The following is a 144,179-nucleotide window of genomic DNA, read 5'->3' as shown; positions in this document are numbered from 1 at the left end:
CCATTAAATCTCGCTTATTCTCCGATCATCATCGTAATCATTATCACCATCGTCGTCATTGTCGTCATCGTCATCACCATCGTCATCGTCTTCGTGCTCGCCCAGACGCCCCGACCACCAGACCGCGAGACGAGCGCCCTCGGGGTGCTCCTGGCGCGTGTTCAACTTCTCTACCAGATTCGGGGAAACCGACAACCAACCCATCACCACCACCAACCACCACCAACACCAACCTCCACCAACTACCACAACCACCACCAACCACCACCACCACCACCACGGTTCACCATCGTCGTCAACGTCGTCGTCGTCATCCCACCCCAGCAGCTAAACAACCACGACGCCCTGCGCGAGTTCTCCACCGCGGTGCCACTGCGAGCTCGGAGACCGGCATCTCTCCCTTCCCCCACCACCACAAACCCTACCCCCCCACACACACACAGCCGCTCCCCAATCAATCCCGTGTCTCCTGCCGCCGCCTCCTCCTTCTCCTCGCTCTCTTCCGAGACTCGACTCCCCATCCACTCCCCCCCCACCGCACCCCCCACCGCACCCACACACCCCAACTCGAGCCTACCCCCCTCCCTACCCCCTACCCCCCTACCCCTCCCTACCCCTCCCTACCCCCCTCTCCCCTACCTCCCTACCCCCTCCCTCTCCCCCCCTCTCCTGTCGGCCACTGCGGGCGAGCCCCGTTCACATTCCACAACCTCGCGCCAGCTCTGGGAAGCGGCCGACAAAGGGCGGCCCCACAGCCCCCACAGCCCCCACCAAACCAGAGACAAAGGCGCCCCGTGTAGCCTTCAACGGCCTGCTGCTGCTGCTGGGGGGGCAAGTGCTGCGAGCGAGTCGCAACCCGACGAAGGACGGCACGGGCGCACGTTGGGGGAGTTGGGGGGGGAGTGGGGGGGGAGTGGGGGGGGAGTGGGGGGGGAGTTGGGGGGGGGGAGTTGGGGGGGGGGAGTTGGGGGGGAATTTGGTGGGGAGTGGGGGGAGGAGTTGGGGGGGGGGGAGTTGGGGGGGGGAGTTGGGGGGGGGGGTTGGGGGGGGAGTTTGGGTTGGGGGGGGTTTGGGGTGGGGGGGGGGGTTGGGGGGGGGGTAACAGAAAACCACGCCCGGCCACCTTTGTCTCCGCACTGCTGACGTCTTACGCACCACGCAAAGTGTTCATTTTTTTGTAAGGCTGAGTCGATCTAGGGGCGGGCCAGGACCTCCACATTCGTCACCGATCTTAGCTGTAGCTGGAGAAGAAGTGAGCTCACCACGAAGCTGACCGCTCAACTCACACACGCGCACACAAAGACAAAGATGCCCCGTGTAGGCTTAACAGACTTGCTGCAAGTGCTGTTAGCGAGCAGCTATGAAGGCCGGCACGGCACACGAGGGGGTGCGTGGCCAGCACCGAGTCCGACCGCCTTTGTCTCCCCGTTGGCGATGTTTACACAGCGCACCAGGTACTCATTTCAGGCTGAGTCGACCTAGGGGAAGCCCAGGACCTGTTCAGATAATCGGCACTGGTGTTGGTGGCCGTGAGCGGTAATTATCGAACTTGGGTCGCCGGGTTCGTTGCGCAACGTAGCGCTAAATCGCTCCACTACCGCTCCCTACGCACACACATACACACACGCACACACATACACACACGCACGCACACACACATACACACACATACACACACGCATACACACACGCATACACACGCGCATACACACGCACACACACACATACACACACATACACACGCACACACACATACACACGCTGACACACACACACGCATACACACACGCAAGCCTCCCTCGCTCCCCCCCCGCGCGCTGTGGTCTGGAAAAGATTAGAGAGCAAAACGTGCGCCTAGTCCTTGGGTGGAGCAGAGCACGAGCGGCCGACGCGGGCAACAACACTCGTGACCAATTTGCGCAATTTAACAAACAACTCGAGCGGGGTTCTCCACAACGATCTCGAGTGCCAGTCGATTGCAGGGCTGCGACTCTCGCCTGTTCTCTCACAAACAAAATATAAGCACGCGCGCGCATTCTACTTACGCGCGCGCATTCTACTTACGCACGCACGCGTTCTACTTACACGCGCGCATAACTCCACTCACTCTGCCGTGGCAGCGTGACATCTCCGGAATCTACGGCTGCGACGGCTCAACCAGCACAGCGCGGATATGAACGTGCCCTGTGACAAGTCTACAGCGGTATGGTTTCTATGAACCCGTTGGGCCCGAGTTAGATTCACGTTCGCGGTGATCATCGTCATCGTCGGCGGCATCGTCATCATCGGCGGCAAGCGATGTCCGAACCGGCCCTGGGCAACCTCGCTCAGCGCTGTGCCGACTCGCACGGGCCGGCGTGGTGAAGTATGTTCAAAACAACGCGCGTGACCCACGCGGCCTGCGTGGGGGATGGGGGGCCTTCATCCAGCAGTGAATTTGGCGATGGGGCTCTGTGCGAGTTTACAATCAAACCCCGCTTATCCACCGCTGCCCGCCTCCTTTGACCGCACGCTCGGCACAGCCGTCCGCCAAATTTTCTGGAAATTCCACGGCCAAAAAAAAAAACTCCTTTCTACTAAAGGTGCAGAAAATAACCAGATGTTCCATTTACGAAATTTTCAAATATACTGGTTACGTATATATATTTTTTCAAGCTTCGTGAAATCACAGCCAACACGTTGCGTGGACTCACGGAGGGACAACCGAAGGTTTGGTGGGAGGGAGGCAGGCACGTGTTGTATTTTTAGGAGCTGAAATAAATAAATAAGCGTTGACATCATCCAAAGCCGGTCACGGCCAAATGCCCAACGCGCCGCTGCGTGCGTGCCACTCAGCGTGTGACGCGCAGTCCGGGCTCCCGGCACAGAAACGTTGAATTCCCACCACCGGCAAATGTTGGTCAACGAGAGATGCTTCAGACTCCCGGGAAGTGTGAATTATTGTCGAGCATTAGTTTGGTTTACGGGCGGTGACGTAGACTGACGTCTGTGTCAGCCAGAAGTACAACTGGGAGGAGAGGGGGGGGGCAAGAGAGGGAGTTGACCCCCACCCTGAAACGTTACAGGCTGACAACAAAGTGAGTCTAAGGGTCTCTGAGTTTATGGGTCTCTGTACGAGTCAATTGGTCTCTGTGTAAGTCTAAGGTTCTCTGTGTGAATCTATGGATCTGTGTGGAGTCTGTGGATCTCTGTGTGAGTCTATTGGTCTCTGTGTGAGTCTATGGGTATCTGTGTGAGTCTATATGTCTGTGTGAATCTATAGGTCTCTGTGTTGATTGTATGGGTCTTTGTGTTCAGTCTGTGGGTCTCTCTGGGGAGTGGAATGGCAGGAATTGGGCGAGGGCTTTGCCAATCGGCGAGGCGATGTTGCCGGCTGACAACAGCAACAACAGCAGCAGCGACAGACAACAACAACAAATTTAAATTAAATCAACGTCACCCACTCTCCCCAACACCCCCCAGGAAATTCGTGACTTTGCACGATGGCGGAAACGACCCCCACATTTAGAAGCTGCCATAAATGCCCACGTGATACGCCACGTCGCTGGGCTATCCTTTGTGATCGCCAGGTCGCTTCTGAGGGACAAAAATAAAGAGAGCGACATGGCTCAGTGGGCCTTCCTTGCCTGGCCAAATAATAAACGGCTCGTAGAGGCGCGGCAGAAAGTCCGCGCTCAGAGTCCGTCCGCACCACGAGGACCTGCCGCCTCCTCCATTGCGTCTCAATAATGCGGCTGAAGAGTGACCCCCGTGTGGAGTGGAAGAGCACGTGGCACTGCTCAGCCTCGACAGCCTCCAACTGTACAACCGCGGGCAGGCGGCGGGCGCGCGACCCTTGACCCCCTGCGGCACGGAGTCGTCTTCCTCCTTCTCACGGGCGGCACAAAGACAAAGGTGCCCCGTGTCGCCTTCACAGACTGCCGGGGGGCAAGTGCTCTTGGCGGGCAGCACCTGTGCAAGGCCGGCCAACACTGCGCCCGGCCGCCTTTGTCTCCCTAGTGGCAATGTTTTTTAATACTCATTTGAGGCTGAGTCGACCTAAGGGGTGGAGGGGTCCTAGGACCGGTTCAGGTAATCGTCACGGGTGTTGGTGGCCGTGAGCGGGAATCAAACTTGGGTCGCCAGGTTCCTACCCGGGTCGCCAGGTTCGTAGCACAACACTGCCGCTCCCGACGCGCTCGCAACCACGCACTCGCACACTCACTCGCACACTCACTCACTCACACACTCACTCACACACTCACTCACACACTCACTCACACACTCACTCACACACTCTCACACTCACACACTCACTCACACACTCACGCTCACTCACACACTCACACACGCACTCACACACTCACGCTCACTCACACACTCACGCTCACTCACACACTCACGCTCACTCACACACTCACGCTCACTCACACACTCACGCTCACTCACACACTCACGCTCACTCACACACGCACTCACACACACACTCACGCACTCACACTCACGCTCACTCACGCACGCCTCATGTGCCACCCCCACTTAGCCTGCTGGTGGGCTCGGCTGGGGCAAGTGCTGTTAGCGAGCATCTATTAAGGTCGGCCAAGTCACATAGCAAGGGGAGGGGTGGGGGGGTGGCGCCGTCACAACACAAAGACAAAGATCCCCCCCCCGCTCCGTGTAGCCTCAACAGAATTTTGAGGCAAGTGCTGTTAGCGAGCCCCTATGGAGGCTGACAGGGCTCACGTAAAATGCTGATGCGGTAAGGACAAAGCCTGCCTCCTTTCTCTCCCCAGTGCCAATTTATTTGTATTTTTACACAACGCAGAGCCGACATCATCACCGATGTGAAGCAAGATTCGTACCCGGGGGTCACCGGGTTCGCGGCGCCGTGCGCTAACCCCTGCGCTAACCCCTGCGCGACCGCTCCCCGGCAGCACCCACGCACACGCGAAACCAAACAGCGAGACAATTAACAATGGCCAGGGCAGGCGGTAAAACCCGCGCAGGTGCCGAGTTTTGTTAGCCCGCAGAGATTAGCGGAAGGCATTTGGCAAGCGCGCTCACACACACACGTCCACACACCCACACAAAGACGAAGATCCCCCGTGTAGCCTTAACAAACTGTAGGGGCAAGTGCTGTTAGCGAGCACCTATAAAGGCCGGCACGGCACACGAGGGGGTGGGTGGCCAACACCACGCCCGGCCGCCTTTGTCTCCCCAGTCGCGATGTTTATACACACCGGACCAGGCACTCATTTGAGGCTGAGTCAACCTAGGGGAGGGGGCCCAGGACCGCATCAGATAATCGCCACCGGCGTTGGTGGCCGTGAGCGGGAATCAAACTCAGGTGTGTTTTGTGAGCGCGGCGCGCTGACCGCTTCCTGCCCACGCACACGCGTACAACGAGACACGAGGAAGGAATGCAGATGGATACCGACACGCATGCACTTACGGCACAAGACAAAGATCCCCCGTACGACCTGAACAAACTGTTGGGGCAAGTGCTGTTAGCGAGTAGCAGCACCTACGAAGGCCGGCACGGCACACGAGGGGGTGGGTGGCCAGCACCACGCCCGACCGCCTTTGTCTCCCCAGTGGCGATGCGTACAAACCTCACCGGGTAGTCGTTTGAGGCTGAGTCGACCTAGGGGAAGCCCAGGACCGGTTTAGATAATCGTCGCCGGTGTTGGCCGTGAGCGGGAATCGAACTCGGGTCGCCAGGTTCGCAGCGCAGCGTAGCGCTAACCGCTACACCACCACTCCCCACGCGGCACAAGACAAAGATCCCCCGTGTAGCCTGAACAGACTGCTGGGGCAAGTGCTGTTAGCGAGCACCTATGAAGGCCTGCACGGCACACGAGGGGGTGGGTGGCCAACACCACGCCCGGCCGCCTTTGTCTCCCCAGTGGCGATGTTTACGCACCGCCAGATTCGTAGCGCAGCGCACTAACCGCTACACCACCGCTCCCCACGACACACACACGTCCCGACAAGCCGAGCTGCCGGGTGAAGTCGGTGACCACCTCCGATGCCAACCAACACGTGAGTCGAGAGCAGTTTTCACGTCGCCAATAAAAGTGAGCGACGCGGCCGGCCTGTTCAATGCGCATGTCACCACACAGTGAACGTTGATTAGCCAAGCACAGAAAAAACTGGTTTCACTAAATATTTGCCACGTCTCGCGGCACCCCGGATTTTGTTCCGGCCCAGTGATTAAAACTCGGCGAAACGTGCACGGACACGCACGCGTATACACGCGCACAAAGACAAAGATCCCCCGTGTAGCCTTGGCAGACTGTTGGGGCAAGTGCTGTTTGCGAGCAGCACCTACGAAGGGCGGCACGGCGCACGAGGGGGGGGGGGCCCTAACCGTGCCGGGCCACCTTTGTCTGCCCAACGCTCGTGTTTTCACACCGTTCCGGGTGCTCGTGTAAGGTATGAGTCCACCTAAGCGAGATCCAGGATCCGTTAAGATATTTGCCACACTCACACGGCAGCACACGCAGGTAACCAGACACGGACAAAGATCCCCCGTATAGCCTCTACAGACTGTTGGGGCAAGTGCTGTGAGCGCGTAGCACCTATGCCACAGGCAGACACACACACACATGCCGGAACACACAGAGGCCATATATATATCCCACTCAACACACGCACTTAACACACACACGCACGCACGGGCACATAAAAAAGGCTTTAAAAGAGCCGCCATGTGTGTTTAAACTGCGCTTTACACCACCACCGCCACCCACGGCAGAGATTGTGGGTGGCGTGACGTTAGCGATGCACATGGGGGGGGTGGAGGGGTTGAGAGAGGAAGCCACGATTTGAATGCGTCAGTCAAAACGATCTCCATTCACTCTCACTGAACTCTGCTGAACGGACGCCCAAGACAGATCCCCCGTGTAGTCTTAACAGACTGTTGGGGCAAGTGCTGTTAGCGAGCAACTACAAAGGCCGGCACGGCACACGAGGGGGTGGGTGGCCAACACCACGCCCGGCCGCCTTTGTCTCCCCAGTGGCGATGTTTACACGTCGAACCAGGTACTCATTTTAGGCTGAGTCGACCTAGGGGAGGCCCAGGACCGGTTCAGATAATCGTTGTCGGTGTTGGCCGTGAGCGGGAATCGAACTCGGGTCGCCGGGTTCGTAGCGCAGCGTGGCGCTAACCGCTACCCTACCGCTCCCTACACACACGCGCACATCACTACACACACACACGGACACCACCACACACACGCACAGCCCAAGAGGCAAACAGCTGGGCTGTCTGGCATGAGAGTCGGGTTCCGTTAATGAGCAGAACGCCTTCAAAGCGACCATCACGACACCGCCAGTGCGCCAATGTCACTGCATCCGTGGGGGGGCGGGGGGGGCACGCTGCATGCACTCCGACTGTTCGTGAGAGTGAACTTAAAAGTGTTTGTCCGTGTGTGTGTGTTTGTTCTCATTTATGTATCTTCAAAATAAATGTGTGTGTGTGTGTGACAACCTGGGCCACGCAGCACGATGTTGCGTAGCAGCTACGAGAGAGAAGGGTCGTTTGTTTCTCCGAGTTGTTAATAGTGACGTGAACCACTCTTTCACGAGTTTAACTCTGTCCACTGCTGGATGAAGGCCGTCTGTCAATCCAGTGCTGGATCAAGGCCATCCCCACTCCGTGTCGGTCACACGGGGGTGGTTAGACCGCACTTTGATTCCAAGTCTGCTCGCGCTTTTCTGTCTTTTTTTGAGCGGCTCATATAAATTACGTAAACAAAAAAGGGGTTGCAATTGGCCATGCTTGAACCGCGGTGTTCAGCGAGGTTTGCCCAGCGGTAGGGAGGGGAACGGGACCGGTTGAAGTGGCGCTGATCTTAGCCGTTGCCAGGAATCAAACTCAGGTCACTGGTTTCATGGTCACTGTTCTTACCTGTCGCTTTCACACCAGGGGGCATTTCATCGATTCGTGCCAGCGTCGATCCTATAGATTCACTTCGCGATGTACGCTATGAAGTCTGACCACTATAGGCTCGACAGACTCACACAACTTTACACGATACATTTAAACCACGATTAGATGCGTACCACCATTGGCTACGTAGAGTCATACATACTATAGCTTCACGGGACTACAGACCCTATGCAATCACACCACGGTACGCTGTAAGGGCACCACAAAACGACAGCTCTACACCACCGTAGAGTCGGTAACTTCGTGCCACAAACGACGTTCGAAATCTCGCGGCCGCGGTAGATTCACCAGATTTGAAGCGCCGCACATTCCGCGCAAACTATGCATTTTGTGATCGTGTCCATATCGTCACGTTGTGGAGACGAGAGAGAAGCACTGTTATTGAACACAAACTATAAACAATAAACTATTTTCATTTTTCCAGGTAAGGCCCACTGAGCAATGTAGCTCTTTTCCAGAAGATACCTGGTCACAAATGATAGATCAACGAAGTGGCTTATCACGTGGACATTTGAAACAGTCAAATACTCTAAAGGCATGTCGATTCTAAATATGGAGGGAAAAACCGGAGGACCCGGAAAAGAAAACCCACGTAACCACGGGGAGAGAAAGAGACACGCAAACTCCAAATATACAGCAGCAGGCATCAGGGTTGGGATCGAACCCACGACCCCCTGTACACCAGGCGAGGTAGTCAACATCTCGCCACCGTGACGCCCTTCAATTGCATACTTAACACCCCCCACCCCCCACCCCGAGTGGGAGCTCATAGTCACCCAGAGCCTAATTCCAGCTCTCCGTGCCTGGCGCGAGTTTGGAATTCCCTAGGCAGGGGCTCGCTCACTGGCTCGCCGGCTGGCTGGCTGCTCGCTGATGTCACGGCATCCGTCTGAAGCTACGCTCGGCCCATATGTGGCCAGGAGAACGCACGGCCGCGTACACCACTCTCGCTTACCTGACCGGTCGTCAGTCCATCGGATGCGCTTCTGTGGCCGTCTGGAAAGCTCTTCCTTTTCGATACTAAGGAAGCCGCTGGAGCTATGCACTTTTTAAATCAAGATTGAAAACTCATTTCTTTAAAACTGCCTTTTCATGTCGAGCTTGTTATCATTCCCCTGCACCTCCGATTAGCACGGTTGGCTACTCACGGCGCAAAATAAGTTCAACATACACACGTGCCGTTCGTTTCGCCGTACAAAACCCATCGGGACGACGCGCGCGCCCACGCTCTGCCTCTTTGGCAAGGGCACGCTGGGCAACGTTGCAATAAGAGCACGGGCAATGCGCCTCCTTCCCCATGTTTGTCTCTCCACGTGAAAAGCAATGTTTTTCAAAAGCTGTACCACGACTCACTGGCCACGCTCCCTTCTGCGAAGTGTATTTGTTTTCCTTAAGCAGGCATTGGCAGAGGTCGCAATCGGGTACCCAATACCCGTACCCTACCCGATACCCGGCTACCCGTACCCGGCCGGGTACGGGTACCCGTTTGCGACCCTGGTGCGGCCGGGTACGGGTACGGGTAAGGAATCAAAACCCATTTGCGACCTCTGGGCATTGGTTAAGGACAAGCAAAACTCTGCACCAGTTTCGACGTAAACCCCACGTTGGGTTACGAGACGACGCCAACAACAACCACCAAAAAGGGATAGAATTGACTATAAAAAAAATAATGGGCCTCCTAACGTTTCAGGCGATGACCCTAAATGGGGGCGAGACAGGTTTCTGCGCGTCTAGGCGTTTCGCCACGGGCTCACGAGCGCGCGAGGAGAACCTTGGCGGCTCACGGGGGAGCAGGGCTGACAAGGAAGCCGGGGGGAGGGCGAGACAGAGAGAGCAGCGAGAGAGAGAGAGACGGCTTTTGCTTCTGTGCCAGCTCCACTCGGCAAATCTCCGCTTTGGGGTTGTACCCCCGGAGACTTGAAAATGGCTGCTCTAACAGCCTATCATTTTTCACACCGCGGATGCGTGCGCCTCACTCATTTCACTGCACCTCCTCCACCTCCTCCTCCTCCCACACAATGGCAAGCCCGAGCCTCAAAGGTACTCTCGCCCCCATCCCAAACACCCACCAGCACCACCACCCTCCTCCTCCACCCCCCCCCTCCTACACCGTCGAGAGCCACTCCAACACATCCCCTCCTACTCCCCCCACCAACCACCACAACGCTCACACCCCTCGCTCAAATCCGCAAACCCGCACGCCGCCTTTCCCTCGGCGCCCGAAACACCCACACCATCCCAGCCATCCTCCCTCCTCCTCTTTCCACAAAAACACCAAACAAGACAAATCACTCCAGAGATTTTAAAACTCCGAGAATCTGGCTCTCTCTCTCCTCTCCCCGCGAGCAGCGGCCAATCGGTTTAACGCGGGGATCGCCGTCAACTGGGAGAGAACTCGCAACGGAGCGCCGATTCCTTTAACTAGTGCAACCCATCAATCAAGCAGTCCATCATTCAAGCAATCAAGCAGCACATCAAATCAATAAACCGATTCACGTGACGACAGAGAAGACAGAAACGACGCGGCGATTTTCGGCGCGCTCGCTCGTCCGTTCCATACCTTTTCGGTTTTAATCCGTTTGGACGCTGGCGAAGACGCTCCTGCTCCTCCACCACCACCACCACCGGCCACGTCCTTCACCTCCCGTCTCCCCTCCATGGCCCTGGGCCCCACGGCCCCTCCTCCGGCGGGGGCCTCGCTCACGCAATTGGGGCCCGCGCAGTCCTTCTTGGCATCGGCCGTGCCTTGGAACACAAAGTGAAAGGGGCTTCCCTTGACACTTAATCCAAAGGGGCCCAGACCGCCGGGGAATCCTCCGGCGGCCCCGGGACCCTTCTGGCCCAGGGCGGCGGGGCCGTGCTTCTTGCCATCCTTCTTGCCCTTGACGGCGCAGGCCCCGGGCTGGTGGTCCCTCCCGCTCTTCTTGGAGCCGCTGCGGCTCTTGGCGGGAGACCGGCTCTCCTCCTTGGCCCGGGCGGAGGCCGGCGAAGCGGCGGCCGCCGCCGTCGCCGCTGTCGCCGCCGAGGCCGGGCCGGAGGCCGTGACCGATGGCGCCTGCGGCCCCGCGGCGGAGGAGGCGCCGGCCGGGGGCGGCCGGGCCGAGGGCCCCCCGTGGCCCGGCTCCGGCTTCTCGGCCACCCCGTTGCCGAGCGGCGCCGGCGGCGGCCCTGTGGCCACCAGCACCGGTGGGGACTTTCCGTTCTCCTTGGAGGCCTTGCTCCGTTTGGACTTGCTCTTGCTGCTGCCGCTTCCGCCGCCGCCGGTGGCGGTGGCGCCGGCGGCGCTGTTCGCGGTGGCCCCCATCTCCTTGGGGCTCTGTCCGGAGGTGCTGAACTTTCCGAGGCCGCGCGCCACCGCGGCTACCGGCGTGGCCGTGGAGGCGTTCCCCGCCGCTAGCGCCGCCGCCGCCGAGGTGGCCGTGGCCGCCAGCGCTTCGTGCTTGGCCCCGTGAGGCTTGAGCTCCATCTTCTGCCGATCCTTCTCGAGGTCTGCGTCCAGGTCGATGATCAGATCGCCGACGCCGATCTCCCAGTCATCGCCGCTGTCGTACGCGTCCGGGCCGGCGGCGGGGTTAGGCGCCGAGCCGCTCGTCGAAGCGGACATTTCCCGAGGCGGGCCCCAGGGCGCTCCGGCCGACGTCCAGCCCGAGCCGAAAGCGCGGCCGCCAACAACACGGCATCTGCCCTCGCCGACCTCCGAGGGCTGGAACACCCTCCTCCTGCTCCTGCCGCTCACCACCACCGCCGCCGCCGAAGCAGCTGCAGCTATCTCCCCTCCTCCTCCTCCTCCTCCACCACCTCCTCCCCTTCCCCCTGGTGATGCTCCTCAGCCACCAGCAGCACCACCACCAGTAGCACCACTACGAGCAGCAAAGACCACCACCAGCAGCAGCAACAACACCAGCACCAACACCGCCTCTTCCACCTGCCGCTGCCGCTTGCGCCGATCTCTCCTCCGCTGTTCCACCACCACCAATCACCTGTGGTGACAACACCACCACCAGCACGGGCAGCAGCACCACCACCAGCTGCTGCTGTTGTGGTTGCTCCCACTGATCCTTCAGCTGGTGTTCCACTGCCACCGAGCACCACCACCAGCAGCAGCAGAAGAAGCTCCAGCACCGACAGCTCCTACGCCGCACTGCCCCGAGGAGTCATGCGGAGTCCGTCTTGCAAGCCAGCAGCAATCTGCCACGGGACAGCACAAGCGGTTGTGGTGGATGTAGTGACGAGGATGGGGGAGGATGGGCGAGGATAAGGGGACGGACACGAAGAAGGATGGGATGGGGGTGGTGGGTTGATGGTGGTGGTTGTTGTTGGTGGTGGTGTTGGTGACGGAGCGGGAGGAGGATGAGAGTGGAGGGAGGAGACGGGGAGGGAGGGAGATGGTGGTCGTGCAGTGAGCAAAGAGTTGGCAGAGAGAAGGAAAACAACGTTTGCCTCGAGTCAGCTGGATCTCGGCCGTGCGTGCCCGAGTGTTTTGGAGTGAGAGTGCGTGCGTGAGTACGTGCTTTTGAGTGTGTATGGGCAGCAGTAGCGCTACCAATCTGGCGACCCGAGTTCCATTCCCGCTCTCCACCCAACATCGGTCGCGAATTTCTGAACCGGTCCGGGGCCTCATCTAGGTCGACTAGACCTTAAATTACTATCTGGTGCGGTGTGCAAATACCTCAACGCTAGGGAGACAAAGGCGGCCGGGCGTGGTGTTTGGCCACCACATCCCCTAATGTGCAGTGGCAGCTTTCCTTCACAGGTGCTCCTCGCTTAGAGCACTTGCCCCAGCAGTGTGTTAAGGCTACACGGGGGATCTTTGTCTGTGTGAGTGAGCGCTGTGTGTGCCTCGGGACACACCATCCCCACGTGGTAACAGCCACCGACTTTCCTTGGGGCTACGTTCCTCACTCGAGATATTTCCCTCTAACGCTGCTAAGGCTGGCTTTGAGTATGGATTATCGGCATAAGGCACCACCACGAGAGTACAATGTACGCCTAACCATAGTAACCCGATATTATTAATGTATCATAACAAAATAAAAAATACAAGGTTGTTATTCTACCATTGTCAATCCATTGCGACGGGTGACAGTCCATCTCGCACCTGCACACGGAACAAATCTATTTGGATAAAAGTTTTGTGGTAATAAGACTGATAAAAAATAAAACAAATTTGCACCCTTCCTTGCAAGGTCCACATCCCGACTTCGTGAGCCAAACAACAAATGTGTGCTTCCTGCTTATTCCGTCAAACATAAACCATTTAGGATCACGGTGGTGAACGGAGTTTCAAGTCGAAATACCGAAAGTTGCAACTGACGGTTTGTCAATTTGGTTACGGAGTACAGAATAGTTATAAATATGGTGCCACTGTGACAGAGAACAATTTTGTTCTGTAAAGGAGCGACTCTTTAGCGTTTGTTTCAGATATATAGTAACACTAATAAGCTTTGCACGACCGTGGTTCGCGAACCCAGTGAGCCCGAGTTTGATTCCGGCCCACGGCTCACGTGAGCGGAAAAGTAGTGATGGATCTGAACCGGTCCTGGGCTTCCACCACCCATAACCACAATTCAGCAATCTGCAATGACCAGCGTGGCGAAGTATGGTCAAATAAAGCCCACAACCGATACGGTATGGGGATGCCTTCATCCAGAAGATTAACTGACACCGACAAATGTCAGTACACTCTACAGTAAAACATACAGTACAACATACAGTACACTCTACAGCACAACATACAGTACACTCTACAGTACAACATACAGTACACTCTACAGTACAACATAGAGTACACTCTACAGTACAGTACAACGTACAGTACAACATACAGTACACTACAGTACACTCTACAGTACAGTACACTCTACAGTACACTCTACAGTACACACAGTACACACAACAGTACACTCTACAGTACACTCTACAATACACTCCAGTACACTCTACAGTACACACTGCAGTGCACTACAGTACACTCTACAGTACACACTACAGTACACACAACAGTACACTCTACAGTACACTACAGTCGCCCACCACCGCCGCCACCACCGCCACACATTGTAACTACACCAAGGGTGTTTGCGGTGCGGTGTTGTTGTGTTCCCGAAGACAACACACGGGAGACACACAACAGACGATGGTGACACACACACACGCGCGCAGAGTTGTACGTTCAACTATTCCGGTACATGATCATAGGTTTTTCCCCTTTTTTCTGGCTATATATAAGCTCCAAGCTTGGCAGTGTCTCATTCTTCACCTGAAGACGGCTGCTTGTGTTGTAGCCGAAACGTCGTGATAATTATTTTATTATGTTTTATTATTTTATTATTTTATTACTTCCCTTCTACGTGACTTTACCGAAAGAACCAAGAAGATATGAAACAGGTGTTAACATGTTAAAACACCAAACTGAAACCTTTTACAAGGAATCATGTCTGCGTTAACCACAATGCTTGTGGTCAGAGTGCAAACAAAAAACACACTCTGTTAATAAATGCATTGTCCTTGAAACTGATTGGTCCACACCGGAGACAGCTTTCTTTTGAGCCTCGTCTCAAAAGGCGTTAGACCAGACGACAAAAGGCGTACAGCAGCCCAAAGACAATGCCATTATTAGAGGAACGAGAGCTCGGGGTTAGCATAAACATCATGGGACCTCCTCCTTTGCCAGTACCAAGATATGATCATAGGTTTTTTCACCTTTTGTCTGGCAACAAAATATACTCCGGTACATTTACACAAATAAATACAACGCAAGGATGCCCAGCAGTGTAGTAGTGTGACGTTAACACAGCCGCTCAAACACAAAGTACACGCTGCTCATACAAAGACAAAGGTCCCCCGTGTAGCCTGTAACAGACTGTTGGGGCAAGTGCTGTTGGTGAGCACCTACGGAGGCCAGCACCACGCCCGCCGCCTTTGTCTCCCGAGTGGCGACGTTTTACACACCACACCGCACCAGGTATGAATTTGAGGCCGAGTCGACATAGGGGAGGCCCCAGGACCGGTTCAGATGACCGTGAGCGGGAATGGAACTCGGATGGCTGGGGTTCGTAACGCAGCGCGCTCACCGCTACACCACCGCTCCCCAAACAACACGGTCAGTGACACATTGCCAAAAGGCGACAACAACAACAACATTATGTACGGGCAAAACATCACAACGGCACACGACACGCACACTGCGGGACACACACATTATTAACACGACAGCACGTCACACAATGCCACGACAACACGAGAGCCCGCACACAAAGAGAGTGAATGCGCTTGCTGAACACAGCACGTAAGGCTGTGTGTGCGGTGCCGGGCTGTGCACACAGTATGTAAGGCTGTGTGTGTCGTGCCGGGCTGTGCACACAACACGCGGTCACCGGCGACGTAACAGAACGTGCGCACGCGGTCAACAGCACGACAACACGCTACACAATCGTCAACACAACATCTCATTCACAAGACACACACACAACGCCACTGTCTCAACGGACATGGTAGGCAGCACTGTCTGTGTGTCTGTCTGTGTGTCTGAGTGACTGTCTGTGTGCCCGTCTGTGTGTGTGTCTGTCTGTGTGCCTGTCTGTCTGTGTGCCTGTCTCTGTGTGCCAGGCTTTGTGTCTGTGTGAGTGTCTGTGTGCCAGTCTTTGTGTCTGTGTGCCTGTGTGTCTGTCTGTGTGTCTGTGTGCCAGTCTTTGTGTCTGTGCATCTGTCTGGCACAGTAAGGAGCACAGGTGGTGCATCTGCCAGTCATATCAGCCAAACTAGCCTGGCACATCAGTCAGCACACAGCTCCTGTGCGTCTGTCGAGTGATCTCCCTGCCAGCAAGTAGAAAAAAAACCTTCGACGCCTCACATGACGCCTCAAAGTGCACCTAGCCTGGCACAAGCGCCGTGGTGACGTCACCGCCGTGTCTGTCTGTGCGTGTCTCTCCGTCTGTATCTTTGTCTGTGTGTCCCATTGTGGGGAGCGGTGGTGGAGCGGTTAGCGCGCTGCGCTGTGAACCCGGCGACCCGAGTTCGATTCCCGCTCACGACCAACATCGGTGGCGGATATCTGAACCCGGTCCTGGGCTTCCCCTAGGTCGACCCAGCCTCAAATGAGTACCCGGTGCGATGTGTAGTAAACATAGTCACTGGGGAGACAAAGGCGGCCGGGCGTGGTGCTGGCCACCCACCCCCTCGTGTGCCGTGCAGGCCCTCATAAGTGCTGCTACTCGCTAACAGCACTTGCCCCAACAGACTGTGAAGGCTACACGGGGGATCTTTGTCTATGTGGTGTCGATGTCGTGTATTGTGTCTGTGTGCACGTGTCTGTGTGCATGTGTCTGTAGCTGTGCCACCGTGTTTCTGTCTGTGTCTGTATGTGTCTGTGTGCGTGTTATGTGTGTGTGTATACACACACAGACACTCACACACACACTCTGACACTCTCTCTCACACACACACACTCTGACACTCTCGCACACACACACAGCCACTCCCGCACACACACACACTCTGACACTCTCTCATACTCACGCACACACACACTAACACTCTCTCGCACTCACACTCACTCACACACACAGACACTCACACAGACACTCACACACACACACAGACACTCACTCACACAGACACACTCTCGCACTCCCTCACACACAGACACTCTCTCGCACACACACACAATGTCACCCCGAGGAGACGCGGGGAGGGGTGGAGGGGTGGAGGGGTGGGTGGGTGGGGGTAAGTGGGGAAGGGGGAAGGGAAGGATCGGGGATCAGCGAGGGGGGTGGGGAGCTGTGGAGGTGCGGGAGGGAGGTTGGTGGTGGCGTTGGTGGTGGCGGTGGTGGTGGTGGTGGAGGTTGATGGTGGCGGTGGTGGTGGAGGTTGATGGTGGAGGTTGATGGTGGAGGTTGATGGTGGCGGTGGTGGTGGAGGTTGATGGTGGCGGTGGTGGTGGAGGTTGATGGTGGCGGTGGTGGTGGCGGTGTTGCGATGGAAAAGGGAACGAGACGGGAGACAGAGACCTATGGCAGAATGGAGGCGAGACGAACTGGGTGAGGAGACGGGAGACACGGGGAGAGAGAGACACGGGGAGAGAGAGACACGGGGAGAGAGAGACACGGGGAGAGAGAGACACGGGGAGAGAGAGACACGGGGAGAGAGAGACACGGGGAGAGAGAGACACGGGGGGAGAGAGACACGGGGGGAGAGACACGGGGAGAGAGAGACACGGGGGGAGAGACACGGGGAGATAGACACGGGGAGAGAGACGAGAGACACGGGGGGAGAGACACGGGGGGGGGGAGAGACACGGGGGGGGGAGACACGGGGAGAGACGAACCGAACCCGACACGAGAACTCACAACCCCGACCAACCGAGCGTCGCGTAGCCTCCACCACCAACAACAACCGCCACGACAACAACCGCCACGACATCAACCGCCACAAACGCAACCGCCACAACAACCGCTACCGCCACAACAACAACAACAACCGCCATAACATCAACAACCGCCACAACATCAACAACCGACACACAACATCACCAACCACCACAACAACAACCGCCACAACATCACCAACCACAACAACAACCGCCACAACATCAACAACCGCCACAACAACCGCCTGGGTCCCCCCCCACCACTCACCGCTCGTCCCAGTCGTGGTTACCCAGCCGCGCTGTGCTCGCGCTCCGACCGCCTTGGTCGGAGCGAAAAGAAATAAAAGACACAGACACACACACAGTACACACACACAGTACACACACAGACACACACACAGTACACAGACACACACACAGTACACACACAGTACACACACAGACACACACACAGTACACACACAGACACACAGTACACAGACACACAGTACACAGACACACACACAGTACACAGACAGACACACACACAGTATACAGACAGACGCACACAATACACAGACAGACACACAGACACGTGTGTACGTGTGTGTGTGTCCTTGTGTAAACAAATACAAGCTACACGCACCCAGACTCTGCCTCTCCGAACTTAACGTCGACAGCAAATTGTCGCCTTATTAACGTAACCACGAACACAACACACCACCATCACCATACACCACCACACACACACACACACACCACCACAACACACACCACCACACACTCCACACACCACCACCACACCACCACACACACTCCACCACCACTCACCACCACCACTCACCACCACCACACACACCACCACCACACACACAACACACCACACACACACCACCACACACCACCACACACACAACACACCACACACACACCACCACACACCACCACACACACACACACCACCACACTCACCACCACACACACCACACACACACACCACCCCACACACACTCACCACCACCACAGCGTGGTGGGGCTGTTTGAACGGAGACAAAGAAACGCTGGAGCACGGGAAACAGACCCGACAGGCGGACAAACCAGACAGGCGGACAGACAGGCGGACGGCTTGACGCCACATCCCGAACGGACTCACCAACCGCGGACGTCGTGAAGAACGTGGAGAGAGAGCGAGCGAGCGAGCCGGGGCCAGACAGCACGACCCGGACGACGAGAGGAGCTGCTACGGCGAGCCAGGGACGTCGCGAACCAGCAGACGACGGCGGCGGCAAGACGGGCAGCGAGACAGAGCCCGAGGACGGACACACGTAGCTACGGACGGGGGAGAGACAAAGGCGGAGAGGAAGAGCTCCCCCCGAGCTCCCGTCTCTTCGCTGCTGCCTCTCTGCTCGCTCGAGCCGAGCCGCGGGGGCTGCGAGCGAAACCCGGGGCGGGGCGGCGGGCGGCGGAGCGTGGAGTGGTCGGGGGAGGAGGGGGGAGGTGGTGCGTGTGCGTGTGTGTTACTGTGTGTGTGTGTTACTGTGTGTGTGATCCTGTGTGTGTGTTACTGTGTGTGTGATCCTGTGTGTGTGTGTTATTGTGTGTTCCTGTGTGTGTGTGTTACTGTGTGTGTGCTCCTGTGTGTGTGTGTGTTCCTGTGTGTGTGTTACTGTGTGTGTGTGTTACTGTGTGTGTGTTCCTGTGTGTGTGTGTGTTTTGTGGGGAGCGGTAGTGTAGTGGTTAGCGCGCTGCGCTACGAACCTGGCGACCCGGGTTCGATTCCCTCTCACGGCCATCACCCACTAACAATTATTTGAACCCGGATATGAGCCTCCCCTAGGTCGACTCAGCCTCAAATGAATACCTGGTGCGATGTGTAAACATCGCCACTGGGGAGACAAAGGCGGCCGGGCATGGTGTTGGCCAGCCAACCCCTCGTGTGCCGTGCTGGCCTTCATAGGTGCTCGCTAACAGCACTTGCCCCAACAGTGTATTCAGGCTACACGGGGGATCTTTGTCTTTGTATGGTGTAGGCGGGTCGCGCTCCGCTGCAAACCCGGCGTTTATCTGAACCGGTCTGCGGCCTCCCCTAGGTCGACTCAGCCTGAAATGAGTACCTGGTGCGGTGTGTAAAAACATCGCCACTGGGGAGACAAAGGCGACCCGGGCGTGGTGCCGGCCACCCACCCCCTCGTGTGCCATGTGGGCCTTCATATGTGCCCGCTAGCAGTATGTTAAGGGGGATCTTTGTCTTTGTGTATTTGGATCAAGCGGAGCCTGATTCTGCTGATGAGGCACTGAATGTGGAAACCGGTCCAGAGTTTGTCTCGTGTTGAACCATGAGTCCTGCTGAAAGGATGCACTCCCAGGATGCCGTGCGGATGATGGGATGTGTCAAAGTAAATACGTATAGGGGCAGATGTATGTCTGTGTTCATTTGGTTGTCTACGGTCCTCTAGAACGACGATGATGAGGAATGGAGACAGACGGATGTGTCGCGACCGATGTGGACGGAGAGTTGGACAAAGGGACTGATATACAGGTAGATGGACTGCTATACAGGTAGATGGGCAGACGGGCGGACAGAGAAAACGGACGGACGAAAATGAACAGAACACTCGACGGACTGGCGGATATTGCCGACAAACAAATGGTGCAATAGACAAACGAATTGGACAGACTGCCGGGCACTGAGCAGACGAGGGATATACAGATCGACACAGCCATGCGTACAGACGTCCTAAGACAAAGATCCCCCGTATAGTCTTAACAGACTGTTGGGGCAGGTGCTGTTAGCGAGCACCGGCACGGCACACGAGGGGGTGGGTGGTCAGCACAAACGCCCGGCCTCCTTTGTCTCTCGAGTGGCGATGTTTCCACATCTCACCACGCACTCCTTTGAGGCTGAGTCGACCTAGGGGAGGCCCGGGACCGATTCAGATAATCGTCACTGGGTGTTGGCCGCGAGCAGGAATCGAATTCGGCTCGTCCGGTTCGTTGTGCAGCGCGCTAACCGCTACACTACCGCTCTCCCACGTACATACACATGCGCGTAGGGATTACACATCATCAACACACACCCACCCAACCACTCCATCATCTATCACTGAAGTACCCCACCGCCTAGCAACCCTACCACCCAACGAACCACCATTACACACTTACCCACTCACCTCCACCCAGCCGCCTCGCACTAATCAAGCACACACCACTGCAATCTCTCAACCCACCCGAATCACTCAGCCACCTATCCACCCAACTAACCGCCCTCACACACATTATCCTCACACACCGATCCACCCACCCACTCGGTCACCTACCCACCCGGTCACCCACCCTCCCGGTCACCCACCCACCCATCCGATCATCTACCCACCCACCCACCCGGTCACCTACCCACCCACCCACCCGGTCACCCACCCACCCACCTACTCACCCGGTCACCCACCCACCTACCCACCCACCCGGTCACCTAACCACCCATCCTATCAGATTGTGGGGGCGATTTAGAGGCGGCTTGGTCAGAGGTCAACACGAGGGTGAATCGTGAACGCGGTGCGTGTTGCCTCTCTCCCAGGAGCTATAGGCTGTCACGCGTGGCCCACGTGTTGTACAATTCCTCACCTCGCCTATTTGACAAACAAGGTAAAGCCAAAGCTTAACTTGGGCTCAGACACAAGCGGGGACTTTTGAAAGAGAAGGGAGGCACTGGGAGGGGTTCAGGGGCACTGGCCCAGGTGCCCAGGTGTGACTAAAGTGGTGGACAATGGGGGGTGTACAGGTGAGGGGGATGGGGGGGATGGGGGGGCGGTAGCGGTTGGACGAGGTGGGGGATGGTAAGCCAAGTCGGGTGAGTGACGCACACCAAAAGACATCGCAATCGCTATTGTAGATGTTGTGGGAGTGGAATGCTATCGGTAAGCACCGATGTGGGTGGGTGGCCAGCACTCACTACGCCCGGCCGCCTTTATCTCCCCAGTGGCGATGTTTTACGCATCGCACCAGGTAATAATTTTAGGTTGAGTCTACCTAGGGGCCGGCGCATGACAGAGTTCAGATATTCGTGACTGTTGTTGGTGGCCGTGAACGCGAATCGAACTCGGGTGGGTGGGTTAATCTGCCCCCTCCACTCCCTCTCTATTCTCTCTCTCTCTCCCCTCTCTCTCTGCTCTCTCGCAGTCCAACATATTCGCTCTTCTCTTACTTAACAGCCCAATAAAACCGGTGCCAAGACGGACATTTCCAGGGCACGGCAAATGTAACCGCTAATGGGGCAAGGAACGCTGCTGAATGAATCCGAGTCCCGACGCCGGCGGCTTGAGGCTCTCCCCCCGCCCACCCCCCACCCCTCCCCCCTCCCCCCGCCCGAGATGTGTACACTTCTTGACTTAAAGCTTTCGTGACTGCAGGGTTTCATATTCTGTGGGTCTTTCGGTAAAGTCACGCCGATAGGTTCAAAGAAAAGAACAAAATAGCTACGACGTTTCGGTCGCAACACAAGCGGTCGTCATCAGGAAGAGGGGGTTAGCTTCTAAAGGCAAAATGTTTATAAAGGTTTGAAATGGGCAGAGCCCAAATATCAGCGGCCAATGTTAGTGTGAGTGGTGGGCAGCGATCGCAACGGTGGTGGGTTTTCCACCAATCAAAGGGCTGCCAAGCTAAAAATTTGCATGTTGATGTAATGTTAATGTGTGAGATTAGCATGTTAATGGGAGATATTGGCATGTTAATGTGAGAGATTAGCATGTTAATGGGAGACCACAGAGCAGCAACTTAGAGCTGGGCGAGCGAGGTGGCTGTGTTAGTGTGGGGAATTTAACCTGTTAATGTCAAATCAGAGAGCCTGAAAACAACAACTAACATCAGAAGGTGGTAGGATGGGAACATCACAGCCAGTTATGACTTAAACTGGTTGATAACGTCCTTCCAATGATTGCTCAGTTTATACCCATCTTCTCGATTGAAATTGTGTCCGTGTCTGTAAATGTGGATGGCTTCATGAACAAATCTTTGTTGATGGCCAGTGGGTTTTCAAAGTACCTTCGTCTTAGAAAAATCTATTTCGTGTGAGGCCAATGATCAGCCACGGCTGAGGTATTGGTCCTGCCGTGTTTCAAATCTGCCTTATATGTTCACGAACACGGTCCGAGACATGTCGCTTAGTTTCCCCAATGTAACTACTGCCGCAAGCACAGCTGAGTTTGTAGACGCTGGGGTATTGCATGTCAGGGATCACATCCTTCACAGATGGGATCAGATCACGAATTTTATGTACTGTGTTAAATCGAACCTGGAACTTATGTTTCCTCATGATTTTGGAGATCCTTTTGGTGACCCCTGCTATGTATGGCAAGGTGATGGTTTTGATTGGGTCCTCAGATGGTTCTTTCCCAACGGTTGAGGTGATACGCATTGTGTAGTCTGAATATCCATTCATCTTGAGAGCTTGGTGTACGTGTTTCAGTTCACTGGCTAGGTGATCAAGGTCGGAAATACATTGAGCTCTATGGTGTAGAGTTTTGATGGGGGAATTATTCTGGGAAAGATGGTGGTGGGCGTCAGGTTTTAGATATGCATCCGTATGGGTGGCTTTCCTGTAGACAGAATGTCCCATTGAGCCATCTGGTCTCCTTTCGATGAACAAGCCACCTCAGGGCGCTGGCTGCAGAGGCCGCTCAACGATCTTACATTAACATGCTAATCTCACACATTAACATTACATTAACATGCTAATTTTTACTTGGCAGCCCTTTGATTGGTGGAAAACCCACCCCCATCGTGGTCGCTGCCCACCACTCGCACTAACATTGGCTGCTGACATTTGGGCTCCGCCCATTTAAAACCTTTATAAACAGTTTGCCTTTAGAAGCTAACCCCCTCTTCCTGATGACGACCGTTTGTGTTGCGTTCGAAACGTCGTGGTTTTTTGTTATTTTCTTTTAACCTATCTACGTCACTTTACCGAAAGACCCAAAGAATATGTGTACACTTCCACGCCGGTTGTTGTTCTTGTCGCTGCTTCGTTGTTTGTGTTCCATTAATGTATTTATAATTTCATCCTTCTCGCCGTGTGCATGGCGCATCAAAGACACGGGAGAGGTCGGACTTTAGGGGACGGCCACAGACAGAGGCGATCTGCGTTCCAGATAAACAAACATCCATGGTTTTTTTTTGGGGGGGGGGTCTGCACCGACTGATATCCGACGTTTCGCTCTGCGTGCTTGGAACTTCTTTTGGAACTTAATTCAGATTCTTTGAGAGGGGGGGGGGTAGACGCTGGGAAGGAAGGAAAAGATGATGCGCTGAGAGGAGGAGACTCGGAGAGGGGAGATCTTGGACGTGTAGACAGCCAGAGAGGGGAGAGGCAGCGGGAGACACGGGGGTGGGACAACACGTGGAGGGGAGACGTGGTGAAGGCAGACAAGAGATGTAAGACACAGGCAAGAGGCACAGACAAGAGTAGCACAGGGAGGGAGAAAGGGGAGCTGTTTATTGAGCCCCCCCTCTCGGACAGAGGGGGCTTCAATCACAGCTCAGGGAAAGGGGGGAGGGAGGGAGGCTGCACTCGTAGGCGGGGCTGCGTGGGGGTGGCGGGGAGGTGAAGGGGGTCTGGCGAGGGGGTGCAGGGGAGCGTGTAAGGGATGGGTGGGTGCAGGGATTGGGTCTCGTGGGGTTAGTCGTGCGAGCTGATGGAGAGAGAAGAGAGAGAGGGGGAGGGGAGGTGTGGGGAGCTGCCCGCTGTCGGTCGATTTGCACGCGGAAAGGGGATACGGCTGGAGTGAGGGGGTGCGAGAGGGGGGTGATTGGAGGTGAAGAGCGAAGGAGATGCGGTGTGGGGGTGGAGAGAGGGAGGGAATCACACAGAGAGAGAGAGCGCGCTGAGAGAGAGAGGGCGGTGTGCGAGTTGGTGAAACCAACAATTTGTGTCGCTCTCTAATCCAGCCCCCGCCAGTGAGAAACATCCGACACGAACAATATATAACGCTCATCTTGAAGGCACCATAGCCTCGATAGCAGCAGCATCATCGTTGTCGATGCTCTATCTACTGCTGGACGAAGGCCTCCTCAATCCCTTCCCAGGCCTCGCGGCATCTCGCTGCTGCGCCTCCCATTAGCGCGGGATGGCTACGTACGGCGCGAAAGAAGTCCAACGTGCATCGAGTACGCGCGGTCTCCCCACGGTCGACGTTTCTCTCTCGGACGCATTTGATTCCTTGGCTGCCACTCCGCCCTTAGTCTCGCCCACGGGCCATCGTGCGTGTCCTACCCGCGACGCGTCCTTCGCAAGCCCACGATTCAGTTTCTTCACGAAGGGTCGCGACGCGCCTCTACACGCGCTGGTTACAAACTCGAGTTGTGTTTTATAAAAATAAAAAAAACCGACAACACCTTAACCGCGAGCCCACGACTCTAGCCCGTCAACGCACGCCACGGATTCCGCGATCGTGGCTTCTCACTCACGTTGTGGGGGGGGGGGCACACAGAGGGCCCCAGGGAGGTGTCGACAAGACGACGAAACGACCGTGAGAGATTTCACGGTCGTAGAATCTCCCCCCTCCACCCACCCCCCTCCGATACTACTTTGTCTCCCACGTGTTTGCAGGATCTTTCTTCATTTTATAAACAACAGAGCTGCCTCGTCCAGTCTCGAAGTCTGCTTAGCTTTTCAACGCTGCGTCTATCCGATGAGGTCGAATTCATGATCTGTCTTGAACGTCATCACCATCCCCATCATCCACTGCCTGACCCCGCACCGAATGTAACCTTTGAACAGAACACGACGACGACGATGATGACGACGACGATGATGTTGTTGAAGACGAGGATGATGTTGACAACGATGTTGAAGACGATGTTGACGATGATGACGATGATGTTGACGACGATGATGACGTTGACGACGATGATGTTGACGACGATGTTGAAGACGATAATGACAACGACGATGTTGTTGACGATGTTTATGAAGATGATGACGACGATGATGTTGACGATGATGTTGACGACGATGATGTTGACTACGATGATGTTGACAACGATGTTGACGACGATGATGATGACGACGATGATGATGTTGACGAGGATGTTGTTGACGATGTTTATGAAAATGATGACGACGATGACAATGATGTTGACGACGATGATGTTGACGACGACGATGATGTTGACAACGATGATGACGACGATGTTTATGAAGATGATGACGACGATGACGATGATGATGACGACGATCCCAATTGGTCCGCCCAGCTCCCACCACCTCTCACCTCCTCTCCCCCAGGACCCCTCTCTTCAAAGGCTCCTCGATCAAGGCGCGCGTACGCGCACACACACGCACACAAACCACACGCAGTAAATACATAAATATACCACCACCACCTCCTCCCCGCCCCCACCACAACTAAATTAATAAATAACGCGCGCGTCTTATTTGCAGGAGTGGGTTCGCATTATCAGACTTCAGAGAGAATCGTAATGCACCAAACAAACCCGAGTAGCACGCCACCCAGACCCCTGCAGTCATCAAACGCCTTCGCTCGCGTCTGCTAACTCGGCCACCTCGACACCAGCCGGGCACTCGCCTCTTTGTAACTCAGCTACCGCTGGTACCACGGTCGCCGGCTGCTTTGTGTTCACCCGGGTGGGAGTGTGGGAGCTCGCGTTTGGATTATGTTGCTGCTGTAGATTTCCCACGTGATGATCAGGCCACTTTGTTGAGCTATCGTTTGTGGCAGCCGGGTCGCTTCTGAAAATATAATTTCATACCTCAGTGGGTCCTTGACTGCTGTGATGGGGATGGTTTAGTTATAGTCGTCTGTGTTGGGGTGCTTTGTTAGCCTGTGTACTGTTTGTTGTTGTTGTCGCGTTCTTACCCCCCGTGCCCCTATACTGGACATCTGTGAACAAGAGCTTTATTGCTCATCGGATTCCCCCAGTATGAATACTGATTCTGAAGTACGTACGGGTGGTGCCGTAACGAGTCGCCACCGTCCACGGGCAGTCGACTCGACGTGGTGTGCCGGGCGCGGACATATCTCTCCCGATCCTGTCTGAAATGAAGACCCTGCAGCCTGATATGGCACGGGGTTTGTTGGGATGGAGGTGCGGGCGGTGACGGGGGGCGAATTCGCGTGGACAGCAAGGCGAGCTGCTGGTTCGCCTGCGGCGTGCTAATGATTAGTGCACTCACCACACAGATGTTGTTGCCTCTGAAAAGAAATCAAAGCCGAGATGGTAAAGATAGGTTAATTGGCGTTGCTATTATCATTTAACAAGCACGCGCGCGCGTGTGTGTGTGTGGTTTAGGCTGCAGCCTTATTCAGGAGTTAAATGAAAAACACGAAACACTAAAGGAAACCTTTTTTTTATCTTTGGTCGCACAGAAGCACCCACACATGCCCGATAACAGACGATATCACGTATTAGTATTACGACAACACTATTTATCACGTATTAGTATTACTACAACACTATGTATCACGTATTACTACTACTACACTATTTATCACGTATTACTACTACTACACGACGTATTACTTATTATTACTCATACTCATATTTAAACTGAGTGTAAAAAAAAACCACGTGGAGTCATTTATGAAACAACCTCCACACCGAGAAGAGCGGTGGCGCAGCGGTTAGCGCACGGAGCTATGAACTCGCCCACGATTACGTTCTAGAATCCCGCTCACGGCTAACATCAGTAGCAAGCCATCTCAGAATCGATTCCCACCAACGCGTACGAACGACCGACATGGCTTTGGGGGGCGGGAGGGGTTGTTGGATTAATTCAACAGTGGATTGAGAATGGCTGGTAATTGAGTGATTGATTGAACAGGGGGAGGGCGGGGTGGTTGTGGATGATTGGCCGCCTTCTTGCTGTTGGTCGGATTCCTCGTCACGCCGCCACATTCCTGCCCGCGCGGCGTGTTTAGGCAGTAACAAAGGAAGCGGCTGCATGGGAGGCTTCCTCTTAAAGCAACATCCTCCTACACCCCCCCTCCTCCCCACATCTCTCGCTCGCTCGCTACCTCCATGATTCTCCCTCGCTGTCTCTCTTTTTTTTACGATCAGTGGAAACAAGAAGATGCTCGGTGTATTCGGCACTTTGCTTCGTTCATCATTTCGTTAAAACATTTTTTTAAACTTATCTTTATGTAAAACCCCCACCTCTCGCTCACTTTCTCGCTCACTCTCTCGCTCACTCTCTCGCTGTCTCTCACGCTCTCTCTCTCGCTCCGCTCTTTCCCACTCTTCGCTCTCGCACGGCAGCGTCCGTTCGCTCTGCCTCTCAATCTCCCTCGAGTTCTCTCCATCGCGCGAGATCTCGGCCACCACGCACCATCTTTCACTCACTCACCCCCCTCTACTCATTCTCTCTCTCTCCCACGTTGTATCATCGGCTCTCGCTTGTGTCTGTAATTAATGAGTTGCGTTGTATATGTATGTAGGGACACGGGGCGTCTCGCCCCGGGGCTTGAACCCAGTCCCTCGGAGGTGTTGGGTCGATGTCCTGATACGATCACGAGCCGCGACATTCATTAGCGGCGTTATTCTTTATTAACGAATCTATCGATCTGGGAAACGCATCGCCCAAGTCCAGGGACGATCTTGAAGCGGGCTCGTGGCTGCAGCGAGAAAACGCGGTTCATTAAAAAAAATAGTTTGCTGTTGTTGTCTTAATGACTTTTGCACGTGGTAGGAAACCGGAGTAACCTGGGGGGGGGGGGGGGTGCACCGATGGTGCGGAGGGGAAAAGCGACACTTGAAAATCCACACAGATGGGACATGAACCCACCCCCCTCTTGCTGTACCGCTGTCTCTGGGCCAACGTGAGTTGTGGAAGAGGTGGCCCCTGACATGGGCGCCTGACTTGCCGCATACCCCGCGTCGCCATGGCTGTCACCAGTGAGGAGGGGAATGGGTGAGGAGGAGGAGGTGGGTGGTGAGGACGAGGAGGGAGAGAAGGGAGGGAGGGGGTGAGGATGTTTGGAGTGGGTAATGGGGCGGCTGAACAGAGATGATGTGGCGTGCAATGATGAAGATGAGATATGAGGAGAAGACGACAAATGGATGAGGGGGAGAATGGTTGATGAGGTGGAGGATGAGGGCAGTGGGTGAGGATGAGGAGACTTGGCGATAGGGAGGCTGAGAAGGGGCGGTTGAGTTGTGGTGATTTCTTTTTTATTCGGGTGCAATTGTGAACAACAGCCATATATCAGACCTGAGTACATCTCATCGACACGATCATTGGGTTCACTGCAGCTCCAAGACCCGGCTCCCCTCCCAAGGCGTGCGGTGACACTTGGAGCTGCCCCACGTGCGTGAGCTCGGCAACTTGAAGCCGGCGACTTTGTCGGCGGCGATGCTGGCTGGGGCACGGCGAGTTGCGTGCCGGCGGATGGCTCCGTCAACGCCGACGATGTCTTTATTCCCCGCGCCTTCCTGTGGACGGTGTCGAGACGGGTTCGCCCGGCAACAGAGGAGGAGGAGGATGGGACGATGCGAGACGCCGTGGCGACACCGCGGACGACGGCGGCGGCGGCGGCGTCTCTCTGGCCGTGGTTCTCTGTCGCGCTCGGGTTGATTTGATGCGCTAGAAATCGTCGGTGGGTGGGTGGCGGGCGGGGTTGGGTGGTTGTTGTTGTTGACCGCCTGCCACGGGGGTCCGACAGGGGTACATTTCACCATCTTCAAACCGAACGGGGTGGAGGCCTCGTGGATGCGAAGGGGCCGTGGGGAGGGGGGGGGGACTCTGACCCATGGAGACGGCGGCAGCAGCAGCAGCAGATCAAAAACAAGACGACAAACACACGTGGGAGGGAGCTTGAAGGACCCCATAGAGAGTTCGGGGTGGATGCGGTGGAGTTTGGGAGGTGGGGATTTGTGGGACGAGGGGCGGGGGTGGGGCAGGGGTCGAGGTAGGGGGGGGGGTGCAGCAGCAGTGAGTCTGGGCTGGGTCCCTGCGGCCACGAGTTGGTGAGGATCGCCGATGGATTTATGTCGTGGCCGGGCCTGATGAGAGGTTTCAAGCGGCTCGGCTTGAGACATTTCCCGAGCTACAAATGTTGATTCCGTCGCCTCGTGCGGGGCCGGGCCCCGCGTGCTCCCCCACAGCGGCCTCGACCACGTGGCCGGGCGACGCCGGCCACGTGGTGCGCGTCGGTGGGTAGATTCGCGGTGCCCGATTTTTGTTTCCATTGGCATTGTATTTTTTTTATTAAAAATTTCTTCATTTTAATTCCTCAAAAAACATTTTGGACCCCCAAAACAATGTGCGGCCCATGCGTCTCTCTCATCCCCCGACTCCCACCCTGATGTTGCAGCAGCAGCAACAACAGCAGCAATATTTGGAGCAACAGTAGTAGCAATAATAGCAGCAGGAACCGCAATAGCAACAGCAGTAGCACAGCAATAGCAGCACCAGTAACAACAGCAGTAGCAGCAGCAGCAGGGGCTGTGTTTGGCGATTGCCGCTTACCCGGCCGTGCCGCGCAATCAAAACACGGCGACGATACCGCCATGCAAAATAAAATAAGAATTGTCGGGGTTTAATCTCCCGACGAGATCATTCGTTGGGGAAGATGAGAAACGTTGCCGCACGACACAAAGAGGAGGAGGAGGAGCAGACAGGCGGCCCAGGTACAGGGCTCACAGCGCTGACTTATCATCATCCCTAATCTTCAGATTAGACCACCCGAGTCAGCCACGGGTGACTCAAAAAAATGTTATGGAAATGTCATCTCGGGGAAGGCTTCCCAAAGGTAGGGGGTGGGGTGGTGGGGGTGGGGGGAGGGGTTGGGGGGGTGGGGGTATTTGGGGGGGGGGGGTCTTCCTTTGCGAGGCACGTGAGCGCTAGGACGCACGTGGCAAGGAGCAGCAGGGAATCCACGCTGCCGCTGCTGATGCCGCTGCTGATGCTGCTGCTGCTATTACTACTGCTCTTGTTGCTGCTGCTGCTGCCTTGCTGCTGCTGCTGCTACTATCGCAGCAGTTGCTGCTATTGCTGTTGCTTCTGTGGCTGCTATTGTCGTTGCTGCTTCTGCAACTGCTCCTATTGCTACCGCTGCTACACACACGCACATTCATACACTATTGCCGCTGCTGCTGCTGCTGTTGCTACAGCTGTTGTTGCCGCTGCAGCTGGCGGACTCGGGTGAAAGTGAAAGGCAGAATTTGAGAGAGAGAGAGGGAGGGGGAGAGGAAAAAAAATCCTGCGGATGTGCAAGCGAATCAATAAGAGCCTTTAAAGAGCCACGGAAAAGGGCCCCCTCCCACCCCTCGTTTCTCTCTCTCTCCCTCTTTCTCCGGCTCGGCGCGGTGAAAGCATTTAATTTGCCCCCGTCCCTCCGGCTGGCGTGGAGTGTCTCCGTGCCAGATTAGTGCGCCTGTGCTGGATGAGCATTGGCCGGGAGCCAGGCGAGAGGCGCTGTCTCTGTTTGATGGCGCGGCGCTGAGCAAAAGGGCTCGCTGTTTGCTTCTCTCTCCCTCGCTCGCTCTTTCTTCTGTCTCTTCTGTCTCTCGCCCCCAGTCTCCCTCCTCCTCCTCCCCCACGACGAACAGCAGCCCCACTCGCTCACCCGCACGTCCCCACCCACTCGCTGCAATCACCCCTCGTGCCTCGCTTGACGACGACAGCCAAGCAGCTCCCGCCGCCCTCTGTGCAACGCGTGACCCGGCGAACCAGCCCTGCAGCAACAGCACAGCAACCACCACCACCACTACAACCACCACCACTACAACCACCACCACCACTACAACCACCACCACTACAACCACCACCACCACTACAACCACCACCACTACAACCACCACCTCCAGCAGCAGCATCACCAGCAGGACCACCAGCAACAGCAACAGCAACCACCACCACCACTACAATCACCACTACCTCCAGCAGCATCACCACCACCAGCAGCAGCAACAGCAACCACCACTACCACTACAACCACCACCAGCACCACCACCACCACCACTACAACCACCACCACCTCCAGCAGCAGCATCACCACCACCAGCAGCAGCAACAGCAACCACCACTACCACTACAACCACCACCAGCACCACCACCACCACTACAATCACCACTACCTCCAGCAGCATCACCACCACCAGCAGCAGCAACAGCAACCACCAGCAGCAACAGCAACCACCACCAGCACCACCACCACCACCACTACAACCACCACCACCTCCAGCAGCAGCATCACCAGCAGCAGGACCACCGGCGCACGAGCAACACCACCGCCACTACTACCACCACCACCTCGGCAGTAGCGTCAGCAGCAGCACCACCAGCAGCAGCAATAGCAACCACCACCACCACCACTACAACCACCACTACAACCACCACCACCTCCAGCAGCAGCACCACCAGCTACATCACCAAGCGTCAGCAGCAGTAGCACCACCAGTGACATCACCATCACCAAGCGTCATCAGCAGCAGTAACACCAGCAGTGACATCACCAAGTGGGTGGGTGAGGTGGGTGGGTGGGTGAGGTGGGTGAGGTGGGTGGGTGGGTGGGTGAGGGGGGTGGGTGAGGTGGGTGAGTTGGTGGGTGGGTGAGGTGGGTGAGGTGGGTGAGTGGGTGGGTGGGTGAGGTGGGTGGGTGGGTGGGTGAGGGGGGTGGGTGAGGTGGGTGAGTTGGTGGGTGGGTGAGGTGGGTGGGTGAGGTGGGTGAGGTGGGTGAGGTGGGTGGGTGAGATGGGTGGGTGAGTGGGTGAGGTGGGTGGGTGGGTGGGTGAGGGGGGTGGGTGGGTGGGTGAGGTGGGGGTTTGGAATTGAAGTGGAGAGGGGGGGAGGTGATGCGGGGGGTAGAGGAGTTGGGTGAGGAGGAGGGAGGGAGGGAACGTAGGCACAGAGGAGTATGGACCTCTGCCCTCTCTCTCACATTGAAGATGCATGCAGACAAAATCGCCTCCTTCACATCTCCGTGTCTCTGCGTAATAGCAAAACAAAAAATGCTAAAAGTACAGGGTGCTTAAAAAAATGTGAACACTTATAAGGGACTATCGTTTTTAATTGAAAAAGGAACGGGTAAATACACTGTGGTATAATCACAAATGCGTGCTAATAGCTTCAAAAAGTCAAAGAGTCTCCACTCGTTCGCCATCGTCGTCAACGCGTGGCCTGGAATCTTCTCCAGGTGGTCTCCAGGGCCCGGAGGCGGCACATTTCTCGTGGTGTTGTTGCAAATTCTCAGAAGTGCTAAAGCATTTTCTGAAACACCCAGTACTCTTCTGCACAGTCCATCGGCCGCGCATGACTCGGCAGTAAGATTTGCATTGAACTGCCCATATAGGAATCACGACTGTGATCTCTACATTGGGTCAAACTTAACATCTCTGAATGTTCGACGGTTTGTGCACCAGATCTTATTTATTCATGATGTACTTACAAAAAAATCCGCAGATTACCTGCTGGATCTCCTCTCTGTTTCAAAGAACACATTTGACCTAAAGTCTACACTCATTTACCAGCTTCATATTCCCTATTGCCGTACATATACTGGAGGAAGGGCCTTTGCTATTGATGCCCCCAGGGTCTGGAATGCTATTGCCAATAAATTGCAACTTGAGTCACTCAAAACTGCTCTAGAGGAGTTGTACACCCCTAGCTGCCATTGCAATTCAGTGGCCTAAAATAAAATGTTTGGCTCCGGATGATCGCTGCAAAGTATGACCTGTGTTTTGATTTAGTGTGCTGATCTTAAAGGTGCATTGAAAAATTATAATACTCCGATTGATGCTCCTGCTGTTGTGGAGTGACTCATGCAGCCAGCTATGGCTGCAGGGTTTTGGTAGTACAAGTTGTTTGTCGTTTATTGTGAAAATTCCGTCACAGTTCCTATGATCACTGTTTCATTGCTTTATTTTGGTGATTTCGAAAAGTTTTTTGGTTTGGCCATGTTTGTTTGTTGTAGTACGGAGTAAGACTGATGGCCTTAATCTAAGTTGTCTTGTGGTTGTTGTTTGACTTGCATCCCACTGGGATATTTGCACACAGCGTTGGTGTACGGTGGTTTTTCTGCAATATTGTGCTGTCTTTTCTTGGATTTTCTGTTTGCACTTAGTCACATATTCACTTTAAGATGTTTTCTTGTTCATGTTTTTGTTTTTTGTTTGTTGCGGTTGCACCCGATTCAAGAGCCGAATGGCTCACAGGGCTATACCTAATAAATTAACTTGAACTTGATGAAACGTCTTTCCGTGGGTGTACACATTTCAGCGGCATCGATTCAATGCAAGCCAACTCTGGACCGGGTTTGGACACGCGCTCATCCACATATCAGCAGAGTCAGGATTAAGAATGAAAGCTCGGGAAACATGAAGCGGAACTCGAGTGACGTTTGTTTACAGACGACGAGAAAGGGAGGGAGGAGGAGGATGTGTGCGTGGGGGGGACTAGCGTGGCCGTACGTACGTGTGCGTGTGTGTTGAATTTATTTCAGCGCCGTACGTAGCCAACCGCGCGAATCGGAGGTGCGGGCGAAATGCAACAAACTAAGCCCCAAAAGCAGTTCTACAGAAACGAGTTTGTCAATCTGGACGATTCAAAAGTGCCCAGCCCCAGTGGCTTCCTGATATCGGAAGGAAGAGCGTTCCGGACGGCCCGCGTCGTGAAGGTTCAGGCGGTGGCCACCGTCTTTGTTCGATGGCTGAGCCAAAAAGCCGCCGCTGCTGCTGCCCCCGCTGCTGCCGCTGCCGCTGCTGCCCCTGCCGCTGCTGCTGCCGCTGCTGCTGCCGCTGCCGCTGCCGCTGCTGCCGCTGCCGCTGCTGCTGCTGCCGCTGCTGCCAGGGTGACGGACGGAGTGCGCGCGATGATGGTGGTGGTTTACGCTCCGTGGTTACCAAACCACGGACGCGGTGCTGAGTCCTGGTGGTGACCCCGAGGTTCGCGTGGCCACGGGCAGCGAAAGGGGCCGAAACCACAGCCGGCTCGACTCACCCCGGGGGGGAGGCAAGGCGACTAATCAGCTGATAACCATCGGGCTCATTCTGGCGCTCGTGCGGCTACTTGCAGGTGCAGAGGCGGCGTGGCTGGCGAGCGGCTGAGGAAGTAAGAGAGCGGGCGAGGGGGCTGGACGATGATGGGGCCAGAAAGAGAGACGGGGAGAGAGATAGAGAGAGACTTTTTGAAGAGATATAGAGATTTGACTGTTAAACAACTGTTATTGCCGCCAGCAGCAAAAGCACTGGAGAAGATTTCGATATGAAATACACAAAGTCACCAGCAAACAAATAAAAAAAACGCTACAAATCCACGCGCTGCGGCGCTAAATGCAGCGCGCACAACACGAAAGAAAAGTCACGTGGTGGTGGTGGTCATCGCGCACGCCACGGTGACGAGCGAGCGCTTCAGAAGGTGGACACGAGGGTGCTGTCCACGCTGAGAGAGACGGTGGAGAGAGGGTGATAGAGAGAGATAGATAAATGTTATAACCGAAATGAGGCCTGGGCAAGAAGTGATGCTCTCCTTTGTGCTGCTTTTTGGTTCTCGGGTTCAAAGCGAAATGGTTGACAAACATTGATTTTACACGAGAATGCTGAGTGGTTTTTTGTTTGTTACAATTATCAAGATGCTTACAAGATATTTTAATACTTGAGTGTTAGAGTATGGTGTAATCATACTTTAATAGGAGTGCAGTCATGTCTAATGCAATGCAAACGATTATTTAAAACATCGTAATGTATCCATCAACAAGGCGTCAACCACGTATTTTTATCTGCACGCAGACATCACATCAGCCACACGGTTTCCTTCTGGGAGTGTGCATAATGTCAGTCTCTCACACGCACACGCACACAACCACCCTCCGTATAGCCTTTAACAAACTGTTGGGACAATATATAGGACAATATATAGGTGAGCACCTATAAAGGCCGGCACGGCACACGAGGGGGTGGGTGGCCAACACCACGCCCGGCCTCCTTTGTCTCCCCAGTGGCGATGTTTACACATCGCACCAGGTACTAATTTTTGAGGATGAGTCGACCTAGGGGAGGCCCAGGACCGGTTCATATAATCGTCACTGGGTGTTGGCCGTGAGCGGGAATCGAACCCGGGTCGCCAGGTTCGTCGCACAGTGCGCTAACCGCTACACTACCGCTCCCCCCCACACACAGAGTCTCACACACAGTCTCACACACAGTCTCACACACAGTCTCACACACAGTCTCACACACACACACAGTCTCACACATACACAGTCTCACACACACACAGTCTCACACAGTCTTTCACATACACAGTCTCACACACAGACTCACACACACACAGTCTCACACACACAGTCTCTCACACACACACACAGTCTCACACACACACACACAGTCTCACACAGTCTCACACACACACACACACAGTCTCACACAGTCTCACACACACACAGAGTCTCACACACACACAGTCACACACACACACAGTCTCACACACAGTCTCACACACACACAGTCTCACACAGTCTCACACACACACAGAGTCTCATACACACACACAGTCTCACACACACACAGAGTCTTACTCACACAGGGACGCGTGTTTCTCTGCGGCCCGCCGTTGCCAAATCCGTCGCCGTTTCTTGGCAGCGCAGAGGTGGCGGCCCAGAGGCCGAGAGGCCCTGGCGGAGTGGGGGCATTGGAACCGCCTCGCTCGACACTCCTCCGTGTCCTCCCCCACGACTCCAAATCACTATTGCATACACGCAAGTGGAAACGTTTACAACCGAAGGGATGTGTATCCTCAATGCAGCCGGGGCCATTGGCCCTGCCTGACTCTCACCCCCACCACACCCCCCCTCCTTTTTTTTTGGGGGGGGGGAGTGTGGTGAGGGGTGTGGGGGGTGATAGTGTGGGAGCGTGGGGGGGGGGAGTGTGGGGGTGTGGGGGGGGGGGTGAGAGTGTGGGGGTGTGGGGGGGGTGAGAGTGTGGGGGTGTGGGGGGTGAGAGTGTGGGGGTGTGGGGGTGTGGGGGGGGGGTGAGAGTGTGGGGGTGTGGGGGGGGGAGTGTGGGGGTGTGGGGGGGGGTGAGAGTGTGGGGGTGTGGGGGGGGGGGGAGTGTGGGGGGGGGTGAGAGTGTGGGGGTGTGGGGGGGTGAGAGTGTGGGGGTGTGGGGGGTGAGAGTGTGGGGTGTGGGGGGGGTGTGGGGGGGGGTGTGGGGGGTGAGAGTGTGGGGGGGTGAGAGTGTGAGGGGGTGGGGGTGTGGGGGGGTGGTGTGGGGGGGGGGGTGAGAGTGTGGGGGGTGTGGGGGGTATGGGGGTGTGGGGGGGTGGGGGGGGGTGAGAGTGTGGGGGTGTGGGGGGGAGGGAGAGAGCGTGGTGAGGGGTGTGGGGGGGTGAGAGAGTGTGGGGGTGTGGGGGGTGTGGGGGTGTGTGGGGGGTGAGAGTGTGGGGGTGTTTGGGGGGGGGGGGGTGAGAGTGTGGTGAGGGGTGTGGGGGGTGAGAGAGTGGGGGGTGGGGGTGAGTGTGGGGGTGTGGGGGGTGAGAGTGTGGGTGTGGGGGGGGTGAGAGTGTGGTGAGGGGTGTGGGGGGGTGAGAGAGTGGGGGTGTTTGGGGGTGTTTGGGGGTAGGGAATTCTCGCACCAACTCATTTGAGCCGCCGAACATAAACAGGGCGCCCAGAATCCCTGGAAATGTTTTTGAGATGTTTAGCTTTGTGTATAAGAGAGAGATGGGGGTGGGGGGTGGAGTGATGTTTAAGTTTACAACGTCACGTGGCCCGTGAAGTGTTGCATCAAGAAGGGAGCCGTGCTGGCGGTCCGTACCAAGAACCACCTCGAGGCACGGCTCGGGTCTGGCTTGCTAAAGGGCAGTGGAAACGCAGAATTGGCTCACCGAACCGGACCCCGCACCGAGAGGCTCACCTCCGCTGTGTGTCTCATTGGGTGGTCAGCTCTTGGGAGAGGAGGGAGGGCGAGGAGGAGGAGGAGCGCTGTGTAGTGGAGCTGAATGCGGTGAGACGGGGAGGGATGCAGGGGGAGTGGAAGAAGGGAGACACGGAGGGAGACACGGAGGGAGGCAGTGGTCTCATTATTTGTTTTGTAGAACTTCCAAAGCTACCCCCCCCTCCACTTGGTCGTGCTGTGGCTGGGCTGGACGATGGGTGGAGTAGCGGATAAAGGAACCCGATCCGTCTTTGTCTCCTGAATGTTCACGCACAGATTCCCCATTTAGCCGTTGTTAACGTTTTGATGGCAGAGGGGGGGGCCGGAGGGGGGGGGGGCGCTGTTTGCGAGCCCCTCTACCAGACCGGGCATCTCAATCTGCAGAACGTCCACGTGGTGATTGAAGCTGGTACTAATTTCAGCCAGAGCCGACCTAGGCGTTTATGTATGTACTGTACCGTACTGTACCGTACCTTGAACTTCATTCGCACCGCACGTAGAGCCAACCGCGCTCATCGGAGGAGCGGTTGTTTTGTACGCGACTGCGGGGAATCGAACCTATACAGCCGAGGTTGTGGTGCAAACTGTCCTGGCCCTCTCTCCTGGGTTGACTCAGCCTTAAAATTCCTACCAGCGGCCAAGGCGACCGTGCGTGGTGCAGACCACACCACCCACCTCCTTGCACAGTGAGCCAGACCGACCTTAACAGGCGCTCGCTAACATCACCGCCTTCAAAGGCTCGAAGGGGCACACCGGGACAGCTGTCCTGGTGGGCGAGGGCGTGCGTGTGGCACTTGCTGGGTCACGTAGCCCACATGCCCAGCCACCGCATGCCTGAACAGCTTTTGTTCGGCCGGATCGAGGGGGCTAAACGGGCGCGGCACGGGCTGGAGAAGAGATGGAGTGATGTGGTACAGGAGGACGTGGAGCTGAGTGGACTTGCCGATGACTGGTACCAGCGGTGTCAAGATCAGTCCCTGTGGAGGAGGCTCGTGAAGGATGCTGCTACTGGGCAGTTGGAGGCAGTCGCCCTCCAGCAACAACGGAGGGGGAGGAACGACGCTCACAACAAAGAGCGGAGCGCCGGGTGGCTAAACTACAGTAAGTCGGCACAGTAGGGGGCACAGGTGGTGCATCGGCCACTCATCTCAGTCAGTCGACCCGTGGTACCTGGGTCTGCCCCGTAACCTCCTGCCAGCGGGCGTTCGACACTTCACGTGGCCTCAACGTGCACCCAGCCTGGCACAAGCGCCGTGGTGACGTAGTCGCCACTTAGTGGATAATGGCGGCTGTTTGTTGTTGTTGTTGTTGTGCCACTTGCCCCGAGAGTCTGTTAAGGCTACACGGGGATCTTTGTCTTTGTTGGGGAGGGGAAGTGCAGCGGTTAGCGCTGCGCGACAAACCCGCGACCCGGTTTCGATTCCCGCTTCACGGCCACCAACATCGGTGACGATTTATCTGAACCGGTCCATGGCCCTCCGCCAGGTCGACTCAGCCTCAAATGAGTACCGAGTGTCCGACGTGTAGGCGCAGCCACGCGGGAGACAAAGGCGGCCGCGCGTGGTGCTGGCGGCCAGATCACCCACTCGTGTGCCGTGCCGGCCTTCACAAGCGCTGCTCGCTAACAGGACTTGCCCCGACAATCTGTTAAGGCCACGCGGGGGATCTTTGTCTTTGCTAGCACGTGGGCCCCCACCCCCGCGTTTCAACGGCGGTGTGCGCTATGGGGAGGGGGAGTGGAGGTGCCGGGGTTAGAAATCCAATGAGAGCCACCCGCCCTATCTCACCCCAACACCAAACACTCGAACCTCAGATGCCTTCGAACACTGGGGGGTGGGCGACTGAGCAGCCCGGCTTGCAGCCAGAAGTACCTTCCCGCCGCTGCAAGACGCAGCATTCATGTTGTGCAGGGCTTTCTAACTGAAGGTGGTGTTGGTGCATCATTAGCTCCGCGTGTGTGTGCGTTGTCTGTCCCTAACGGGAGGGGAGAGATGTTCCAATATACTGGACATCCATGACGACTGGACATCTGTGAAAAGAGCTTCATCGCTAATCGGATTCCTCGAGCGGATATAAATATTCCGATAATTACGCATTAGGATGAAGCTGTCTTGGTATTCGGGCTGCACTCGACTCGAAATAGCAGAGGGGTCGGCCAAAGTTTGGAAACCCCAAAGCAGGACGAGGGGGTCTGCTAACTACTTTTTGTCGGCCTACTACCAACAACAACAACATTGTTTGACTACCGCATTGTTTGCGAATTATGCAAACCGCGTTTTGGCCCGACAGGGACTCTTCCGTGCTGCTAATTAAGACGACCGTGTGCTATGCGTCGCCACTCAATCTCTCACATTTGTAAATGTTGTTTTAATTATCGCTATTATTATACTTGTTTCATTTAGGCGTTCACTGGCGAGAGCTCGCAACGACTTAGTCAGTTTCCAGCGAGTCCAACCCGCTTCAGTCGAGACAGAGGACGGAGAGAAAGAGGCAGTGGCACGATGGGAACCACAGCCGATGAACACGGTCGGCTACGTACGGCGCGAAAGAAGTTCAGCACACAGTACACCTATGGGGATGTCGCAATTAAATCAGCTCAATATCCACACCCGCAGGCGCTGAATCTGTTGCTGCATCACAGGGGGGAGGCCTCCGTCCAGCAGTGGATAGATCAGGGCCGACGACGATGGGAATCGACTCGACCTCGTGTGCAATGTTTGTTGAACTTCCTTCGCACCGTACGTAGCCGGCTACCCTCGCAGCACCGACGCGGCAAGCTCTGCCGTGACCGGGCCCGCAGTTGCAGCGCGGCAGCACGGGAAACCCGCTTCGATGGGCGCACTTGCAGCATAATGTTCGGATGCCTTCACAGCTGCTCCCAGCCTTACTCTTGAATTACCACCGCCTGCAGAGCCCTTAGCCTCAACCCCGTTCCATCTCCTCCCCTCCCCCTCCCTGCCCCATCTCTCTCCCCCATCTCGCCTCCTCCTCCTCTTCCATCCTGCCCTCTCCCGCCGTTGTGGCTCTCCCCTTCTCACCACCCCCACCCCCAACACCCCCAACTCTCTCCCCTGCCTAAGAAAGCGGTGGAGCAGGATGGGGGTAGTGGAGAGGAGTGGTGGTGGGGAGGGGGGGCTGCTACCGCTGCCTCCCCAGTCCGTGAGAAATCTGATCCGCGGTTGTTTCTGTTGGGGAAATAAACCAGAGACCCGCGAGTCGGTGCTACTCAGCGCGTGCGTGTGTGTGTCACTGTGCGGGTCTGTTGTCCGTGTGTGAGTGTCAGTGGGGGGGAGCGGTGGCGCAGTGGTTAACGCGCCGCGCTACAAAGCCAACGACCACCAACGCCGATTATCATGGGCCCTCCCCTAGGCCGACTCAGCCGAAAATTAGTATAGTACCTGGGGCGGTGTGTGTTGGGGAAATAAATCATCGCCACGAGGAAGACAAAGGCGGCCGGGCGTGGTGGTGGCCACCCACCCCCTCGTGCGCCAAACTCGCCTTCATAGGTGCTCGCTAACAGCACTTTGCCCCAACAGGAGGGGGTGAGTGGCGAGCACTACGCCCGGCCGCCTTTGTCTTCCCAGTGGTGATATTTACGCATCGCACCAGGTACTTATTTGAGGCTGAGTCGACATAGGGGAGGCCCAGGGCCGGTTCAAAAAATCATCACTGGTGTTGGCCGTGAGCGGGAATCGAACTTGTGCGGCCGGGTTCGTAGCATAGCGCGCTAACCACTACAACTACCGCTCCCCACAAAGACACACACACACAAAGACAAAGATCCCCCGTATAGCCTTAACGGACTGTAGGGGCAAGTGCTGTTAGTGAGCACCTATGAAGGCCGGAACGGTACACGAGGGGGTGGGTGGCCAGCACCACGCCCGACCGCCTTTGTCTCCCCAGTGGCGATGTTTACACACTACACCAGGTACTCATTTCAGGCTGAGTCGACCTAGGGGAGGCCCAGGACCGGTTCAGATAATCGTAACTGGTGTTGGCCGTGAGCGGGAATCGAACTCGGGTCGCCGGGTTAGTAGCATAGCGCGCTAACCGCTACACTACCGCTCCCCACAAAGACACACACACGTACACACACACACGTACACACACACACACATACGTACACACACACACACACGTACACACACACACACACACGCACACACGTGCACACACACACACACGTACACACTGCACACACGTAAACACTGCACACACGTACACACACACACGTACACACACACACGTACACACACACACGTACACACACTGGACAGACACGTGCGCGCCATGTAATTACACAGCAGCAGTGTTATGCTCTACTCGGTAAAGAGCGCGCGTATTTGTCAGTGGAAATGCCACGGAGGAGACAAAATAAATAAATAAATCATGCGTGCACTCGTTTGGCATTCATGGAGCAGCATTGCCCCGTGAGGGCGGAGGGGGCGGGAGGATGTTGAGTGGGGGAGGGAGGGAGAGGAAAAGCAACGCTTGGGGAGTGAGGTGGTTGGCGGTAGGGGTGGTTGGTGGTAGGGGTGGTTGGCGGTAGGGGTGGTTGGTGGTAGGGGTGGTAGGGGTGGTTGGTGGTAGGGGTGGTTGGTGGTAGGGGTGGTTGGCGGTAGGGGTGGTTGGTGGTAGGGGTGGTTGGTGGTAGGGGTGGTAGGGGTGGTTGGCGGTAGGGGTGGTTGGTGGTAGGGGTGGTAGGGGTGGTTGGTGGTAGGGGTGGTTGGTGGTAGGGGTGGTTGGCGGTAGGGGTGGTTGGTGGTAGGGGTGGTAGGGGTGGTTGGCGGTAGGGGTGGTTGGTGGTAGGGGTGGTTGGCGGTAGGGGTGGTTGGTGGTAGGGGTGGTTGGTGGTAGGGGTGGTAGGGGTGGTTGGCGGTAGGGGTGGTTGGTGGTAGGGGTGGTTGGTGGTAGGGGTGGTTGGCGGTAGGGGTGGTTGGTGGTAGGGGTGGTAGGGGTGGTTGGTGGTAGGGGTGGTTGGTGGTAGGGGTGGTTGGCGGTAGGGGTGGTTGGTGGTAGGGGTGGTTGGTGGTAGGGGTGGTAGGGGTGGTTGGCGGTAGGGGTGGTTGGTGTTAGGGGTGGTAGGGGTGGTTGGTGGTAGGGGTGGTTGGTGGTAGGGGTGGTTGGCGGTAGGGGTGGTTGGTGGTAGGGGTGGTAGGGGTGGTTGGCGGTAGGGGTGGTTGGTGGTAGGGGTGGTTGGCGGTAGGGGTGGTTGGTGGTAGGGGTGGTTGGTGGTAGGGGTGGTAGGGGTGGTTGGCGGTAGGGGTGGTTGGTGGTAGGGGTGGTTGGTGGTAGGGGTGGTTGGCGGTAGGGGTGGTTGGTGGTAGGGGTGGTAGGGGTGGTTGGTGGTAGGGGTGGTTGGTGGTAGGGGTGGTTGGTGGTAGGGGTGGTAGGGGTGGTTGGCGGTAGGGGTGGTTGGTGTTAGGGGTGGTAGGGGTGGTTGGTGGTAGGGGTGGTTGGTGGTAGGGGTGGTTGGCGGTAGGGGTGGTTGGTGGTAGGGGTGGTAGGGGTGGTTGGCGGTAGGGGTGGTTGGTGGTAGGGGTGGTTGGCGGTAGGGGTGGTTGGTGGTAGGGGTGGTTGGTGGTAGGGGTGGTAGGGGTGGTTGGCGGTAGGGGTGGTTGGTGGTAGGGGTGGTTGGTGGTAGGGGTGGTTGGTGGTAGGGGTGGTAGGGGTGGTTGGCGGTAGGGGTGGTTGGTGGTAGGGGTGGTTGGCGGTAGGGGTGGTTGGTGGTAGGGGTGGTTGGCGGTAGGGGTGGTTGGTGGTAGGGGTGGTAGGGGTGGTTGGTGGTAGGGGTGGTTGGTGGTAGGGGTGGTAGGGGTGGTTGGTGGTAGGGGTGGTTGGTGGTAGAGGTGGTTGGTGGTAGGGGTGGTTGGTGGTAGGGGTGGTTGGCGGTAGGGGTGGTTGGTGGTAGGGGTGGTAGGGGTGGTTGGTGGTAGGGGTGGTTGGTGGTAGGGGTGGTTGGCGGTAGGGGTGGTTGGTGGTAGGGGTGGTTGGCGGTAGGGGTGGTTGGTGGTAGGGGTGGTAGGGGTGGTTGGTGGTAGGGGTGGTTGGTGGTAGGGGTGGTTGGTGGTAGGGGTGGTTGGCGGTTGGGGTGGTTGGTGGTTGGGGTGGTTGGTGGTTGGGGTGGTAGGGGTAGTTGGTGGTAGGGGTGGTAGGGGTAGTTGTTGGTAGGGGTAGTTGACGCTAGGGGTGGTTGGTGGTTGGGGTGGTTGGTGGTTGGGGTGGTTGGTGGTAGGGGTGGTTGGTGGTAGGGGTGGTAGGGGTAGTTGGTGGTAGGGGTGGTAGGGGTAGTTGGCGGTAGGGGTAGTTGGCGGTAGGGGTGGTTGGTGGTAGGGGTAGTTGGCGGTAGGGGTGGTTGGTGGTTGGGGTGGTTGGTGGTAGGGGTGGTTGGTGGTAGGGGTGGTTGGTGGTAGGGGTGGTAGGGGTAGTTGGTGGTAGGGGTGGTAGGGGTAGTTGGTGGTAGGGGTAGTTGGCGGTAGGGGTGGTTGGTGGTTGGGGTGGTTGGTGGTTGGGGTGGTTGGTGGTAGGGGTGGTTGGTGGTTGGGGTGGTTGGTGGTAGGGGTGGTAGGGGTAGTTGGTATTAGGGGTGGTTGGCGGTAGGGGTGGTTGGTGGTTGGGGTGGTTGGTGGTTGGGGTGGTTGGTGGTAGGGGGTGGTAGGGGTGGTTGTTGGTAGGGGTGGTTGGTGGTAGGGGTGGTAGGGGTGGTTGGTGGTAGGGGTGGTTGGTGGTAGGGGTGGTAGGGGTGGTTGGCGGTAGGGGTGGTTGGTGGTAGGGGTGGTTGGCGGTAGGGGTGGTTGGTGGTAGGGGTGGTTGGTGGTAGGGGTGGTAGGGGTGGTTGGCGGTAGGAGTGGTTGGTGGTAGGGGTGGTTGGTGGTAGGGGTGGTTGGTGGTAGGGGTGGTTGGTGGTAGGGGTGGTTGGCGGTAGGGGTGGTTGGTGGTAGGGGTGGTTGGCGGTAGGGGTGGTTGGTGGTAGGGGTGGTAGGGGTGGTTGGTGGTAGGGGTGGTTGGTGGTAGGGGTGGTAGGGGTGGTTGGTGGAAGGGGTGGTTGGTGGTAGGGGTGGTTGGCGGTAGGGGTGGTTGGTGGTAGGGGTGGTAGGGGTGGTTGGTGGTAGGGGTGGTTGGTGGTAGGGGTGGTTGGCGGTAGGGGTGGTTGGTGGTAGGGGTGGTTGGCGGTAGGGGTGGTTGGTGGTAGGGGTGGTAGGGGTGGTTGGTGGTAGGGGTGGTTGGTGGTAGGGGTGGTAGGGGTAGTTGGTGGTTGGGGTGGTAGGGGTAGTGGTAGTTGGCGGTAGGGGTGGTTGGTGGTTGGGGTGGTTGGTGGTTGGGGTGGTTGGTGGTAGGGGTGGTTGGTGGTAGGGGTGGTAGGGGTAGTTGGCGGTAGGGGTGGTTGGTGGTAGGGGTAGTTGGCGGTAGGGGTGGTTGGTGGTAGGGGTGGTAGGGGTAGTTGGTGGTAGGGGTAGTTGGCGGTAGGGGTGGTTGGTGGTTGGGGTGGTTGGTGGTTGGTGGTAGGGGTGGTTGGTGGTTGGGGTGGTTGGTGGTAGGGGTGGTAGGGGTAGTTGGTATTAGGGGTGGTTGGCGGTAGGGGTGGTTTGTGGTTGGGGTGGTTGGTGGTTGGAGTGGTTGGTGGTAGGGGTGGTAGGGGTGGTTGTTGGTAGGGGTGGTTGGTGGTAGGGGTGGTAGGGGTGGTTGGTGGTAGGGGTAGTTGGCGGTAGGGGTGGTTGGTGGTAGGGGTGGTTGGTGGTAGGGGTGGTTGGTGGTAGGGGTGGTTGGTGGTAGGGGTGGTAGGGGTGGTTGGTGGTAGGGGTAGTTGGCGGTAGGGGTGGTTGGCGGTTGGGGTGGTTGGTGGTAGGGGTGGTTGGCGGTTGGTGGTAGGGGTGGTTGGTGGTAGGGGTAGTTGGTGGTAGGGGTAGTTGGCGGTAGGGGTGGTTGGTGGTTGGGGTGGTTGGTGGTTGGTGGTAGGGGTGGTAGGGGTGGTTGGCGGTAGGGGTGGTTGGTGGTAGGGGTGGTTGGTGGTTGGGGTGGTTGGCGGTAGGGGTGGTTGGTGGTTGGGGTGGTTGGTGGTAGGGGTGGTAGGGGTGGTTGGCTGTTGGTGGTAGGGGTGGTTGGCGGTATGGGCGGTTGGCGGTAGGGGTGGTTGGCGGTAGGGGTGGTTGGTGGTAGGGGCGGTTGGTGGTATGGGTGGTTGGCGGTAGGGGTGGTTTGTGGTAGGGGTGGTTGGCGGTAGGGGCGGTTGGCGGTTGGGGTGGTTGGTGGTAGGGGTGGTAGGGGTGGTTGGTGGTAGGGGTGGTAGGGGTGGTTGGCGGTAGGGGTGGTTGGTGGTAGGTGCTGGCGATAGTGGCAGGAAGACGGAGGGAGGGATGGTGAGACGCTGAGAGGGATGTGATCGGGTGGACGGGGAGAGAGAGAGGTCGTGGCGATGGCTGGGAGATGGAGACGGAGAGGGGGGAGAGGTTGAGAGGGAGACTTCGCAAGGAGTTTATGGAGGGAGGGAGGCGGAGATTTGAGATGGGGAGGGGAGGCTGACAGGAACGGAGAAAGGGTGAGGAGGTAGCTGTGAGAGATGGAGGTGGGGAGAAGAGGAGAGGGGGTTGGTGGGAGGGGAGGGAGAGGGGGCTGAGTGGCTTGGATCATCCAGATAGATTCAAAGACAAAGATCCCCCCTATAGCCTTAACAGACTGTATGGGCAAGTGGTGTTAGCGAGCACCTATGAAGGCCGGCACGGTACACGAATTGGTGGGTGGCCAACACCACGCTCGGCCGCCTTTGCCTCCCCAGTGGCGATGTTTACAAACCGCACGATGTACTCAGTTGAGGTTGAGTCGACCTAGTGGAGGTCCAGGACCGGTTCAGGTAATCGTTATCGGTGGTCATCGTGAGCGGGAATCGAACTCGGGTTGTCGAGTTCATAACGCAGCGCGCTAACCGCTTCACCACCGCTCCCCACAAACACAAAGATCCCCCGTATAGCCTTAAGAGACTGCTGGGGCAAGCGCTGTTAGCGAGCACCTATGAAGGCCGGCACGGTATACGAGGGGGTGGGTGGCCAACACCACGTTCACAAACAAACACACATACACACGCCCACACACCATACAAAGGGATTTATTTTCGAAGGAAAAAAATGAGAATCTTAAATATAAAATTGATTTCATCTACAATCCATCTCGTCTGCAGTGTGTTGCCGAAAATGTCTAAAAATAACGAGTGGCCGTGAGATCGAGTGGCTGGCTGACCTCCCCGTGACCCCAGGAATGGGATCACGTTGCTAAAATGATAATTTTAATGGAGGGTGCGATCCAAATAACTCCGGGCTGTGAGGATCGGTTGCTCCGACCCATCTACAGCTTCATCAGTATTAGCATCACTCACGCATTCACTGACTCGTGCGCGTGTGTGCGGGTGGCCTTCATAGGTGCTCGCTAACAGCACTTTCCCCCAACAACAGTTTATTAAGGCTATAGGCGGATCCTTTGTCTTTGTTGGGAGAGCGGTGGCGCAGTGATTGTCGCGCTCCGTTGTTAATCCCGGCCACCTGATTCCTAGCCAGGGCCAACACCAGCGGCGAGCGATATCTGAACCGGTTCTGTGCTTGTGCCCCCCCCCCCCCCTGGCCATCCGCACCCCCCCCCCCTGCACCAACCGTCCACTTACTTCGACTTAGCAGTCAGCGTGCCGCCTCTGGTCCACGTGTCCACCACCGCCTTCTGTCTCTCAGTGTAAATCCCGCGCCCGCATCTCTCGGCGCTTGGTTCCACGCGGGGGCTTCATCGGCGTGGGAAGTTTAGATTCCGGATGTCCGATGCAAGCTAAGGACAGAGATGTCCTTGAACAAAAAATCACCACCACCACCAAAGTCATCATCATCATCTTACAATGGTCATCATCTGACAGTGGCATTGTCCGCGGTATTCGGTCAGTGTTTGTGTCTTGGAGCTGTGCGGGATTAACAAAGAGAAATCGCGTGAATATGCACACACACACGGACGGACACGTGCACATACACAGATACTATATATACTCACACAGACAAAGATCGCCTGTATAGGCTGTAGAAAACTGTTCGGGTAAGTGCTGTTAGCGAGCACTTATGAGGCTGAGTGAGCACTTATGAGGCTGAGTCGACCTAGGGGAGGCCAGGGAACGGTTCAGACAATCGTCACTGGTGTTGGTGGCCGTGAGCGGGAATCGAACTGCGGGTCGCCGGATTCGCAGCGCGGCGCGCTAACCACTACACCACCGCTCCCCACGGACATACTACACGGACACACACGCACACACACACTCACGCGCGCGCGTGCGCTCACGTACTTCCATGCGCAGTCTAAAAGCATTAACACATTTGTGATGCTCCACACAAAGACGTGGAATCAACAGCGTCCCGTGAACCTAAATGCCCTCGCTCGCTATCACCCCTCCCTCCAGCCTCCTGATCCCCCCTCCCCCCCCCCCACTTGCTCCCTCATCAACCCCGCAACCACCTCCCCCCATGTACCCTCCTCCCACGCCCCCTCCACCGGCCCGTGCACCACCCCTCCCCGCCTGTAAGAAGCCGAGATTGGAGAAAGCGTGGCATCTGGATTTCCATCGGAGCGAAGCACTCACGTCCACCACTCGAGGAGGATTTAGATTTCTTAAAGGACCACCAAACTTCCTGGAAGAAGGGGCGGGGGGCTGGGTCAGTCTCATCCCCGCCCGCCCCTTACCTTTATAGGGCGCGATGTTTACTCCCTCGCCTGGTATGCCGGAGGTCATGGGCTCGACCCCGACACTGACGCCTGCTCTCTCTCTCTCTCTCCCCGTGGTCACGTGGATTTTTTCTCCGGGTCCTCCGGTTTTTCCCTCCACATTCAGAAACACGCGTTTAGAGTATTTGGCTGCTATACATTTCCCCGTGATGATAAGCCATTTCGTTGGGCTATCATTTGTGGCCAGGTAGCTTCTGAAAAAAGAGCTACACAGGTAAGTGGGCCTTACCTGGTAAAATAGTTTAGTATAAATGCACCTCTTCAATGAGGTGTTGCTGCGATACAGAGGATGGTCTTGAAACTTCCCAGGGGAGGAGGTCTCGACATTTGCCGTTCCCCCCTCTCATACAAAGCGATATCATCGTAGGCAACATGGAATACAAATCAATAATTATTATCAACGCATATCAACACCAACATTCCGTCCAGACTCGCCAGCATCGCGTTTGTCGTCCCCTCCCTCTCTCTCTCTCCCTCCCTCCGTCCAAATCTCCACCCCTCCTCCCTCCTCCACTATTCACATCAATCCGTGAATCAGCCGCAAATCCCTCGTTAAGTGGCACGGAAATCTGCCTGGACTCGACTCCCTGGGTGATCAATGCATTGATTGGGCAGCTATAGTGGGGCGCACTTGGGGAGGGGGTCGATTAGCGGAACCCAGGGACATTACTGCAACAAATTATAATAATTATTCTTATAATGCCTTTATTTTCCCGGACAAGCCTCACCGAGTCTCAAGACTCCCTTTCAAGAGGTTCCTGCTGCGCTGGAAATGCTTGGCCAACTACTGTACTCTGTCTTTTTTTCGATTCCCAAACAAGTCCTGCAGGCCCTTCCTCTAGGTCGACTCAGCCTTAAATGAGTGCCTGGTGCGATGCGCAAACTCTCATCACCACTGGGGAGACAAAGGTGGCCGGGCGTGGCACTGACCACACTACGTGCGCTACTCCGGCCCTAATAGGTGTTCGCTAACAGCAACCTTGCCCCCCCCCCCACAGTCTGTTGAGGCTACAGCGTGGTGATCTTTGTCTGTGTGCACGCATTGGCATGGAGCAAGAGACCCGAGGCGTGAGTGTGAGAGCCGAGAGAGAGAGAGCGCCAGGGTTGAGATTCACGAAATCTGTGAAACTCAAGGCAGGAAGCGTTGAGGCCAAGTTCGGGAGAGGGATGGGGTTTTGGAGGAATGTGGGGGGAGGGTGGGGGAGGGAGGGTGGGGGGAGGTAGGGAGGGGGGAGGCAACAGCTGGTGTTTGTGGGGAGATAGCGATGGTGGTGGTGGTGGTGGAGGGGGTGGTGCGTAGGGGGTAGGGGAGACTTTGTCATTTACACGGAAAGAAAAAGAATCTCTAAATCCACGAATTGAGAAAAGCTGCGGTTTCTCTGAGAAACCAGCGATTGGAACCCTGCAGAGGACGAATGTTGGACGCAGCGGCGTGAGTCGCGTCCATAAAGCGACCGTCGGACGCGAACGATATCCACCGTCACACACTCAGAGCAGCAGAGGGCCAAAGCGCATCTCTCGCAGAGAAACTTCCCCTCTCACCAAGCTGCTGCCGCTGCCTCTTGCGAACTATGAACACTGACTACGTACGGCGCGAAAGAAGTCCCAGCATACGCACACAGCAACTTACAAGCGTGAGCCGGTCGCAAGCACGTGGACGCAAACTCCGGGACCGGTTCACACAGTCGCCACTGATAGTGATGATGGTGATGATGGATGTGACCGGTGAATTGAATCGAACTCGGGTCGCCAGGATCGTAGCGGAGTGCGTTGACCACGACACCACCGCTCCCCCACAATGACTAGAATCTGAGCCTTTAATAGACTGTCATTTGGGGGGGGGGGGGGTGGGGGCAAGTGCTGTTGACGAGCACCTATGAAGGCCGGCACACGCGTACAAAGACAAAGATGCCCCATATAGCCTTTGACAAGATTGTCGGGGCAAGTGCTGTTAGCGAGTAGCGCACAATGAAGGCCGGCACGGCACGCGAGGGGTGGGTGCGGTTTACACACCGCACCGGGTGAACTCATTTTAGGCTGAGCCGACCTAAGGGAGGCCGAGGACCGATTCACGTAATCCTCACTCAGGCTCAGAAAACTGTGCACGCAGTTTCAGTCGCGACACGAGCTCCTGCCAAACCACACGGAGCCACTCCCCCCCTCACCTACAACCCCTCCCCTACAACCCCCTCCCCTACAACCCCCTCCCCTACAACCCCCTCCCCTACTCCCCTCCTCCACTACCGCTCCTTTCCCCACCACACCACCCCCTCCACTTCCCTTCCTCCATCCTGACCCCCCCCCACAACCACGACTCTCCCTCACACCTCACACACACCTCACCACACACAGTACACACACACCTCACCACACACACCACACACACACCACATACACACACCACACACACACCACACACACTACACACACACCTCACACTACACACACCACACAAGCACCACACACACACCTCACACCACACACACACGACACATACACCACACACACACCACACATACCACACACACACACCACACACACACCACACACACACACCACTCACATACACCACTCACACACACACACACCGCACACACCACACACACACACTTGGCATTTCACGACCACGTTAAACACTGGGAGGCAGATGCAGTCACCGGCGATTCGGGGGTGTGGGGGGGTAGTGGATGAGGGGGGGGGATTAGGGGGGGGGGGGTGTACCCAGCCCCCCCTCCCCTACCCCCCTGGGGAGTCGTCAAAGCGCATTAGGCGCTACCAGGAGCTCATCGCCCTTTGTGCGCCATTCTCCCTCGCCACGCCCCGGAGAAGAGCTGGGATCGAGCAGCAGCAGCAGCAGCGACAACGAGGGTGGTGGTGATGGTCGTGGTGGTGGTGGTGAGGATTGTGGTGGTGGTGATGGTCGTGGTGGTGGTGGTGGTGAGGATTGTGGTGGTGGTGATGGTCGTGGTGGTGGTGGTGGTGAGGATTGTGGTGGTGGTGATGGTCGTGGTGGTGGTGGTGAGGATTGTGGTGGTGGGCAGCGGTAGTGTAGTAGCGGCTATCGCGCTGCGCTAACGGACACCGAGACCCGAGTTTCATTCACGGCCAACGCCAGTGACGATTTTCTGAATCGGTCCTGGGCCTCCCCCTAGGTCGACTCAGCCTCAAATGAGTACCTGGTGCGATGTGTTAACATCGCCACTGGGAAGACAAATGCGGCCGGGCGTGGTGCTGGCCACCTTCCCCCCTCGTGCGCCGTCCCGGCCTTCATAGGTGCTGCTCTCTCACAGCACTTGCCCCTATAATCTGCGACGGCTATACGGGTGATCTTTGTCTTTGGTGGTGAGGATGGTGGTGAAGATTGTGGTGAGTGTGATGATAATGACGATCCTGCTGCGACTGCTGATGATTCTGCGACTGACAATGATGGTGATTTTACTGCTGCTGCTGCTACTGCGAGCGATGATAATTCTGCTTCTGCTGATCATGATTCTGCTGCTGGTTCTCCTGCTGCGGCTTCTTCTGCTGCTGCTGATGATGATTATACTGCTACTGACTTGCGTCTATACTAAAGATGTTGCTGCTGCTGCCACTAAAGATGTTGCTGCTGCTGCTGCCACACGCGGAAATACATATCAGCAGCACACAGGTGTAACCAGACGGGTCCCTGCTACCCCCCCATCCCCCTCTCCCCTTCCTCCCACCCCATGCCCCTCCTCCCTCCCACCCCATCTCCCTCCCTCCCTCCAACCCCCCCACCCAAAGCCACGAGTCCCCAGCAGACACGAATCCATCGGTGCCAACGCCGTGATGAACGATCCTCAGGCCTCGTGAACATTTCCACATTTTTTTGTGACTCCACATATACACACACACATATACATACTTTATTCTTTATTTCCGGCCATAGTCGCCCCATTAAATCCTCGCAAGTCCGGCGATACCTACACTTAGCGCGGCTACGTGAGCTTTATAGCAGGCGCCGCGCCACGCCAGCCGGCCGCTCATTACGAGCCTCCGAGAACACATTTACGACCTCTAACAAAAGGTGTTCTCCCTCTCTCTCTCTACCCTCTCTCTCTACCCCCTCTAGCCCGATCTCTCTCTCGCTCGCTCTCCCTGTCGTCGTTATCATTCTCGCCCGATCTCTCTCTCCTGCCTGCCCTCTCGCGCCCTCGCTATCTCAATCTCGCTCTTTTTTTACAATCAGAGGAAACAAGAAGATGCTCGGTTTAGTCGGCACTTTGCTTCGTTCATCATTTCGGTTTTTTCCCATTGCTTTGCTTTTTGTGCTCCCCCCCCCCCCCTTTTTTTAATGAAATATTTTACTATTTTCCCATTGTGAAACAAAATCATTCTGTGATACTTTCTTTGTAGACACAAACATCAAGACGAAGAAGCACGCTCTGCTCCATTCTCCTTACCCCTTCTCTATCTCTCTACCCCCTATCTCTCTACCCCCTATCTCTCTACCCCCTATCTCTCTACCCTCTCTCTCTCTACCCCCCCCTCTCTACCCCCCCTCTCTCTACCCCCTATCTCTCTACCCCCTATCTCTCAACCCCCCCTCTCTACCCCCCTCTCTCTACCCCCTATCTCTCTACCCCCTATCTCTCAACCCCCCCTCTCTACCCCCCTCTCTCTACCCCTTATCTCTCTACCCCCTATCTATCTACCCATTCTCTCTCTACCCCCTCTCTCTCAAGTCCCCTCTCTCTACCCCCTCTCTCTACCCTCTATCTCTCTACCCCCTCTCTCTACCCCCTATCTCTCTACCCTCTCTCTCTCAAGCCCCCTCTCTCTCTCTCAAGCACCCTCTCTCTCTACCCCCTCTCTCTCTACCCCCCCCCTCTCTACCCTCTCTCTTTCTACCCCCTATCTCTCTACCCTCTCTCTCTAAAGCCCCCTCTCTCTACCCCCTCTCTCTCAACCCTCCTCTCCCTACTCTCTCTCTATGTTCCCCCTGGTTTCTATGTAAAACATTTATTTTAAAACCACGACAAGTGCTGCATCTGCACCCAGCCCTTCTCGCAGTCCTACGGCCTCCGACGGCAGTTCACATCTGCATGCAGAGCTCCCCGTCTTGTGTCACCGAGCTCTCTCTCTCTCTCGCCCGATCTCTCCAGATCCCTCGCTCACATTCGTGCGTTTTATGTATTTGTGGAGAAGAAATGTGACCTGTTTAATATTTAAGGTGTTTGCATCGTACAGTAACATTATGGATTTGCGTTGCTTCTCGCAAGGGATGGATTTTAACATTCAAGAGTATCTCTGCCTCACTCTCTCTCTCCCTCTCTCCCGCCGTATATCTCTCGCTATCTCTTTCGCCGTCTCATTATCTCTCGCTCTCTCCTTTCCCTCGCTATATCTCGCTGTCTCTCTCTCTCTCGATGTCTCTCTCTCTCGATGTCTCTCTCTCGCTGTCTCTCTCTCGCTGGTTTTCCGCGTGCGTGTGAGAGCAAGGACCGTGGCTCAGCGATCGCCCGGCTGACGGCAGACGTTGCTGGATAAACCTTTCACAAGGTGCTCACCCGCCAGCTGTCAAGCGCGGCAGATGTTATGAAATTCCCGGCTGCGTCAGTCACACGATATCCCTCCCGAGCGCTCGCTTCTCGTGACAGCCCAGTGAATTGTGGATGTGCGAGCGCGTGTGGGGAGCGGCGGTGCAGCGGTCAGCGCTACGCTGCGCTACGAACCCAGCGACCCCGAGTTGGATTCCTGCTCCGGGTCACCACCAACGCCGGTGACGATTGTTTGAACCCGTCCTGGGCCTCCCCCTGGGTCGACTCAGCCTCAAATGAGTACCTGGTGTGGTGTGTTAACATCGCCACTAGGGAGACAAAGGCGGCCGGGCGTAGTGCTGGCCACCCACCCTTTCGTGTGCCGTGCCGGCCTTCATAGACGCTCGTTAACAGCACTTGCCCCAATAGTCTGTTAAGGCTACACGGGGATTGTTGTCTTTCTCTCTGTGCTTGTGTGTGTTTGGGGCGCCGCGGTGCAGAGATGTTAACTCCCTCGCCTGGTATACAGGAGGATGTGGGTTCGATCCCGGTGAGCTACATAGCTCTGCGGGTGTTACCTGGTAAAATAAATATTTTTTGTTTTAGTTTGTGTTTGTCTGTCTGTTTTCCGCATGTCCAGCCATCGCATGTCCAAGCAGCTTCTGTTTGGCCAGGGGGCTGTATGTGTGTGTGTTGAACTTCTTTCGCACCGTACGTAGCCAACCCTACTGATTGGAGGTCCGAGCTAGATGTAATGAGCGACTTCCGCGACACGTCGCGTAGAGGGAACTTCTTTTATTTTTCTCACTGGGCACAACACAGGCCAACATCTATTCTTCTCACTCCGAGTACAACATTTAGATATTAACGTCTCTACTGGCTACACACACGGCCGATCACACGGTGTGGTCCCACCGCCCTCACTCTGCCACGCCGCTGACTGCCGGCGTGGCCATGACGGCGATGGAACCCACGCAGGACCCAGGACCCCACACACGAGCCCCGGGTCCGCTCCCCCTTATATCCCCCCAGGCGTGGCTAGGCCACGCCTCCGGCTAGGCCACGCCTCCGGCTAGGCCACGCCTCCAGCCCCGCCCTCTATCTCGGCTAGCCCCACCTGTTACCTTTGCCCCAGATACATCTCCTTCTCTGATTGGTTGTTACTTTAACCCTGCCAGCAGGTGTCACCCTGTCATTACATCGAGAAAATATGGAGTGATGTGGTACAGGAGGACGTGGAGCTGAGTGGACTTGCCGATGACTGGTACCAGCGGTGTCAAGATCAGCCTCTGTGGAGGAGGCTCGTGAAGGACGCTACTGGGCAGTTGGAGGCAGTCGCCCTCCAACAACAACGGAGGGCGGAGGAGCGACTCTCACACACACATACTGTATACTTACAGATACACAACTTACAAAGATTCACCGTATAGCCTTTATCAGACGGTTGGGGCAAGTGCTGGAACAGCACACGAGGGGGTGGGTGGCCAGTACCACGCCTGGCCGCCTTTGTCTCACTGGTGACGATGTTTACACACCGCACCAGGAACTCATTTGAGGCTGAGTCGACCTAAGGGAGGCCCAGGACCGGTTCAGATAATCGTCACTGGTGTTGGCCGTGAGCGGGAATCGAACTCGGGGTTGCCGGGTTTGTAGTGAAGCGCGCTAACCGCTGCACCACCACTCCCCCACGGACACATCAATACCAACACAGCTGCCATTCGCCACTAAGTGACGGTGACGTCACCACGGCGCCTGTGCCAAGCCAGGTGCACTTTGAGGCCACGTCGATGGCTCGATGACAAGAGGTCACGGCATAGACCCAGGTGCCATGGGTTGGCTGATTGAGATGACTGGCAGATGCACGCCAGCTGTACCCCCGCACTGTGCCAACTTGCTGCATCTTTGCCGCCCGGCGCTCCGCTCGTTGTTGTGAGCGTCGCTCCTCTGCCCTGAGTTGTTGTTGGAGGACGACTGCCTCCAACTCGCACACGTACACACACACATATCCTCCACAGGCACATACACACGCACACACAGACGCGCACGTACACTGCTACACGGAATCTGCAAAAGCGCGGTGCAGAAGTGTGTGCCAACATTCCAAATGCCTAATCCGACCACACAGCCATCTGGCCTCCACCATCACCCACCCCGCCTCCCCCACCACACTCCCTCACCCCCATTCACCCCCCCCAACCCAACCCACCCCACCACCACCATCGTCACACCCCCTCCCGTCCTTGATGCAGCCGGCGGCTTCTTACGGCGCGGGTCGCCTGCCAAAACAGATTCCATTCCGCGCCGTGAGAGATCGACCGACCGCGCTCGCTCGGCCCGTGCCAGGCAGCGTCTCCCCCCGCTCTTCGCGTGCCCCCCCCCCTCGCCGTCCTCTCTCTACGATTTGGCTTCTTCGCTCACGATGCTCGTGGCCGGTCGAAGCCGTTCGCTGTCCCCCCGTAGCCGAGCGGAGCCCCCCCCCCCCCCTCTGGCTTTGTCGACCCGCTGTATTCCCCGCCGGTACTGGGCCCGCTCAGGAATCTGCCCGGGCCGGGCCGGGCTCGGGGGGTCGACGCTTCGCTTTGGTGCCCGGAATAGCTGAGCGGCCAGATGGATGTATGGATGGATGACTGATGAACAAAAAAAACTGTCTGCCTGACCGGCGAGATGACTGACTGTCTGGCTGGCTGCATGACTCGTTTTACTACACCGACTGGAAATCTTGAGTTAGATTGCGACGAGACGGGTGGCTGTACGGACGGTTGTATGGCGGGCACGGCTGGCTGGAAGGGTGGATGGCCGGCTTCGATGTCCCTACGGCGAGATAACAGCGTGGCTGTACGGCTTGGCAGCACGCACGGGGGTGGATGGATGTCTGGCTCCGTGACTCGAGATGGCAGGTCGGGCGGCGTGTTGCGCTGCTGTCGGAACGTAGATTTAGTCTCCTTGGCTTGAAGCAGCGCGCTGCGGTTAGCGGGAGGGGTCTGGCCGGGTCTAAAATGCCGTCTTGGCACGATTTGAATGGTCGGGGCTGGCTCGGAGAGCATCGCGTAATCTCGATTGATTAGCCCAGCTGTGTCAGTCATCGGCACTTGAATGCCGCTTGAAAGCCGCCCAGTGTCAAAAACAAAACACAGGCGAACTGTTGTTATTCTCAAGACACGAGGAGGAGGAGGCTGAGGGATTAAGCTCAGAGGCACAAACACGTGCGGAGGGGGAGAGAGGGAGAGAGAGAGAGAGCTGAGGGTGACAAGAACCCCCCCCCTGCCGTTGTATCAGTGGTTGTATATTTACGCGTGAATTGGCGGTACGCGGTTTAAAATAAATAAACGCGTCTGTTTGGTAAATAATAAATAATTATATTGGCCTATCATCGGCAGGAGCAGCAGCGGCATGGTAAAAAAAAGAATTCCTGGAGACGTTTACATCCATCGCGGAATGGAAATAAGGAATGGAAATAAGGGAGGCTTGTTGTAGAACATGAAGTAGCAAAGCAAAACAAACAACTCCCGAGCGAAGCGCGGATTCCAATCGGCAGCACGGCCCCGCGTGACACCGGAGCGCGGCCCAGGTTCTGAATTAGAATAAATAACTAAACTGCAGGAAAACATCAGAGCCAAAAAACAACAACAACAACAACAAGGGGGAGATTTTCATCATCGCCTTCGTCACGAGTTGCGTTTATCTTGATTTGCTGGTGCTCCCGTTCAGTTCGGCCGGTTGCACCTAGATATTGTAGACGGGAGATCCGTGCTGCTGCTGCTGCGTGGACACAGCAGCAACATCAAAGCACAAACAGCAGCAGCAACAGCAGCAGCAGCAACATGAAATCGACTTTGGCGAGGACCTTGCCGGACCAAGCCGGCCGAGTGAGTGAAGTGTAAACAACGCGGAGGCACGAGACGCGGTCACTCCTCGTCCTCCTCCTCCTCCCACCTGCCCCCCCCCACTTCTCGTAAAGGCGACAGAGCGATAAAGCAGTGGGGGGGGGGGCAGCAACACATGGTGATCGCGAGAGAGGTCCAATCGGTAAGTGGCCCCGCTTTGCGGGCGAGGGGACACGGCTGGGCCTGACGCACGGAGCACCTCCACTGAGATGTCGCGGTCTCTCTGCCTCCACCCCTCACCTCGACACGACCTTCATTTGTTTGACGAGGTAAGGCCCAGCGAGTTATATCGCTGTTCTTCTTCACATAGCGACCTGGCCACAAACCAGAATATGTATTTGTACTGGAGGAATCCAAGGCGCTGTACGGCTCTTTCTCACCGTGGTGGCTGAACGTGTGGAAATGTACACCAGCTAAATTCTCTAAACGCGTGATGTCGATTGTCAATGTGGAGGGGGAAAAAACCGGAGGATCCGGAGAAAAATCCACGCGACCATGAGAGAGAGAGAGACACGCAGACTCCAAATATACAGCAGCAGGCGTCAGGATCAGGATCGAAGCCACGACCTCCTGCACACCAGGCGAAGGATTTGACATCTCACCACTCACACCCCGTCTCAGTCAAACACTGCTAACACCTCACCCCTCCAAGTCGTCATGACCTCCACCTCTCGCCTCACCTCTAACCTCACCACCTGTCAATCAAACTCCACAAACTCCCCCCTTCTCCACCCCCTCCACCTGTCCCACCTTTCACCATAACGATACCAACCGATGCCATATCACGTGCCCTATTATACTCATTATCAGGCATCACGGACTAACGCGCTGCGAGGTAAATATATCTATACAAGACGAGATCTCACCACCAACTCCACCCGTCACCTCACCCATCACCTCACCCCCTCACCAGCGCCACCCCACACATACCACCACCCCTCCTCCTCCTCACCACCCTCACCTCCCTCACCACCCTCACCTCACAACAGCGCCCATTCACCACGACCTGCTCCGAATCGGACTATGTATTGATGCTGGAGAGGAATACGACGCGCTGTTAAGCTCTTAATCTTTTTTTATTTTACCCCAACAGATGTCCAGCAGGGGCGGGGGGTAAGAACGTTGACAACAACGAACCCTACAGAACACGCGCCGGGAGTGTAACGTACAAGAAATGTCAACAAGTCACCTCCTCCACTCACCTCGCCCGCAAACCACTGGGCCCCCCCCTACACCCTCCCTGCCCCCCCCACCTCTACAGTCCCCTTGTCCACTTGGCACCGGGTCATGCAGTACCCCCCCTGCCCCCCACGCTTCGCTCTACGCCACTCGCCCTCCCCGTCGAGCCGGAGCTGAGAAAGCGTCCAGAGATGTTGAAGAGGGCGGGCGCGTTCCACCTTTGTTCCTGCATCGCCTCCCGCTCCCTCTCACTTTAACTCTCTCGCGCTCGCTCTCTCACACACTCGCTCACACCCTCGCTGTCTCTCTCTCTCACTCACCCTCGCTCACACTCTCGCTGGCTCGCTCTCTTTCTCACTCACCCTCGCTCTCTCTCACACTCTCGCTGGCGCTCTCACTCACTCCGACTTGCTCCCTCGCTCCCTCGGTCGTTCTCTCACTCGCTTGCTCATCACCCCCAACCCCTCTCTCCCACCCACCCCCCATCCCCCACCCACCCCCCATCCCTCCCCTTCTTCATATTTTACTCTCCCGATCTCTTACCCTCCCTCTCAGCTCCCTCACTCTCTTTTTTTTACAATCAATGGAAACAAGAAGATGCTCGGTGTAGTTGGCACTTTGCTTCGTTCATCATTTCGTAATTTTTTTTAAACTTTTTACTTTATGTAAACCCCCACCTCTCGCTCGCTCACTCTTTCGCTCACTCTCTCGCTCTCTCTCGTTCTGCACGCCGCCCTTCTCGCAGTCCAACGGCCTCCAACGGGTAGCTCATATCAGCATGCAGAGCTCCCCGTCATCTGCCACCGAGCACACGGCCTCCTCCATCGCCCACTGCTCCTTGAAGGCCGGCACGGCGTGGGTCAGCCGCGCATGGCGGAACTCCAGCCACATCCTGGCTCTGACCAGAGCGCGGATAATGCCCAGGCTGCTGGCCGGACGTTTCCCCTCCATGGCCACCTTCCTCGCCCTGTAAATGGCGAGCTTGGCGTAGCCGACGAGCACGTTGACCAGTCCCTGAAGATGTTGGGGTCCGTCGCCCTTTTGGCATCCAAAGATGAGAACCGTCGGCGAGAAGTGGAGGCTGAACCTTAGGAGGATGTTTTTGAGGACCTTGGACAACAAGTCCAGGCTCTTGCACTCCACGTATTGGTGCGCCACCGTCTCCACTTTTCCGCAGAACCGGCACTCCGGGGACGTGTCGGTGAAGCGCGCCAGGGAGGCGTTGGTGGTGACGGTGCCGTGGGCGATGCTCCAGCTGAGGTCACCGACGCGGTTGTACGTCGGGCTGGAGTAGAGTTGCCTCCAGCGAGGCCTCTCCGGAGAGATGCAGGGCAGGGCTTTCCTCCAGGCATGGTCCTAGCTCCCTCCCCTCCCATCAGCCACACACCCGCTGCTCTTAACCCTTCGCTGGCTCTCTCCCCTCTCGCCTTCTCGATTCCGAGGTCAAATGATCTCCGCTCTGGTGTCCCAGCATCTTCATCCTTGTTGCTGCACTGCACCGACGCAATCGCGGGGCGCGTCTCGGCGACTCGCGGAACGTCGAGCGGCCAGCAGCAAACAGCACCGTTGGACGTTGGCGACGGATGAATGGATCGACGGCACGTTTATTGATATCGAAAGGTCCCGGGGGGGGGGGGGGCGGGTGGCGTATCGCTGTTGGATGGTAATGATTTGAGAGTGACGAGAATAGATTGATGTTTTTTTATATTCATGACGATTGCATGCAGGTGACTGGCGTGCAAACATTACACTCAGTCCTCGTTGAAGGCGGTGGATGCGTTCCTGAGAGGTGCCGCGTTCAGGTTTGGCGAGATGGGATGTACTGTGGGTACGCCGCCAGGTTACTGTATCATTCCACGTACTGTATCACTGTACCGCTCAAACGCACAGCTCAAAGAAAGTAGTTCGTCGTCAGCCGCTTGGAAACCGCGCTATAACGGTGCACGTCCCGCGTTATAACGGAGCGCGTTCTAAGTTGTGGTGGGAAAACATCCCTAATGGAAGAACCGCGCTAGAGTGAAAACGCGTGAAGCAGGGACTGACCCAAGATGTTGTGCGTGTCTCCCAATGGGGGTTGAGCAAATGAGCCGTTACAAAAAACGTCACCTCCGATGAGCACGATTGGCTACGTACGGTGCAATAGAAGTCCAACACACACACGTACGTACGTACACACAGCCACACACCGAAAACTCCCACACACACGGAACAAACGGAGACGAAAGGCGGCGCGAATGAGGGAAGAGAAACTCCTTCCCTGCATCGTGACGACTCAGGGAAGGGGTTCGAGGGGGGGTGGAGGGTGTTGGTGCATTGTTGCACTTAGGCGTCTAATTTATGAACTTCACTCGAGGCGAGGATTAAGCGAACATGTTGGGGTGGCTTTTTTTTGTGCTGACAATTTGCACTTGGGGGTCATTATCAGTCTTTTGTCAACTCGCAATTAGCACCAACGCCACCGCCACCACCACCACCGCCACCCCAACCACCGCCAAAGAACACCCACCACCATCGCCACCATCACCACCACCGCCACCGCCACCCCAACCACCACCAAAGAACACCCACCACCACCACCGCCACCACCATCACCGCCGCCACCCCAACCACCGCCAAAGAACACCCACCACCATCGCCACCATCACCGCCACCACCACCACCGCCACCACCACCGCCACACCACAGAGTGACGGGCTCCGTGTATTCGCCTCACGTTTCTCTCCATCGTCGCGTTATTGACCCCCCAGGTTCCCCCTCGAGTCTCAGCCACTACTCACCTCGAGATCCTCATTGGACTCGCCCCGGCAAACCTCTCTGCTCCCCCCTCACCCTGCTCCCCCCTCACCCTGCTCCCCCTCACCCTGCTCCCACCTCACCCTGCTCCCCCCTCACCCTGCTCCCCCCTCACCCTGCTCCCCCCTCACCCTGCTCCCACCTCACCCTGCTCCCCCTCACCCTGCTCCCACCTCACCCTGCTCCCACCTCACCCTGCTCCCCCCTCACCCTGCTCCCCCCTCACCCTGCTCCCCCTCACCCTGCTCCCACCTCGCCCTGCTCCCATCTCACTCTGCTCCCCCCTCACCCTGCTCCCCCCTCACCCTGCTCCCCCCTCACCCTGCTCCCATCTCACTCTGCTCCCATCTCACTCTGCTCCCACCTCACCCTGCTCCCCCCTCACCCTGCTCCCCCCTCACCCTGCTCCCCCCTCACCCTGCTCCCACCTCACCCTGCTCCCCCTCACCCTGCTCCCACCTCACCCTGCTCCCACCTCACCCTGCTCCCCCCTCACCCTGCTCCCCCCTCACCCTGCTCCCCCTCACCCTGCTCCCACCTCGCCCTGCTCCCATCTCACTCTGCTCCCCCCTCACCCTGCTCCCCCCTCACCCTGCTCCCCCCTCACCCTGCTCCCATCTCACTCTGCTCCCATCTCACTCTGCTCCCACCTCACCCTGCTCCCCCCTCACCCTGCTCCCCCCTCACCCTGCTCCCCCCTCACCCTGCTCCCATCTCACTCTGCTCCCCCCTCACCCTGCTCCCCCCTCACCCTGCTCCCCCCTCACCCTGCTCCCCCCTCACCCTGCTCCCATCTCACTCTGCTCCCTTCTCACCCTGCTCCCCCCTCACCCTGCTCCCCCCTCACCCTGCTCCCCCCTCACCCTGCTCCCCCCTCACCCTGCTCCCCCCTCACCCTGCTCCCATCTCACCCTGCTCCCATCTCACTCTGCTCCCACCTCACCCTGCTCCCCCCTCACCCTGCTCCCCCCTCACCCTGCTCCCCCCTCACCCTGCTCCCCCCTCACCCTGCTCCCCCCTCACCCTGCTCCCCCCTCACCCTGCTCCCCCCTCACCCTGCTCCCATCTCACTCTGCTCCCTTCTCACTCTGCTCCCACCTCACTCGGCTCACCGACGCTGACTCTCTCTCCGCTGCAGCAACCCAAGGCTTCCGTCAAAGCCCTCCCCTCCGCCCCATTGCTCAGCGGGAGGTCGCTCATTCTCCTCTGCTGCCCCCATTGTCTGGAATGTCTTCTCCCCAGCGGTCCGTGCTGTTGACTGCCGGGCCCCAGACTTGTCCCCGTCTCGCCCTGCCGATGGCCGACTGCCTCTCCACACAGCGACCCGTGCCCTCTCTCATTCCGCGCGGCGTCTTGAGAATGTGGCCGCATGTCCACGCGGTCTGCTGCTGCTGCTGCTACTGCTGCTGTTGCTGCTGCTGCTACTGCTGCTACTTCTGTTGCTGCTGCTGCTACACACGCTATTACTGCTTTTGGTACTGCTGCTGTTGCTGCTGCTGTTGTTGCGGCTGCTACTGCTGCTGTTGTTGCTGCTGCAGCTACTGCTGCTGCTGCTGCTACGACTGCTGCTGCTGTTACTGCTGCTGCTGCTGCTATGACTGCTGCTGCTGCTACACACGCTATTACTGCTGTTGCTGCTGCTGCTGTTGCTGCTGCTGTTGCTGCTGTTGCTGCTGTTGCTGTTGTTGCTGCTGCTGTTGCTGCTACTGTTGCTGCTACTGTTGCTGCTCCTGTTGCTGCTCCTGTTGCTGCTGCTGTTGTTGCTGCTGTTGCTGCTGCCGCTGCTTTAAGTTTCAGGATGCGGTTAAACAAAATGAATTATTCGCCGAGAAACTGAGAACATTTCTCGGAAGCTTAATTTAATATATAAAAAAAAACCCATCACCACCACCAGCACCACCACGGCTGAGTACGTTTTTCAAACACGGGTGTTATTCCTGTTACATACGAAAGAAAAAATGATAATTGTAATAACACGATGGAACATTTTAATAAATATACTCGACGATACCCCAGACGGCGCGAGGAGGATTCGCGAGGAGCGCTGTGATTGGTCCACGCACCGAGGGCAGAGCGGGCAGAGCCGTGCCCGCCACCCACCACTCGAGCATCTGCCAACACTCTCGCTCATCTCTCCTCTCTCTTCCTACTCCAGTCCCTCTAATCTCTCTCTTTCTCTCTCGCCAGCTCCTTCCCCGTGTACCCCACTCTCTCTCTCTCTTTATTTACGATCAGAGGAAACAAGAAGATGCTCGGTGTAGTCGGCACTTTGCTTCATTCATCATTTCGTAATTTTTTTATAACTTTGCTTTATGTAACTCCCCACCTCTCGCTCACTCTCTCGCTGTCTCTCGTTCTGCACGCAGCCCTTCTCGCAGTCCAACGGCCTCCGACGGGTAGCTCATAACTCCACGCAGAGCTCCCCGTCATCTGCCACCGAGCACACGGCCTCCTCCATCGCCCACTGCTCCTTGAAGGCCGGCACGGCGTGGGTCAACTGCGCATGGCGGAACTCCAGCCCACACACCCTGGCTCCGTCCAGAGCGCGGAAGATGCCCAGGCTGCTGGCCGGACGTTTCCCCTCCAGGGCCACCTTCCTCGCCCTGTACATGGCGAGCTTGGCGTAGCCGACGAGCACGTTGACCAGCCCCTGAAGATGTTGGGGTCCGTCGCCCTTTTCTTTCGTGTTGTGCGCGCTGGATTTAGCGCCACAGCGCGTGGATTTATTGCGATTATTAGTTTGTTTGCTGGTGGCTTTGTGTATTTCATATCAGAATCGCCTCCAGTGCTGTTGCTGCTGGCGGCAATAAAAAGTTGTTTAAAAGTCAAAGTCTCTCTGCTTTACCCGTTGCCGCCTCCTCTAGTTCCCCTGCCTGTCTCCCCCCTCTCTATCCTCTGTCTACCAACTCTATTCTCTCCACTCTCGTGCGTTCCTACTCCCCCCACCCCCCCTTCTCTCTACCCTTCCCTCTCTTACTGCTCACTCTCTCCTTCCCCTGCCCCCAACGTCTCCCCCTCCCCTCCCTCCTGTTGACACTCTTTCTTCCGTCACTCTCTCCTGTTTCTCTCCCTCCCCTTCCTCATCCCCCTCCGTCTCCACGCACACACGAAGGCCTTGCTAAGTCGCGGCTGCTCCCGCGGGAGCGAGGGTCCAGCTTGTTCTCATCTCGTGCCCGCGGACGCCCTTGAACCCGATTCGTGATTTATTCCGCGCCGACTCAGGTGCTCCACGCGTCTTCCGAGCACGGGACTCTGCGTCTGTGTGTGTGTGGTGGCTGGGTCGTCTGTGTGTGTGTGGTGGCTGGGTCGTCTGTGTGTGTGTGGTGGCTGGGTCGTCTGTGTGTGTGTGGTGGCTGGGTCGTCTGTGTGTGTGTGGTGGCTGGGTCGTCTGTGTGTGTGTGGTGGCTGGGTCGTCTGTGTGTGTGTGGTGGCTGGGTCGTCTGTGTGTGTGTGGTGGCTGGGTCGTCTGTGTGTGTGTGGTGGCTGGGTCGTCTGTGTGTGTGTGGTGGCTGGGTCGTCTGTGTGTGTGTGGTGGCTGGGTCGTCTGTGTGTGTGTGGTGGCTGGGTCGTCTGTGTGTGTGTGGTGGCTGGGTCGTCTGTGTGTGTGTGGTGGCTGGGTCGTCTGTGTGTGTGTGGTGGCTGGGTCGTCTGTGTGTGTGTGGTGGCTGGGTCGTCTGTGTGTGTGTGGTGGCTGGGTCGTCTGTGTGTGTGTGGTGGCTGGGTCGTCTGTGTGTGTGTGGTGGCTGGGTCGTCTGTGTGTGTGTGGTGGCTGGGTCGTCTGTGTGTGTGTGGTGGCTGGGTCGTCTGTGTGTGTGTGGTGGCTGGGTCGTCTGTGTGTGTGTGGTGGCTGGGTCGTCTGTGTGTGTGTGGTGGCTGGGTCGTCTGTGTGTGTGTGGTGGCTGGGTCGTCTGTGTGTGTGTGGTGGCTGGGTCGTCTGTGTGTGTGTGGTGGCTGGGTCGTCTGTGTGTGTGTGGTGGCTGGGTCGTTTGTGTGTGTGTGGTGGCTGGGTCGTCTGTGTGTGTGTGGTGGCTGGGTCGTTTGTGTGTGTGTGGTGGCTGGGTCGTCTGTGTGTGTGTGGTGGATGGGTCGTTTGTGTGTGTGTGTGTGATGGGTCGTCTGTGTGTGTGTGTGTGATGTCTGTGTGTGTGATAGATGGGTCGTTTGTGTGTGTGTGTGTGATGTCTGTGTGTGTGTGATGGCTGGGTTGTCTGTGTGTGTGATTGCTGAGTCGTCTATGTGTGTGTGATGGGTCGTCTGTGTGTGTGTGTGATGGCTGGGTCGTCTGTATGTGTGTGATGGATGGGTCGTCTGTGTGTGATGTCTGTGTGTGTGTGGTGTCTGTGTGTGTGTGTGTCTGTGTGTATGTGGTGTGTCTGTGTGTGTGTGATGGCTGTGTGTGTGTGATGGCTGGGTTGTCTGTGTGTGTGTGTCTGTGTGTGTGTGATGTCTGTGTGTATGTGATGGCTGGCTCGTATTGTTGAGCAAGGTCACGAGGTCACTGCCAGAACAATGGACCCAGGTCACGCGTGATTACAGCCGATCTCCCTTCTCGTTCGTCCCCCTCCGCTGCACAGCTCCTCGCGAGCTGAACAAAAAAGTGTTCTGGACTAATGGGCAGAAAGAGAGAGAGAGAGACAGAGAGGGGGACTGCCGGAGTGAATTCTGAGAAAAAGCCATCAAGAGACTCGCATTTCACAAATTCCAGCGCTCCCCCCTCTCCTTCTCTCTGTTTATCTCTGTGTCTCTGACTCACTCGCGCACACCCGGGCATCTCGCCTCTGAGAAGACATCGCCAATCGTCGCATCTCTCCAAGCACTTCTCAGCGACCGTTGCCGACCTACCAGAGGCGCGGCAAATGGCCGCGAGTATCGGAGGTGGATGTTCAGCGACGGCGAGAGGGAAAAAAAGAGAGAGGCAGAGAGTGGGGAGGCCGTCGGACTGCGAGGAGGGCTGCGTACAGAACGAGAGAGAGAGAGAGCGAGAGAGAGAGCGAGAGGGTGAGCGAGAGAGTGAGCGAGCGAGAGAGCGAGAGAGTGAGAGAGTGAGCGAGTGAGCGAAAGAGTGAGCGAGAGAGCGAGAGAGTGAGAGAGTGAGCGAGAGAGTGAGCGAGAGAGTGAGTGAGCGAGAGAGTGAGCGAGAGAGAGAGCGAGAGAGAGAGCGAGAGAGTGAGCGAAAGAGTGACCGAGAGAGTGAGCGAGAGAGTGACCGAGATAGTGAGCGAGAGAGTGAGCGAGAGAGTGAGCGAGAAGTGGGGGTTTACATAAAGCAAAGTAAAAAAAAATTACGAAATGATGAACGAAGCAAAGTGCCGACTACACCGAGCATCTTCTTGTTTCCACTGATCGTAAAAAAGAGAGGCAGAGACAGCTTAAACAATACAATGTCAAATCATTGTGATTCACTTGATTCAAAATGCAAGTCAACTGCGTCTTAACAGCCAATGGTCATAATTCAATAGAACTGATGGAAAAAAAATCTAAATAGCAAAAACCATAGTTCTCCAAAAAACAAACAAGTTCATATAACCTCATCCAGAGCACGCATTTGCAAATAAAATAGTTCTACCTCTCAAGCACATTCTTCTGCGGTTTAGTTCTTGTCTTCATACTGGGCCTTGTTTTTCATTAAATATGCTGCAAGGTACTCAATGGGACTTGGTGGTCTGTCCTTGGCAAGCACAGACAGCTTCTGAAGGAGGATCGGCATCAGGGCTTGGTGAAGATATGCACGCGTAGGCAGCGCCTGCAGGTCCTCCTCCTGCTTGGAACGGTCCCCGCCAACCCTCTCGCTCTCCATGGTTTTCTGGAGACTGTCTGCAAGTCCGAACTCTGCTTGTGGATTTTTCAGGTCCCTAGGACTGCGACTCGGCCGCTTGCTGAGCCGACACCACCGCCTGTTCGTCCACCATCGCTGACGCCTCGCTGTTCAAGGTCCTTAGAAACATCCTCCTAAGGTTCAGCCTCCATTTCTCTCCGACGGTCATCATCTTTGGATACCCGAAGGGCGACGGATCCCAACATCTTCAGGGGCTGGTCAATGTACTCGTCGGCTACGCCAAGCTCGCCATGTGCAGGGCGAGGAAGGTGGCCCTGGAGGGGAAACGTCCGGCCAGCAGCCTGGGGGCATCTTCCGCGCTCTGGTCGGAGCCAGGGTGTGTGGGCTGGAGTTCCGCCATGCGCGGCTGACCCACGCCGTGCCGGCCTTCAAGGAGCAGTGGGCGCTGGAGGAGGCCGTGTGCTCGGTGGCAGATGACGGGGAGCTCTGCGTGGAGACACGAGCTGCCGTCGGAGGCCGTAGGACTGCGAAGAGTGCTGGGTGCAGATGCAGCACTTGTCGTAGTTAAAAAAATTACATAGAAAACAGGGGGAACATATAGAAACTGAGTAGGGCAAGGGGGGTAGAGAGAGGGGGTAGAGAGAGAGAGGGGGTAGAGAGAGGGGTTAGAGAGAGAGAGGGGGTAGAGAGAGGGGGTAGAGAGATAGGGAAGGTGTAAGGAGGAGGAGCAGAGTGTGCTTCTTCGTGCTGATCTTTGTGTCTACGAAGAAAGTAGCACAGATCGATGTCGTTGCACAATGGTACAACACGTAAATATTTCATTTAAAAAAAGGGGGAGGGGGGGGGGCACGTAATGCAAAGCAATGGGACAAAAAAAACCTGGAAATGATGAACGAAGCAAAGTGCCGACTAAACCAAGCATCTTCTTGTTTCCTCTGATCGTAAAAAAAAGAGAGAGGGGGGAGAGAGAGGAGAGAGAGAGAGACGGGGTGGCGAGAGAGAAATGGGAAGGGGGAGAGATTGGGGGGGGGAGAACGATCTCGGCCTCTACACGAGATTAAGCGCGTGCGTGCGCGCAGGAAGCCACGCGACAAAAAAACACAAAGACAAAGACCACCCGTGTAGCCTTTAAAGGACTGGTGGGGCAAGTGCTGTTAGCCGGCAACGAAGGCACAGGTGGAGGTGGGCGGCCAGGACCCCGCTCCGGCCGCCTTTGTCTCCGCAGTGGCGACAATTTCACAGCTCACCAAATACTCACTTGAGGCTGGGTCGACCACACACACAAAGACACAATAACACGGCGTTGGTGGGTAGGGCTGTGTGTTGGTGGTGGTGTAAGGTGGAGTGTTTGCGTCGTGTGTGTGTGTTGGTGGTGGTGGTGTTATGTGGGTGAGCTCCTCCGGCAGGCAAGGCTGCGTTGGCTGGGTCATGTATCCCGCATGCCCAGCCACCGCATGCCCAGCCACCGCATGCCCAGCCACCGCATGCCCAGCCACCGCATGCCCAGCCACCGCATGCCCAGCCACCGCATGCCCAGCCACCGCATGCCCAGCCACCGCATGCCCAGCCACCGCATGCCCAGCCACCGCATGCCCAGCCACCGCATGCCCAGCCACCGCATGCCCAGCCACCGCATGCCCAGCCACCGCATGCCCAGCCACCGCATGCCCAGCCACCGCATGCCCAGCCACCGCATGCCTAAACAGCTTTTGTTCGGCCGGATCGAGGGGGCTAAACGGGCGCGGCACGGGCTAGAGAAGAGATGGAGTGATGTGGTACAGGAGGACGGGGAGCTGAGTGGACTTGCCGATGACTGGTACCAGCGGTGTCAAGATCAGTCCCTGTGCAGGAAGCTCGTGAAGGACGCTACTGTCCAACAACAACGGAGGGCAGAGGAGCGACACTCACAACAACGAGCGGAGCGCCGGGTGGCTAAAGCACAGCAAGTTGTCACAGTAGGGGGCACAGGTGGTGCATCAGCCAGTCATCTCGGTCATCTCAGTCAGTCGACCCGTGGCACCTGGGTCTTCCCCGTGACCTCCTGCCAGCGGGCGTTCGACACTTCGCGTGGCCTCAACGTGCACCTAGCCTGGCACAAGCGTCGTGGTGACGTCACCGCCACTTAGTGGTGAATGGCGGTTGTTGTTGTTGTTGTGTGGGGTGGTGTTTGAGTGTGTGTGTGTTGGTGGTGGTGTAAGATTGAGTGTTTGAGTGTGTGTGTGTTGGTGGTGATGTAAGATGGAGTGTGTGTGTGTTGGGTAAAGAAAGGCGCGGAGAGCAATGGAGAGACGTAATTATAATAATGATTATACCGCAGTTATTTATTTATCCATGAGATCCATACTGAGTGGTAAGACTCGTTTTTAGGAGAGTGCTGTGGCAAATGTTGTTTTTAAAGATGTCATCAGTCAATTAATGATAAGTGTTCTTGATGACACACGTGGGAGCAAACCGGAGCACCGGGAGAAAACCCACGCGCCCGCAGGAGGGCAACGCTCTTCACCCGCCGTACAGATGGAAACAGATGGATATTGTGGCAACCGCCGCCACCGATACCACCACCACCGCCGCCGGCTTCTACAGAGAAAGGGAGAGACAGAGGGAGAGACAGAGGGAGAGACAGAGGGAGAGACAGAGGGAGAGACAGATGGAGAGACAGAAGGAGAGACAGAGGGAGAGACAGAGGGAGAGACAGAGGGAGAGACAGAGGGAGAGACAGAGGGAGAGACAGATGGAGAGACAGAGGGAGAGACAGAGGGAGAGACAGAGGGAGAGACAGAGGGAGAGACAGAGGGAGAGACAGAGGGAGAGACAGAGGGAGAGACAGAGGGAGAGACAGAGGGAGAGACAGAGGGAGAGACAGAGGGAGAGACAAAGTGCGGTGGCTATCGGCGTCGCTCGCGCGAGGAGAAGTCGGCGGAGGCGCCGCGGTCGATGAGAAGGCGAACTCGGTGACTGGCGTTGGGCCAGGGTGGTGGTGGTGGTGGCAGAGGAGGGGGGGGGGTGAGCTGGGAGGGAGGCGAGGAGGTGAGCTGGGAGGGAGGCGAGGGGGTGAGCTGGGAGGGAGGCGAGGGGGTGAGCTGGGAGGGAGGCGAGGGGGTGAGCTGGGAGGGAGGCGAGGGGGTGAGCTGGGAGGGAGGCGAGGGGGTGAGCTGGGAGGGAGGCGAGGGGGTGAGCTGGGAGGGAGGCGAGGGGGTGAGCTGAGAGGGAGGCGAGGGGTGAGCTGGGAGGAAGGCGAGGGGGTGAGCTGGGAGGGAGGCGAGGGGGTGAGCTGGGAGGGAGGCGAGGGGGTGAGCTGGGAGGGAGGCGAGGGGGTGAGCTGGGAGGGAGGCGAGGGGTGAGCTGGGAGGGAGGCGAGGGGTGAGCTGGGAGGGAGGCGAGGGGGTGAGCTGGGGAGGGAGGCGAGGAGGTGAGCTGGGAGGGAGGCGAGGGGTGAGCTGGGAGGGAGGCGAGGGGCTGAGCTGGGAGGGAGGCGAGGGGGTGAGCTGGGGAGGGAGGCGAGGGGTGAGCTGGGAGGGAGGCGAGGGGTGAGCTGGGAGGGAGGCGAGGGGGTGAGCTGGGAGGGAGGCGAGGGGCTGAGCTGGGAGGGAGGCGAGGGGGTGAGCTGGGGAGGGAGGCGAGGAGGTGAGCTGGGAGGGAGGCGAGGGGGTGAGCTGGGAGGGAGGCGAGGGGGTGAGCTGGGGAGGGAGGCGAGGGGGTGAGCTGGGAGGGAGGCGAGGGGGTGAGCTGGGAGGGAGGCGAGGGGGTGAGCTGGGAGGGAGGCGAGGGGGTGAGCTGGGGAGGGAGGCGAGGGGGTGAGCTGGGAGGGAGGCGAGGGGGTGAGCTGGGAGGGAGGGAGAGCGGCTGAGCGAGTCTCGCCCCAGGCGGAGGCAGCTGCCAAGCCCCGTTCCGTCTCACGCCACTCAGCAGCAGCGCCTCCTCCACCACCACCACCAACAGCAACGAGCAACACGACAGCCACTGCCACTATCACAAACCACAGCCACCGCAGCTGCTGCCTTGATGATGATGTTTTATCTGCACGGCGGTCTGCTCGTTGTTGTGAACGTCGCTCACCACTTGCAACAAAGACAAATATCCCCCGTGTAGCCTTCACATACTGTAGGGACAAGTGCTGTTAACGAGTAGCACCTATGAAAGCCGGCACCACACACGAGGGCAGTGGTGGCCAGCACCACGCCAGGCCGCCTTTGTCTTCCCAGCAGCGATGTTTACACACCGCACCAGGTACTCATTTTAGGCTGAGTCGACCGCGGGGAGTTCCAGGACCGGTTCAGATAATCGTCACCGTTGTTGATGGCCGTGAGCGGGGATCGAACTCGGCTCGCCAGGTTCGCAGCGCATTGCGCTAACCGCCACACCACCGCTCCCCACCTCACCACGAAGCACCACTACATCTACCATCACCACCGTAGCTACCACCACCACCAACTACTCTAACTACCACCAGAGCCGGATTAAGGCGCGGGGCTTTAGGGGCTACAGCCCACGGGCCTCCGCCAGCTGGAAGGCCTCCAGAGATGAAGTGAAAACTTATTTCGTTGCGAATGGTGAATTTTATTTGTTGTTAGCCTTGTAAAAAATAAAATTATATTTTTCTTTCACTTTGTTTTCCTTTAGAAAATATTACTGGGGGGGGGGGGGGGTCACTGTACCTGTAGCCCAGGGGGGCCTACACAATCTGAATCCGGCCCTGACCACCACCACATGCACCACTTATGACCACCAAAGACAAAGGTCCCCCGTGCAGCCTTTAACAAACAGCTGGGGGGCAAGTGCTGTGAGCGTGCAGCACCTCCCGAAAGCCGGCATGGAGCGGTGGGTGGCCAGCACCACGCCCGATGTTGACACAGCGCACCAAGTACTCATTTAATGAGGGCTCAGTCAACCTACTACCACCACCGCCGCCGCCGCCGCCACACAACAACCACCACAACCACCACCACCGCCCACCCCCCTCGACTGCCTCCGGAGCGAAATCGCAACCAGCTTTGTGGAGCTCATTACGGGGGATGATGAATACGGGACCGTCGGCGGCTCGCTCCGTGTTTGTACAGATGTATGTACTACCCCACCCCCCACCACACCACAAAGGGAAACACGCGCACCACGTGCTTCGTAGCGCATATGCCGATTACATTAAATAAATAAGTGTCCCCAATGTCGTTTATTTACCCGCAGAACGCCGCAGTCTGTTTAGTTGTCGCTCGCGAAGTTCGCTCCGCCGACGCACTCTAGGCACTAATTGTCGGAGCGCGCCTATTCTGTGCGAGCGTAGTACGTCTGAATTGTGACGACGATGATGCGACTAGTAAACTCGCCGTGCGATATCGCCGGCTCTCTGTGTGTGTCCGCGACAACCTCGAGACGTCTTGAGACTCCGCGATGGTTTCCGCCAAAACGATAAAGCGTCCGCTTCATACTCTACTTTCTCTACTTCCTCTTCGGCAGGGTCACCCTTTTAACCCCGTAGGCTGAGCGCCTTCATGCGGAGGGTAACGGGGAGGGGATTTGTTTTGCTGTTAATTCCAGGCAGCTCAGACGGCCAAACCAACTGCACGTGGCGGATTCTGGCGGGTTCGTCGTTATTTGCGAGATAACCTTTAATGCGGTTAAGGGCTAAATGTTAACTTCCCAGCATCAAAGAGTCACCCCATCCGATGCACTTTAGGAGCCGTCTGCTTATTCATTGTTAATGGCAACGCTCACAGAGAGAGAGAGAGAGAGCCGTGCGGACTAATGCAACTTTATGAGAGTCCTGCAATTCAATATGGATTTTCCCCCAAGTCTTCGCCGAGCCAGATTAAGGAACCCACTCAGATTTCCTACGGTAAAAAATGTTAATTTATGAAGCTCACAGAGCCAGACAAAGGCACTTTACAACGTCTGCAAAGCGATATAAAATCCCAAGGTCGGCCGCAGAGCTAGACCAAGAAACGTAGTTTTATTTTAAAAATATTATAATTCATCGTCCATGTCGAAGTGACATCATCCCTTGTAAAACAATCATTTACAACCCCGTTGCTAATCCACAACTGGATGCATGCCTCCCAACACCCCGTCGATCGTGTGGTGGGTGTTTTGACCTCACTGCACCACGCTGGCGAGCCCGGGTTGCCGAAGGGAGACTAGACGCGTAAAGAAGACGCGCTTAGAAGGATGTCGCTCGCCACACACTGGCGTTCGCAGCGGCCTGGAATTGAACTCGGGTGGCCAAAGTCTCGGGCTCAGCTGCGCCGACCGCCGCTCCGCCGCTCCTCCCCCACGACGACGAATGTGAACAACAGAAGCCAGAAGCGACATCGGAGAGGCAGGGAAGGGGCCACCCAGGACGGGTAAATTATTTGGCGGCGCGTCATCGATCCACGTGTCAATCCGTGCTCGCCGCCAGAGCCGAGTGAATTAGCGGTGAGAGGAGAGGACGAGAAGGGAGAGAGAGAGAAGGGAGAGAGAGCGGGAATAGAGAGTGAGGGAGGGAGGAGGGGGAGAGAAGAGGCAATACATTAACAGATACGACGTTGGGGGGGGGGGGGTTGTCTGTGTGGAGCGAGACCTGGGGAGGGATGACCCGGCACCCCCAGCTCCCCGTTGCTCGCCGTCACTCCTCACCCTCACCAGGATTCATGAGCCAGACGAGGAGGCACCCAAAGAGATTCCCCCCCACGCGAGATACTTTTTGGGTTCACATGTTCGCCAATAACACTGCCCCCCCCCCCCACTAAAACGGTAACGTAATTGACTCGACGTTTCGGGTGATCGTCCTCGTTCAGAGCAGAGACAAGATTAAGGTTGGGCTGATATGGTGCGGGAAGAGCGTGGGAGTGGTGAGGTTAGTATCGTGCACGACCGGCCGTTTTTGTACCCCCCCCCCCCCGCTTAATACTTACGTTCAAGCAATGTATTAGATACTCGTTTGAGGCTGGGTCGACCTAGGGGAGACCCAGGACCGATTAAAATATTAGTGAATGTCATTTGTCAAATATTAATTACTGTTATTACACACACACACCCTTCACACCCCCCCCCCACACACACTCCCCACTGACATACACTCCCTACTGACACACATACTCACACACCCCTAACACACTCCCCACCACACACATACACTCCCACCACACACACACATCACACACACTGCCCCCTCCCCACACACACTCCCCACTTACATACACTCACACCACACACACACATCACACACACTGCCCCCTCCCCACACACACTCCCCACTTACATACACTCCCGACTGACACACATACTCACACACCCCTAACACACTCCCCACCACACACATACACTCCCACCACACACACATCACACACACTGCCCCCTCCCCACACACACTCCCCACTTACATACACTCACACCACACACACACATCACACACACTGCCCCCTCCCCACACACACTCCCCACTTACATACACTCCCTACTGACACACATACTCACACACCTCTAACACACTCCCCACCACACACACACACTCCCACCACACACACACATCACACACACTGCCCCCTCCCCACACACACTCCCCACTTACACAAACCCATGACACACATTCCCCACCCATGGCACTCTCCCTCCCCACTTACACACACAACTCACACACACACATCCCACACACACATCCCACACACACATCCTACACACACACATCCTACACACACACATCCCACACACACATCCCACACACACATCTCACACACACACATCCCACACACACATCCGACACACACACACTACCTCTCCCCCAAACACACCCACACACATTCTACACACACACATCCTACACACACACATCCCACACACACATCCCACACACACATCCCACACACACATCCTACACACACACATCCTACACACACACATCCCACACACACATCCCACACACACATCCGACACACACACACTACCTCTCCCCCAAACACACCCACACACACACATTCTACACACACACATCCTACACACACACATCCCACACACACATCTCACACACACACATCCCACACACACACATCCCACACACACACATCAAACACACATCCCACACACACATCCCACACACACATCCTACACACACACATCCCACACACACATCCCACACACACATCCTACACACACACACTACCTCTCCCCTAAACACACCCACACACATTCTACACACACACACATCCCACACACACATCCTACACACACACACTACCTCTCCCCTAAACACACCCACACACATTCTACACACACACATCCTACACACACACATCCCACACACACATCTCACACACACACCCCACACACACACATCACACACACACATCCCACACACACATCCTATACACACACACTACCTCTCCCCAAACACACCCACACACACACATTCTACACACACATCCTACACACACACATCCCACCAACACATCTCACACACACACATCCCACACACACACATCACACACACACATCCCACACACACATCCCACACACACACCCCCCCCCACACACACACACATCCCCCCACACACACCGCACACACACACCGCACACACACATCCCCCACACACCCCCCACACACACACATCCCCCACACACACCCCACACACACACACCCCACACACACACATCCCCCACACACACCCCCCACACACACCCCCCACACACACACCCCACACACACCCCCCACACACACACCCCACACACACACCCCCCACACACACCCCCCACACACACATCTCCCCCACACACCCCCACACACACACCCCACACACACACATCCCCCACACACACACCCCACACACACACCCCACACACACACACCCCACACACACACATCCCCTACACACACCCCACTCTCCGTGTCCCCCACCCCCTCCCATCGCACGTCATCCCATCCAACACCGCGCGCTGCCATTTCCCCGCGAGGCGCCGGCCCGTGCGGTGAACACGTGTCACCCACCACCCCCCACAGCGCCACCCCCCACCCCCACACCCCCCCACACCCCCCCCACACCCCCAACACCCCGGCACCACCTCCCCATGACTGAGACTTCTTGGACCTCGTCTGTAGCCGGAGGCTCTAGAAGCAGCATCACAATTTGACTGCCCCCCCTCCCATCCACCACATGCTGATTTGTCTCTCTCTCCCTCTTTTTTCTCCCGATCCCCAATCTGACTGCTGACATGTATGTTGAACTTCATTCGCACCGTACGTAGCCAAGCGTGATAATTTTAGGTAACACAAACTGATGACAAAAAAAGTTCTAACGAAATTAGTTCGTCAAGGTAGATGATTTAAAAGTGCACAGCTTCCAATGGCTTCCGAATGTCGGAAGGGATGAGCGTTCCAGACGGCCGCAGGAGCGCTTCTGAAAGCGCGCGATGCGGTGACCGCCGCCTTTGTTCGATGGCTGAGCCAAATGCCGCTGCTGCGAGAATGACCGGAACATCTCTCACCTCTCCAGATTCCTCTACCCCACCCCCTACCCAGCCCAAATCATACCCCCCCCCCCCAATTCTAAATTCTCTACAACTGCACCCCCCCACCCAGCCCCCCAATTCTCTGGCTTCCCCCACAATTCTGCTTTCCAGCCATATCCACCGACCCTCGAGGGCGATGATGAGCACGTGCCCACTGTCACGTGCCCACGTGGTCACGTGGCACGTCGAGCAGCCGCGGTCGCGTGCCGGTGAGCAAAGCGGCACGTGACTTGACTTGCAATCCGGAATCCGCCGGTTCGATTCGAACTCCGGGCGCTCGAGTTCTAAACGTGACTGGGCTTCAGAAGCAGAATTGGAATATTGTTTTTGTGCTGGAGGAAGAATCCGATGAGCTATGGAGCTCTTTTTCACAGATGTCCAGTAGCGGCACGGGGTAAGAGCGTTACAACAACAAACAGCGCAACGACAAACAGTACGACAACAAACAGTGCAACAACAAACAGTACACACAAACACGATAGTAGTGTAAAGTACAGAAAAAGTTAACATAACACATTCCTGCGGAGGGAGCTGGTAGGAACGTTGGGTTGCTCGGTCAATGTCCAGGGTCAACGGCGGCGTGGTGTATTCCGCAAATATGCCCGACTGTGAGGGCGGGCACAAGCCGGCGTGAGTAGGTTAAACGTTGAGTTTTATAAGGGCACCACGGGGTGACCAGCCCCTCCCCACCCAGCCCCACCCCTCCCACCCCCCAGCCCCTCCCCACCCTCCCCACCCAGCCCCTCCCCACCCTCCCCTCTCCACCCAGCGCCACCCCTCCCATTTTTGGATGCACGACGGACGGACCCAATAATCCCCTGTGGGCTGGTGTAACCAGGAGGTTCCTACCAGTATTACCCAAACACATACCAATGAAACTAAACCATCTCCATCCTACCAGGCTAAGCCAACTGAGATATTCACTTATTTTCCAGAAGCCACCTGGCCACAAATGATAGCTCAACAAAGTGGCCCATCATTTGGACATTTATGGCACCAAAATAATCTAAATAATCTCAATGCGTGTTTCTAATCCAGAATCCGCCGGCTTAGAAACGTGACGGGACTACCAATCCAGAATCCGCCTTTTCGTTTTGAACTCCTGGCGCTGGAGTTTCCAAACGTGATCCGACTTGCAATCCAGAATCCGCGTCTGTCTACATGAATAGTCTAAACAGCAACAGAAAACCGACGTTTTATTTTATCAGGTAAGCCCCACTGAGCTATGTAGCTCTTTTTCAGAAGCGACCTGGCCACAAATGATAGCTCAACGAAGTGGCTTATCACGTGGACATTTATAGCAGCCAAAGACTCGAAACGCGCGTTGCTAAAGGTGGAGAGAAAACCCGGAGGACCCGGAGAAAAATCCACGCGACCACGGGGAGAGAGAGAGAGACACGCAAACTCCAAAGATACAGCAGCGGGCGTCAGGGTAGGGATCGAATCCACGACCTCCTGCATACCAGGCGAGGCAGTTAACATCTCGTCACCGTGACTGAGATGACTGGCAGATGCATCAGCGGTGTTCCTCTACCGGTTCCAATCGCAGCGTTTTTGGCGTTTTGGCCTCCGTTGGGAACTTGGAGATCTCGCGAGGTTGTTTAGGAAGGAGGGATAGGGGGGAAAAATAAAAATAGAGAAAATTTCTGATGGAGCTGCCCCATTGCTGAGCGAATATTGCCAGCGAAACCCGGAGACGGGGACACAACTTTTGTAGAGCGAAGCAATAAATAAATAAATAGCACCAACTCTCGCGAGAGCTCATCAGATTAGACCCGAACTGGCGTGGTGAAGTATGGTCGAGCAAACTTCCACGGCCGGCACCGCGTGGGGAGGGGGGGGGGAGACCCTCACCGGGCAGGAGTCTGAGAAGAGGGCCGCTCTCCAAAAATGTCACCTTGACAGGAATCGAACGCAGGTGCATCGCCCGGGTCATAGCGCAGCACGCTAACCACTGCGCCACCACTCCACTCCGGCCAGTGATCGGTTTCATGTTTCGCTTGGCCAGGCCTCGTCCTCGCGCGCTCTCTCTCTGCGGAGAGCATCTCGCGGTGGCTAGGAGATGTTAACTGCCTGGCCTGGTGTGCAGGAAGTCGTGGGGTTCGATCCCGACCTTGACGCCTGCTGTATATTTGGAGTTTGCGTCTCTCTCTCTCCCGTGGTCGCGTGGTTTTTTTCTCCCGGTCCTCCGGTATTTCCCTCCACATTTAAAATCAACATCACGCGTTCAGAATATTTGGCTGCTGACGTACATTTCCACCTGATAAGCCACTTCTTTGGGCTATCATTTGTGATGGTCAGGTCGCTTCTGAAAAAGAGCTATACAGCTCAGTGGGCCTTACCTGGTAAAATAAAAAGAAATGTTTGTCGTTTTATTTTTTATTTTTGCTGTACATCTCCCAGCGCAGAGCTCAGCGCGCTAACCACTGCGCCACCACCCCATCTGTCCGATACAAAAAATAATAATCTCGTGCACGCCTCGCTCGCAGGCAAATTAATCTCCCCACCCCCTCCTCCTGCTCCTCTGAACGGACCGAAGAGCGGGGGAGGGGGGGGGCGGTGGGGGGAGGGAGGAGGGAGGGGAGGGGGGGTCTCTCCCTCTTTTTCCGACTTAAAAAAATCAATCCGTTCCATTACCGCGGGTAGCCGACACAGCACCGAGCGCGCGGTTAACAGCCGCTGAGTCTACAATCCGTGTAATCACAAGGCGGCCGCCACACGGCTGGCGAGGTGTGTGTGTGAGCACGTGTGTGTGCCTACCTAGTGCCACTAGGGAGACAAAGGCGGCCGGGCGTGGTGCTGGCCACCCACCCCATCGTGTGCCGTGCCGGCTTTCATAGGTGCTCGCTAACAGCCCTTGCCCCAGCAATCTGTTAAAGGCTATAGGGGGGATCTGCGTCTTTGTTTGTACAGTCGTATGTATGTGCGCGTGTGAATAATGTGCGTGTGTAAATGGGCGCGCGTGTTTGTATATATGTGTGTCTTTGTGTCATCTCAGTCAGTCGACCCGTGGCACCTGCTGGGTCTGCCCCGTGACCTCCTGCCAGCGGGCGTTCGACAATTCACGTGGCCTCAAGGTGCACATGGCCTGGCACAAGTGTCGTGGTGACGTCACCGCCACTTAGTGGCGAATGGCAGTTGTTGTTGTTGTGTCTATACGTCTGTGTGTCTACATGTGTGTGTGTCTATAGTGTGTGTGTGTCCATGCGTGTGTGTGTCTACGTGTGTGTGCGTCTGTGCGTGTGTGTCTACGTGTGCGTGTGTCTATGTGTGTGTGTCTGTGTGTGTGTCTGTGTGTGTCTGTGCGTGTGTGTGTGTACGTGTGTGCGTCCATGCGTGTGTGTGTCTACGTGTGTGTGTCTGTGCGTGTGTGTCTACGTGTGTGTGTCTGTGCGTGTGTGTCTGTGCGTCGTGGTGACGTCACCGCCACTTAGTGGCGAATGGCGGTTGTTGTTGTTGTTGTCTGTGCGTGTGTGTCTACGTGTGCGTGTGTCTATGTGTGTGTGTCTGTGTGTGTGTCTGTGTGTGTCTGTGTGTGTGTGTGTCTGTGTGTGTGTGTCTGCGTGTGTGTGTCTGTGCGTGTGTGTATGTCCATGCGTGTGTGTGTGTGTCTGTGCGTGTGTGTGTCTGTGTGTGTGTGTCTGTGCGTGTGTGTGTGTCTGTGTGTGTGTCTGTGCGTCTGTGTGTGTGTGTCTGTGTGTGTGTGTCTGTGTGTGTGTCTGCGTGTGTGTGTCTGTGTGTGTGTGCGGTCACCCTCGCGTGGCTCGTCTGAGCTCCACGAGAGCGAGCGGAGCCTCGGGGCTTCTCGCCCGCTCCGAGCAGCTGCGAGCAGAGCCGGTTCGTGATGTCGGGGACACTCCACACGGGCGACGGGATCGCGGACGCCTGCTCGAGGATGGATGTCGTAGCTTTGTTCGGGGTGGGGTGATGGAGGGGGGTGGGGTAGGCGAGGGGGTGGGGTATGGGGGCAGCAGGAGGGGGCAGTGCGGTGGATAGGGGAGATGAAGGCGGGATGGAGATCAAGAGAGCGGTGCGTCTGGGCAGTGACGGGAAGCGGGGGGGGGGAATCTAGGGGATGAGCGGGGTGAGTGAGGGCCAGGAAAGAAAGGGGTGCGTGGGGGTGGGGGGAGAGAGAGAGAGAGAGATGGCTCTGGCGAACATTGACGGCACCGATACAAATTGATGGAGCAAATGAAGACGGATGACTCGATCCCTGCGGTGTGACTCGCGTTGCTGTGCTGGGCTCGCGATGACGGCCCGAGCGGTCGCCTCCTCCTCCTCATCCTCACCATCGTCCTGCTCCTCCTCCTCATCCTCCTCCTCCTTCTCTTCTTCCTCCTCCTCCTCCTCGCCGCCTGCGCGCGCTCGCGCTGACTCGGGACGACGACTGCCCCGCGCTGCCCCTCCAGCGCAGCGGCACCTGCTGCCCCGCGTTCTTCCCTTCGCCGTCGCGATCCATCGACCGCACGGGGAGCGATGCCTCTCATCAGCGAGCATTGCTTAGATGCAAGCACATTTGTTAAACAAAAACAACCTAAAACAAACGTCCCTCTCCTCTTGTGCAGCAGGAACGTGCCTCTCTGGCCAAGAGCTCACCGCTTCCTGACGTGTCGGCACCGCCGATTTTCACGCGAAGGTCACCCACACGCGGCGCGTCTCTTCCTTACCCGGAGCGTGTCGGTGACCAACTACGCAAACTCGATTCAACGCTAAAACTTACAGGGTGGCCCAGATGTCTTGTGACCCCAACCCCCACCCCCCACCCCCATTCAATTATCTTAAACGTCAGTAAGGTTTATTTAAAACAGAAATTAATATGCAAATTATTATTTTAGGAGTCAATTAATTGGGGATCACAAGACATCTGGACCACACGGTAGTTTTTCGTTCATATTGTAGCTTTCGTGTTTATTGATATTTGCTTTATCGCTGTACTTTGATTGATATCGTTTTTGTGCCCTTGTCATGTTGGTGACCCAGGCCTCTCTCGCAAATGAGAATCTTCTTGACTTTCTCAGCTGGTTAAACAGAAATAAACTGCAAGCGGTATCGTTTGGATGATGTTATTAGCCCGCGTGTGCTCTCTCATCCACGTGTTCATCTCAGTCTCTCTCTCTCGGTGCAATTCCAAGGACGCGTCTACTCATTTCTACGCCACCGCCGTTCAATCTCCGTAAGATTGCGCGCCGTTGTTTAATTGTGATCGAGAATAATAATGACAATATGGCCACAATATTGGGTTCTTTTCATTTTGTGGTGTCACGCGAGGCGGTGTGCATTATCCAGGCAATTCCTCCCTGGGGTGTCGTGATGGGTACAGTACAACATTCATATTCCCAGCCCGCCAGACGCGCCCGCACAATATTAATGCGTTTCATTTATCCAGCGAGGTAATTGCTTGCTTATAATTTAGATATTTATTTATTTGTGTATTTCACGCCGTCTCCTATGCGGCCCCTTTTTTTTTTGGGTTTGTTGCTGTAAAAGGAATTCCAGCGCGGTCCATCGCGCAAGTCGATCACCGCGGCCGTGACGGCGCTTCGGGTCATCGATTCATAACATCGATTGTTGAGCCCGTGATAGAGCTCGGGGAATATTGCGCGTGAAACACTTTGTCTCCGTTTTGCCTACAATCACCCTCCCTTTACCATCCCTTCCCCTCTCCAACGCTCAAACCCCGTCCCTTTCCCCCCCCCCCCCCCATCAGCCAAATGCTAATGCACAATTTATAATTCTTGTAAAGCGCTTTGACAAAAGTGCCGTATGAAATCCTAGATAAGAGTCTTCGATTGGATTATTTGCGCGAGGGTAGAATTCGGTTCACGTGGTTTCGGAAGCGGCTACTGGCGGCTATGTTCACCACCACAAGCTCACCCGTTCACCTTCACCACACTCACCCACTCACCCACTCACCCACTCACCCACTCAAACGCCCGCTCACATACTCACCAGAAGATTGATTTCCCCCACTCACATGCTCGCTCACCCACTCACCCACTCGTCCGCCAACTCGCCCGCTCACTCACAATCCCGTCCGCTCGCTCGCTTGCTCACCCACGCACTCATCCACCTACTTACCCACCCATCCACTTACCCGCATACTCACCCACTCACACACACACACCTCCTCCTCCCTGCCAAACCCACTGGCCCGCTAATCTGCTCAGCCACCCGCCCGCTGATGAATGCAGGGAAAACGCGTGTAAAATAAAATTGTAATTACACGTGCCAGAGATCGATTCACGGCTGGGCAGCTGGCAAGGAGGGAGAGGGAGGGGAGGCAGGGAGCGATGGGAGGATGGAGGTGGGAGAGTGGAGAGAGCGTAGATGTAGAGACACTGCGAGAGACTGGGACCCAATGTCGTCCAGATTATTTAAGGACCTCTGCCCTCCCGAGAACTCCTCCGGTCGCCACTGCCCACGCCCGTCCCCGCGTGAGCCGCTCCAATTTCAGTTCCTCGCTAAGTTCCCAAGCACGTGGCGTGGAAGGTTCGCGGTCACGCGGCACCACACTCGAACACGCACCACGAGAGCTGCACAGCACGCATCGCGAAAACGTAGCGAGATTTAAGAGGCTGATATTGTCGGAAAAAAAATATTAAAATTAAATTCGTAGGAAGTGGAGTTGAGTGGATAAGGGAGCGACGAGGAGAGAGATGTGGCGGTTTATAAAGAGATGAGAGATTGGGAGGACGACGCTGGGAGAATGTAGATGGGATATGAGAGATGGGGAGAGATTTGGAGTTGGGGAGGATGAACGAGTGACGGGAGATGGCGAAGATTGTGGCTGGTGACCCCTTGTCCCCCCCTCTCTCTCCCCCGCCACCGCCCCCCCTACGATTATCGCGATCGAAGGAGCTGCACCCCCCCCCCCACCGCGGTGGAGAGGGGGGTGGGAGTCGAGCTCACGGCATTGCGGGTCGCGACTCTGCCCCAGGACATCTCGGGTGCCCTGTCTCTCTCTCTCTGTCTTCATCGTCACGGTCATCGCGATCAGCAGCCACAGTCAATCCGCTGCTGCATGGACACGTGACCTTGGGCAAGCACAACACCGTGGCTAGAAATAAGGAGGAGAAGAAGGAGGGGGAGTGGGGAGGATGAGGTGGGTGGGTGGGGGGAGGCGGGCGGGGGGGGGGGTGAAGGAGCCAGTGTGGGAATGAGAAGGAGGAGTGAAGTGGAGGAGGATGAGGAGTGAGGGGGAGGAGGGGGGAATGAGGAGGAGGAGGAGGAAGGGAGGGGGGAGGAGGAGGAGAGAGGGAGGGATGGGAGTGGGGGAGTAGGGGGAGGTTGCTGTCTCCGTATTGAACGGAGGGAAGTGCAGGCTGGCGCTGAGACATATCGGGAGGTGATGATCGGAGCTCAGAGAGAATGGCTGATAAGGCTGCTTCAGGTTATTACTCTATCTACGATTTATCCGTCCGCGCGTGACACGTCGCCGCGGTCGACTGACAAATGTTTTGACGAAAAAAGGGCTCGCTGCTTCTTTCACAGAGAGAGCGAGCGAGAGAGAGAGATGCATATTTCTATGAAATCGTCAGTTGTCTGTCCGCATGTCAAATGTGCGCTTAGCGTAAATGCCGCAGATGTAATTTTGACCTCCGACCCAATCCTCGGGCTAAGCAGAGTTGAGCCTGGTTAGTTGTTTGGAGGGGAGACACCAGGTCTTGTCGGCCTGGACCGCAAGGTAGGAACTAGCAAGCGGGTTCATGCACCCATCTGTGCGCTCTGTAGACTCTGTTTTCCTCGCACTCTGAAGGTCTTTATTGGAACTGGTCAAACAGCCCAAGGCTGCTAAAAGAATCTTGGGACTCTTACGGTTTGGGGGGAAGCAGGTGGAGGGCTTCACTATTCTGGCAAATCGCCCGATGATGTTGGTTGATGTAATTACCAGCGAAACGTCGTACTACTCAGATTGTGAATGTTGTGGATTCACTCTCCAACACTCCGGTGGGCTGAAGTATTAAACTATTTGGAGTTTTTACACTATGGGAACCTCATTTGCCAGTAAAAATATGATAATTGCTTCTTTACCCTTCTATCTGGCAACAAAACTGACACCTTTTTACAAGGAGTCATGTTTGAATAGACCGCAATACCTGCAGTCATTTTGTTGCCAGATAGAAGGGTAAAGAACCAATTATCATATTTTTACTGGCAAATGAGGTTCCCATAGTGTAGATGCTTGCGCCGAGCTCTCATACTCTGATGGTGCATTGTCTTTGAGTTGTGCGCCTTTTGGCGTCATCTGGTCCAACCCATATGAGACTAGGCTCTAAGGAAAGCTGTCTCGGGTGTGGATCAATCAACTTCAAGGACAGTGCACATTATCAGAGTTATGTTCTTTTGTTTGTATTATGACTGCAGGTATTGCGGTCTATTCAAACATGACTCTTTGTAAAAAGGTGTCAGTTTTGTTGCCAGATAGAAGGGTAAAGAACCAATTATCATATTTGGAGTTTTGTTTACGTGACAAATCCATTACTGATTGGCCGTGTCGGGTGGTGTAGGGTATCGACACATTTCTACTGATGCGATCCAACATTAATTATTTAAACGCATGGGGTTCCACACGTGGCGAAGATGCCGAGGCACTTTGTAAAAAAAAGTCACCATACAGACTCCTGCTGCTGGTGAAATTGCCGAGTGCGTGCATTGTGAGTTCGTATTATTTGATGTTAAATATACAGCTCGATCTGTACGTGAAGAAGGGCCATTGCGGGAAATGTTAGCCTTTCACTTTATTGGTGATATTTTATAGACATATGTTGTAGTGCAGCGTTAAAGGCAAACGTGGCGAGGTGTCAAACCTCACGTCATGCCATTTGCATGTTGTCCATGAAGGGTTTGCGTGACCCCTTCGGCCGCTAGGGACGCGACAATTCACGGCAGTGCTCAACGAAGCCGATTTGGATGTCAGTCGAATCGCGGTCTTGAATCGTCACGAGTCATCGGATCGCTGCTGGGGGTGTGGGATTTATCTTCGGGGGGTGCGGGGGGGCAGGGATCATGGGGAGGGGAGGTCAATCGTTTGACCCCGTGCTAGCGCTGACCTCTATTGGCATCTCAAGGGCCACTTGACGCGCACACGGGCGCCATTCGCGGTAAGAGGCCGTCAGAGCGATAATTATCGCTAATTGCGAATTCAGTTTGCTCGACTTGACTGTGGCATTGCGACAACAGTGGCTCGTTCTGTTGGAAAAACAACAACAACAACAATGTCACTGGGAATCTGACAAGCACGCAGGTGAAACAGATGGTGTGTGTGTTGCGTGTGTGTTCGAGCGACTGAAGGAGCGGTGGTGTAGTGGTTAGCGCTACGCACCCGGCGACCCGAGTTCTATTTCTCGCTCACGGCCAACACCGGTGACGATTATATGAACCGGGCCTGGGGCTCCCCTAGGCCGACTCAGCCTCAAATGAGTACCTGGTGCCATGTGTAAACAACGCCACTTGGGAGACAAAGGCGGCCGGCCGTGGTGCTGGCCACCCACTCCTTCGTGTGCCATGTCGGCCTTAATAGGTGCTCGCAAACAGAACTCCCCACAACAGTCTATGAACGACCATGCAGGGAATCTTTGTCTTTGTTGGTGCATCTGTCATTTTGGTCACATACTCGATAACATCTGGATCTGACCCCGTGACCTCTCGCCAGAACAGCCAGCCGTCGCCACACTCCACGTGGCCTCGGGGTGAACCTAGCCTGGTACGACGCGCCGCGGTGATGTCACGGCCGCTTCAGTTGAGAACGGCAAATGTCGTTGTGCTTGGTTGCAGCTCGTGGTGCGTGCCGTCCACACCGACCCACGCATCATCGACACCATTAACATCATCAACATCATCATCATGAGCAACATCGTCCGCTGCTGGAAGATGACGTTCCCACCATCAGCTGTGATCTATCCACTGCTGGATGAACCCCCCCCCGCATCCCCCCCGCTGTACACCTCCAAGCTATTGCCATTCCTCACGACAACCTATCTCGCTTCCGCACACGAGCGGGTGTGGGGGGTGTGGTGGGATTTGGTGGGGTGTGGTGTGGGGGGTTTGTGGGTGTGAGGGGTGTGGTGGGGGTGTGGTGGGGTGTGGTGTGTGAGGGGTGTGGGGGTGTGGGGGTGTGGTGTGGTATGTGGTGGGGTGTGGGGTGGGAAGAAAGCTGCTTTGTGCTTCACAAGGAACAACTCTCAATCTCCACAATCATTCACTCCCACCAGCTCCTGGGCGTGTTCACTCCTTTCGGCCGCTATTCCGTCCACAGTCTCGGCCTTCGTTCCAGCGACGCGTCCGAGCCAGGACCCCACTCACCATCGCCAGCCTGCACTGACCAGCGCGGTGAAGTATGGTCAAATAAATCCCCCATGACCGACACACACACACAGCGTGGCGGGACCGTCACCCAGCGTCGCTTTGACAAATGCCAGAACGACCTCGTAGCAGTCGGAGGATTTCGTGTCCAGCATCATCCACAAGAGAGGTGTTCTGGGTATGATCGCGTCAACATAAGCGTGTCGTCAAACCCGCCACCACCCGACAGAGTCATTGTAAATGTCGTGGGTTTACTCTCCAACGAACTGGCATGTTAAATTTTTATTTAAAGCTTTCGTGACTGCAGGGATTCATATTCTTGGTTCTTTCGGTAAAGTCACGTAGAAGGTAAATAATAAAATAATACAAAAATAAAACAATAAAAATTATCACAAGCTATGTGGAAACCCTCCCCGTAGAGGCGGTTAAATTTTGATTTCAAGCTTTCGTGACTGCACATTTTTATTGTTTTATTTGTATTATTTTATTATTTCCCTTCTACGTGACTTTACCGAAAGAACCAATAATACGAACCGGCATGTTTTTTTTTATTTTGTGTACGTGACAAACCCCGTCGGGTGGTGGCGGGTTTTGACGACGCATTCACACGTACAAGACCTAACCCAAAAGCCCCGCGACGGCTACGATGGGATGACCTGCAGCACGCGAATGGCTGCATCTGACGAGCATCTCGCCATCGTGGGGCCCCCTGCCACCCCGAGCAGCCCCCTGGGACACTTGTGAAACGCGGTGTCCTCCACCACCCCTCGGCCGGGCGTCAGCGTGACACGTCGCGCTTGGTATGCGCCACGCCGCGCGTCTCACGCCCAGCAGCAGCAGGAGGAGGAGGGAGGGTTGAGAGGAAGAGGAGGAGGTGGGAGGGAGGGCTGAGAGGAGGAGGAGGAGGGGAGGATGCAGGGGGGAGATTAAGGAGAGAAGCTTGGTCAGCGGTGAAGGGAGGAGACACGCGGCCATTAGCGCTGAGTTACTGCCGCTAGCGGAGGAGCCGAGGGGGGAGGGGCGGGTGTGGGGGTGGGGGGTGGTGTGGGGGGTGGGGGTGGTGTGGGGGGTGGGGGTGGTGTGGGGGGTGTGGGGGGTGGGAGAATGCTGCTCCATGCATCACAAGGAACAACTCGCACGCTGCACAATCATTCACTCCACTACCCCCACCCCCCCGGGGGCGATTATTACCCACGGGAGATTGAATTAATCGCCTCGACTCGATTCAATTATATATATTTAAAAAAACACATCATATAAATAATGTCTTGCATTGGTTTCGTTTTTACACGCACGATTCGCATACATCTCTTATTTTGTTTGTGTTCATGTATTTGTGCATAGGTTTGTGCATATGTATGTGTTCCTGTGTTTATGTATGTGTTCTTGTGGTGCTTGTGTTTGTGTATGTATGTTCTTGTGTTTGTATATGTATGTTCTTGTGTTTGTGTATGCATGTTCTTGTGTTTGAATGTTCTTGTGTTTGTATATGAATGTATTGTGTCTGTGTATGAATATCTTATGTTTGTGTATTCATGTCTTGTGTTTGTGTATGAATGTGATTGTGTTTGTGTATGAATGTCTTGTGTTTGTGTATTGATGTTATTGTGTTTGTGTATTAATGTTATTGTGTTTGTGTATGGTTGTCTTGTGTTTGTGTATTAATGTTCTTGTGTTTGTGTTTGTATTTTCTTGTGTTTGTGTATGAATGTGATTGTGTTTGTGTATGAATGTGATTGTGTTTGTGTATGGCTGTGATTGTGTTTGTGTATTAATGTTATTGTGTTTGTGTTTGTATTTTCTTGTGTTTGTGTATGGATGTGATTGTGTTTGTGTATGAATGTGATTGTGTTTGTGTATGAATGTGATTGTGTTTGTGTATGGATGTGATTGTGTTTGTGTATGAATGTGATTGTGTTTGTGTTGTCTTGTGTTTGTGTATGAATGTGATTGTGTTTGTGTATGGCTGTGATTGTGTTTGTGTATGAATGTGATTGTGTTTGTGTATGGATGTGATTGTGTTTGTGTATGAATGTGATTGTGTTTGTGTATGAATGTGATTGTGTTTGTGTATGAATGTGATTGTGTTTGTGTATGGCTGTGATTGTGTTTGTGTATGAATGTGATTGTGTTTGTGTATGGCTGTGATTGTGTTTGTGTATTAATGTTATTGTGTTTGTGTATGGCTGTGATTGTGTTTGTGTATGAATGTGATTGTGTTTGTGTATGAATGTGATTGTGTTTGTATATGAATGTGATTGTGTTTGTGTATGAATGTGATTGTGTTTGTATATGGCTGTGATTGTGTTTGTGTATGGATGTGATTGTGTTTGTGTATGAATGTGATTGTGTTTGTGTATGAATGTGATTGTGTTTGTGTATGAATGTGATTGTGTTTGTATATGGCTGTGATTGTGTTTGTGTATGGATGTGATTGTGTTTGTGTATGAATGTGATTGTGTTTGTGTATGAATGTGATTGTGTTTGTGTATGGCTGTGATTGTGTTTGTGTATGAATGTGATTGTGTTTGTGTATGAATGTGATTGTGTTTGTGTATGGCTGTGATTGTGTTTGTGTATGGATGTGATTGTGTTTGTGTATGAATGTGATTGTGTTTGTGTATGAATGTTATTGTGTTTGTGTATGGCTGTGATTGTGTTTGTATGTTCTTGTGTTTGTGTATGAATGTGATTGTGTTTGTGTATGGATGTGATTGTGTTTGTGTATGGTTGTGATTGTGTTTGTGTATGAATGTGATTGTGTTTGTGTATGGATGTGATTGTGTTTGTGTATGAATGTGATTGTGTTTGTGTATGGATGTGATTGTGTTTATGTATGGATGTGATTGTGTTTGTGTATGAATGTGATTGTGTTTGTGTATGAATGTGATTGTGTTTGTGTATGAATGTGATTGTGTTTGTGTATGAATGTTATTGTGTTTGTGTTTGTATGTTCTTGTGTTTGTGTATGAATGTGATTGTGTTTGTGTATGGTTGTGATTGTGTTTGTGTTGTCTTGTGTTTGTGTATGAATGTGATTGTGTTTGTGTATGGCTGTGATTGTGTTTGTGTATGGATGTGATTGTGTTTGTGTATGGCTGTGATTGTGTTTGTGTATGGCTGTGATTGTGTTTGTGTATGGCTGTGATTGTGTTTGTGTATGAATGTGATTGTGTTTGTGTATGAATGTGATTGTGTTTGTGTATGGCTGTGATTGTGTTTGTGTATGAATGTGATTGTGTTTGTGTATGGATGTGATTGTGTTTGTGTATGAATGTGATTGTGTTTGTGTATGGCTGTGATTGTGTTTGTGTATGAATGTGATTGTGTTTGTGTATGAATGTGATTGTGTTTGTGTATGGATGTGATTGTGTTTGTGTATGGCTGTGATTGTGTTTGTGTATGAATGTGATTGTGTTTGTGTATGGATGTGATTGTGTTTGTGTATGGCTGTGATTGTGTTTGTGTATGAATGTGATTGTGTTTGTGTATGAATGTGATTGTGTTTGTGTATGGCTGTGATTGTGTTTGTGTATGGCTGTGATTGTGTTTGTGTATTAATGTTATTGTGTTTGTGTATGAATGTGATTGTGTTTGTGTTTGTATTGTCTTGTGTTTGTGTATGAATGTGATTGTGTTTGTGTATAAATGTGATTGTGTTTGTGTATGAATGTGATTGTGTTTGTGTATGGCTGTGATTGTGTTTGTATATGGCTGTGATTGTGTTTGTGTATGGCTGTGATTGTGTTTGTGTATGAATGTGATTGTGTTTGTGTATGAATGTGATTGTGTTTGTGTATGGATGTGATTGTGTTTGTGTATGGATGTGATTGTGTTTGTGTATGAATGTGATTGTGTTTGTGTATGAATGTGATTGTGTTTGTGTATGAATGTGATTGTGTTTGTGTATGGCTGTGATTGTGTTTGTGTATGAATGTGATTGTGTTTGTGTATGAATGTGATTGTGTTTGTGTATGGATGTGATTGTGTTTGTGTATGGATGTGATTGTGTTTGTGTATGAATGTGATTGTGTTTGTGTATGAATGTGATTGTGTTTGTGTATGAATGTGATTGTGTTTGTGTATGGCTGTGATTGTGTTTGTGTATGAATGTGATTGTGTTTGTATATGGCTGTGATTGTGTTTGTGTATGGCTGTGATTGTGTTTGTGTATGAATGTGATTGTGTTTGTGTATGAATGTGATTGTGTTTGTGTATGGATGTGATTGTGTTTGTGTATGGATGTGATTGTGTTTGTGTATGAATGTGATTGTGTTTGTGTATGAATGTGATTGTGTTTGTGTATGAATGTGATTGTGTTTGTGTATGGCTGTGATTGTGTTTGTGTATGAATGTGATTGTGTTTGTGTATGAATGTGATTGTGTTTGTGTATGGATGTGATTGTGTTTGTGTATGGATGTGATTGTGTTTGTGTATGAATGTGATTGTGTTTGTGTATGAATGTGATTGTGTTTGTGTATGAATGTGATTGTGTTTGTGTATGGCTGTGATTGTGTTTGTGTATGAATGTGATTGTGTTTGTGTATGGCTGTGATTGTGTTTGTGTATGGCTGTGATTGTGTTTGTGTATGAATGTGATTGTGTTTGTGTATGGTTGTGATTGTGTTTGTGTATGAATGTGATTGTGTTTGTGTATGAATGTGATTGTGTTTGTGTATGGCTGTGATTGTGTTTGTGTATGAATGTGATTGTGTTTGTGTATGAATGTGATTGTGTTTGTGTATGAATGTGATTGTGTTTGTGTATGGATGTGATTGTGTTTGTGGCGCACGGTTCGTGTCGCCCCATTGCGCTCCGCCAGACGACGACGATTCTGACTGTCGCCAACATTGTTCGAGACGACACCGGAGAGACGGCGGCAACGAGCCAGGCACGGAACCAGCCGGCCCTCCATCGATTATAATACAATCGGGAGTGAACACCCGCCTGCAAGCGGTGGCTAGGAGATGTTGACTACCTCGCCTGGTTTACAGGAGGTCGTGGGTTCGATCCCAACCCCGACGCCTGCTGTATGTTTAGAGTTTATGCGTCTCCTTCTCTTCCGTGTGGTCGCGTGGATTTTTCTCCGGGTCCTCCGCAGGGGGGAGGGGTTCCCTTACATTTAGAATCAACATCACCACGCGTTTAGAGTATCTGGTTGCAATGTATTTACACTTGATAAGCCCACTGCGTTGAGTTTTCATTTGTTGTGGCCAGGTCGCTTCTGAAACATATCTACATGGCTCAGTGGGCTAATTTGCTAAACCTGGTAAAATAATAATAATAATAAAATAGTTTAATTGTTTAAGCCGGAGTTTCATCTCGAGCGTCATGGTGGAATCCACGAATGGAAACGAGAATAATTCAGAATCAAAATCTTTATTCAGACTGCAGGAGGATGAATCCGATGAGCTGGGAAGCTCTTTAATCCACATACGTCCTCCACTAGGGACACTGGGTCAAGCGAGTCGTGACAACAACAACAACAGCAACCACAACAATCAAAACAAACAATAAAACACGGCAGGAGTGCAAGATGGAGAAACGGGTAAGAAGGCCACTTTATATGAATGTATAATAAATGAATGTAATATTAATATAATCGCCAGTGGCACAGGAAGGGGGTGAGCTGGGGGGGGGGGAGTGGGAGATGGGGGGGGGGGTCCGTGCGTGCGGTGATGATGGCGATGATGCTTCTGGCTCCAGCGCGAATGGCGCTCTAATTTGTTCATCCCGTAGCCGCCGCGGCTACTGAGAGCCCGACAATAACCATCAGCGAGTTTGTAGGAAGCCGCTGCGGGCCAAGGCACGGATCCTCAAAACGCATCCCCCCCCCCCATCATCTCCCTCCCTACCCCCACCCCCACCGAGACCCCCCACGTCTTCACGTGCCGCTCTTACAACATCCTCCCCCACCCTCCCCCCCCCCGACAAATAAACACTCTTGCCCACAAACTGCACAGATGTGGATGCTGGTAATCTGTGAGCTGCGTGGTCAGATTCCGAGTGATTTTCTTATTTTTTGAATGCAAAAATTCGAATTATAGTTTAGAGCCAATTGTCAATGTCCTGCTGGATGACGGGCAAGCTCTCTCTCTCTCTCAGTGCCGTGTCAATTGCCGTGGGGGCTGCTTGACCATATTTCACCACGCTGGTCAGTTGCGGGAGTTGCTTGTACGTATGTAGAACTTCCTACGCACCACCGTACGTAGTGGCCAACCGTGCAACATCGGAAGCTGCGGTGGAAGGACAACAAACGAAACACAACGAGGTTGAAGGAGTGGGGAATTGTGGGACTTGTGGGAATTGTGGGGGAGCGGTTCGACACTCTGGACCATGGAGCTGTAGCCGTGACCGGGAAAACCCAAACTGAAGTTTGCGGCGGCACGAAGTTCAGAGGGTTACCGCTCCGCCCCAGCGATGCTCTCACACTACCGGCTTGGTCACTTCGCAAAGAGATGAAGGCACGAGGCACGAGACCTTTGAGATGAAAGGACTTTCGCTGCTTGCTCCGGACCCCCTGGGCAGCCCAGTGGCCGTCATCAAAGACATCGATCCTCCTCCGTGGAAGGGTCGAGATTCCGCGAACCGATCGAGAAGAGGAAGGTGATGATCACCCGGCCTGGGACACGGCCCTGACGTCTGGGAGAAGATGGAACCTCAAAGCTCGGGTTCCAGGACCCACCTCCGATGAGCGCGGTCGACTACGTGCGCTGCGAAAGATGTTCGTCGTACATGCAGACAGAAGAGCGAGCGTGCGGTTGGTGAACGCTGCTTGTGACAGAGCACACAGCGTGTGGGGCCACTCCTCGCCAGAGCTCTGTACAAGCGAGTCCATCTGAACCCTCGAGTCGAGGATGGCTCGGCACGGAACGGCGGACCTTCACCCCCTGTCTCTCTCTCTCTCACTGTGTCGCCTAGAGACCTCGCTGTCTGTCAACAACCCGTTGACAACAACAGCAGCAGCACAGCAATTGTCGAGAGCGCAACAACAACAACTCCGTCACTGTAGAGCCGAGGCGATGAGATAGAGAGGCAGTGATTAGTAGGCGAGTGTTAAGGACGCATTTCCACGCGGGAGCCTCATCTCAGATCAATCTGGGCAGGAGCGGGGGGAGGGGTTTGGGGGAGGAGGAGGTGGGGGGGGGGCTGAAGTGGTGGAGAGGGGGAGGGGGCAGAGGGGGGTGGGTGGGGGAGGGGCTTGCTGAGGAATGTTTGAGTTGACCTCCCGACCTCCCTGCAAGGCGAGACACGGGCAGCAGCACCGAGCGGCGACGATAATCGTGCGCCCACTCAGACCAAGGCCCTGGCGACGTTCGCCCGCCCGCCACGCGCAGGTCTGCGAACGCGATCATTCAGGGACGACGGTGCGAGTGCGCGCGCGTGCGCGTGTGGTGAGCGGTGGCGGTAGCGGTTAGCGCGACGCTGCGCTACGAACCCGCACACCCGAGTTCGATTCCCCGCTAACGGCCAACACCGGTGACGATTATTTGAACCGGTCCTGGGTCTCGCCTAGGTCGACTCGGCCTCAAATGAATACCTGGTGCGGTGGTGTAAACATCGCCACTAGGGAGACAAAGGCGGCCGGGCGTGGTGTTGGCCACCCACCCCCTCGTGTGCCGTGCCCGCTTTCATAGGTGCTCGCGAACAGGACTTGCCCCAACAGTTTGTTCAAGGCTACACGGGGGATCTTTCTACCGTATAGCCAACACAGACTGTTGGGGAATGTGCCGGAATGGCACACGAGGGGGTGGGTGGTCAGCACCACGCCCGGCCGCTTTTGCCTCCCCAGTGGTGATGTTTACACACCTCACCAGGTACTCATTCGAGGCTGAGTCGACCTAGGGGGGCCCAGGACCGGTTCAGATAATCGTCACTGTTGTTGGCCGTGAGCGCGCTAACCGCTACACTACCGCTCCCCAATCAACACACCACACACCCCCATACACTCAACACACACACACCCATACACTCAACACACCAAGACACACACACCCAACACACACACACATACACTCAACACACCACACACCCAACAACACACACACACACTCAACACACCACACACACGCCACCATACACTCAACACACCACACACTCTCAACACACACACACACACCCATACACTCAACACACCAAGACACACACCACACACCCATACACTCAACAACACACACACACCCAACACACACACACCACACACACACACCACACACACACACCACACACACACACCACACACACACACCATACACACACACCACACACACACACCACACACACACACCACACACACTCAACACACCACACACACGCCACCATACACTCAACACACCACACACCCTCAACACACACACCCATACACTCAACACACCAAGATACACACACACCCATACACCCAACAACACACACACACCACACACACACAACAAACACACACCACACACACTCAACACGCGGTGTCTCTCCACTCGCGCCAGGAGGAGCCCCCCGTGGCGTCCGACTCTGGGAGTCGCCGCTTCCCCCCCCCTCCCCGGGGGGTCCCGGAGCCCCGCGTACGGGGGTCGCAATTCCCGCGTCTTGAGAACAGAGACAAGAAATCCTCCGGCCGTGCAGGGACGAGTTTCCCAGAGAATGGGATTAAGTGCGAAGGATGGAGGAATGGCGCCAGAGATGGGGGTAGGGGGGAGAAGAGTGGGGGGTGGGGGGATTTCAGCAGTGGATAAGGGAAGGATGCTGCTGATAACGATGGCATTCAGCTACTTATTTGGCCACCCACACAGACACGCAGTTGCCCAGATACACACCGCAGCCACCCAGCCACCACCAACTCGACCCCACCCAGCCACTCAGCCACCTGCATGTACGTACTGTATACTGAACTTCATTCACACCGCACGTAACCAATCGTGCTGGGGCAGTACAGCAAAACTAACCTATCCACTCAGCCACCCAACTACCCAACCAGTTACCCAGACATCCATCCGCCTACCCACTCAGCCACCCAACTACCCACCCGGCCACCAGCCACCCAGCCATCAACCCGCCTTTCTCCCACTCACCCACCCACCACTCTCCCACCCACTCACTCACTCACCCACCCACTCACCCACCCACCACTCTCCCACCCACTCACCCACCCACCCACTCACCCACCCACCACTGTCCCACTAACTCACTCACCACTCTCCCACCCACTCACCCACCCACCACTCTCCCACTCACTCACTCACTCACCCACCCACTCACCCACCACTCTCCCACCCACCCACTCACTCACCCACCCACCACTCTCCCACCCACCCACTCACCCACCCACCACTCTCCCACCCACTCACTCAACCCACTCACCCACCACTCTCCCACCCACCCACTCACTCACCCACCCACCACTCTCCCACCCACCCACTCACCCACCCACCACTCTCCCACCCACCCACTCACTCACCCACCCACCACTCTCCCACCCACCCACTCACCCACCCACCACTGTCCCACTAACTCACCCACCACTCTCCCACCCAGTCACCCACCCACCACTCTCCCACTCACTCACTCACTCACCCACCCACTCACCCACCACTCTCCCACCCACCCACTCACCTACCCACCACTCTCTCACTCACTCACTCAACCCACTCACCCACCACTCTCCCACCCACCCACTCACCCACCCACCACTCTCCCACCCACCCACTCACCCACCCACCACTCTCCCACCCACTCACTCACCCACTCACCCACCTCCCCACTCTCCCAGTCAGTCACACGTCCCTCTCCTCCTCCCCGTACCTCCGTTCCCACACTTGTGGCTTGCTCCGGCGGCAATCAGCCAATCTGCACCTGGCCCGCGCCTCGCACGGCCGCTGACAGTCGCGAATAATTTAGTGGCAACGCGAATTCACTCGAGCGAGGCGGTGTCGGCGGCGTGGTTTTATTTGTGCGCCTGTCTGCCCGATATCAAATGTCTCGCCCTGCGGATCTCCTGACAGCGGCTGATGGAGAGAAGGTGGGGGGGGGTGATGAACAGCGTGGCCTCGTGGGACTCCAGGTTGTCGAGTAGGCGAAACACTCCACCCCGGGGTTTCCAGTCGCAGGCGAACACCGCGTGCAGGTGGATCGCGTGACGATTGGAATGCGGCGTGTGAGCGTGATGGTGGTGATGGTGGTGATTGCTGATGGAGGAAGCGGTGTTGAACGTCTTGTCCGTGGTGTCCTCTTTGTTCACCTGAACCGGTGGAGTACATAGGAGGCGAGGGGCAGGAGCTGCCTCTGAATGGGGGGAGTGGTGTGGGTGCTGCTATTCATTAGTGGGGTGCACGCTTCTCTCCACCGCAGGAGGCGGTCGATGGGGGGAGGGAGGGAGGTGAGAGTGGAGGGTGGCACGGGTGGAGGAGGCTGGTGGCTGCGGTATTCCCAAGGCGCAGACGAGCCCTGAGATATATTGAGACGCGCGTCAGCGTGGGAGGGGCCGGTTGGGAGGATTATCCCCAGCAGAGATGCAGCAAAGGGGAGAGAGAGACACACCGAGAGAGACACACCGAGAGAGACACCGAGAGAGAGAGACACCGAGAGACACACCGAGAGAGACACCGAGAGAGAGAGACACACCGAGAGAGAGACACACCGAGAGAGACACCGAGAGAGAGAGAGAGACACACCGAGAGAGAGACACACCGAGAGAGAGACACACCGAGAGAGACACACCGAGAGAGACACCGAGAGAGAGAGACACACCGAGAGAGAGACACACCGAGAGAGACACACCGAGAGAGAGACACACCGAGAGAGACACCGAGAGAGAGACACACCGAGAGAGAGACACACCGAGAGAGACACCGAGAGAGAGAGAGAGACACACCGAGAGAGAGACACACCGAGAGAGAGACACACCGAGAGAGACACACCGAGAGAGAGACACACCGAGAGAGACACCGAGAGAGAGACACACCGAGAGAGACACCGAGAGAGAGACACACCGAGAGAGACACCGAGAGAGAGAGACACACCGAGAGAGAGACACACCGAGAGAGAGACACACCGAGAGAGAGACACACCGAGATAGACACCGAGAGAGAGACACACCGAGAGAGACACCGAGAGAGAGAGACACACACCGAGAGAGAGACACACCGAGAGAGACACCGAGAGAGAGAGACACACCGAGAGAGAGACACACCGAGAGAGAGACACACCGAGAGAGACACACCGAGAGAGAGACACACCGAGAGAGAGACAGACCGAGAGAGAGAGACACAGAGAGAGAGACACACCGAGAGAGAGACACACCGAGAGAGACACCGGGAGAGAGAGAGAGATCCTATAAGAGGAGAGAGACAAAACGCGAGATAGACACACGGAGGCTGTGTGTGTTAGGCTGTGCACAGAGGCTGTGTGTGTGTGGTAGGCTGTGGGGAGCGGTGGTGTAGCGGTTAGCGCGTGGTCAATCCGGCGATCCGAGTTCGTTTTCGCTAAGTAGCTTCAGCCTTATGAGTTCCTGGTGCGGTGTTTAGATATCAGTAAGGATATAACAGGCGTCGTTCTGTTTGTAATGTGTGTGTTAGGCTGTGTGTGTGTTAGAGTGTGTGTATGTTAAGCTGTGTGTGTGTGTTAGGCTGTGTGTGTGTTAGAGTGTGTGTATGTTAGCCTGTGTGTGTGTTAGGCTGTGTGTGTGTTAGAGTGTGTGTATGTTAGCCTGTGTGTGTGTTAGGCTGTGTCTGTGTTAGAGTGTGTGTATGTTAGCCTGTGTGTGTGTTAGGCTGTGTGTGTGTGTGTGTTAGCCTGTGTGTGTGTGTGTTAGACTGTGTGTGTGTTAGGCTGTGTGTGTGTGTGTGTGTTAGGCTGTGTGTGTGTTAGGCTGTGTGTGTGTTAGAGTGTGTGTGTGTGTTAGGCTGTGTGTGTGTGTTAGGCTGTGTGTGTGTGTGTGTTAGGCTGTGTGTGTGTGTTAGGCTGTGTGTGTGTGTGTTAGGCTGTGTGTGTGTGTGTTAGGCTGTGTGTGTGTGTGTGTTAGGCTGTGTGTGTGTGTTAGGCTGTGTGTGTGTGTGTGTTAGACTGTGTGTGTGTTAGGCTGTGTGTGTGTGTGTGTTAGGCTGTGTGTGTGTGTGTGTTAGGCTGTGTGTGTGTGTGTGTTAGGCTGTGTGTGTGTGTGTTAGCCTGTGTGTGTGGGTTAGGCTGTGTGTGTGTGTTGGGCTGTGTGTGTGTTAGCCTGTGTGTGTGTGTTAGACTGTGTGTGTGTGTTAGACTGTGTGTGTGTGTTAGGCTGTGTGTGTGTGTGTTAGGCTGTGTGTGTGTGTGTTAGACTGTGTGTGTGTGTTAGGCTGTGTGTGTGTGTGTGTTAGGCTGTGTGTGTGTGTGTTAGGCTGTGTGTGTGTGTGTGTTAGGCTGTGTGTGTGTTAGACTGTGTGTGTGTTAGGCTGTGTCTGTGTGTGTTAGGCTGTGTGTGTGTTAGGCTGTGTGTGTGTGTTAGGCTGTGTGTGTGTGTGTTAGGCTGTGTGTGTGTGTGTTAGGCTGTGTGTGTGTTAGGCTGTGTGTGTGTGTGTGTGTTAGGCTGTGTGTGTTAGGCTGTGTGTGTGTGTTAGGATGTGTGTGTGTGTTAGGCTGTGTGTGTGTGTGTGTTAGGCTGTGTGTGTGTGTTAGGCTGTGTGTGTGTGTGTGTTAGGCTGTGTGTGTGTGTGTGTTATGCTGTGTGTGTGTGTTAGGCTGTGTGTGTGTGTGTGTTAGGCTGTGTGTGTGTGTGTGTGTTAGGCTGTGTGTGTGTGTGTTAGGCTGTGTGTGTGTTAGGCTGTGTGTGTGTTAGGCTGTGTGTGTGTGTGTGTTAGGCTGTGTGTGTGTTAGGCTGTGTGTGTGTTAGGCTGTGTGTGTGTGTTAGGCTGTGTGTGTGTGTTAGGCTGTGTGTGTGTTAGGCTGTGTGTGTGTTAGGCTGTGTGTGTGTTAGGCTGTGTGTGTGTGTTAGGCTGTGTGTGTGTGTTAGGCTGTGTGTGTGTGTGTTAGCCTGTGTGTGTGTGTTAGCCTGTGTGTGTGTTTGTGGCCGAGGAGGGAGATGGGGTTGGTTCGTGACAGCTGTCTCCAGGTTCCGAGGCGTTAATCTCAAGCGAACACACGCGGCCTCAGCCGATGTGAGACAACGAGAGACAACGAAAGACAGAGAGAGAGACAACGAGAGACAGCGGGAGACAACGAGAAACAGTGGGAGACAGAGAGAGAGAGAGACAGGATGGGGCATTCCGTGGGCATTGGAGATGCGGAGTGCGAGGCTGCAGTGGTGGTGAGTGGCAGGGTCAGGCTTGTGGAGTGCTGAGAGGGGATGGTGGAGGGCCAGTGGCTGTAGTGAGCGGGCAATGGACGGGGTGTGGGGGAGGGGTGTGTGTGGACCTTGTCTGTGGGAGAGGGAGGAGAGAGAGAGAGACGAGAGAGGGAGGGAGAGCGCGCGAGTCGTGTGGGGGACAGCTGTGAGGGGTGATGGATGAGTGAGTTTAACGCCGGGCGTTACCACCCCCCACCCACACCACCCACACCACCCCATACACCACCCCCCACCCACACCACCCACACCCCAACTCACCCCCACACACTCACACACCCCACACCCCACCACACCCCCCTACACACCCCCCCCCCACACACCCCCCACACACCACCCAACACACACACCACACACCCCCACACACCACCCCCACACACCACCCAACACACACACCACACACCCCCCACACCCCCCCCACACACCACCCAATACACCCACACACCCCCACACACCACCCCCACACACCACCCAACACACACACCACACACCCCCACACACCACCCCCACACACCACCCAATACACCCACACACCCCCACACACCACCCCCACACACCACCCAACACACACACCACACACCCCCACACACCACCCCCACACACCACCCAACACACACACCACACACCCCCCACACCCCCCCCCCACACCACCCAATACACCCACACACCCCCACACATCACCTCCACACACCACCCAACACACACACCACTCACCCCCCACACCCCCCCCACACACCACCCCCACACACCACCCAACACACACACCACACACCCCCACACACCACCCCCACACACCACCCAATACACCCACCACACACCCCCACACACCACCCCCACACACCACCCAACACACCCCCCACACCCCCCCCCACACACCACCCAATACACCCACACACCCCCCACACCCCCACACACCACCCAATACACACACACAGCCCCCACACCCCCCCCACACCCCCCACACCCCCACACACCCCCCACACCCCCCCCCACACACCCCCCACACCCCCACACACCCCCCACACACCCCCCACGCCCCCACTCCCACCGTGCAACAAAGCGGACAATTGCTCCTCGTTATCGTCCGATGGCAGTGGGGCAATGGCAGCGAGGGGGGAGGTGCCATCGACTGTGGCCGCTCTCCGTTGCCGCTGTCGTTCTGACACTCGGCCAGGTGACGTGAATACACTCACGTGGAATACATCGCCTAAGCTTCTATTGTTGTTGTTTACATCATGGGACGCGTTTCCCATTGTTCCCTTGCGCGCGGCCGATTGTCTGCTGCTGCTGTTGTCGCTGCTGCTGATGTTGATGTTGTTGTCGCTGCTGTTGTTGTTGTCGTCGCTGCTGCTGTTGTTGTTGTCGCTGCTGTTGTTGTCGCTGCTGTTGTTGTTGTCGCTGCTGTTGTTGTTGTCGTCGCTGCTGCTGTTGTTGTTGTCGCTGCTGTTGTTGTCGTCGCTGCTGTTGTTGTCGCTGCTGTTGTTGTTGCTGCTGCTGCTATTGTCGCTGCTGTTGTTGTCGTCGCTGCTGTTGTTGTCGCTGCTGTTGTTGTTGTTGTCGCTGCTGTTGTTGTCGCTGCTGTTGTTGTTGTCGCTGCTGTTGTTGTTGCTGCTGCTGCTGTTGTTGTCGCTGCTGTTGTTGTCGTCGCTGCTGCTGTTGTTGTTGTCGCTGCTGTTGTTGTCGCTGCTGCTGTTGTCGCTGCTGCTGTTGTTGTTGTTGTTGTCGCTGCTGCTGCTCTTGTTGTTGTTGTCGCTGCTGCTGTTGTTGTTGTCGCTGCTGCTGTTGTTGTTGTTGTTGTCGCTGCTGCTGCTCTTGTTGTTGTTGTCGCTGCTGCTGTTGTTGTTGTCGCTGTTGTTGTTGTCGCTGCTGCTGCTCTTGTTGTTGTTGTCGCTGCTGCTGTTGTTGTTGTCGCTGCTGCTGTTGTTGTTGTTGTTGTCGCTGCTGCTGCTCTTGTTGTTGTTGTCGCTGCTGCTGTTGTTGTTGTCGCTGTTGTTGTTGTCGCTGCTGCTGCTCTTGTTGTTGTTGTCGCTGCTGCTGTTGTTGTTGTCGCTGCTGCTGTTGTCGCTGCTGCTGCTCTTGTTGTTGTTGTTGTCGCTGCTGCTGCTCTTGTTGTTGTTGTCGCTGCTGCTGTTGTTGTTGTCGCTGCTGCTGTTGTTGTTGTTGTTGTCGCTGCTGCTGCTCTTGTTGTTGTTGTCGCTGCTGCTGTTGTTGTTGTCGCTGTTGTTGTTGTCGCTGCTGCTGCTCTTGTTGTTGTTGTCGCTGCTGCTGTTGTTGTTGTCGCTGCTGCTGTTGTCGCTGCTGCTGCTCTTGTTGTTGTTGTCGCTGATGTTGTCGCTGCTGCTGTTGTCGCTGCTGTTGTTGTCGCTGCTGCTGCTCTTGTTGTTGTTGTCGCTGTTGTTGTTGTCGCTGCTGTTGTTGTTGTTGTTGTCGCTGCTGTTGTTGTTGCTGTCGCTGCTGTTGTTGTCGCCTCTGCTGCTGTTGTTGTTGTTGCTGTGCTGGTTTATGTTCGGGCGTGGTTCGTGTTTAAATGTTTAAGTTCCCTGTTGGTGCTGTTGTTGTTGTGAATGGGGATGGACGCACCAGAGAGACAACATCATGAGATGCGTTGTTGTTGTTGTCGTTTTGTTGATGGCGAAGCTAACAACGGAGTGGTAGCCAGGGGAAGGTGTCGTGCCCGAGGTGGCGTCCGCGGCGGAGACGGAGCCATGGAATCAGATTCGTGGTGCGGCCTCGAGGCGGATCGTTGCATCCGACGACGGCGAGGGACGACGACTGCTTGGGGCGGCCTTCATTCGCCACTTGTGCATTGAGGAATTCCCAGAGAACACCCCCTCCTCCCCCGCGCGCTCACCCGTCCGCACAGATGGGTTCACGAACCCACTACTTGCTGCACCGCTACAAGCTGGGGACCTCACAGCAGCAGCAGCGGCAGCGGCATCGGCAGCAGCAGCGGCAGCAGCAGCGGCGGCGGCAGCGGCGGCAGCGCCAGCGGCAGCGGCAGATTTGGAGAATCTCACGAATCCCTCAGCGATCCACCAACCCCCTCGCTCGCCCTCCAAAGCGCTTCGGTCACCGTCGTGAGTGAGCCGACCGATGAGCAGGGTTGGGATGCGTACGGTGTGAAAGAGGTTCAAGATACACACACACAAAGTTCCCTCCGTGTCGCCTCAGCAAGTGCTGTTAGCGAGCACCTATGAAGGCCAGAACGGCACACGAGGGGGTGGGTTCAAATAATCGTCACTGGTGTTGGCCGTGAGCGGCAATTGAACTCCGGCCGCCGGGTTCATAGTGCAGTGCGCTAACCGCTACGCCACCGTTCCTCACACGCTCAAAGACAAAGACAAAGATCCCCGTATCGCCTTAACATGCTGTTGGGGCAAGTGCTGTTAGCGAGCACATATAAAGGCCGACACGGCACACGAGGGGGCGCGTGGCCAACACCACACCTTTGTCTCTCCAATGGCGCATAGGGTCACGTACTCCGAAAACACGAAGAACAACCCAGAGCCCAGGCCCACTGATGGTATCATAGGCCTTCACCAGGTCAATAAAGCAAAGATGTAGGTCTTGTTGGAATTCCCTACACCTCTGCTGTAGCAGACGGACAGATAAAATGGCATCTGTGCAGGACCGCCCTTTCCTGAAACCGCATTGGGGCTCCGCAAGCCTCTCCTCAGCATGCCTGGCAAGGCGATGTTGAATAATCCTTGCCAGGACCTTTGCCGACACACTGAGGAGTGAGATGCCCCTGTACTTGTTACAGTCTGTGGGTCCCCCTTCTTAAAGAGGGGGACCACCAGGGCCTCCTTTAATTCTGCGGGACCCGTTCAGTGGTCCAGACTGTTGTTATGATGTCATGTAGGGCAGTCTGTGCACAAACGCCACCCTCCCTCAGAATTTTGTTTGGGAGATCATCTCTGCCTGGTGCCTTTCCTGGTCTTAGACTCCGGATCACCTTCACTACTTCCTGAAAAGACGGCACCTCAGCCAGCCACTCACAGGGGGTGACTTCTTTCAATATTTGAGGCACCGCAGCCTCAGCAGGGCCATCCCCACTTTGTCCCACAATGTTTTCCAGGCTGAGGGATTTATCCTCCCCCAGGACCTCACAGACATGCTCAGCAAATCTGCAAACTTGTTACTGGGGGTCAGAGATTGGATCACCGTTCTTTCCCCTAATGATGGTAATAGGTGTGGCGCTGCAGGTTACTTTTTTGATGGAGTTAAAGAGCGATTTGTAATCGCGGGCCATTGAGGCAGACTCCATGTCCTCAGCAACCCGTGAACACCACCCATCCTTGCAGCGCCTCACGGCTCTCCGAACCTCCGAGCGAAGGCTTGGCAAGCCTCCTCATTTTCTGAGGGATGCTGTAGACGATGAGAGTGGGCCTGTCGCTTTTTCTCCGCCAGCTTGAACACCTCCTCTGTCAGCCAGGGTCACTGGGGAGGTCTGGACCATGTACCCAAAGCAGCCATTGCAGCTGCATGAGCCACAGTCCTAAACCTCGCCCATTTCTCCTCAACATCAGAGGGAGTGGGGGATGATGCCAACCCCAGCCGCAAGCGATGATGAAATTCTCACTTGCAACTTTCATCAGTTAGCTGAGACCATGCCACTACGAGTTTGAATGGGGTCCTAGGTGTACACTCACCACCGGAGTGGAAGAATGGCAGGCGCATCTTACAGATGACAAGTCGATGGTCATAGAGCAGATCAGCTCCACGGTAGGTCCTGGTGTCAAGTACATGGGCTCGCATCCGCTGTTCTGTCACTATGTAGTCCAGCAGATGTTCTTGCTTGGATCCGCCATTCATCCATGATGTTGTGTGGGTTTGCCAATGCCAGAACAGTGTGTTGGTAATTACAAACCCATGGGCTGCACAAAAATCGAGCAGCTTCCTGCCGTTGTTATTTAGCTGATCTGGCCCATGCCTTCCAATCACTCCAGACAAGGTGCCAGCATCATGACCAACTCGGGCATTTAAGTCACCCAACAAGATGATCTATATCCCGAGGGGCCACTTTAGCTAGCACCTGTGACAGGAGGTCATAGAAGGCATCTGACTCATCGACCTTGCCTGCATCTCTCCACGGGTGTTCGTCTTCGGTGGGGGCATAAGTAACCAAGACCACCACTCCTTGCCTCTGGTTGATGGGAAGGTGAGCCCAAATTATCCTGGGGCTTACAGCTTTCCACACCTCACCGTCACGCTCCCACGCCACCTTCATTCTTTTGTTCAGAAGAAGGGCCACTCCCTGTTGTCCACCCCTCATGGTGGCAGGAGCCAGAGCCGGTCCACTGGACCTCCTGAATACCACAGAGATCCAGGCGGTACCGGTCCAGCTCCCGACAGAGGAGTGGTAGCCTCTCCTCCGCAGTGAGCGTTTGAACATTCCACGTGGCCATCCGAAGTGGTTTTTTGTTGTTTCTGGAGGAGCCCCGAGGGTAAGGATTCAGTCTCCTGGCTCCGCCAAATGGGGTTTGGCCAGGAGACGTTATAGACGCCTGTCACCCTGGGGCGTGGTTTGGTGGTAATGTGGTTAAATAGTGGTTTGGTGGTAATTAATTAAAGGTGGAGGGGTTACCAACCCCTCGCACCCGTGCAGAGCCCCTATTTGGCCATTGTGGTGGTTGCAAACGCCATGAAGGGAAAGGCCAATCTAAGTTGGCCCTCCCCCACACATACACACATACACACACATACACACATACACACACACATACATACACACATACATACACACAGTCGTCACCAACTCTCGGCTCAAAATTCCGCGCACGATTCCTCCCCGGTCTTGACAAACCCGGATGTCCCGACCGCTCCCATCAGCCTGTGACCTCCCCCCCGCCTTCCTTGATCCCGACACCAAAGCGAATGGACGACAACGGAGACTAAAAAAACTAAAAAACTTACAACAACGACATAAATGTTGAGAGCCCTCCCCCCACCCCTCCTCCCCCCTATTGGGCAGCCCAGGAGGGTAGTGGAGGGCTGCGGGTGTTTGTCAAAGGAAAAATGAACACGTAAAGACCCTTCGCATGGGGGGGGGGGGAGTTCATGGCCACGATTGCGGCTGCCCATCACCATCCTCCACCCCCCACCCCACCCACCCTCTACCCCCTCACCCCCTCTCCACCCTCCCCACCTACCTTCCACTCCCCCCACCAACCCTCCACCCCTTGCAATTGGTCAACCGAAGCCCCGCTGCTCCGAAACACTGGGACGCAAGTCGTGCCGCGCCGCGCTTGCTGCTGGAAGTGTGTTCGCTTTCGATGCACGCGGATTGGCAAGCAGCGCGCGCGTGTTAACCACTGTCCCACCGCTCCCCCCCCCCCAGTCACTGTCGCACCACGGTTAATGAAATAGGTTCGTGAGCAGCACGCGCCCATTGTCGATGCATGCCGCTGTGGACCTCCGTGCATTCACAACCATGAGGTCAGTGTTCTTCGTGAATTCTCACCGCTGAAGATTATCGGCTACACATTGACACAACGATCGATGCGTGGCCCGGTTCATAGCGCGGTGAGATGAGCATCGCTCCACGTATGCAACGAGCAAAAGCCTCAACGCATTCGTCAATAGCACTGTTGTGGCCTTTAAAGGAAAACAACGTTTTGTACGGAGACCCCGTGGCCGGCCCGAGACACGATGGCAGGATGATGTCGCTCAGCTGGCCTGGGAACACCTGGGAATTCCCCCCAGGAAGGGCTAGAGTTTGTGTATTGTAGTGTGTAGTGTAGTAGCGTCTAGTAGTGTAGTGTATAGTGTAGTCGTTTATAGTAGTGTATAGTTAGTGTATTGTAGTCGAGTGTATATTCATGTATAGTAGTGTATAGTGTAGTAGTGTATAGTAGTGTATAGTGTAGTAGTGTATAGTAGTGTATAGTGTAGTCGTGTATAGTAATGTATAGCAGTGTATAAGGCAGGAGTGTATAGTAGTGTATAGTGTAGTGTATAGTGTATAAGTGTATGGTAGTATATAGTGTAGTAGTGTATAGTGTAGTGTAGTCGTGTATAGTAGTGTACAGTGTAGTGTATAGTGTAATAGTGTAGTGTAGGAGTGTATAGTAGGTTATAGTGTAGTCGTGTATAGTAGTGTATAGTGTAGTGTAGGAGTGTATAGTAGTATATCGTGTAGTGTATAGTGTAGTGTAGGAGTGTATAGTAGTATATCGTGTAGTGTATAGTGTATAATGTAGTGTAGGAGTGTATAGTAGTATATAGTGTAGTGTATAGTGTATAGTGTAGTGTAGGAGTGTATAGTAGTATATAGTGTAGTGTATAGTGTAATAGTGAAGTGTAGGAGTGTATAGTAGTGTATAGTGTAGTGTATAGTGTAGTTTAGGAGTGTATAGTAGTGTATAGTGTAGTGTATAGTGTAGTGTATAGTGAAGTGTGTAGTGTAGTTTATATTAATGTATAGTAGTGTATAGTGTAGTGTAGGAGTGTATAGTAGTGTATAGTGTAGTGTAAGTGTAAAGTGTAGTGTAGTCGTGTATAGTAGTGTATAGTGTAGTGTATATTAATGTATAGTAGTGTATAGTGTAGTGTATAGTGTAAACGTGCTGGAGTCCGTCGCCAGGGCAAGGGAGGTGTGGACCACCACTACTCACCAAGACAAGCGGGCTGGGAAACGAACAAACGAACGTGTTGCGCATTGGCCCTCCTTCATAGCACGAGGATGAACACCACGTATGAGATTACCCCCCACTAGAATCACGGGGAGAAATGAGATACATTATTGGAGGAGGCTGCGTGTTATTAAAATAAAAAAATCCTCTCCTCCACGTCTCCCACCAATGTGCACCCCGAACACGCGAACATAATCTGCCGTGAGAGCACGGAGCCGTCACATTTCACGACACTCAATCAGTTGTCGAGAAGGTGAGTAAGAGAGAGTAGGGGGAGAGGGAGGGGTCCTGAGAATCCGGTCTCTGTAATACTCTCACCCCTCCTGCAGAAGCGCCCAGGCATCTCGATAATTATCAAAACACCCAGCGCGTAAAACGGTAAAAACACGGGCGCACGCAGCGGGGAAACGCTCCTCCGGCTGCAAGCTCGCTCGGACGTCCTTGCCTCTCGGTGTTCGTGTAGCCCCAAAGGAGCTTAGCCCGGATTGGGAATGTCACTACAGCTACCCCTTCCAAATCCCCTTTTGTGTAACGAGTGCCACTTGTAGAGCGGGGTTGTGTCGAGACGAGCGGCTGACTCAGGAGGGGGTCCAAGCCGGCTCAGAGGCACTGAGCTGGAACCGCTGAGAGCCTCGGTTCGAATGCAGGTTTCAGCTCTCATCATCAATCAGCCTCGGGCAATCTTAGCGCTGGGCGAATGCCGCTCGAAGCCACTGCTGTATAGCGAATACGCGTTCGCAAGGTTTGAAATGATGGGCATATGAAGAAAGAAAACTCAACGCATTCGTTATAATAATGCTAATAATAATAATGTTGTCATTTATGGTATGAGCCACGTGAGGTTAAAGTGGGTTCTCGGTAGGTGGAGTGTGGGTGGTGTGTGGGTGGTGTGTGGGTGGTGTGTAGGTGGTGTGTGAGTGGTGTGTGGGTGGTGTGTGGGTGGTGTGTGGGTGGTGTGTGAGTGGTGTGTGGGTGGTGTGTGGGTGGTGTGTGGGTGGTGTGTGGTGTGTAGGTGGTGTGTGGGTGGTGTGTGGGTGGTGTGTGGGTGGTGTGTGGTGTGTAGGTGGTGTGTGGGTGGTGTGTGGGTGGTGTGTGGGTGGTGTGTGGGTGGTGTGTGGATGGTGTGTGGGTGGGGTGTGGGTGGTGTGTGAATGGTGTGTGGGTGGGGTGTGGGTGGTGTGTGGGTGGTGTGGGGGTGGTGTGTAGGTGGTGTGTGGGTGGTGTGTGGATGGTGTGTGGATGGTGTGTGGGTGCGATGTGGGTAGTGTGTGGATGTTGTGTGGGTGGTGTGTGGTGTGTGGGTGGTGTGTGGATTGTGTGTGGGTGGGGTGTGGGTGGTGTGTGAATGGTGTGTGGGTGGGGTGTGGGTGGTGTGTGAATGGTGTGTGGGTGGGGTGTGGGTGGTGTGTGGGTGGTGTGTGGATGGTGTGTGGATGGTGTGTGGGTGCGATGTGGGTAGTGTGTGGATGGTGTGTGGGTGGTGTGTGGGTGGTGTGTGGATTGTGTGTGGGTGGGGTGTGGGTGGTGTGTGAATGGTGTGTGGGTGGGGTGTGGGTGGTGTGTGGGTGGAGTGGGGGTGGTGTGTAGGTGGTGTGTGGGTGGTGTGTGGATGGTGTGTGGATGGTGTGTGGGTGGGGTGTGGGTGGTGTGTGAATGGTGTATGGGTGGGGTGTGGGTGGTGTGTGGGTGGTGTGGGGGTGGTTTGTAGGTGGTGTGTGGGTGGTGTGTGGGTGGTGTGTGGATGGTGTGTGGGTGGGGTGTGGGTGGTGTGTGAATGGTGTGTGGGTAGGGTGTGGATGGTGTGTGGGTGGTGTGTGGATGGTGTGTGGGTGGTGTGTGGATGGTGTGTGGGTGGTGTGGGGGTGGTGTGTAGGTGGTGTGTGGGTGGTGTGTGGATGGTGTGTGGATGGTGTGTGGGTGGGGTGTGGGTGGTGTGTGGGTGGTGTGTGGATGGTGTGTGGATGGTTTGGAGGTGGTGTGTGGGTGGTGTGTGGATGGTGTGTGGGTGTGGGTGGGGTGTGGGTGCTGTGTGAATGGTGTGTGGGTGGGGTGTGGATGGTGTGTGGGTGGTGTGGGGGTGGTGTGTAGGTGGTGTGTGGGTGGTGTGTGGTTGGTGTGTGGGTGGTGTGTGGGTGGTGTGTGGATGGTGTGTGGATGGTGTGTGGATGGGTTGGAGGTGGTGTGTGGGTGGTGTAGGTGGTGTGTGAGTGGTGTGTAGGTGGTGTGTGGATGGTGTGTGGATGGTGTGTGGGTAGTGTGTGGATGGTGTGTGGGTGGTGTGTGGGTAGTGCGTGGGTGGTGTGTGGGTGGTGTGTGGGTGGTGTGTAGGTGATTTGTGGGTGGTGTATGGATGGTTTGGAGGTGGTGTGTGGATGGTGTGTGGGTGGTGTGTGGGTGGTGTGTGGGTGGTGTGTAGGTGATTTGTGGGTGGTGTATGGATGGTTTGGAGGTGGTGTGTAGGTGGTGTGTGGATGGTGTGTGGATGGTGTGTGGGTGGTGTGTGGGTGGTGTGTGGATGGTTTGGAGGTGGTGTGTGGATGGTGTGTGGATGGTGTGTGGATGGGTTGGAGGTGGTGTGTGGGTGGTGTAGGTGGTGTGTGAGTGGTGTGTAGGTGGTGTGTGGGTGGTGTGTGGTTGGTGTGTGGGTGGTGTGTGGGTGGTGTGTGGATGGTTTGGAGGTGGTGTGTGGATGGGGTGTGGATGGTGTGTGGATGGGTTGGAGGTGGTGTGTGGGTGATGTAGGTGGTGTGTGAGTGGTGTGTAGGTGGTGTGTGGATGGTGTGTGGATGGTGTGTGGGTGGTGTGTGGGTAGTGTGTGGGTGGTGTGTGGGTGGTGTGTGGGTGGTGTGTAGGTGATTTGTGGGTGGTGTATGGATGGTTTGGAGGTGGTGTGTGGGTGGTGTAGGTGGTGTGTGAGTGGTGTGTAGGTGGTGTGTGGATGGTGTGTGGATGGTGTTTGGGTGGTGTGTGGGTGGTGTGTGGGTGGGTTGGAGGTGGTGTGTGGGTGGTGTGTGGGTGGTGTGTGGGTAGTGTGTGGGTGGTGTGTGGGTGGTGTGTGGGTGGTGTGTAGGTGATTTGTGGGTGGTGTATGGATGGTTTGGAGGTGGTGTGTGGGTGGTGTGTGGGTGGTGTGTAGGTGGTGTGTTCATGGTTTCACACCTGGGATGTGAACTGCAGTGATCTAAGACACACGCGCACAAAAACATGCAAAGACTAAGATCCCCTGTAGAGGCTTTAACAGACTATCGGGGCAAGTGCTGTGAGCAAGTAGCGCCTATGAAGGTGCCGGCATGGCACACGAGGAGGTGGGTGGCCAGCAACACGCCCGGCCGCCTTTGTCTCCCTAGTGTCGATGTTTACACACCGAACCAGATACTCATTTGAGGCCGCGTCGACCTAGGGGAGGGCCCAAGACCGCTTTAGATCATCGTCGCCGGTGTTGGCCGTGAGCGAGAATCGAACTCGGGTCTCCGGGTTCGTAGCGCAGCGCGGCGCTAACCACTACACTGCCGATCCCCACACGCTCACTGACACACGCACACACACACGCACTTAGCAACACACTGACACGCACACATAGGTCTACACAAAGACAGGCAAGCCACAGAACACACACGCTCGCATGCACACACTGAAACATCAACACCCCCGCAGACAAAAGACACGCACACACATTAACACCCCCACACGCACGCGCGCACACAACCTCCCCCAACACAAACGTGCAGGGAATTTACTTTTACAAGCTCCGTGCTGCCACGAGGCAGGGGCGGCCGGCAGATACGAGCAGAGAGAGGGTGGGAGGAGGAGAAGGGGGAGATAGGAGGGGAGACGGCGGGGGGAGGGGTGGGAAAGCAGGATGAGGAATTGCTGAATTCCAGGGAGAGATGAGACAATCCCGGTGGCTATGAGATATGAACTACCTCGCCCGCTATACAGGAGTTCGTGAGTTCGATTCCGATCTGACGCCTGCTGTATATATGGAGTTTGTATGTCTCTCTCCGGGTCCTCCGGTATTTTCCCTCCACAGTTATAAATATGCGCTGAGAATATTTGGCTGCTATACATTTTCATACCATGAACCACTTCGTCGGGCTATCAATCGTGGCCAGGTTGCTTCTGAACAGGAGCGAAATAGCTCCGTGGGCCGTACCCGGTAGAACATTTGTTTTTCTAGTTTAAATACGTAAAGTATGAGATGGGGCAGTTAGGGAGATAGGAGTCGGTGTCGTGTTTGACAAGTGAAGAATCCCACGACAGTAAAGCGCTGCAAACAATTGGCGCATCGAGTTGCCTGGCTGGCTGCTGGCTGGGCTCCTGTACACCCCCAGGGCTCCACGGCCACGTGGACGTCACGCCTCCTCTCCCCAGAATCAGAATCTTAATTTATCCTGGAGAAATCCGACGGGCTCCGAAGCCCTCACTCACTGACGTCCACCCACCTACCCACCCCGGACTTTTGTCCTTCGCAAATGTGCGAGATAAGGCGATCATACTGCAACATATTAGTAACGCAATTTTTGCTCGCTTGCTGAATGGAGAGAGATGGGGAGGGAGAGAGATGAGGAGGGAGAGAGATGGGGAGGGAGAGAGATGGGGGAGGGAGAGAGATGGGGGAGAGAGGGAGATGGGGAGGGAGATAAATAGGGACGGAGAGAGATGGAGAGGGAGAAAGATGAGGAGGGAGAGATATGGGGAGGGAGATGGAAGGGGGAGGGAGAGAGATGGGGAGGGAGAGAGACGGGGAGGGAGAGAGATGTGGAGGGAGAAAGATGGGGGTGGAGAGAGATGGGGAGGGAGAGAGATGGGGAGGGAGAGAGATGGGGAGGGAGAGAGATGGGGAGGGAGAGAGACGGGGAGAGAGAGAGATGGGGAGTGAGAGTCACGTTCAACGCTTTGCGGGCTGTTATATTTGGGTAAAAACAGTTTTGCTGGCTGGCTGGCAGGATGGGCTGCGGGCTGCCAGTATAAAATATGAACAAAAAAACCGGACTGTGCGCAAGCAGCAGCAGCAGCAGCTGTTGCGAGCGAGCGAGCGAGACGCCGGTGCCGAGGGGTCGGATCCGTGGCCCGCGGAATGCGCGCGGCGCTCGGGCAGCGGTGCCCCCACCCCCCTCGTCCCCCCTCGCCCCCTCTCGCCCCCCCCCCCATCGCCCCCCCTCGCCCCCCCCTCGCCGCGTCATTAAACACCCAGAGACCCGCGCCACGACGCTTCCTCGTCCAGCCGCCACCACCACCGCAGCGAGCGGGGTCAAGTTACGCAGGCCAGGTGTCTCTCTCAGTGCCAGAGCGAGCAGCTTACAATCTGCTTGACGATCTGAACTGTGGATAAGGGCCATTTGCCCGACCCGTCGCCTATTTTTTTTAAATTATAACACGTGCTTTGTTATTTCTTTAAGGCCACGGTGTTATTTGACGATTGTGTTGAGTTTGTTGTGCTTGAGGACCATGGACAACGCAGCATCAGCAGCGGCGGAATCACGGGGATATGGGCTCGCAATCGGAACGGTGTGAGTTGTAATCCTGCTTGTCGACGGTTGACTCAGCTCATCATTCCTCCGCGGTAGATAAAGTGAGTAACACTTTTCGGGGCTGGGAGGCGGGGAAGGAGATGGGGGCGGTGGTGGTGTGGGTGGAACTCAATAGTGATTCTAGATTTGAAGTTTTCGTGACTGCAAGGATTCATACTCTTTGTTTTTTTCGGTAAAGTCACGTAGGTCAAAAATTTAAATAAATTAAATCACGACGTTCTCACTTGATACAGCAAATTACTGCATCAAGTGAGATACAGTAATTTTGCTGTGGCGGTTCCACCTGAAGACGGAAGCTTGTGGTGCCTCCGAAACGTCGTGATTTAATTTATTTAATTTTTTACCTACTTGACTTGAACTAAATAGTGGTTGTACAATGGATAATCTCGCACCCGATTTCCACCACCGGATCTGACTCGTCAAGCACTCACCTGCTTTACCCTTCTACGGGGTTATTGCTGTTTTTCCTATTCCCATTTGTTTAAAAAAGAATGTCTTTCAGATTAAGCATTGCATTCCGGCTCTGCTATCGGTCTCTCTCTCTCTGAGCCGTGTTCTTTCTCAACGACGTAGGCGATGATGGCTTTCTTCCATTTCGCTCTGCCCATGATAGTTGCTCAAGAAGGTTGCAATGGATACTCCCACACAGTTGCATCGCGTTGTCCCTTGCTGACCGTGCAACTTCATCCGCCGCCTTCCCAGCTTCTGCTATGGGGTGTCCGGATGTTCAGCATCAGTTTTCCCCGATTTCCTCCCAAGCGAAGCCTAACGGTCAATAGCGAAATCGGCGAAAACATCTCAGATGGAGCGAGATCTTCCTGCACAAAAAAAGATCGGCGATACTCGGTAAGGCTTCCTTCAGACTGCGAGGTCAACATCTGAGACATCCAGATCGCACCATTTGCAGCAGCAGCAACTTGCGGATCTGGCAGACGGAAGGAAGCGATGGCGAGAGTGGAAGCCGCGGCGGCAGTGGTGCATGAGCAGCATTGTTCGCGATAACCTCTTGATCTTGACCACGGTGTTGTCAAACATAGCTGAGCCTGGACACGCGGTCTGCACACTCTATTTGAACTCTGTTTTATCTTACTAGGCAAGAAAAATCCACGCGATCAAGAAGAGAGAGAGAAAGACATGCCAATTCCAAATATACAGCAGCAGGCGTCAGGGTCGGGATCTAACCCACGACCTCCTGTATACGAGGCGAGGTGGTTAACATCTCGCCACCGTGACAACTCCGCGGGGTGTTTCACGCAATTCCTCGTGACCTCATCTCGTGTTTGGGAGGATTTCGATGAGCTCTGAAGCTGCTTTTCACAGATATCCAGTCGAGCCAAGCACAAGGTGCGCGGTGGCTACCTCGCCTGGGATACAGGAGATCGTGGATGCGATCCCGACTCTGACGCCTGCTGTATATTCGGAGTTTGCGGTGTCTCTCTCCTCGTGGTCGCGTGCATTTTTCTCCGGGTCCCCCAGCGTTTCCCTCCAAATTTAGAATCAACATCACGCGTTTAGAGTATTCGGCTGCGATAAATTCCCACTTGATAAGCCCACTTCGTTGAGCCATCATTTGTGGCCAGGTCTCTTCTGAAACAAAATGAGCCACACAACTCAGTGGGGCGGTGCAGCTCTGTTTGTCCATTGACCCACACGATCTCCTGACCCACCAACCTCCCTCTAAACCCGCACAATTCCCTCACTCCCAGGCACCCGTGTGTCTTTTCTCTATTGATTATTTGATTAGCTGTGGATGTGAGCGGTGGCGCAGTGGTTGACGCACTCTCTCGCTCTCCACCGCGGCTGACCCGCTGTTCTAGCGCCTCCGGTGGCGTCGGTGTTGTGCGCGGGCCGTGGCATTCGAGTCTTCTCGTCGGGCTATCAGTCGTGGCCAGGTTGCTTCTGAACAGGAGCGAAATAGCTCAGTGGGCCGTCCCCGGTAGAATATTACATGTTTCTAGTTTAAATACGTTAAGTATGAGATGGGGCAGTTAGGGAGCTAGGAGTCGGTGTCGTGCTTGCCAAGTGAAGAATCACACCGCAGTAAAGCACTGCACACAATTGACGCATCGAGTTGCCTGGCTGGCTGCTGGCTGGGCTCCTGTACACCACCCACTGGTAGGCACGCGGTGAGTATCTGCAACGTAGCGACGATCTGAGGCCGGCCCTGCGTGCGTTCTGGCTCGGAGGAGCAGGCAGCTGGCGAGATTTGCATGCCTGCACGATTGTAATGATTGCGTGATTGCAATGATCGTGATGCCCGCGATTATTTGATTACATCGGATCGATACACTGGCCGCGGGCAATTGTTTGTGAATGGTCTCCCATTAGGGGTCGTTCTCCGCTCCCTCTCCCTCCGCCTCTGTGTGTCTCTCTCCCTCTCCCGACCTCCCCCTCTCTCGCACTTCCCCTGTATATCTACTCTCTCACCCTCGTCTATTCACTCCCCCCCCCCACCACCTCTCTCTCATCTCTCTCATTCCTCAATCTCTCTCTATTTATACGCCTCCTCTCGTGCGCTCTCCTCTTCCTTTCCTTCGCTATTCCTCCAAGTATACAAACCCTTGATATTCTCTTCTCGCTGAAGCTCAATATTTCCCTCCCTCCATCCCTCGTGTTTCTCATCCTCGCTCTTCACACCCGTGACGATCTCTCCCCTGCCGCACTCTCTCTCTCTCTCGTGCTCCCTCCCCTGTCTCTCCTTTCCGTCTCTCTCTCTCACCTTCTCCCCCGCTTTCTCCCTCCCTTCCCTACCTCCCCATCTCCACCTCACCCCCTCCATGCATCCATCCCCACCCACCCTCCCTGGACGCTTTCTCTCCGTTCCCAGACAGCCGCCTCATTAATAACGCAGCTACCGGTGGTCGCGCGGAAAGCAGCTTGCTGAACGCCTTTGATGGGGATCGCTGCCGAGCAATCAGAGTGGGATATGAAATTAAATCTGCATAACATAGACGACCTCATTTGCATGTGGATGAGCGTGGCAGTTGCCCGGTCCGTCTTCGTACTATTAAAAATGATCACCAGCAGCAGCAGCAGCAGCAGGCAGCAGCAGCAGCAGGCAGCAGCAGCAGCAGCAGCAGGCAGCAGCAGGTAGCAGCAGCAGCAGCAGGCAGCAGCAGCAGGCAGCAGCAGCAGCAGCAGCAGGCAGCAGCAGCAGCAGCAGCAGCAGCAGGCAGCAGCAGCAGCAGCAGCAGGCAGCAGCAGCAGCAGGCAGCAGCAGCAGCAGCAGGCAGCAGCAGCAGCAGGCAGCAGCAGCAGCAGGCAGCAGCAGCAGGCAGCAGCAGCAGCAGGCAGCATGATGATGGTGGTGGGGTGGTGTTGTCACTCTGTGTGCACTGTCAGGGTGATTGCGCGCACAGGGGCCGCACCAAAGGCCACCTAAGGGGCCTTCAGTGGCCCGCGGGAACTTGCGATCACGAACATCCACGTAGAGCCACGCAGAGACAAACAGTGGCACACACACACAGAGAGAGAGAGACATACATACAGAGCGCAACAGAGATTCATAGAGCTACACACAGAGGTCCCCACTGAGCTGAGCAGTGTTGTGTTAGATTACACTGGTCAACACACTTTTTCTGGCATAAGGTATTCCAACGGGTTTAAGGTAATTTTGGGGTGCTGATTCCAATTCTGGCATCAGTTTTTGTCTATCACATCAGGTTTTTGAGATATCAAATATTGCATTTTCAATCAAAACTGCAGAAGAAAAATATTAAATAAATGTGGATATCTACATAAAATTATATTATAAACAGACTATTCTAAAAATACAGCACCATATTTTAACACTAAAGCAGTCACTGACTCGCAACAACTTGCAATCATAAGTGACAGAGTTAATTTCGGGTAAAATCAATGAAAATAGGGTATGCCGATAGCATAAAAATGAGATGTAATAGAGCAGATCAGATTTGGAATCAGCACCCTGAAATTAGTCTAAAACAGCTGCAAAAGTCCAGGCAGAAAAAAATGTATATTTTTTTGTTGACCAGTGTTATAGGGGTCGGCAAAGTCTGCGGCTCCAGACTGCTGCGTCCTGACGGTTAACCGTGAAGGACTCCGCCGTCTCGTGCTTTATTCGAGTGTATTGTGCGGCTCTTGAATTAAGGAGGTTTTTTTTTGCTTTACCGAATTCTAAACAAAATGTCTCTTCTTGTTCTGTTGGTTTCCGGCTCTTTGTGTTAGAAGGACGACGATGGTAGGGGCGCCGCGGTGGGGAGATGTTAACTCCCTCGCCTGGTATGCAGGAGGTCCTGGGTTCGAGACCGATCCTGACGCCTGCTGCTGTATATTTGGAGTTTGAGTGTCTCTTTCTCTCTTCCCGTGGTCGCGTGGATTTTTCTCCGGGTCCTCCGTGTTTTTCCTCCACATTTAGCATCAACATCACGCGTTTAGAGTCTTTGGTTGCTGTGAATTTCCACGCGATCAGCCACTCGGTTGAGCTATCATTTGTGGCCAGGTCGCTTCTGAAAAAGAGCTACGTAGTTCAGTGGGGCCTTACCTGGTAAAATAAAAAAATAATTTTGTGGTTATAGTTTGTAAGTCACGGGACGTTGCACGGTGGAGGGGAATGTATAAACTAACCAGAACGCAACCAACAACAACGATAACAAACACAGATGCGTTAAATTCCTAAGTAGCATGGCCCTTCCATACCTTTGGTGCAGTGGTCTGAATCCTGCGATCTCAGTTCGATTCACGGCTAAGATGTTTTTGTTGTTGTTGTTGTTAGCTGGCGCGTACAGTTGCTGCAGGAGCTGCCGGTACGTGGATTGAAACGTCGGACATTACGCCGAAGAGCACGTGGTACAACCCGTACACGCATCAGGGCGCTATAGATCTGTCAACGTCACGGTTTGTTTATGGAGAACGTCGTCAGTGGCGAGTGGTATCTGAACCGGCGTGACGAGGTTTGGTCAAATAACAACAAAGACAAAGCTCCCCCGTGTAGCCTTAACAGACTGTTGGGGCAAGTGCTGCTAGCGAGCGCCTATCAAGGCCGGCACGGCACGCGAGAGGGTCGGTGGCCAGCACCACGCCGGGACCGCCTTTGTCTCCCCATTGGCCATGTTTACACATCGCACCGGGTTCTCATTGTATGCTGAGTCGACCTAGGGGAGGCCCATGAGCGGTTCGGGACAATCGTCGATGGTGTTTGCCGTGAGCGGGAATCGAACTCGCTTCGCCGGGTTCGTAGCGGCGACGCGCTGACCGAGCGCGGACACGCGCAGGGCGCCGGGGAAGGTCGTCATCCAGCAGTGGATCGCCCAAGTGCGCTCGCGTGCAGACGCCGTCGCGAGCTGAGAGCGTGGCCGCACGCGCGGGGGAGACGCAGAGGCATCCGTGACAAATGCGATCTCGAGGGAGCGAGGAGGACTTTGAGAGGTGCAATTATCGGACAAATTGTGATGAATTGCGTCACGTCGCTTTCCCCAGAGGCATTTGATGAAGCGGGGGGGGGGGGGTGGAATAAATAATAAAACACAACCCAATGGGTCCGGCTTCTACTTTACTGAGGATCATCAGAAGGATGTGCCTTGAAGGGGGCATTGGGGTTCACAACGCCCATTGGTGGAAGGATTTACGAATGGGTTAAAAAACATTTTTGATTTGAAGCTTTCGTGACTGCAGGAATCCATACTCTTTGGTCCTTTCGGTAAAGTCAAGTAGGTAGAAATAAAAAAAATCTATATATCACAAATATATGTTATTTTTTATTTTATTTTGTACCTACGTGACTTTACCGAAAGAACCAAAGCGTATTAAAAACATTTATTGTATATATTAAAACATTTATTGTATGTATTTCGAGGAGACTGGAAAACCTGGAGAAATGCCAGGGATGAACACTCAAAGGGGCAACACAGACGGATTTCACGAACCCACTTACACCGCAATAATGTTTTAACATAATCGATTTATGAATCGAATGGCTATCATAGATCCCGACAATTAATTGATTGCGGCGGTGGCGGGGGGGGGCGGTGACTGCATAGTCACCTGTGACGTCAACCTAGCTGACCTGGGATGTACAAAGACAAAGATCCCCGTATAGCCTAAACAGACGATTGGCGCAAGTGCTGCCAGCGCGTAGCACCTTTGAAGGTGGGCACGGCACACGAGCGGATGGGTGTCCAGCACGATGCCCGGCCGCCTTTGTCTCCCCAGTGGCGGTTCAGATAATCGTCACTGGGGTTGGAGGCCGTGAGCGCGAATCGATCCCGGGTCGTCCGGTTCTTCGCCCAGTTCGCTAACCACTGAGCCACCGCTCCCCCCACACACAGACGCAACATCAACATCAAGCGCCATTCGCCACTAAGTGGCGGTGACGTCACCACGACGCTTGTGCCAGGCTAGGTGCACCTTGAGGCCACTTGAAGTGTCGAACGCCCGCTGGCAGGAGGTCACGGGGCAGACCCAACAGGTGCCACGGGTCGACTGACGCACACTGCCAGAAACATCGCCGTTTGACGAACGTGATCCGTTTTTGTCTGCATAGATATCACACACAAACACACACACAGACATTCACTGATACACACACACACACTCGGTCACACACACAGACACACACGGAGTCTCACACACACAGAGCCTCACACACAGACACACACACAGACACACACACAGACACATAGTCTCACACACAGACACACACAGTCACACACAGACACACACACAGACACACACAGTCTCACACACAGACACACACACAGACACATAGTCTCACACACAGACACACACACACAGTCTCACACACAGACACACACACAGAGTTTCACACACAGACACACACACAGACACACAGTCTCACACACAGACACACACATACACACGTGGCTCTACGCGCTCTGCATAAAGGACCGATGGCTTTGTGCCGTATTTCATTTCCACCCCTCCCCCCGTCACCCCCCTTCTCCCTCCCCTCCCCCCTCTCCCCGGCCCCCTCGCAGGGAGAGCGGTAGCTGCTGCTCGTGGCAGCGCGGGACGCGGCGACGTCGCTGCGGTGCGGGAGCCCTGGGAGCTTGAAGGTGTTGGAGGGGTCGCTGCTGCGGGTTGCGCCGGGTGTGGAGGGGTGGAAGTTCACGGAATGGTAGCGCAGGCGGTGGAACTGCACCGGGCCGCAGGGATTGGATGACCCCGCTCCCCGCGCACACGCAAATGTCTCGCACCAGGGCCCATGCGGACCGCATGCGCTACGGACACTGCCGGTGGAGGAGGTGGTGGTTGTTGTTGTTTTTGTTGTTTTTGATTATCGTCGTAAATAACGCCGCCCCGTAATTACTGACTAATTAGGCGAAGCATCGACGAGCCCCGCGCGTTTGCTACGTTGGGATATTAATGGTAGGAACCCACTGGTTCCACCAGCCCACAGGGGATTGTTGTGTCCGTCCGTCGTGCAGGGAGGGGCTGGTTGGGGAGGGTGGGGAGGGGCTGGGTGGGGAGGGTGGGGAGGGGCTGGGTGGGGAGGGGCTGGGTGGGGGGTGGGAGGGGTGGGGCTGGGTGGGGAGGGGCTGCTCACCCCGTGGTGCCCTTATAAAACTCAACGTTTAACCTACTCACGCCGGCTTGTTCCCGCCCTCATAGTCGGGCATATTTGCGGAATACACCACGCCGCCGTTGACCCTGGCCATTGACCGAGCAACTCAACGTTCCTACCAGCTCCCTCCGCAGGAATGTGTTTTGTCGGCGCGAACCTCCCCGCGACCCACGCGAACAGCTGATGATGACTCCCCCCCACCAACCCCCCACCAACCCCCCCGGAATGCAGCCTCCCCGAGTCTCACCGCGCGGGGGCCGCGTTGGGCTGCGATCACGAACCGTCGACGAGCGAGTTCCATTCCCCGGACGAAGGCGAACGCGACCGGCGGGCGGAGCGAGAGAGGATCTCCTTCTTAGTCAACTCCACCACTCACCACCACCACCCACCACCACCACCCACCACCACCACCCACCACCACCACCCACCACCACCACCCACCACCACCACCCACCACCACCCACCACCACCACCCGCCCACCACCACCCACCACCCACCACCCACCACCACCCACCACCACCACCCACCACCACCACGCTCGCCACCCAGCCCTGGCGAGGTTGTGGCCTAACGACCCCCATCGCGATGCTCATTATTAACAGGGTCAGATGCGGCGAGATGGTTGGCCAAATATAATGTGTTGACGTAACTAGGAGTGGGAGGCTTCGTCGCGTGAGAGAAGGGGATGTGTGTGTGGCGGGGGGGGGGGGTACCCTCAGCATTCGCGACTGAATAGTCGCACTCGAAGGGGGTCTGAACAGATGGGTTCACGAAACCCACTTTGCCACCTCCATGGCTACCCGGGCAGTGCAGCCGGCGTGCGAAGGGGTGCCGCGAATTTCTCCGTGATCCATCAACCATTCCCTTGCCTCCCAAGCGCTGGTTGACACACGCGCGCTATAGGGAGGGGAGGGGGTGGGGGGGTGGATGGGGGAGGGGGTCTGGGCAGCTGCGAGGGTCAAAACTGGGCACGGGGAACAGCGAGGAGGAGGAGGGGGGGGGCAGGCGAGGCGGGAACGGATCGCGATGCACGTGGCGAGGAGACGCGGGGGAAGGGAGCCAGTGAGGCGTTGAGGGTGTGTGTTGTGTGTGTCTGTGTGGGGTGTGTGTGTTTCTGTGTGTGTTGTGTGTGTCTGTGTGTGTTGTGTGTCTGTGTGTGTTGTGTGTGTCTGTGTGTGTTGTGTGTGTCTGTGTGGGGTGTGTGTGTCTGTGTGTGTTGTGTGTCTGTGTGGGGTGTGTGTGTCTGTGTGGGGTGTATGTGTCTGTGTGGGGTGTGTGTGTCTGTGTGTGTTGTATGTGTCTGTGTGGGGTGTGTGTGTTTCTGTGTGTGTTGTGTGTGTCTGTGTGTGTTGTGTGTCTGTGTGTGTTGTGTGTGTCTGTGTGTGTTGTGTGTGTCTGTGTGTGTTGTGTGTGTCTGTGTGTGTTGTGTGTGTCTGTGTGGGGTGTTTGTGTGTGTGTGTTGTGTGTGTCTGTGTGTGTTGTGTGTGTTTGTGTGTGTTGTGTGTCTGTGTGTGTGTGTGTGTCTGTGTGTGTTGTGTGTGTCTGTGTGTGTTGTGTGTGTCTGTGTGGGGTGTGTGTGTCTGTGTGTGTTGTGTGTCTGTGTGGGGTGTGTGTGTCTGTGTGGGGTGTATGTGTCTGTGTGGGGTGTGTGTGTCTGTGTGTGTTGTATGTGATTGTGTGGGGTGTATGTGTCTGTGTGTGTTGTGTGTGTCTGTGTGGGGTGTGTGTGTCTTTGTGGGGTGTGTGTGTCTGTGTGTGTTGTGTGTCTGTGTGGGGTGTGTGTGTCTGTGTGGGGTGTATGTGTCTGTGTGGGGTGTGTGTGTGTGTGTGGGGTGTGTGTGTCTGTGTGGGGTGTGTGTGTCTGTGTGGGGTGTGTGTGTCTGTTTGGGGTGTGTGCGTCTGTGTGGGGGTGTGTGTGTCTGTGTGTGTTGTGTGTGTCTTTGTGGGGTGTGTGTGTCTGTGTGTGTTGTGTGTCTGTGTGGGGTGTGTGTGTCTGTGTGGGGTGTGTGTGTCTGTGTGGGGTGTGTGTGTGTGTGTGGGGTGTGTGTGTCCTGTGTGGGGTGTGTGTGTCTGTGTGGGGTGTGTGTGTCTGTGTGGGGTGTGTGCGTCTGTGTGGGGTGTGTGTCTGTGTGTGTTGTGTGTGTCTGTGTGGGGTGTGTGTGTCCTGTTTGTGTTGTGTGTGTCTGTGTGGGGTGTGTGGGGAGCGGTGGCACGGTGGTTAGCGCACTGCACTCGTGCCACTGAACCAGTGCATGCTTCTTAACCTTTGCTGCAACCTTGCACCCCTTTGGTTTTCAATCGTTAACAAATGTCTAAGGATAATAAACACAAAGGGTTTGATGAAACGAGGTAGTTGTACTCACGTGCCCATACTTAATTTGTGTGATTTACATTCTAACACAAATCTAGCTATTTCTCACACCCCCAGAAAGGACATCTCGTGCGTGAGCCCCAGGTGAAGAACCACTGCACTCAACACACACGCAGGGCACGATGCTGATTACATTTTTATTTCCCTATTCGAGGGGCATTCCCGCCTAGCCCCCCCCACCGCCACTACATCGGAAATAACCCTCCCTCCCCTCCCTCCCCTCCCTCCCCTCCCCTCCCAACCTCCCTCCCTCCTGCAACCTCCCCCTCCCTCCCTCCCTCCCTCCCCTCCCCTCCCAACCTCCCTCCCTCCCTGCCAACCTCCCCTCCCTCCCCTCCCTCCCCTCCACTCCCTCCCTCCCCTCCCTCCCCTCCCCTCCCAACCTCCCTCCCTCCCTGCCAACCTCCCCTCCCTCCCCTCCCTCCCCTCCCCTCCCAACCTCCCTCCCTCCCTGCCAACCTCCCCTCCCTCCCCTCCCTCCCCTCCCTCCCCTCCCCTCCCTCCCTCCCCTCCCTCCCCTCCCCTCCCAACCTCCCTCCCTCCCTGCCAACCTCCCCTCCCTCCCCTCCCTCCCCTCCCTCCCCTCCCCTCCCAACCTCCCTCCCTCCCTCCCCTCCCAACCTCCCTCCCCTCCCTGCCAACCTCCCCTCCCTCCCCTCCCCTCCCTCCCTCCCCTCCCTCCCCTCCCCTCCCAACCTCCCTCCCTCCCTGCCAACCTCCCCTCCCTCCCCTCCCTCCCCTCCCTCCCTCCCCTCCCAACCTCCCTCCCTCCCTCCCCTCCCTCCCCTCCCTCCCCTACAACTCCACGTCACCAGTTTAGATCTGGCGGTCGCTTGCGGCGGGGTTTCTGGAAGGAAGCGAGGTGGGTGTGGGATTGTGTGGGGGGGTGTGTGGGGGGGTGTGTGAGGGGGTGTGTGGGTGGGTGGATGTGGGTGGGTGTGTGGGGGGGTGTGTGGGGGGGGGTGTGTGGGGGGGTGTGTGAGGGGGTGTGGTGGGTGGTGTGGGTGGGTGGGTGTGTGGGGGGGTGTGGGTGGGTGTGTGGGGGGGGGTGTGTGGGGGGGTGTGTGGGTGGATGTGGGTGGGTGTGTGGGGGGGTGTGTGAGGGGGTGTGTGGGGGGGGGGTGTGGGGGGGGGTGTGTGGGGGGGTGTGTGGGGGGGGGTGTGTGGGGGGGGGGTGTGTGGGGGGGTGTGTGGGGGGTGTGTGGGGGGGTGTGTGGGGGGGTGTGTGAGGGGGTGTGTGGGTGGGTGGATGTGGGTGTGTGGGGGGGTGTGGGTGGGTGTGTGGGGGGGGGTGTGTGGGGGGGTGTGTGGGTGAGTGGATGTGGGTGGGTGTGTGGGTGGGTGTGGTGGGTGTGTGGGGGGTATGTGAGGGGGTGTGTGGGTGGGTGGATGTGGGTGGGTGTGTGGGGGGTGTGGGTGGGTGTGTGTGGGGGGTGTGTGGGGGGGGGTGTGGGGGAGTAGGTGGTTGTGGATGTTGCCCGAGATAAGCTGAGTCGGGGCAAATTATCACCGGCAACAGCAGGGAGCAGGGAGCCGCGGTAGCGGACAGAGTTGTTGTTGTTGGTGTTTCAGTGATTGTGGAAAATTTTCGCGTGCGACATCGATGCAGCGCGCGTGGGCTGGCCCCCTCCTGTCGCGGTTTGTCAACTTTGACGTTCACAATAGGTGCTCCCATGTGCGTGTGTGTGTGTGCATGTGCGTGTGTGTGTGTGTGCATGTGTGCGTGTGTGTGCATGTGTGTGCATGTGTGTGTATGTGTGTGGGGAGACAAAGGCGGTCGGGCGTGGTGCTGGCCACCCACCCCCTCGTGTACCGTGCCGGCCTTCATAGGTGCTCGCTAACAGCACTTGCCCCTACATTCTGTTAAGGCTATACGGGGATCTTTGTCTTTCTATGTGTGTGTATGCGGAGCGGTAGTGTAGCGGTGAGCGCGCTGCGCTACGAACCCAGGTCCATTCCCGCTCACGGCCAACACCAGTGACGATTATTTTAACCGGTCCTGGGCCTCGCCTAGGTCGACTCAGCTTCAAATAAGTACCTGGTTAGATGTGTTAACATCGCTTCTGGGGAGACAAATGCAGCCAGGCGTAGTGCTGGCCATCCACCACGCTTGTGTCCCGTTCCAGCCTTCGTAGGTGCTCGCTAACAGCACTTGCCCCAACAAGCTGGTAAGGCTATACGGTGTATCTTTGTCTGTGTATGTTGTACGTGTGTGTGTATGTTGAACCTCTTTGGAATCGTACATACCCAGCGGTACTCATCGAAGGTGCGGTTTGATATGCTCCATTTCATTTCTTCAGGTCCGAGTTAAACAATTAGCAAATTAGCTATGTCCTCGATTAACGCGTGTTCGGACAACGCGTTTTCACTGTAACGAATCACTGTTGGATGGAAGTTTCCTCAGTCAGTGCATATCAATCACGGTCTGTATGTACGTACGTTGAACTTCTTCCGCACAGCACGTAGCCAACTGTGGACAACAAACTAAACGCAAAAAGCAGTTCTAAGAAATATAGTTTCCAATCCTGATTTCAAAGTGCATAGTTCCAGTAGCTTTGTGACATCGGAAGGAACAAAGCGTTCCAGACGGCCCGCAGAAACAGCAGATCTGAAAGCGCCCAGCGATGCGGTGACCACCGTCTTCGTTCGATGGCTGAGCCAAAATCAACCGCCGTCGCTCCTGCTGCTGCTGCTCCTACTGCTGCTACTGCTGCTGCTACTACTGCTGCTGCTACTGCTGCTACTGCTGCTGCTACTACTGCTGCTACTGCTGCTGCTACTGCTGCTACTGCTGCTGCTACTACTGCTGCTGCTACTACTGCTGCTACTGCTGCTGCTCCTACTGCTGCTACTGCTGCTACTGCTGCTGCTCCTGCTGCTGCTGCTCCTGTTACTGCTGCTACTGCTGCTGCTACTGCTGCTGCTACTGCTGCTGCTCCTGCTGCTGCTGCTCCTGCTACTGCTGCTGCTGCTCCTGTTACTGCTGCTACTGCTGCTACTGCTGCTGCTGCTCCTGCTACTGCTGCTGCTGCTCCTGCTACTGCTGCTGCTACTGCTGTTGCTCCTGCTGCTGCTGCTCCTGCTACTGCTGCTACTGCTGCTGCTACTGCTGCTGCTCCTGCTGCTGCTGCTCCTGCTACTGCTGCTGCTGCTCCTGTTACTGCTGCTACTGCTGCTGCTGCTGCTCCTGCTACTGCTGCTGCTACTGCTGCTGCTCCTGCTGCTGCTGCTCCTGTTACTGCTGCTACTGATGCTGCTACTGCTGCTGCTCCTGCTGCTGCTGCTCCTGCTGCTGCTGCTCCTGTTACTGCTGCTACTGCTGCTGCTGCTACTGCTGCTGCTGCTGTGAGGATGGCGACCGGAGCTGGCGTGACGATGCGTTGATTCCTCTTGACGAGATCAGCGTCAGCGTATCGCGTGGCTCATTCGCGGCGAGCACTTTGTGTGTAGCGAGTGCAGCGGCTGTCCCTGCTGTTCGTTCTGCTCTCTCTCCCTCTTCCGCGCGCTGTACCCGCGCGTCGTTCGGCACGGCGGTGATGAAGTCCAACGTTTCGCACCGGGAACCGAATTGGAACCACGTCGGCTGCGAGGAGTTTTTTTGTTCGCGTTTTGTTTCTTCTCCCCCTCTTCCCCTCTCCTCCTCCTCCTCCTCCAGGAGCTGAATCAGAACGCCGAATAGGTCAGTCGCAGAAGAAGCTCTGAGCAGGCGGAGCGAAACGTTGGACTTCATCCTTTAGCGCGGAGCAACGCGGAGCACGTGGGAGAGCCGTCACAACAGCACATCCGTAGTAATAATAATACAATTTGTATTTACCATCGATATATTATACAATAGATATATACAATCGATATATAATACAATCGATATATAATACAATCGATATATACAATCTCTACATACAATATATATAATGCAATAGATCTATACAATTAATATATAATACAATCGATATATACAATCGATATATGATACAATCGATATATACAATCGATATATACAATAGATATATAATGCAATCGATATATACAATCGATATATAATACAATCGATACATAATACAATCGATATATAATACAATCGATAGATAATACAATCGAGAAACACCAACCACGCCAACACGGTCTCGACATGATTGTGTAGCACCACTAGCGCATACAATCGATATATAATACAATCGATAGATAATACAATCGAGAAACACCAACCACGCCAACACGGTCTCGACATGATTGTGTAGCACCACTAGCGCGAGGATCTGTGCCGAGAGGCGATGTGGTGGACGAGGGGTGTCTGATCACTCCCAGGGTGTGCGCCAGGAGTGTTAGAGCAGCGGCGTGTGGTGTTAGAACAGCGGCGTGTGGTGTTAGAGCAGCGGCGTGTGGTGTTAGAACAGCGGCGTGTGGTGTTAGAGCAGCGGCGTGTGGTGTTAGAGCAGCGGCGTGTGGTGTTAGAACAGCGGCGTGTGGTGTTAGAACAGCGGCGTGTGGTGTTAGAACAGCGGCGTGTGGTGTTAGAGCAGCGGCGTGTGGTGTTAGAACAACGGCGTGTGGTGTTAGAACAGCGGCGTGTGGTGTTAGAACAGCGGCGTGTGGTGTTAGAACAGCGGCGTGTGGTGTTAGAACAGCGGCGTGTGGTGTTAGAACAGCAGCGTGTGGTGTTAGAACAGCGGCGTGTGGTGTTAGATCAGCGGCGTGTGGTGTTAGAACAGCGGCGTGTGGTGTTAGAACAGCGGCGTTGGTGTTAGAGCAGCGGCGTGTGGTGTTAGAACAGCGGCGTGTGGTGTTAGAACAGCAGCGTGTGGTGTTAGAACAGCGGCGTGTGGTGTTAGAACAGCGGCGTGTGGTGTTAGAACAGCGGCGCGTGGTGTTAGAGCAGCGGCGTGTGGTGTTAGAACAGCGGCGTGTAGTGTTAGAACAGCGGCATGTGGTGTTAGAGCAGCGGCGTGTGGTGTTAGAACAGCGGCGTGTGGTGTTAGAACAGCGGCGTGTGGTGTTAGAGCAGCGGCGTGTGGTGTTAGAGCAGCGGCGTGTGGTGTTAGAACAGCGGCGTGTGGTGTTAGAACAGCGGCGTGTGGTGTTAGAACAGCGGCGTGTGGTGTTAGAGCAGCGGCGTTGGTGTTAGAGCAGCGGCGTGTGGTGTTAGAACAGCGGCGTTGGTGTTAGAGCAGCGGCGTGTGGTGTTAGAACAGCGGCGTGTGGTGTTAGAGCAGCGGCGTGTGGTGTTAGAACAGCGGCGTGTGGTGTTAGAACAGCGGCGTGTGGTGTTAGAGCAGCGGCGTGTGGTGTTAGAACAGCGGCGTGTGGTGTTAGAACAGCGGCGTGTGGTGTTAGAGCAGCGGCGTGTGGTGTTAGAACAGCGGCGTGCGGTGTTAGAACAGCGGCGTGTGGTGTTAGAGCAGCGGCGTGTGGTGTTAGAGCAGCGGCGTGTGGTGTTAGAGCAGCGGCGTGTGGTGTTAGAGCAGCGGCGTGTGGTGTTAGAGCAGCGGCGTGTGGTGTTAGAACAGCGGCGTTGGTGTTAGAACAGCGGCGTTGGTGTTAGAACAGCGGCGTGTGGTGTTAGAGCAGCGGCGTGTGGTGTTAGAACAGCGGCGTGTGGTGTTAGAACAGCGGCGTGTGGTGTTAGAGCAGCGGCGTGTGGTGTTAGAACAGCGGCGTTGGTGTTAGAACAGCGGCGTGCGGTGTTAGAACAGCGGCGTGTGGTGTTAGAGCAGCGGCGTGTGGTGTTAGAACAGCGGCGTTGGTGTTAGAACAGCGGCGTGTGGTGTTAGAGCAGCGGCGTGTGGTGTTAGAGCAGCGGCGTGTGGTGTTAGAACAGCGGCGTGTGGTGTTAGAACAGCGGCGTGTGGTGTTAGAACAGCGGCGTGTGGTGTTAGAGCAGCGGCGTTGGTGTTAGAGCAGCGGCGTGTGGTGTTAGAACAGCGGCGTTGGTGTTAGAGCAGCGGCGTGTGGTGTTAGAACAGCGGCGTGTGGTGTTAGAGCAGCGGCGTGTGGTGTTAGAACAGCGGCGTGTGGTGTTAGAACAGCGGCGTGTGGTGTTAGAGCAGCGGCGTGTGGTGTTAGAACAGCGGCGTGTGGTGTTAGAACAGCGGCGTGTGGTGTTAGAGCAGCGGCGTGTGGTGTTAGAACAGCGGCGTGCGGTGTTAGAACAGCGGCGTGTGGTGTTAGAGCAGCGGCGTGTGGTGTTAGAGCAGCGGCGTGTGGTGTTAGAGCAGCGGCGTGTGGTGTTAGAGCAGCGGCGTGTGGTGTTAGAGCAGCGGCGTGTGGTGTTAGAACAGCGGCGTTGGTGTTAGAACAGCGGCGTTGGTGTTAGAACAGCGGCGTGTGGTGTTAGAGCAGCGGCGTGTGGTGTTAGAACAGCGGCGTGTGGTGTTAGAACAGCGGCGTGTGGTGTTAGAGCAGCGGCGTGTGGTGTTAGAACAGCGGCGTTGGTGTTAGAACAGCGGCGTGCGGTGTTAGAACAGCGGCGTGTGGTGTTAGAGCAGCGGCGTGTGGTGTTAGAACAGCGGCGTTGGTGTTAGAACAGCGGCGTGCGGTGTTAGAACAGCGGCGTGTGGTGTTAGAGCAGCGGCGTGTGGTGTTAGAACAGCGGCGTGTGGTGTTAGAGCAGCGGCGTGTGGTGTTAGAACAGCGGCGTTGGTGTTAGAACAGCGGCGTGTGGTGTTAGAGCAGCGGCGTGTGGTGTTAGAGCAGCGGCGTGTGGTGTTAGAACAGCGGCGTGTGGTGTTAGAGCATTGGCTCTCAATCTCTTTGGTCTACTGTTACCTCCTTGTAGATGTTTCTCTCGACCGTGAGCCAACGCGGTTCCAGATCAGCGTATGGATTTAAACCTCATCGTCGATAATTTTATAATCGGCAGATATCACACGCGATTATTCACCGAATGGCTCTTCGCTGCACGATATCATTTCCACGCGTTTATAAATCGCATCGCGTACTCCCTGGGGACACATTGCCACGTGTGTTCCCCAGGGGTCCGCGTACCCCCACCGGTTGAGAAGCCCCTGCGGTGGAATAATTTCTTCATGCGTCAGACGCCGGTGGCGAGACGAGGCCATGGTGGTGGAGGCCGCCTCTGGTGTAGGTCAATTGGTTTCAAGGACAATGCACGCATTTATTAGCAACGCATATTCGTTCGCATGTTTCACCGCAACGCAGGTGCGTGCGTGTGTGTGTGCGTGTGGTGTAGTGTGGTGGATGCAGACGTGATGCCTCGCCATTGGGGTGTGTCTATTTGGTGCGTGAAATGTCTTGACACCGCCTCCATTCTTGCCGGAGTGGGTAGAGCATGTTTGTTCTTGTTTATTTCGCCATGTTGATTGTGCGTTATTGTTCTCGGTTTACACCTCGAGTTCAGATCCCTCGCGTCAGCTCCTCCCTCTCCCTCCACCACCTCCATCCCATCTGACATCCTCTCTCTCTCTCCCGTCACCACCGCCATCACCAAAGACAAAGATCCCCCGTATAGCCTTAACGGACTGTTGGACCAAGTGCTGTTAGCGAGCACCATCACCATCACCACCATCATCACCACCATCATCACCACCGTCACCATCACCACTATCACCATCACCTCCACCACCATTACCCCCATCACCATCATCACCATCATCACCACCATCACCATCACCACCATCACCACCATCACCTCCACCACCACCATCACCACCACCTCCACCACCATTACCCTCATCACCATCATCACCATCATCAACACCATCACCACCACCACCACTATCACCATCATCACCACCACCATCACCACTATCACCAACATCAGCACCACCATCATCACCATCGCCACCATCAGTATCACCACCACCAAAGACAAAGGACCCCGTATAGCCTTAACAGATTGTTGGGGCAAGTGCTGTCAGCGAGCACCTATGAAGGCCGGAACGTCACACGAGGGGGTGGGTGGCCAGCACCACGCCCGGCTGCCGTTATCTCCCGAGTGGCGATGTTTACACACCGCACCAGGTACTCATTTGAGGCTGAGTCGACCTAGAGAAGGCCCAGGACTGGTTCAGATAATCGTCACTGGTGGTGGTGGCCGTGAGCGAGAATCGAACTCGGGTGGCCGGGTTCGTAGCGCAGCGCTAACCACTACACTACCGCTCCCCACGCACAGAGACGCACCTACATACGCACAAAGACGTGTCCACATACGCACACGATGTGCCACCGTCTGCACATGCACACCCAGCCATACCGCGTACGCAATGCACGTACCAAATAATGTCAACACATTCGTCAATAGCACTGCCTTAAAAGTAAAGAGTATTGTTTCAGGGACAGACGACGTTTCGGTCAATAACCCTTCTATATGTGCTCGTGCACCACTGCCAACGCAATATCCCCAAATGATTTGTTTACTACACACATACACGTGTTCTTACCAAGCACACACACTCACCCATATATATATATTTACATATACACTTGCATAGCTAAGACTCGCATAAATATGCACAAATGTGCACGGGTCTCGTACGGCTATAGCCTCGGGCTGACCCACGACCCGTGGGGTGCATTCGGAATTCCCCAAAATTAAGGAGACAAAGGAGGGGTCGTGGAGGAGGGAGGGAGGGAAGAGAGGGGGGAGGTGAGGAGAGAGGGGAGGAGAGAGGGAGGAAGGAGGGAGGAGAGGGGGGAGGTGAGGGGGAGGAGAGGAGAGAGGGGGTGGTGAGAGGGTGGACAGAGGAAGGGTGGAGGAGGCGGAGAGAGGGAGTGAAGGGATCGAAGGAGAGGAGAGATTGAGGGGAGAGGAATGGAGGAAGAGGAAAACGAGAGGGACACGCGGATGAAAGGAGAGGGAGGGAGGGAGGGAGAGGGGGAGGGAGGAGAGACTCACAAAGATGGTGAGGGGGGAGGGGGAAGACGAAGAAGAAGAAGACACGGGGATGGAATTTACGCATCCGGAATTGAAAATCCCTCCGAGGTTAAAACCGCAGCTCAGGACAGGACTTTGCGGCGGCTAAAATAGCGAGTGGCGGGTAAATATTTAATCAGCCCGCGGCGGCGGCGGCGGCGGCGTCTTCGCTGGGAGCGTGCGCCGTGAATTCTCTCTGCGCGTACAACTCCACCAGACCCCCGCTCCACGCCCCACGCCGCCCCACGCCTGTTCATCCGCGCCAGCGCCGAGATTACGGGCTTGAGACATCGTCATATATATACTGTGTGTATATATACTTACATACAATAATAAAATTGGAAAGTAGAAAAAACGCAATACCGTTCAACATACGTGCGTGTAGATTTAAAGTTGTCGTGACTGCAGGGATTCATCTTCTTGGTTCTTTCGATAAAGTCACGTAGAAGGGAAATAATAAAATAATAAAAATAAAACATAATAAAATACAATTATTTGATTATTCTTTTATTATTATTTCCCTTCTACGTGACTTTACCGAAAGAACCAAGAAGATGCGTGCGTGCGTGTGTGTTTAAACCGGCGCGCTGCGCTACGAACCTGGCGGTCCGAGTTCGATTCCCGCTCACGGCCACCAAGCACCGGTGACGATTATCTGAACAGGTCCTGGGCCTCCCCTCGGTCGACTCAGCCTCAAATTAGTACCGGGTGCAGTGTGTCAACATCGCCATGGAGGGAGACAAAGGCGGCCGGGCGTGGTGCTGGCCACCCATTCATTCGTGTGCCGTGCCAACCTTCATAGCTGATCGTTAATGGCACTTGCCCATACACTCGATAGGCTACAAGGGGGATCTTTGCTTTTGTGTGTGTGTGTATGTGAAGGACGCTACTGGACAGTTGGAGGCAGTTTTCAAAAACTTGATCTGGTTAAAAAATTAAACGGAATCGTCAATAACACTGCCTGCAAAAGAAATATATTTAAGAAATGAGTCTGTGTATATGATTAGTATAGGCATGTACATATATGAAACAACTGCATACCTTCGTCATTGACGAATGCGTTGAGTGGTGTTGTTTGCGTGACTACTGCTGACGCAGCAGCCGCAGCATCGCCAAATCAATCGGTTTGATCATCGCTGCTCCAGGTCGATATTAATCGAGCGGCACGTGTTCAGCAGACTCTGGACAGTTCTTCCTCCTTCTGGGTCTCATCAGCAGAGGCGGGGCCTTGTGAAAACCAACGCCGTTTCTGCGTTAGATAACGTAAATTAAATAAAAATTTTCGATTTAAAGCTTTCGTGACTGCAAGGATTCATCTTCTTGGTTCTTTCGGTAAAGTTACGTAGAAGGGAAATAATAAAATGATACAAATAAAACACAATAAAATAATTATCACGACGTTTCGGCCACAACGCAGACGCTGTCTTTCCGACAGACCTGTTCTTCACCTGAGGATGGCTGCTTGCGTTGTGGCCGAAACGTCGTGAGAATTATTTTATTCTGATTTATTTTTATTATTTTATAATTTCCCTTCTACGTGACTTTACCGAAAGAACCAAGAAGATAGAATTAAAAACTCAAGGTTATTTGTTGATTGTTATTAATTGGTGCATTTCTACGAAAGAGGAAGTCGCACTGCAAGCTCGGCTAGTGGTCCTTGCGTGTGTAGAGAGACACAGAGAGAGAGAGGAACGATCCGGATAGACGGGGGGGTCCCATCGTTCGAATGGAGTGCTCTTGCCAAGAACGCGCCGTAATCCAGCAGCACAGTGGCCGAAAGCAAAGGCAAAATATCCCCGTGTAGCCTGTGACAAATAGCAGCACCCATGAAGGCCGACACTGTGGGACACGAGGGGCGGGTCGGGGGGAAGGGGCATGGGTGGCCAGCACCACGCCCGAGACAGACAGACGGACGAAAACCTCGACGTTGTTTGTCCCACAAGCCCCAAATCATCAACAGCCCCCCCCCAATCACCCTCCCCTTTCTGCCTCCCCCCCAATCACCCTCCCGCCCGTCCCTTCCCAAGGACGAGTCGCGACCCGCGGCCAGATGAGACGCAGAGGTCAACCCAGAGGTCAACCCACCACGCGCTCTTTCCCTCCCCGCCCCGCCCCCCACTGTAGCCTTCCCTCCCTCTCTACGTGAGTTTTAACGTGAACCTAGACTGGCACGAGCATATCTCACGGCTTGTTTGTGGCGTAGAGCGGGTTTTATTTGTGTATGTGTGTCTTTGTGTGTGTGTGTGTCTTTGTGTTTGTGTGTCTTTGTGTGTGTGTGTCTTTGTGTGTGTGTCTTTGTATGTGTGTCTTTGTGTGTGCTTGTGTTTAATAGGCGCTCGCTGACCCCACTTGTCTATTTGGCTATACGGGGGATCTGGGTTTTGTGTGTGCGTCGTGGGCAGCGACAGTGTAGCGGTGAGCGCGTTGCGCTACGACTCCAGTTCCATTTCCGCTCACGGCCCTGGGCCTCCCCTAGGTCGACTCCGCCTCAAATGAGTACCTGCTGCGGTGTGTAAACATCGCCGTTGGGGATACAAAGGTGGCCGGGCGTGGTGCTGGTTACCCCCCCACCCCGTCGTGTGCCGTTCCGGCCTTCATAGGTGCTGCTCGCTAACAGCACTTGCCCCAACAGTATGTCAAGGCTATACGGGGGACCTTTGTATTTGTGTGCGCGTTGTACTTGCCGAGAGCGATGGAGTTGAGGCAGACCAGCCGCGACATAAACTACATCGCGTTTTACTCTCCCCTGGATATAGACTGACGCTTGCCTGCCATGGTTACGTGGAATTTCCAATAAGTAACGATTTGAAATGATGAACTTTCTGTTTAGATGAACCATCGAGGGGCGAAGCGGTGACTGCAAGGATTAACGACCTCGCCTGCTATGCAGGAGATTGTGGGTTCGATCCCGACCCTGACGCCCGCTGTATATTTGGAGCTTGCGTGTCTCTCTCCCCCGCGGTCGCGTGGATTTTTCTCCGGGTCCTCCGCTTTTCCCCCCTCCACATTTAGAATCAACCTCACGCGCTCTAAAGTATTTGCTATCAATTTCCCCACGACGACGATGATGATGATGATAATCCATTTCATATTATTTGGGTCTTTCGGTAAATTCACGTAGATAGGTTTAAGGAAAATAAAAAAATAACAAAAATCCACGACGTGGCGATGGAAACGTCGTAGTTTTTTTTGCAAATTTTTGTTATTTTCTTTGAACCTATCTACGCGACTTTACCGAAAGAGCCAAAGAAGATGAATTCCTGCAGTCACGAAAGCTTAAAGTCACGATAAGAGCCTCTTACGTCGAGCTATCATTTGTGCTAGCCGGGTCGCTTCTGAAAAAAACCCACATCTGTACGGCTCAGTGCGCCTTACCCGGCAAATAAAAAAAATAGTTTAGTTTTAATTTCACTCCAGCGAACTCAAGTAGGCCCGACAACACAACAGTCTGTTACGGGCTACACGGGGGGGGGGGGGGTAGGTGAGGGGGTGTGCGGTTGTTGCCTTCGAAGGCAGCAGGCGGGTAGGTAGACTCTTAGCGGCTCACGCAGTCGATTAAAGGCGAAACTCCGCGATAATGAAGAACGCGTCCCCGCAATTCCCAGCACACGCGAACGTAAACAAAGATCATTCCGCGCGACGCGGTCGTAATTTATCCACGAACGCGCGCCGGGGATGCGAGTAAGGTATGAGTGTGTGTGGGGGGGGGGGTGTCACCACAACCCTCCCTCCTCTTCGCCTCTCTGTCCCGAAGAAGGGCCCCATCGCCCGAAACGTCGATTCATTGAGTCGCTTTCGAGCGCGCCCTAGCGAGGCCTCCGCAGTCGCGTTGCTCTTCCACGCGACGCGAAACTCACGCGGCCCTGGCCGAGACCTGCGCTGAGCGGAACGGAACGCCGCCCGCCCGTGCACGGACGTCCGCTCGGTGTGGAGATGGAGCGAGGAAATCGTCTCGTGTTTGGAGTATCACGTCGCGGACTCGTGCGAGGCGGCAAGCCGCGGCGGCTTTAGGGGGGGGGGGTGCCTTCATCCATCCAGCAGTGGATTGAGAGCGCGTCCCTGACGGATGACTCCGACTCGTGAACGCACGGCAGGGGCGGAGCTGCACGCGAACGGCAGCCGCTTGCTGTGGGTTTTACGGTCGTGTCGATCTTTAATTGATTAATTAACGGAATTGATTGACAGCTTCGCCCACACCGACAACCCCCCCCCCTCCACATTCACCCACCCCCCCACACACACACCACCACCACCGCATCCCCTCCCCTCTTGACAAGGAACCCACGCAGCCCATCGACCCGCAGTCTGCACGAGGGGACCCCCGTGGCAGCGCCCGGGGTCTCCAATCTTCGCGAATCTCGTTAGAACCAAACACGGCAGACGTGCGGGGAGCAGGGGGTGGGGGGAAGAGGGGGGGGGGTGAGACGGATGAGAGGTGCGGTGGGAGGACGAGGGAGGAAGGATGTGCAAGGTGTAGTAGGGAGGAATGGGCGAATGCTGCGCGTGTGAGAGTGTGTGGGGAGCGGTGGTGTCGCGGTTAGCGCGCTGTGCCACGAACCCGGCGACCGGAGTTTGATTCCCGCTCACGGCCAACAGCAGTGAACCTCCCCTAGGTCGACTCGGCATCAAATGAGTCCCTGGTGCGGTGAGTAAAAACATCGCCGCTGGGGAGACAAAGGCGGCCGGGCGTGGTGCTGGCCGCCCGCCCGACCCCCCCTGTGCCGTGCCGGCCTTCATAGGTGCTGCTCGCTAACAGCACTTGCCCCAACAGTCTGTTAAGGCTACACGGGGGATCTTTGTCCTTGTTTTTCGAGGGAGAGTGGGGTGAGAGGAGGAGGAGGGGTGGGGGGTGTACACGAAATGGATGGTGACGGGAGGAAGGGGAGCGGTGGGAGGTGGGGAGAGGGGAGGGGGTGGGGCTGTGTGTGGAGTGGGGAGCGGTGGTGTAGTGGTTAGCGCGCTGCGCTACGAACCCGGCGACCCGAGTTCGATTTCCACTCACGGCCAACACCAATGACGATCATCTGAACCGGTCCTGAGCCTCTCCTATGTCGACTCAGCCTCAAATGAGTACCTGGTGCGGTGTGTGAACATCTCCGCTTGGGAGACAAAGGCGATCGGGCGTGGTGCTGGCCACCCACCCACCCCTCGTGCGCCGTTCCGGCCTTCATAGGTGCTCGCTAACAGCACTTGCCCCTACAGTTTGTTGTTGGGGGGGGGGCATATTGCTTGGAAGATGAAGCTGCAGGGTTGTATTGAAGGCTGCTGCTGCTGAACGGAGTGGGGTGGATGGAGAGACAGGGGGAGTGTGAGAGAGGGAGGGAGGGAGGGAGGGAGGGAGGGGGAGAAAAGGGGGAGAAAAGGGGAGGGGTGAGGAATAGAGAGGGGGTGGGGGGGAGAGAGGGGGAGGGAGGGGGAGGGAGGAAGAGAGGGAGGGGGAGGAGGGAGAGGGGGGAGGGATGACGAGAGGGAGGGAGGGAGAGGGGGGAGGGAGAGGGGGAGGGAGGGAGAGAGGGAGAGGGGGAGAGGGAGGGAGGGGGAGGGAGAGGGGGAGGGAGGAAGAGATAGAGGGGTAGGGAGGGAGAGGGGGGAGGGAGGGGGGAGGGAGGGGGGAGGGAGGGAGGGAGAGGGGGGGAGGGAGGGAGAGGGAGGGAGAGGGGGGAGGGAGGAATCAGCGGCGCTACTCAACCGCTGTCGCTCCGCCACTCGCTGTCGCCGGCTCCGACCTCCCCCTCCTGATTGCCTCATAATGAAGCCAATTCACAGCTTCCACCCTTCGCTCTCTCTCTCCTCCCTCTCTCTCGCTCTCTCTATCTATCTCCTCCCTCTCTCTACTTTCTCTCTCTCCATCTCCTCTCTCTCTCTACTCTCTCTCTACTCTCTATCTCCCTCTGGTTCCCTCTCCCTCCCTGAATGCACTTTTGTGGTATTAATATGCTGCAGTTACGTGCGAGTGTGAGTCGTCATTGTCATCATCCGTTTGTTGTCCTTCCCCGCACCTCCGATTAGCACGGTTAGCTACGCACGGCGCAAAAGAAGTTACCCTATACGCTATTTTTCAGAAGCGACCTAGCCACAAACGATATCTCAACGAAGTGGCTCTTCACGTGGGCATTTATAGCAGCAAAATACTCTTAAACGCGCGTTTCTAAATTGTGGGAGGGAAAAACCGGAGGACCCGGAGAAAAATATCCAAACGACCATGGGGAGAGAGACACGCAAACTCCAAATATACAGCAGCAGGCGTCAAGGTCGGGATCGAACCCACGACCTCCTGTATACCAGGTGAGGTAGTTAACATCACCTAGCCACCGTGATGATGATGAGAGACGCAAACTACAACTATACAGCAGGCGTCAGGGTCGGGATCGAACCCACGACCTCCTGTATACCAGGTGAAGTAGTTAACATTACCTAGCCATCGTGATGATGATGAGAGACGCAAACACCAACTATAAAGCAGCAGGCATCGGCAGGGTCGTGGTCGCGACCGTGGCGCCCTTAAACGTACTTACCTGCATCCTCATCGGTCAGCGTCTATCCGCTGCTGGATGATGTCCTCTTCCGTCATCCGTAACAGTCGCCGTGATGCCACAATGCACGCACCCCCTACTGCATGCGCGCGTGCAGCAACGCAGCGGCCTCGGGATCTGTGCTGCTGCCCCTTTGCAGAGGAGCTGTTGAAAGTTGTTCAGCTCAATGGGCCTCGGCGGCTGGAATCACGGCCCAAGGGTTTCACCGCAGATCCACCGACGAAGCATCGGCACTGCATCTCCCCCCACCCCCCCCCCCATTAGTGGCACGCGGCTCTCAGTCGGTGTCTGGACGCAGAGACGGCTGGCGCCGATCGAAAACGACACTGCCCACGTGTGCACACAACACGTGTGCACACAACACGTGTGCACACAACGCGCGTGCGTTGCGTCAATAATGTTTGGTGTACGGGAGGCCCAGACCTGGAACCTTTCTGACGGCAGTGTCGGGTTAGAGCGGGGGGTCAGCAACCCAAAATATTCGGTAAAAAAATAAAACAACTCAACAATATTTGAAGAGCCGCAGTGCAACGTGAATAACGACACGAAGCATTGCCGGATTCAGCTAGTGCGGGGCCTGTAGCTGATGTTATAAAGGGGGCCCTTCATGAAAAAAACCGCGTAAATATTAAAACAAGTAATTTTTTTACCTGCACAGTAAAGTAATTGATTGTTTTCATTTCTATACGGCAAGATAATACGACAAATAGCTAACCTTAAACACCGAGTCGTTCATACAATTTGAAGGCGGTATAGTACTATATTAATAGAGCAAGTGCAGAATCACTGATTGATAGCTTGAAAGCATTCAGCGCGGGGCCCTTGAACGTACGGGGCCCGTAGTTACTACACATGTAGTAGCTACTGCACATGTAGCTACTACATATGTAGAAAACTACTACATATCTCTGCCGCGTTGGGCGAGATGCCCACGCTGGTGCCTCGCTCCGCTGCGACATTGCCAGCCCCGATGCACGCCGGCGACGCCGCCTCGTGTCGCCCTGAGCCTCCACTGCGTTGCTGTTGCACCTGGGACGGCGGCTGGGCACGGCTGCCAGGTCGGCCCAGATGCAATTGGCGGCTGCTGCTGTTGCAACTGGAGCACCCGGAGAAAAATACACGTGACCACGGGGAGAGAAGACATGCAAACTCCAAATATACAGGTGTGAGGGTTGGGGTAAAACCTACGACCTTCTGTAAACCAGGCAAGGGAGTTAACATCTCGCTACCCCAAAATCCCAATTCACCCCCATCCCCGTGTTTGCTGTGGCCGCTGCTGCTGTGTTTGCTGTGACTGCTGCTGTGTTTGCTGTGACTGCTGCTGTGTTTGCTGTGACTGCTGCTGCTGTGTTTGCTGTGACTGCTGCTGCTGCTGTGTTTGCTGTGGCCGCTGCTGCTGCTCTGTTTGCTGTGACTGCTGCTACTGCTGTGTTTGCTGTGGTCGCTGCTGCTGTGTTTGCTGTGACTGCTGCTGCTGTGTTTGCTGTGACTGCTGCTGTGTTTGCTGTGACTGCTGCTGCTGCTGTGTTTGCTGTGGCCGCTGCTGCTATGGATGCTGCTGCTGTTGCATGGCAGCACCGAATTATTTTCATGATTCTTGGGCTGCTAAACGTCACATAGATCAGAAAAAATTGTTCGATAATTATTTTCGTAATGAAGAGCGACCGTTTCACACAAGGCACGGCGATTTTCTCTCCGCGCTCTGCTGCTGCTGCTTCTGTATGTGAAGGCAAAGGGGCAGGACCTGCAATTGCTCGCTCACGCACCTGCCGTCGGATCTGTGCTAAGACAAAATAGAGCCACTCATCACGTGTTGCATGTACGTTGAACGTCTTTCGCACCGTACGTAGCCAAACGCGCCAATCGGAGGTGCGGGTGTTCACGCGGGATATCACTGGGGCCTCACGTTGTGAACGACCGCCCACTGACATGTTTCTGACGGTGGGCTACCGGCGCTTCGCCGTGCTGTAGATGATGCTGTTGGTTGGCTCGGCACGCAGTGCAAACACCATTAATAATTACTGGGGCCCACGGTCAGACCCGTGTCGGGTTAAAGTGTGTGAGCCCCCCCCCCGTTTCCCCAATGACCCCCCCAGACTTCCCCCTGCGCCCCTCCTACTCCGACCCTCCCCTGACTCCCAGGTGGCCCCTGCTGACCCGTGACCTCCCCTGGGTCGTGATCTCTGACCCCGGCTCGAGGCGCTGCCCCTCCCCATCGCAGCGCACGTCTTCATTCGCTCACAGTCTCAGTCTGAAAAGAAAAAGAAATGAATAGCAACTGACCAAGCATCTCCATCGCTGGACCCAAGCCAACGAAAAAAATGCCTTGAGACTCAGGCGTTTGCGTAAACACGAGATGATGCAAATAAGTAAAGTATTAATTCCGGACCCCAGTGTCTGGCTGCCCAGCGGGACACGACACCCCAGGCTGCCTCCTCTCTCCCTCGCTGTTGTTGTCGTGTTGTTGTTGTTGTTGCTGTCTTTTTACGTATTTATCTTTCCGTTTCATCCGTATAATTTATGCGGGAGATGTAAAATATTTTAATATTTCCCGTTTCATCCAAATACATTCCAACTCGTATCCACTCCACTCTCTTTTCTCTCCCGCATTCCCCTCACCTCCACCCCACTCGTCTCTCCCCCCCCTCCCCCTTCTCTCCCCAGCCTATTTATTGTTTCAAGAGATGAAGCCTCTTCCCCGAGGCGGGGGTTGGGACGGGGTCACACGCGGCTGCCGAGCCCCGTGGCAAGATTAACGAGGCCCCTTCAGCAGCGATTAGGCCCCCAGCGCGCGCTCCATCAGGGCCCACCGGGAGGGCGCTCACACACCGCGGGCCGCGGGGATGATGACGACGATGTTGCTGATGATGATGATGACGACGATGTTGCTGATGTTGATGACGACGATGTTGCTGATGATGATGATGACGACGATGTTGCTGATGATGATGATGACGACGATGTTGCTGATGATGATGGTGACGACGATGTTGCTGATGATGATGACGACGCCGCCACTGCTGCTGATGATGATGATGGTGCTGATATATTCCTGATTTTGTTGCAGTGTCGGCTGATGTTGCTCCTATTGCAAATGATGATGCTGATGATGAAGCTGCTGCTGCTGATGATGATGATAGTGCTGATAGTCATGCTTTTGTTGAAGTGTCTGCTGAGGTTGCTGCTACCGCGAATGATGATGCTGATGATGATGCTGCTGATGATGATAGTGTTGATATTCATGTTTTTGTTGAAGTGTCTGCTGAGGTTGCTGCTACTGCAAATGATGATGCTGCTGATGAAGCTGCTGCTGCTGATGATGATAGTGCTGATATTCATGTTTTTGTTGAAGTGTCTGCTGCGGTTGCTGCTACCGCGAATGATGATGATGCTGCTGATGATGATAGTGCTGATAGTCATGCTTTTGTTGAAGTGTCTGCTGAGGTTGCTGCTACTGCAAATGATGATGCTGATGATGAAGCTGCTGCTGCTGATGATGATAGTGCTGATATTCATGCTTTTGTTGAAGTGTCTGCTGAGGTTGCTGCTACCGCGAATGATGATGCTGATGATGATATTGCTGATATTCTTGCTAATGCTTTTGTAGCCGTGTCTAATATGGTTGCTCCGACTGCGAAAGATGATGCTGATGTTCCTGCTGATGCTACTGATTGATACTGATTGTGTTACCAATAACGATGCCGCTCCATGTGGTGGTGCTGCTGAGAATTACGCTGCTGCTACCGCTGCAGTTAATGATGCTGCTGCTACTGCACGTGGCGCTGATGCTACTGCTGCTGCTGATGATGACGCTGCTGATGATGACGGTGCTGATGATGATGATGCTACCAGTGCTCATATTGTTGCCACTGCTGCTGCCACTGCGTCTGTTACCGTGATTCCAATCTGTGCATGACGTGCAGTCGGCACCAACAATCGTCTCAGCTGTGCGGTCCTCTCTATATTTGAAGATGTCACCGGCCAATCAAATGGGCGTGCGTGTAGAGGAAGCTGCCAGCCTTACCCAGACCACCAAGCTCAAAAGAACTGAGTTGTGTGTCCGCGATGTCGTTTGGGACCACCGACTCGAAGAGGTGGGTGGTCACGTGGCCATCGCAGCGGGGGGGCGGGCGTCAGTGACACCAAGCACACAGATGGTAGGGTAGGTTTCGTCCACGTTAGAACTCACCAGCACAGCGCAGTTCACCGGCGTCCTCTCTAATGGAAGCGTTCAGCGAGGATGTGCACGGCTGCGACTTTGCCTTACGTATTTATATACATACAGTCATAATCCCCATTTACGTCTCCCCCATTCACGTCGTTTCGCAATTACGTCGTCGTTATTGTTTGACTTGCATCCCACTGGGATGTTTGCACACAGCATTGATATACGGTGCTTTTTCTGGAAGACTTTGCGGTTTTTTCCTGGATTTTTCTGTTTGCGCGTAGTCACTAAGGTAGTCACTAAGATGTTTCTTGTTCATGTTTTGTTTGTTGCGGTTGCACCCGATTCAAGAGCCGAATGGCTCACAGGGCTATACCTAATAAATGAAACTGAAAACTGAAAAAGAAACTTTATTAACACCGCTGCTGACCGATTCGCGTGGCCTCAACCCCACGCTCACGTCGCTCAAGGCATCGCCCGTCCATTCTCGCTCAGCCGTCGCCTCCACCGCCACCACCACCGCCACCGCCACCACCACCACCGCCACCACCACCACCGCCACCACCACCGCCACCGCCACCACCACCGCCACCGCCGCCGCCACCACCACCGCCACCGCCACCACCACCACCGCCACCACCACCACCACCACCGCCACCGCCACCACCACCGCCACCACCACCACCGCCACCACCACCACCGCCACCACCGCCACCACCACCACCGCCACCGCCACCACCACCACCGCCACCACCACCACCACCGCCACCACCACCACCACCGCCACCGCCACCACCGCCACCACCACCACCGCCACCACCGCCACCACCGCCACCACCGCTACCGCCGCCACCACCACCACCACCACCGCCACCACCGCCACCACCGCCACCACCACCACCGCCACCACCGCTACCGCCGCCACCACCACCGCCGCCACCACCACCACCACCACCGCCACCACCACCACCACCAGCCACTACTACCCTGCCAAGCGCTTTTATTGACGCCGTTTCGATATTCGTCGTCGCAGCTTTCGGGAACGCATCCCCGACGTAATGCGGGGTATTGCTGTATATGAATCAAGGTCGCTCTGCGCACACACACACACAACCCCAACTTCGTTTTGTATTCCTAAAGAGGCACATCTGAAAGAGAAAGCCATACAGCTCAGTGGGCCTGAGCTAGTAACATAAAAATAGATAGATCTGACCGAGCGTCGTCGTAATCCTTGCCCGCCATAGCGAAGCAAACACCACGCGCGAGTGCGAGGGAGGTCACGCGCGCGTTTGGACGAGGATGGGATGTAGCCTGGGGAACTGTAGAGTGGTCTGTGTGTGAGACTGTGTGTGAGACTGTGTGTGACACTGTGTGTGTGAGACTGTGTGTGTGTGAGACTGTGTGTGTGTGAAACTGTGT

At 55.3% G+C, this 144,179-nt stretch overlaps 1 protein-coding gene and 2 long non-coding RNA genes across 5 annotated transcripts in view; 1 reads left to right on the top strand and 2 right to left on the bottom strand.

The window, feature by feature from the left end:
- LOC144931035 (uncharacterized) overlaps positions 1–18,713 on the bottom strand; it is an 85,712-nt gene extending 66,999 nt beyond the window's left edge. For 2 of the 3 annotated variants that reach the window (XM_078854916.1, XM_078854918.1), the window contains exons 1-2: positions 18,433–18,713; positions 10,494–12,121 (exon numbers count right to left, since the gene is read on the bottom strand). In XM_078854916.1, coding sequence (XP_078711042.1) covers positions 10,494–11,537 — 1,044 coding nt within the window. In that variant the 5' untranslated portion in view covers positions 11,538–12,121; positions 18,433–18,713. Of the gene's footprint in view, positions 1–10,493; positions 12,122–12,990; positions 13,130–18,432 lie in introns of those variants that run through there. The other variant, XM_078854917.1, reaches the window with a different exon arrangement.
- Positions 18,714–34,656: 15,943 nt separating this feature from the next.
- On the bottom strand, positions 34,657–80,279 carry LOC144949853 (uncharacterized). The gene is made up of 4 exons (XR_013640313.1): positions 80,264–80,279; positions 46,810–46,981; positions 35,808–35,970; positions 34,657–34,668 (listed from the first exon to the last, which is right to left on the bottom strand). It is a non-coding gene; the product is annotated as an uncharacterized LOC144949853 (long non-coding RNA).
- Positions 80,280–100,130: 19,851 nt separating this feature from the next.
- On the top strand, positions 100,131–103,092 carry LOC144949848 (uncharacterized). Its single transcript, XR_013640312.1, has 3 exons — positions 100,131–100,279; positions 101,208–101,287; positions 102,751–103,092. It is a non-coding gene; the product is annotated as an uncharacterized LOC144949848 (long non-coding RNA).
- The last annotated feature ends 41,087 nt before the right edge of the window (positions 103,093–144,179 follow it).

Source organism: Lampetra fluviatilis, chromosome 3 (genome assembly GCF_964198595.1).
Source record: "Lampetra fluviatilis chromosome 3, kcLamFluv1.1, whole genome shotgun sequence".
NCBI lineage: Eukaryota > Metazoa > Chordata > Hyperoartia > Petromyzontiformes > Petromyzontidae > Lampetra > Lampetra fluviatilis.
The sequence above is the reverse complement of the archived record's forward strand: the minus strand, read 5'-3'. Positions and strand labels throughout refer to the sequence as shown.